The 144,179-nt window shown below is 37.1% G+C and overlaps 2 pseudogenes; both read right to left on the bottom strand.

Annotated features, from left to right (window-relative positions):
* Nucleotides 1-50,411: 50,411 nt before the first annotated feature.
* On the bottom strand, nt 50,412-118,470 carry LOC149211719 (putative protein phosphatase 2C 25; annotated as a pseudogene).
* A 2,749-nt stretch (nt 118,471-121,219) lies between these two features.
* LOC149211718 (putative protein phosphatase 2C 53 pseudogene) lies at nt 121,220-122,469 on the bottom strand (annotated as a pseudogene).
* Between the last annotated feature and the right edge of the window lie 21,710 nt (nt 122,470-144,179).

Below are 144,179 nucleotides of genomic sequence, written 5' to 3'. Positions count from 1 at the left end.
AAATATTAGATTTGATATTCATAAATATTAATATGACAAGATTGTTTAATTAAAAGTAAATTGTTTCAAAATATTAAAATTATTTTGAAAATATTAGATTTGATATTCATAAATATTAATATGACAAGAGTGTTTAATTAAAAGTAAATTATATATGAATAAAATATTCAATATTTATAAATTTATAAAAAATAACTAATTTTAAAAAAATCTAATATTTTTCAAATTTTTATTAAAAATTAATTTTAAATAAACACATATGTGTTAAAAAATGAAAAGTGAAATTAAATATTTATTATAAAATTTAAATCATATCATCACACTATATTATATTAAGCTATTTATATAATGGATTAATAACAAATGAAAAGTGAAATTAAATATTTATTATAAAATTTAAATCATATCATCACACTATATTATATTAATCTATTTATATAATGGATTAATAACAATTTCATATGGGTTAATTTTGAATTACCGATTTATTATGATTTTAATAAAGTGCAATGGATTTTTTTTATTCGGATGTCAAGGGATTATAATTATTTTATTGTTTAAAATATTTTTTTGGAGAGAAATTGTGAAAAAGAATAGTTGCTTTTTATTATTGTTTTACAATAAATTTTTTACTATTTTTTTACAATAAATTTCCGATCTTTTCACATGAGATACTTTGTTTTTCAGAAAGAAAAAAGCATAATTGTATTATAATTGACCCTGTATACACAATGCTAGATGGTACATGGGATACTTTGTTATCGTTATACAAAATAGAAAGAAACAAAAAATTACGGAAATTAGTTGTATTGAATGAAATTATTTGTAGTTTTTGGGGATAGTGGTTTATAATTTATAATTATACAAAATAGAAATAAATAAATACTTAATATTTTAAGTATTTCGACCATAAAAATTAAATTAATTCACGGTTTTAGTTGATAAATATCGAGAGAAAAAAAAAACTAATTTTAATACCTAACATTGAACATGACAACTCTTATGGCACACCCAGCTTTCATCTTAAACGAATGACAAAGATGGTCGCACATCACATTTATTCATGTGATTCGAGTGAGAATTTTAGGGTACGTAAAATTCTATGTTGAAACACCCCGAAATTATAAATGTAAATTACGTAATCCTGATTACGTCTCCGGAGTCAAAGTATGGGGTATGGCCATAGAAAACCCTAAACAATTAAATTATGCTTTATTAAATTGACTTTGACTTTCTCTATTATCGGGTGGAAGGTGTTTTCACATGCTACGTGTAGGTCGTCAAGAACGGAGTTGTCTATAATGCGACTTTTTGAGATTCCGGTGACGGAATCCGGCGGAAGAAATTGAGATGAAATCATGATTTGTTACAGTTAAAATGGTTTTTTAACTGCATATTCGGATTCAGCACCCTGGAAAACCCCTCGGACGCTTTCATTGTGCAGAAACTAGTTATCAAACTTTGATTTCAATAAATTACTGCCGGATTTCATTGTGCAGAAACTAGTTATCAAACTTTGATTTCAATAAATTACTGCCGGATTTTCACCGGAAAAAATCGCCGGAAAGGCTTTCAAAAAGTCGCGTTAAAGACTACGGCGTCAAGAACGATAGAGGACAATCAGTGCTTTGATTGCTGTACACCATATTTGCCGACCACGCCTTCTACTTTTAAATTCGCTTTGATGAACGATTTCCAGACCTGGAAAGAAATTAAAAACATTGTTTCCCTGTTGCCGTAATCTAATTTACAGATCAAATGGTTTTTATAGGACTCTAATTTACAAGTAAAATGGTTTTAGTTATAAAATCTCAAATAGTGTAGTATATATATGTATAAATAATTTTATATTATTTAAAATATTTTTTTATAATATTTTTTATTTTTACAAATAAAACAAATTAGATTTAAATTTTCTTTACTAAATTTTAATTAAAATTAACAAAAATAAATAATTTAATGAAAACTATTTCATCCGTAAATTAAATTATATTTTCTTTATATAATCATACTTGTCTCCTCAATTAACTCCCAGTGAATTTACCAGTTAAAAGAACGACGGTTTTCTAAGCAAAAATCCTCCGTAATGAATTTATATGTTCATGATTCCAATACATCATCCAAAATTTCGAAGAGTCAACAAAGGTTACTGTTTAATCTCTCCATATCCTGATATGTTTAGTTTTTCAATTAATTGACATTTTCTAATTTAACTGTATAAAAATATATTGTTTTATTTTAAGCTATTTATTATTAAAATGTAAAATTTTAATAAAAAAAAAATTAATTAAAAAAATAAATACCATTTAAAATAATTTATTAATATTTATTAATTAATTTATAGATAAAATATTAATTTATAAATATTTTTTTAATAATAATTTATAATAGTTTTAAATTTGAAATTAATTGATGATGACGACGACGGTGGTTAACGTGACCAAACTTTGGTCTATTGGACCTAAAGAAACAAATTATTTAGTTTGATTTAAAATTATATTCCTACACTCAAAAAGCTTGGAGAGAAGCCTCCCTAGCTCACTATAATTTTGACATCATAAAAGGCTAGGAAGGTCAGTGTTGCACAGAGATTAGGAAACTGAGATCTAATGTGGTTGTACACGGGGCACTCTAAGATGAAGTGGTTTTCACCCTCAATGTTCCTATTCTCACAGAGATGGCAGATCCTTTCCATCCATGGTGTTTTAGGAAATGCCCAACAACCTATTTCATTATGGAATTTTAATTATATAAATTAAAACAATTAATCAGTACAATATTTTAAAATATTTTTAATAAAATTAAATATTATTTATTTATTTTTTCATTAAATTAAATGTAATTACTTTTCCATCCTCAAATTATAAAAAATCGAAAATTTTAAAAATTAATTTAAAACTACAATGCATCATTTCTATATAAATATTGTAAAGTTCAATTCACTATCACATGCCATCAAAACAAAGCTTAAAGGTTCTAGCAAGGATTTGTCCTAAACATAATGGTAACCATATATCAACTTGGTGATTTTTTTTAATGAATAATGTTCTTTGTACTATACATATGGATTTCTATTTTCTATTTCTTTTACATATCTTTTTATTTTTCAATTAGTAGTGAACAAAGGTAATGAAGATTCATTCAAGTTTTAATAAGTAATTGGAAATTTGTTCTAATTAAAGTTTTTTAATGTTTTAGACCTAATGTATCTTACCATATATCAATTTGGTGATTTTTTTTTTGTGAATAATGTTTTTTTGGTTTTTTCTTCAATTAGTAGTGAACAAAGGTAATGAAGATTCATTTAAGTTTTAATAAGTAATTTGAAATTTGTTATAATTAAATTTCTTTTATGTTTTAGACATAATGTATCTTACCATATATCAATTTGGTGATTTTTTTTTATGAATAATGTTTTTTGTATTATAGATATGGATTTCTATTTCTATTTTTATTTTCCATTTATTTTATATATTTTTTATTTTTCAATTAGTAGTGAACAAAGGTAATGAAGATTCATTTAAGTTTTAATAAGTAATTGGAAATTTGTTCTAATTAAAGTTCTTTAATGTTTTGTTGATATTATAAATAGAGATGGAGAATTTGTTATGAGAAGTGTGGAGGAATATTGTAATTGATTCAATTAACAGGTTAAAGGAAGTGAATATGAGTTATTTATTTCATAAAAGGATGAATCTTATTGTGTTAACCTACCTTAAGTGTTTTGATTGAGTTTAGTGGTTCATTCTACAGCCCAATGTGGAGGCGATGTGTAAGTATGTTTGTGTTCAATTTGGAGTTAACATGTCCCTCTTAAATTAAAAACAAAATATTCCTTAAATAGAAAAGCAATGTCAACTATAATGAAAAAAAGAAAAAAGAATATGCTATGCATATTTAAATAGTAGCCCATATGACCTAATATAAATTCATGTAAAGTAATTAGAGGTTAAAAAAAACATGAGAAAAAGATGTTTAAACTTTATACTTTTCAAAATTATTTTAATAAGTTATTTAAATAAATTATTTGAAAATCTATGTTAACCATTTTATGTGAATATCAACTTCATATATAACTATATAGTTAAAAAAACTGTTAAAAGAAAGTATTTTAATGATGTATATAATAATATATCTAATGTAGGTTATGAATAAAATATTTTAATATGAATTAATATTGAAGTATACTTAAAAATATATATCATTCAGGAATACAATTTAATGAATGAAAAAATATATTCCTCTCAGCTCGGTGCTTAATATGGACCTATGTTGGTATATAATAAAGTGAAAAGAATTTTCATCTTTTTCATCTATATTTTTTACACTTTCATATATGGGGTGTTGTAAATCTAAATTCTCTTGGAAAATCACCAATTTCAAAAAGGGAGGAAAAGTAAAAATAAAATTCATCTCAATTAGAGTTTGGAGGATCAAGATATTACTTTTTGAAAATCAATTACTTCAGGGGTTTTTTCTTCATGATAGGTGTGTGGACTAAAGAGTGCATAACTTTTGATAGGATCTTCCCATTGTCATCATACTACCACCATTGGATAGAGGGCCTTCAGTCATTTGATTTGATATACTATATGTGGTATATTCTACCAACATTGAGTACACTATAGCCATTGCAAGTTTCACTCTCTAATCCTCATGGTAGTGATGCGCAAATGTGGTTAAAGAAACTTCATTCAAGATTTGGTCTTAGGGAATCAAAGATGTCCAAGAAACCATAACTAAATGTTAGAAGACTTGTCTTCTTGTGCCTACACAAGTTTACTCCAATGAAGTGTATAATCAAGAAACATATGTCTAGTATTATCTCAAGGATGCTTGTATTGATTGGTATTTGGATAGTTATCATTTTTTGGGATGAAAACTACTTTCATCTTCTATTTGATGATTTTATTGCACCTTATGGAGGGAACATTATGGATGGATGCTAATAGTTGGTCAATGATCTGAAATTATAAATTGAAGGTTTCTTGAAAGTTTTTGCAAGGTATATTATGTCTTGTGGACAATGGATTGAATTTGCTAAAGAACATAAACATATTAATTTTGGACAATTTTTGTGGATATAACCAGAGAAAGAAATAGACAACATGCATCATCACAAAACAACAATTTGATGATAGAGTTCACCCCTCTTGGGCTATGTCTCCAGGGTCATCTTCCAATGTTGGCCTTTTATATAATATGCTCAAAATATAAGTTACATCAACATAAAATGCTCAAATCACAAAAATAACATTGTCACTTTGTCCAAAATACCAAAAAACCCCTGTGTAGGCTCTTCTTGGGCTTAAAAAGGCTAAAAAAGGGAAAATTTATGCCTCCTTCATATGACTGCTATGATTAATGAAAAATGACCAAACTAGAAAAATAAGCAACGAAATCCTCCTTTGGCAAAACTTCCATGCGACCAATTAGTGTGAGAGTGGCGAAAATTCTGCCAAAAATTGTGCAATTTGTCGAATACTTAAATGCACCAATAAAGCCCGTGTGTTGATTCTTAGCCACCACGATCAGTCATATGGGTTCAACGTGGCCAGGGGCTTGGGACAAATGTCATGCACCCATTGGATTTTGTGCCCCTGGTCATATTACATGTCATAGGACTGCGGGTTGGGTGCCATGCACCATCCCTTCTTTTTAGCCCTCGGGTGGTGGTTCCGTCGTTGGTTATGGTTGATAGTTGGGGTTGTGGGTTGGGCCAACCACCTTCCCCCTCTACTTCAGTGCTCAATCGTAGGTCATTCCATATGGCTTGGGGCTAGCGCCACATGCCTGCCTCATCCCACTTTGCTTCTGCCACCATCGGATGATATGTCATATAACTGGGGGCCAAGGTGTTCTAAATATAAATTCTCTTGGAAAATCACCAATTTTAAAAAAGAGAGGAAAAAAATAAAATAAAATTAATCTCAATTAGAGTTTGGGAGGTCAAGATATCCTTTTTCAAAGTCAAATATTTATGGTGTTTACATGAAAGTTTCTCTCCCTCTTTCTTGATTGTAGCACTCTTTTTGTCTTTTTCTTTAAGCTTCACATTTCCCTTGTCTCCAGATTTGGATGGTTTCCTTCTAGTCTCTTGAGTAACATTCTTTCCTCTTGATTCTAAATGAGTTTCCTGAACACATACTTCATTACATTGGTGGGATTAAACATAATTATATTATGTCTCAAATAACTATGCAATACACATATGTATTTAAGGAGAGTGTCTTGTGAAGACAAATCAATAAACAAGATTAAATCTCTTCTTCTAAATTCTTGTGTGTAACTTTGGACACTCTCAACTTTAGCTTGTCTAAAAATTTTCCAACCCATAATTTTTTTTCCATACAATTTAATGGATAAAATTTCCTTCTTAATGTAGTTATAAAGTCATTTCAAGAAGATATAATTTTACCACTTATCTTCAAATCTTCTTGAGTTTTGGCATTCCACTAGATGAGGGTTGCACCTTCCAAACAAAGATAAGCAAGCTGGATCTTGGTAACATCATCTTAATCTTTTGAATCCTACAATAGACTTCAATTTTACGAACCTGATTATCCAACTTTTCAACATTTACTTCCCCATTGTACATCAAGCTTAATCAAAGGAGACTTAACATGTCCTTTTGGAGATCTAGGAGGAGTATGTCTAAGTGTTGAAGAAGGTCGAGAAGGATATGACTATGGAGGTGAAGGTGTAGGTGTAGGTAAAGGAGGAGGTGGTGGAAATAGAGGCTTTCTCCCATCAACATCATTAATTTTTTGTTGATTTGAACTCTCTCCTTGCAACCTTGTTTCCTTTCATTGTACAACACTTTCACCATCTCTGACATATCATCAAAATTATTTCTAAAAGGTATCTCATCCTCAAAGATAAGCTCATGTCCTTCTTCATGTGCCATGACTCATGGGGTTTTTGGAGTTTGTGACCTCTTTGAACCAATTTGAGGGTTTGGCTCTTCAAGCACTCCTTCTCCTCTTCTCAACTTAGACCTTGTGATCATTCAAAAACACTTTAAAAAATAATCAAACCTTCAAAACAACCATGTTCTCATACCAAACTTATCTGAAATTAGAAATTGAACGTTTCTTGAAAAAAATTGCAAGCAAGTTTATGGCTTGTGGGCAATGGATAAAATTTGTAAAAGAACATAAACTTATTAATTTTAGTCACTTTTTGTAGATATAACTAGATAAAAAAAATAGACAACATGCAACATCAAAAAACAACAATTTGATGATGGAGTTCACCCCTCCTGGGCTACATCTTTGGGTGCAACTTCCAATGTTGTTATTTTATATTATATGATCAAAATGTAAATTACATCAGCATAAAATGCTCAAATCACAAAAATAATACAACCATTATGTTCAGAACACCCAAAAACCCCTGTGTAGGTTGTTTTTGGGCTCAAAAAGGCTAAAAAATGGCCAATTTAGGCCTCCATTTTCCTTCTATCTATCTTGAAAAATTACCAAACTAGAAAAATAGGCAACGAATTCCTCATTTGGCGGAACGGTTAGGTGACAAACTGGCACGAGAGTGCTGAATATTCTATCGAAAAATTGTGCAATTTTTCAAATAGTTAAGTGTGTCAATAAGGCATGTATGTTGATTCTACACCCCTAGGATCGGTCATATGGGTTCAATGTGTCCAGGGGTGTGGGCCAGACACCATGTGTTTGTCAACTGCAATGCTCCTGAGCATATTACATGTCATAGGAACGTGAGTTGGGCACCATGTGTTATCCCTACTCCATAGTCCCCGGCTTGTAGTTTTGTTCTTGGTTATAGTTGATAGTTGGGACTAGGGGCTGGGCTAATCACCCACCCCTCCGCTTTGGCACTCGATCATGGGTTGTTCCATATGGCTCGAAGTTAGGGCCATGTGCCAGCCTTGCCTCACTTTGCTTCCACCACAGTCATATGATATACCATATAACCGGGGGCCAAGGTCGGTTGTGCGAGCCCCCCCAAACCATAGAACCATATCGAAATAAATATAAATGGCTTGTTATGTATAAATGAGCAACATAGTTGGCATAATAGTAAGGTGCTTGGTAAGATATGGTGGGGTCGTGGGGTTGAACCCCACTGGGGTCAGTTACACCCTCAACCAAATTTTCCACGGGCCCCGAGGGCCATGTGGCGCCCTCCCATTCGGCCATGTGGCACCTCCTAATTAGCTAACCAAAATCTCAGCAACCAATGAAAATATGTTAATTCAACCTGTACGACCTACCAAGTGTCAGCATGGGATTGGCCCATCTGACCACCATACCTACCTAGTCAGTTTGATGATGTTAGTGCCACATCACTATACTTCTTGCCTAGTCAACAAGCCAATCAACCCTGCAAGTTGATTTTTTTATTGTTTGCCAAAAACTTCAGAACATGATAACTTCACATATGGTGTCAGATTGAAGCAATGCAAGTATCATTGAAATCAAAATGATGAGATATACGATTTGGCGCTAGTTTCAAGCAATTTTTAGCACTTTTATTTTTGAGAATATTTTTGATCCCCTAGATGAGTCAAGGTTACAAGTTTGTAGATTGCTTATTCCCCATTTGTAGTGTGTTATGTGGATGATTTCTTAACGATGGATGGGTCTATATATTTATATCCAAATGGCATGGTTAGACATTTAGAGCACTATTTTCAATCAACTATTTAATTTGGGTTTCTTGAAAAGGGAGTAAACATCAACACTTGGACATGCAACCCAAGATTAAAATGGAGCTTATTAGTCTAGTTCAACACGGTGACTAACACATGTATAGGGGACCTTGCTTCTTTCTAAGGAAATTTTAGGGGCTATTCATAGGTGGGCTAATTTTCCATGCTTTTTTCATAAAACAATTTTCCAATCTCCATGTTTCCTAGAAAATATTCATCCAAATTTTATAGTCTAAAATTATTTTAACTTAGAAACCACCAAATTTTATAATTTCTATATAAAATCATTATAGATTTTAATACTTCTACAAAAAAATTCCAAGCATTTTACAATTTGCATATTTTGGACTAGTAAGATTCACCAAGGTTTCTAAACTTTGAAATAAATTTCTATCCTTGAAAATTTTCCATGTTTATTTCTCCTACTTCAACATCATGATCCACACTCACACATGAGACTCTAGTATATGGTGATTGTACTTTTTCATGACAAGATTTCAGGAAAACACTTTTTTAAGGGGGGTGGAATGTAGCATACAAAGAGGGGTGATATAGGGTGCCTAGGAAGATACCCAAGGGAAATAATACATGATTCCATTCAATGTAAAGTGGACTGGGTCCACTATATTATTAAACAAGACCCACTATAACAGTTGGTAGTGATTAAATATAAATGGGGACTCACTAAGGAAGGTCCATAAATAGTTATGAGTTTGTTATGGTTAGATTTCTCTATACTTCTCTTGATAATGATAAATAAGGAAGAACTCCTTCTTGTAGGTGAAGAAGAATGTTGTAAGCAAGCTTAACTCATTAGAATGTTGCCCCCTTGAAAAGTAAAGTGAACAAGAGTGGACTCCTTTTATAAATGTATCCATTGTAAAGTGTTACCTTACTTTAAGAGTTTTGATATTTATAAAATGAGAATAATTTCCATTTTATTCTTTGTTATTTTGATGTGATTATATTATGATATCTAGAATACTTAACACTTGTCATAGTTTTTTTTTTACCTAACATGATTTTAATATTAACGTACATACTAAATACCTACACAATTATAAAGCCTAATTATATTTTCATATTGTGTTATAAAAATATGTCAAAAACAAATTTAATAAAAATTGTTTAAAAAATTACCATTTGATTATATTAGACAAATTTAACTACAATTACAACTTAGTTAGATAAATGGTATTACCCATCATTATATATAAACTAGGATTTATGGTGTATCCAGAAATATCAAATTTTTTAAGTGCAAATATTTTCTCAAATGATATTTATATACACTACAGATTTATCTATGCTCAGGTAGATTCAAATCTTTTTTAAGTATTAATCTCTAAAATATGATGCATTCAAAGTCTAGTATCTACAACAGGTGTACGCTCTGGAACTCACTGAAAGAGTCTAAGTCCCTCATGATTAAAAATGTCAATATCATTTAGGTTGCCAGTTGTTTTCTTATTACACACCTGACAGCAATGGAAGCCACCTCCGCGTCCATCCATGGAAAGCCGGAGAAAGTCCACTTGGCATATCGCTTCTCATTATGTCGTCGTGATTCATTAGCACATGGTCTGCTGCAAAAATAGATTCTTTCGGCATTTTGGAGTGGTGGGGAGTTCGACTCTGCAGTGGACTCCAGGTGGGCGTTCAGAATCATTTATGAACTTGGTATTGTCCAGTTAGTGAGTAGTCCCAACTGTACTTGCAAGGTGGCCCTCAATGTCTAGAAATGCTATAATATAATATCAATTATTGAATTTTTATTATATATATTTTTTATTATAGAGGAATCAGCGGTCACTGGAGCAGTCTCACAACTCGCTTATACGGGATCGATTCTGACTGTTACCAACTGAACTTTTATTATATTATTATTGATAGTGAATTTAGTATTTGGGAATTCTGACTGTTACCAACTGAACTTTTATTATATTATTATTGATAGTGAATTTAGTATTTGGGAAGCCGTATTGGTTATGAGAAAGTTTCCAGCTGTAGAAATTGTTGTAGTTCTGCGTAAAATTGTTTTACCATTGTCAATGGAGAGAAAAGAAAATGGGAGTAGTTTTATGAAACATATTTTTGTGAAATTAACAAAGGCGGTTTAATAAAAACATTTTGGTAATATTAATATTAAGACTTATTAATAATATCAAGTTTTATTAATAAGGTTTAATAATAGAGTAGGTGTAAATTAATGATGGTCTCTCATGATGTATGGTAATATAAGATTAGAAAATTAATAATATGATAACTTCTATAGATAAGTCGAGATGTTTATTTGATAAATTTGAAAATTTGTTTCCACAATTGAAAAAAATCTAATAGACATTACAAATTAATTTGTTCACAAATTCTCACTGATCTCATATCACACTATTTCTTTCTAATCTCATCCAAAGCAAGTGAACTCCTTGAGCCGAGTCAATTCCCACCCAAATAGATAGCAAGGTCATCATTACCTGCCCCTCTAAACCCCTTATGTTTCCTTTGCTCAGTTCCAGAGTGAGATCTAGAAGTGGTTGACCAAGTGGAAGCACCAAGGAAGGACTGGAACATCCCTAGATCACCCAAAGGAAGGAGGTAATTTTGGGTGAATATTGCATGGGGAAGACTATGTAAGTGTCACTCTAGAGATGGTAGAAGTGTGAGATCTAGAAGTGGTTGACCAAGTGGAAGCACCAACGAAGGACTGGAACATCCCTGGATCACCCAAAGGAAGGAGGTAATTTTGGGAGAATATTACATGGGGAAGACTGTGTAAGTGTCACTCTAGAGATGGTAGAAGTTCATTTCGGTGAAGACTACATCAGGGAATACTATCAAAGTAATCTAATAGACATTACAAATATTCTCATATGGACCATCCATATAAAAGAAGTTTTCGAAATTTATTTGAGTTTGCCTACAAAGTGGCTAAAGTCCAAGAGGAAGCAAGAGAAGCTATCAAGACAAAAGAAAAAGGGTAAAGAGCATTTCCTATCTAGATGAAGCCATAATTTTCACCACTTTGTAATAATCAAAAGGAAGTGGAGGCAACTTTCCAATATTCTGAATCAAAGTTCAAGTGAAGAATCAAAAGGTAAATTATCTACTTGAAAATGGTTCTCAATGTAATTTGATTTCTGAAACATTAGTTGATGAGATTATTTTAGAAACTTATAATCTAATGCATCCAAGCTTACTAGCATGGTTGCAAGGGAAATCTTTTATGAGAATCACTGAGAGATATAAAATAAAATTTTGCATTAATGCTAACTATTTTTATGAATTAAATTGTCCAATTGCATTGTTAGACACCTATGAAATGATATTTGGTGGCCCATACACCTATGGGGTAAGACTACTACTTGCTATGACAGGGAAAAAATGTCACTTGGTGAAGGGAGGTAACATTGTATCTTTTGAGAAATTAAATATTATAGTTATGTATAATATTCTAGTTGTTCTAGTTTGAAAAATCACACACATAAAATGTAGGTAAATATTCAATAGAAAATCATATCATTTACTATTAAAATTGGGAAACTTTTGGTGAAAATTATCAATTTATTCATATCTATGTAAAAAATAGGCAATTTTTAACAAAATGGGTGATTTTATTTTATTTTTAAATGGCCAAAAGATAGCTAATGGGAAAAGTTTCACCCCCAAAAAATCCTTAGGTAACACATATACATAGTCATATCACATAAAGGGAGAGAGAGAATATCTTCTATGATAGAAATTTAGTAATACACCAGAATGCAACAAGTAATCTTCTTCATTATGAAATGGTGGAGATGGAAAAGTAAATGGAGGTCATGTGTTTCCATCTCATTAATGATATAGCTTTTGAAAACCAAAAGCCTCCCAATGAGGATGTGAAATCTAAAATGGATCTAAAATAGATAGAAATGGATCATGATTTAGATTAAGAAAAAATATTAGCAAAAGAAGAGGCCACTAAATTTGTTATTGTGGAAGCTATTGAAAATTCTATGAAAGTTGTCGTGATGGAAGTAATAGTGTTATCACTATATAGGAATGAGCTACAAACTATTAATTTAAAGCTATAAAGGTGGATAAAGTAGGAGGTTGCAATTGTTGGTGTGATGGCAACACCTTGGATTACTTAGCTACCCATTTTCCACAAACAACTTTAAGATGCCAATGTAAGAGCCAAATAATTAACAAAATAAAAAATAAAATGGGAACCTAAAAGGAAATGGTACCAATAAGAAAGAGGGGAAAATAAAAGGGCAACAACATTTGGATTTCTAGCTATCTAAATAGATCTCAATGTTGTCCTCTTTATAACAAATTAGAATGATATCCCTACTAGCATTAGTAAGTCTTTGGTTTTATTCTCTTAAGAAAATATCTAAAATTCGAGAGAGCAATAAATACCATACCAAATTGGTTTCTTGAAGTTGGGTTTTAAGGGTAAATAACTATGTACTGTGGTTATATTACTGTGTATGGTTTTAGTTCAATGTGTTTAACAATTGTTTTAGATTTTTCTATAAATATTAGCATAGATTCATGTGCTAAATCATGTTATTTCATTGTTTAGATTTTGGTAGAATTTAAGTAATGGTTCTTGTGTTTATAAATCACTATTCACTCTCATTTAGTCTCATATTATGACAATTATATAGACATGTACATAGGTGCCAAATATATTTTTACACTCACAGTAACTCTTATTTTAAAAATAGACAACAAAACAATTTTGCACACAATCATATTGTGATTCATTTTTATATTAGTTAGAATCATTATGATTGATTATTATTAGTTTGAGACATTAACTCACTTATCTACAAACAATGATCTTGTTTTTCATTCATCTTGTTGCTACCTTGGTATCATTAATTTTGTTGTTACTTTGGTATAATCAACAACCAATAAGTGAAATGTATTAACAATGTTGTAATAAAATAATTTTCTCCCTCACTGAAACTCAAGATGCATAATGACATATTTCTTTATTTGAAGTGTTTATATCAGTGCGAAATATATTAACAATGTCGTAATAAAATAATTTTCTCCCTCACTCAAATTTAAGATGCATGATGACATATTTCTTTATTTAATGTGTTTATTTCAATGCTATAGCATGGTATTTAATTTCCTTTTAAGATGCATGATGACATATTTCTTTATTTAAAGTGTTTATTTCAATACTATAGCATGGTATTTAATTTCCTCTAGACATATAACTCTCAATAGATAAATTAGATAAATTTGAGGGGTTTCAAATAATGTCTTAATACTTAAAATTTAATCTCGTGAAATATATTTGACTTTAACCATAATTACAAAAAATAGAGTAACATTATTTCACATTAAAGTTCTATATTGATCAATTGTTTAGACCAGAAGTCCTAGAATATAGATCATATTCACTAAATGGGATTCTATATTGTAAGCATTCTACCTCATTCACTAGTTTCTTTGAATCCACATTAACAATCCATATTGGTGAATTACTCCATGTCACTCAATTACGGATCATACTCGCTAAAACTTATTCTATACGCTAACTCTTTTGCCTTGAACACCATTTTAAGTAGTTTCAAAGTAGAATTGAAAGTGGATTGAGTTTTTGAAGTAGTTTCAAAGTTGAATGACAGGACGTACCATAAAACATATAATTATTACTGCCACTAAACTTTTTTATATGATGTTAGATGTACATGTCAAATGCAGCAATAAAGTGGTAAATTCTTATGACTCTGTTTTAAGAAATTTAAACATGATGGTGAAAAATGAAATTAAACAATAACGGTGAAAACAAGTTTTTTATGACAGTAGTGGAAGATTTAAGCATGATCACCGAAATTGAATTGGAGAGTAATTGGGAAAAGGGGATTGAAACTTGTATTCTGTGGAACTATACAAAAATGGATGTGGTTGTCTCCCATCCTTCCCGCTACTTAATTAGCAAGTGTACAGGGTGTGGTCATTTTATTGTCTACAACACCCATGTTGGTCAGATGGGTGTAACCAGTCTACTCTTTTGCTAGTATCCCCGCGCTCCCCTGACACTTTGTAAATCTCTTTCATGCAAAAATGTAGTAGTTGTACTATCATCAGACTAATATCATCTTGAGATTTTCTGGTTACTACTACTTCTACAAGCTTTTTGCAAGCCGCCATAGGACCTCCTGCTAATGGTATAAAATTAGGTTGCTTCTCGACGCAGAAAGGCCTGGAAATATCCACTACTTCCAAATTACTTACTTTATCCCACATCCCATCTGATGCAAAAATTAAAAACTCACAATCAGATGTAATTTTAATCTTTCTCATCTCTGGTTCATCGGTTATCCATTCTTTCAAGTGTGAATCCCCTATTGCCCTAGATACAGCCAGAGATCCCTGAACCCACCAAACTCCCTGGCGGAGCTCCACAATTCCACCCAAATTTTCTATCCGTTGTCACTCATCCTCCCTTCCAGCTCGATGATCACATGTAAGGGCTTCAGCAACGCCCTCTCTGCTCATAACTGCTCGAAAATCCCCAGCATTGGAAACCACTAAGTTACCACCTTTAATCAGAGCGGTCACACAAGCAGTATCGTTGCCAACCTTCTGCTTCAAAAACTCAACAACTGTTGTTAAGTATCCAGCTATAATGGCCTGCTCAAGAAATTCTTCGGTTTCATCTTCCATGCTGAGCATAGCATGCATGATATTCTACCCAAGATTTTCGGCAGTGAAAGCTGCAGCTTTTTGACCACCATGACCATCGAACACACCAAAAAAGGCATGTCTGGAATCACTGAGAACATTGACAATGGCTTTGTGGGTATCCTCCATGAATTCTCTCCGACCTTTTTTGCGCGAAACTGCATAATGAGTACCCTCCTCATTCACCTCCTTCGGCTGCTCCACTGCTGGGCACGGCACGTTTAGGTCTGACCGCTGCAACGGAATATCCAACCTCTGTGGTCATTTCCTTTTGAGAGGAGGCAAAGGGAACTTGCGGACATTCGAACCATTATCCTCCGGGACATTGAAAAAAGAAGGGAAAGGCCTCTTGGTCGGGCTTTCCCCTATAAGGACTCTTGACTCCACATATCTCCACAATGGTATGATATTGTCCACTTTGGGCCTAAGCCCTCATGGACTTGTTTTTGGACTTCACCCCAAAAGGCCTCATACCAATGGAGATGTTTGTCCATCCTTATATACCCATTATCTTCCCCACTTCTAGTCAATGTGGGACTTTGCTCATATACCCAACAATCCTCCCCTCGAACAAAGGACCATCGAGCCTCCCCTCAAACGATTATCCATCTGTCCACTCTCTACTAACCAGGATTCTCTGCTCCAATGCGTTGGAAGCACACGCCTTACATGGAACGCCATCTGCCTCGAGAGCTTGCTCTAACCGAGCTCATCCACGGATCCCATCGTGATATTATTGGGGCCCACCACCTTCGTTTGGCATTCCGAGGATTCATCCACTTGGCTAACTTCAAATCTGGCTCTGATACCACTTGTAAGACCATAGCATACATAACACATAGCAGATTTATACTCAGAGATAGACAAATGGAGAAACAACAATATTACTTAATCAGAAATAGCCGAATAGATAAAACAATCATTATAGAACAGAAATCACTTTGCATTACATTACATGCTTGGGCCTTGGCTTGCTTTCCTTAGCTAGAGAAATTAAAAATTTATAGAGGCAGAAGAAAGATCTAGAATCCTGTGTGTGGTTTAGATGGAGATCTGAAATGATCTAGAAACTACTAGCAGTGTAGGAGGTTCTAGAATCCTGCATGTGATTCTAGAAACTAATGGTGGTGTAGAAAGATCTAGAATCCTGGAGATCTAGGAAGATCTGATCTAGAATCCTCTGTGAATTTGGCTTCACATTGAACATTCTCCCACTTGAAGCCAAATAAAAGTCATCAAGTCACACCGAGTCCTACCATGCCTCTACATAATTCATGTTTGTTTTGTGGTAGAATCTTAGTGAGCATATCAACAGGGTTCCTATCTGTATGGATCTTTCCCAAGGATAACTGTTTTTCCTCCAACACATGCTGGATCCAATGGTACCTTAAGTAAATGTGCTTGGTTTTTGAATGAAATGCTAGGTTTTTCGCCAAGTGAATGGCACTCTGACTATCAAAATATAACACATACTTGTCCTACTTTATTCTTATCTCTCCTAGGAATCGCTGCATCCACAACATCTCTTTACAAGCTTCTGTTGCAGCTATGTACTCTGCTTCTATTGTAGAGAGGGCTACTATTCTTTGTAGCCTTGACACCCAAGATACTACTGCACCTGCAAATGTATACAAATGACCTATAGTGGACTTTCTGGTATCCATATCTCCAGCCATATCTGCATCTGTATATCCTTCGAGCATAGTCTCATCCTGACCAAAACATAAACAATAATGACTAGTACTCTTGAGATACCTTAAAATCCATTTTACTGCTTGCCAATGTTGTTTGCTTGGATTGGTAAGGAACCTGCTCACTACTCCCACTGAATATGAAACATCTGGTCCTATGCATACCATGGCATACATTAAATTGCCAACTACTGAAGCATAAGGAATTTTTCTCATCTCTTTTTTCTCTTTGTCATTACTAGGACATAATTTAGTACTTAGCTTGAAGTGGGCTGCAAGGGGTGTACCAACTGGCTTGGCATCCTTCATATTGAACCTGTCAAGCACCTTCTTTATATATTTTTCTTGTGACAGCCACAACCTTTTATTTTTCCTCTCACGCATAATCCGCATGCCCAATATCTATTGTGATGGTCCCAAATCCTTCATTGCAAATTTGATACCCAAATCTTTCTTCAACCTATTGATCTTATTCTTATCATGCCCAACAATCAACATGTCATCCCCATATAACAATAATATGATATACTTTCCTTGATCATACCTCTTGATATAGACACCACTTCTAAGGACTCTTGACACCACATATCTCCACAATGGTATGATATTGTCCACTTTGGGCCTAAGCCCTCATGGATTTGTTTTTGGGCTTTACCCAAAAAGGCCTCATACCAATGGAGATATTTTTCCATCCTTATATACCCATGATCTTCCCCACTTCTAATCAATGTGGGACTTTGGTCATATACCCAACAATCCTCCCCTTGAACAAAGGACCATCGAGCCTCCCCTCAAACGATTATCCATCCGTCCACTCTCTACCAACCAGGATTCTCTGCTCCAATGCATTGGAAACACATGCCTTACATGGAACACCACCTGCCCCGACAGCTTGATCTAACCAAGCTCATCGATGAATCCCATCGTGATATTATCGAGGCCCACCACCTTCGTTCGGCATTCCAAGGATTCATCCACTTGGCTAACTTCGAATCTAGCTCTGATACCACTTGTAACGACTCTTGACACCACATATCTCCACAATGGTATGATATTGTCCACTTTGGGCCTAAGCCCTCATGGATTTGTTTTTGGGCTTTACCCGAAAAGGCCTCATACCAATGGAGATATTTGTCCATCCTTATATACCCATGATCTTCCCCACTTCTATTCAATGTGGGACTTTGGTCATATACCCAACAATCCTCCCCTCGAACAAAGGACCATCGAGCCTCCCCTCAAACGATTATCCATCTGTCCACTCTCTACCAACCAGGATTCTCCACTCCAATGCATTGGAAGCACATGCCTTACATGGAACACCACCTGCCCCGAGAGCTTGATCTAAGCGAGCTCATCCACAGATCCCATCATGATATTACCGGGGCCCACCACCTTTGTTCGGCATTCTAAGGATTCATCCACTTGGCTAACTTCGAATCTAGCTCTGATACCACTTGTAAGGACTCTTGACACCACATATCTCCACAATGATATGATATTGTCCACTTTGGGCCTAAGCCCTCATGGATTTCTTTGAGCTTTACCCCAAAAGGCCTCATACCAATGGAGATATTTTTCCATCCTTATATACCCATGATCTTCCCCACTTCTAGTCAATGTGGGACTTTGCTCGTATACCCAACAATCCTCCCCTCGAACAAAGGACCATCGAGCCTCCCCTCAAACGATTAACCATCCGTCCACTCTCTACCAACCAGGATTCTCTGCTCCAATGTGTTGGAAGCAAATGCCTTACATGGAACACCACTTGCCTCGAGAGCTTGCTCTAACCGAGCTCATCCACGGATCCCATTGTGATATTACTGGGGCCCACCACCTTCGTTCGGCATTCCGAGGATTCATCCACTTGGCTAACTTCGAATGTGGCTCTAATACCACTTGTAAGACCAGAGCATATATAACACACAACGCATTTATACTCAGAGATAGACAAATGGAGAAACAACAAGATTACTTAATCAGAAATAGCCGAATAGATAAAACAATCACTGGAGAACAGAAATCACTTTGCATTACATTACAGGCTTGGGCCTTGGCTTGCTTTCCTTGGCTAGAGAAATTACAAATTTATAGAGGCAGAAGAAGGATCTAGAATCCTGTGTGTGGTTCGGATGGAGATCTCAAATGATCTAGAAACCACTAGCGGTGTAGGAGGTTCTAGAATCCTGCATGTGATTCTAGAAACTAATGGTGGTGTAGAAAGATCTAGAATCCTGGAGATCTAGAAAGATCTGATCTGGAATCCTCCATGAATTTGGCTTCACACTTAACATTCTCCCACTTGAAGCCAAATAAAAGTCATCAAGTCACATCGAGTCCTACCATGCCTCTACATAATTCATGTTTGTTTTGTAGTAGAATCTTAGTGAGCATATCAACAGGGTTCCTATCTATATGGATCTTTTCCAAGGATAACTGTTTTTCCTCCAACACATGCCAGATCCAATGGTACCTTAAGTCAATGTGCTTGGTTTTTGAATGAAATGCTAGGTTTTTCGCCAAGTGAATGGCACTTTGACTATCACAATATAACACATACTTGTCCTGCTTTATTCTTATCTCTCCTAAGAATCGCTACATCCACAACATCTCTTTACAAGCTTCTGTTGTAGTTATGTACTCTGCTTCTGTTGTAGAGAGGGCTACTATTCTTTGTAGCCTTAACACCCAAGATACTGCTGCACCTGCAAATGTATACAAATTACCTGTAGTGGAATTTCTGGTATCCATATCTCCAGCCATATCTGCATGTATATCCTTTGAACATAGTCTCATCCTGACCAAAACATAAACAGTAATGACTAGTACCCTTGAGATACCTTAAAATCCATTTTACTACTTGCCAATGTTGTTGCTTGGATTGATAAGGAACCTGCTCACTACTCCCACTGAATATGCAATGTCTGGTCGTGTGCATACCATGGCATACATTAAACTGCCAACTACTGAAGCATAAGGAATTTTTCTCATCTCTTCTTTCTCTTTGTCATTACTAGGACATAATTTAGTACTTAGCTTGAAGTGGGCTGCAAGGGGTGTACCAATTAGCTTGGAATCCTTCATATTAAATCTGTCAAGCACCTTCTTGACATATTTTTCTTGTGACAGCCACAACCTTTTGTTTTTCTTGTCACGCATAATCCGCATGCCCAATATCTATTGTGCTGGTCCCAAATCCTTCATTGCAAATTTGATACCCAAATCTTTCTTCAACCTATTGATCTTATTCTTATCATGCCCAACAATCAACATGACATCCACATATAACAATGATATGATATACTTTCCTTGATCATACCTCTTGATATAGACACCACTTGTAAGGACTCTTGACACCACATATCTCCACAATGGTATGATATTGTCCACTTTGGGCCTAAGCCCTCATGGATTTGTTTTTGGGCTTTACCCCAAAAGGCCTCATACCAATGGAGATATTTGTCCATTATTATATACCCATGATCTTCCCCACTTCTAGTCAATGTGGGACTTTGGTCATATACCCAACAATCCTCCCCTCGAACAAAGGACCATCGAGCCTCCCCTGAAACGATTATCCATCCGTCCACTCTCTACCAACTAAGATTCTCCACTCCAATGCATTGGAAGCACATGCCTTACATGGAACACCGCCTTAAATGGAACACCACTTGCCCCGAGAGCTTGCTCTAATTGAGCTGATCCACGGATCCCATCATGATATTACCAGGGCCCACCACCTTCGTTCGGCATTCCAAGGATTCATCCACTTGGCTAACTTCGAATCTAGCTCTGGTACCACTTGTAAGGACTCTTGACACCACATATCTCCATAATGGTATGATATTGTCCACTTTGGGCCTAAGTCCTCATGGATTTGTTTTTGGGCTTTACCCCAAAAGGCCTCATACCAATGGAGATATTTGTCCATCCTTATATACCCATGATCTTCCCCACTTCTAGTCAATGTGGGACTTTGGTCATATACTCAACATCCCTGCTCTCGACCCACATCATATTTTTGTCTCAAATGGTTAAAATAAGCCTCAGTGGAGACACCACACAATTTGCGTGGATGCCGCTGCTCCTGGGCATCTGGAAACCATGATACCTGGGGGAAGCTGCCCATATCTAAATACCCGAATTGTGTATAGAGGGGGACCTACAGGGGCCGAAGATCGAGGGAGAATTCACTGCTACAATGCAAGCCATGTTAACAATCTGTGGATCTGCTGGCTATGATGGTGAACTTTGTTGATACATTTGTATTCTTGTTGCCCTATCACAGGATCTCTGCAACGGTGATAAATAAATGAACTCTTCTCTCGCTTCAGTTCAGTTGAATATCTCTCTCCGAACCTATTAAACATAGATGATTCAAGCATTCTTATAACGTTCAATCGCTTTATATCAGATGAGATTTTGGAAAAAGTCCAGTTTTTTGCCCCCATCAATACCTCTGTATGCCAATCCAGCATGTGGTCAGTCAATTATCCACTTAATACAAACGTCTACGCTCTGAGACACGCTGAAAGAATGTATGTTCCTCAAACGTCTATGCTCTGAGAAACGCTGAAAGAGTGTATGTTCCTCATGATTGGAAAAATTCTCTATCATTTACATTGCTAGTTGTTTTCTTTTTTACCAACCTGACGATAATGGAACCGACCTCCGCCATCCATCCATGACATGAGAAGGTAGACAAGTTCCACTTGGCATATCGATTCTCATCTTCATGTGCAAAAATAGATCCTTTCTTGCATTCTGGAGTGCTTGGCATCCAAAATTGTTACTGATTCCAAAGTCAAGCGGGTGGGCCGTGGGTGATGGTGATTTATCCCAGAGTGAGATGGCTACGTACACCAGAGGTGTTATATACTATAGTGACCATGTCCAAGTCTACTTGCGAAGTGCCCTCAAAGTCTAGAAATGCTATAATATGACATCAATCAATAAACTTTCTAATTCTCACATGCTTTACTATATTATTATCGTTCGTGAATTTAGTCTCGGTAAGCCGTATTGGTTAGCAGAATGTTTCCAGAATTTTCTGGAAGTTGCAGAAATCGTACGTTTTCCAAAATGGTTTAAAATTTAAAATTTGTTGATAATAAGATTTAAAATATAGTAAGTGTTTTGATATTAAGATTTTTTAATAATATTATGTTTTATTAGTAAAATTTAATAATAGAGTTGGTGGAAGTTAATCATGGTCTTGATGATGTGTGGTAATGTAAAATTAGCAAAATAACAATGTTAATTTGGAAAGATAATTTGAGATATAATCCCATATATATATATAAATTTTCAAATTCATTATGAATTTTCTTTTCAAGTATATAATTTTTATTTATTGGAATTATGTGAAATTTGAGTTTTCGAAACTAGTATACATTATTTTTCATACAAAATATAATGCACATGTTTCCATTTCTCTAGCGATGGAGTATCTAAATGATGGAATCTAAGCTTGTGGAGTCATAAAAAGCAAATTGTTCTCTTGCACAACTAAATTTGCAGTCTTAATTTTATATATTTTTAATTTATGGAAGTCATTATATCTTTGAAATTATAAGGCCCTCTATTAGTACAACTTAAAAGTGTCTTACAATTATCAAACATCCCTTTCCTTTTTACATTATAGGTCTTAAAGTCCTCTAGTGAGCCATATAATTTTTTCCAAATAGTCAACGCCCTTATAAGTTATAAGAGAAATACACGAGGGATGTATCTTAAGATTTTGACCTATTAATTTCAAAAATAAACGAGGGATAGATCGATAGATAGTAGACTCTATATGGGTAAATTTCAAAAATCGATGTTTGTATGTTTTTGCAGCCAAAACCACTAGATTCATGACCATGAACCTATATCCAAATTAACCAAGTTGTCGTGCATGTTGGATTCCTACTCAGAAATATTTAAATTCCAAAAAATATGTGTGCATTAATAATGCATGTGTGTTCTTGGTGTCAACAATGTATGCACACTTCTAGTACTAGGAGCTTGCACACATTCATGTAGCTAGTGACTTTAATACATGAAAAATCGTTGAGGTGGCTTTCATAGGGTGGGGAGGGTGAGAGAGAGGGAGAGAGGGGCCAAAGGGGAGAAAGAAGGAGAAAAGCAGAAAGAGAGCAAGGTGTGGGGAAGAATGAGTTAGTGGGAATTGGTCGTGGTTGGTTTAAGGAGGAGGGGAGGGTGAGAAAGGGAGGGATAAAGGGGCCAAGGATGGAGAGAAAGGGAGATGTGGAAAAGAATGAGTTGGTGAGGGTAGAGAGTGTGTGAGAGTCAAAATGTGAGAGACATTAGGGGAGGGTCGGGAAGGGAGTGGAAGGAAGATATTTTTGGTTGACATGGGGAGGAAGAGAGAGACAAATTTGGAGGGGGTGTTGTGAATGTGTGTATACGTGTGCGTGTGTTGGGGGTGTGTGAGAGAGAGAGACTATGCGAGTGAGTGAGAGGTTTGGAGGGAGAGAGTGGAGAGGGAAGAGAGAGGAAGGGTGGGAGATGGTGAGATGACACGAGGGAGAAGAGAACGAGAGAGGGGGAGGAAGTGAGGGAGGGAGAGAGAGAGAAGGAAAAACAAGGTGGGGGGGTGTGAGAGAGAGAGAGGCTGTTGTGTCAGCACGATATTGGCCTATGTGACCACTGTACCTACACAATGAGATTGTTGACATCATTGCTACGTCATTGTACGCCCTTCCCACTCAACTCTACAAGTTGTTTTTTTAGTTTTTTGTCAAGAAATTCAAAATGTGATAACTTTCACATACAATGTCGGATTGAGGTGATTCAATCACTGTTGGAATTAGAAAGACGAGATCTATGATTTGATGTTAGCTTTGAGTGATTTTGATCACTTTGATTTTTTAGCATATTTTTATCCCCTAGATCATTCCTCCCCGCTGGAAACTTTTGGACCACCAAAAGTCTGTTTTAACTCAATAAGTAAATGAACGTACAACTCCCTCACTTTCCCGATATCAGTCCACCTTATTTTATTTGGATTCGTACCTTTGAGCCCAACTCAAAGATACTCCGCATTGCTTCTACGCGAAGTCCTTATCCTCCTATCAAGAATTGAGTCTTCCTGCAACTCATCTAAATATTCAAGTGTAAAATATTCAATAGATGGAATTTGAACATTCTCTTCATGATCATTAATCATTGGAGGCTCATATGATCTCAAGTTTTCCACATTCACAATAGAATAAATTTACATATAAGGTGGAAAATTTAATTAGAAAGCATTGTTACCAATCTTCTGCAAGATTTTTAAAGAACCATATCTGATTGGCTTGAGGTTTTTACCTTCACCTTGAAGTCTTTCCTTGCTGATATATAAGAAAACTTTACCTCCCACTTCAAAATCGTGATCAACTTGATGCTTGTTGTGGTACATTAAGAAACCAATTTCCTGGCTGTAGAGAAACTGTACTTAAGACATTAATAAATATTATTTACTGTCACTTATTTGTCATTTAGATATATGTTGTGTTCTCAAATGAAGGACCTGGAGACTTGTTTTTTGACTCTCAATACTTAGGTGACAAGAAAATATCAGAATGCCATTTGATAGCTGAATCTGACTGATAAATTAAGAAAGCTTGAAGAAGTTACAAATAGTATGTTGCCGCACGGAAAAACTACTATCTCTAGCTTAGAAGAATTATGAAGGTGAGAACTGAATCATGGACAATATGCTGTTTAACACAAAACCTACTATCTATGACTCTTGGAGAAGTTAGAGATAATATGCTACCTTGCATAGAAACTACTATCCATAACTTAGAAAGAAAGGTGAAAATTTCAAGTATAAGAGTGCCCTTTTAAGGAACTTTAACTTTATCTATCTAAGCAAATAAATACCTGCAACTTCATTACCATACTTGAAGGAAGAAAACATAATATGGCACATAATAGAGAAGTCACAAAATCATACCCAACAAATGCATGGAAACTTCTGATTCTTCATTAATCAACAATTATATCATGAATACAATGGCCTTGTCTTCGGGTTCTCCAAAATTCGAACAACAACTGTTACAATTCCTTTTTCGGGCTTTTATCTCTTCTGTCAAATCAGTTTTGGAAACTGATTTCTTGAGACAACGAATAAACTGCTTTCTAACAGTTATAAAACTACTTCCTATTTGAGATTATTCAACTTTATTACATATAAAATATTGAAGCTCATAGCAAATGTAAAACTGTGCCAAAAGCTTTGAAAGGGGGCCGCATATATGTCAGGAGTGTTCTGATTGGCAAAAACATAAATAAATCTGACTAATCACCTTTTCTTTAGATTCAGCTCTAACACTAATTCTTCCCTTTACCCAGTGAAATTAATGCAAACCTTTGGCAACTGCGGAACTGAAAAAGAATTGACTCTACTTCATAAATCCATCGAATCTGCCTATTCAGCGTTTCATTGAATTCCCATCGCAAATCACAATTGGTGCTTTCAAACATTGTATTGATCCAATCCTTAACAAAACTGCGATATAATGGACACGCTGGAGTTATAAAACATAATGTATAGACTATCGAGTCCAGAAACTTTATTGCAAATCAAAATCGGCAAATGAACTAACACATATGCATAAGATGCCTTGTGGACCCACCGAAATTATAAAACGCAATATATAGTTTTTCGAGTCCGTCGTCGCAAATAACAATTGGAGGAACCCATATACATGTATATGAAGGGATTTTCGATACAACGGACCTGTCGAGACTTTTAAACACAATGTATATATGTTTTGGGTCCAGATATCATGAATCACAATTAGCTGAAGCTGAGGTGCTATGGGATACGTTAGACCCGTCGGGCTTTTAAATATAATATATATATGTTTTGGGTCTGCCTGTTGAGTGCTTCATTAACTGCTGATCGCAAATCGCAATCGGTGATTCTCGTGGTAGTACTTCATATGAATGCCCACTGTGTTTTGCGATTGAAATCTAATCGCATTGCTAACACATAGATATATACATATTGGTTATGGCCCCATATAATTATTTATATTGCAATTTGATTTGATCGTATGGGATGATTCTCTTACACTTGTTTCTTTTGCGATTTTGATATATTATAACAAATAAATACTTCATTACTTTTAGACTTTACGGATGTAAATAAAATAAGGGAGCTTCATTGAGGTTGAACCCCTACGGTGATATAACTTGTAAATATAGCTAAAAACACAATATAAGCTACAACATATGGCTCCAACTAGGGATAGTGCTTCTGCTACAGAAGCATTAAGAACCGCAGATTAGTGCCTTATCCTCGGGCATGGAGTCATGCATTGCTCCGCCAAACTTAACTGTGTAAAAATTTATACAGTGAATCCACACCAATATCTGCATTGATAAGATGCTTGTGTTTTGATAGCAAAATATTGAGAATCGTAGATCAGTAGCCTTAGTTGGGCATGGAGTCCAAAACTGTGAAAACCTTGAAATTTGACAAACTGAAACCTGACATTCTTGAAGTCTGAAACCTCTGCAAACCAGTTTCCAACTGGGAAAGTCATCCTTATTTATCCTCTAAAGTTAAACTTAAGAGCTGCAACTGAAAACCAAATGCTCAACACATGAGCTTATTTATGTATAATTTCCTACCTATGTGCATGATTGATCTCCATCAGGTGAAATCAATCTTCTAATGGTACTAGGTTAGCATCTGAGTGCCTGATCTAGAACCATTCTGTCAGTTAATCTTGAACATACAATTCATATTGAACAAAAAATAAATTATGCATAAGGGCAACTCTCAAAAAAAGTTAGGAATATATCGACAAGGTAGGATGTGTATATTGTTAATAAATTCCTCTTTGTAATCTGCCACAAGATCTTCAAAAGTATAAGAAAAAATATGGTCCTGATTAGCTCCAAAAAAGAAATTCTCTATGTACGAAGGTTTCTGCTCGATGAAACCTTCTATCGGGATAATATGTTCAATAGAACAATTAGCAACATCTTTAAGAAAATGATCTATGTCACTTTCATGTCTCCACTTTTCATCTCTAAGCTTTGATTGAAAATAATTTGTAATTCTAACCTCAGGAAGAAAAAGAATTTTTTTCACATTACTATACGACATATGATCAACTTCAAATAGATTTTTTACCTCTAATCCATGGGCATCCTTATGTTCTTCAATGCAATGATATACAATCTCTTTATCAGCTTTCTTTTTACATAAGATAGCCTCTTTTGCTATGATATATGGCTCAATATATTGCTGTCCAACATATCCCACTTGTTGGTTTCTTCCTGTATGTTCAACACCCAACTGATGAACTTGAAGAGCTTTGTCCTATTCCCCATTTAAACCATTTTCATTATAGATAGGAGGATCATCAAATTTAACAAAATAGGAACTCTAGGATTTATTTGCAACTTAATTATTTCTTCCTCTTCTCGACTGTTGAGCAGAAATTCTTGATGCATGTTTGAACTTTCCTCCATCTGAATACTCTCTTGATTTTCTTAGAACAGAGTCAACCAATTCTTCGCTTGGGAGAATATTGGAGAGAAATGCTTTATAAACTTCTCCACATCATTTTGAGAAAATGATGCTTGATCTACTTGGAACATAGTCAACTAATTCTCTGCTTGGGAGATTATTGAAGAGAAATGCTTTATAAACTTCTCCGCATCATTTTGAGAAAATGATAGTTCCTCGCTTTCAGAGACTTGCTCATAGTTAATCTGGCTATAACTTCTGTGAATGTTTGATATATTATGAACAAGATCATTAGTTTCCTCAATAGGATTATCTTGAACTTTTAAAGTTTCTTTAGCATCATAATATTCACAACAACCTTCAAAAAAAAAAACTTGTGTGGATAATAAATTTTACAAGAAGAATTAAATAATGAATGGAAATATTTCAAATATGAAATGCTTGAAAGAGGTAGAGACTTGAACCAAAGCCTAGCTTCTAGGTTCAAAGAAAACAAAAACAACTTCATCTTCACATCTTAAAGCATGCTGCCCTATTGCTCCATGCATTCATGAAACTCTTGGAGGTGTTGAGCTAGATCTTCATATTCCTTTATACTGAATTTTGGAAGATACTCATTCCAGGCATAAAATGCAGGCATATCATGAGGATAGCCAGTGATCCCAATAAAATCAAATGGATCAAATTTATGGATTAAGAATGCAGGGAGAGCCATTAAAACCCAGAAAAGAAAACTTCGAAGTGCAATAGAGTCGCTAATTAATGTTGTAAGTGAAAATCATAGGTGTGAATGTATGACCAACTGTTGAAACTTGTCACTCTCAAGGACCAGCTTCAAACTTAATAAACCTAGGGAAAAGTGTTCTTATTCAATTATTTTGCAGGTTGTGGTCTCTGTTATTATGGAGTCTCCTTTTATTTCTTTTATTCAAAATAGCCAACTATTTCCTCCTCACTTAAAAACCAAAGGAAAATAGTGAAAACCCAGGGAAAAGTGTTCTTGTCTTCTCTCCCCGGCAACGACACCAATTAATGTTGTACCTTAAGAAACCAATTTCCCGGTTGTAGAGAAATTGTGCTTAAGAAATTAATAAATATTATTTAGTGTCACTTATTTGTCACTTAGATATATGTTGTGTTCTCAAATGAAGGGCCAAGAGACTTGGTTTTTTACTCTCAATAATTAGGTGACAAGAAAATATCATAATTCCATTTAATAGCTAAATATGAATGATAAATGAAGAAAGCTTGAAGAAGTTAAAAATAGTATGCTGCCTTACGCAGAAAATACTATCTGTAACTTAGAAAAATTATGAAGGTAAGAACTGAATCATGGACACTATGTTGTTTAACACAGAACCTACTATCTATAAGTCTTCGAGAAGTTAAAGACAATATGTTGCCTTGCACAGAAACTACTATCTATAACTTAGAAAGAAAGGTGAAACTTTCAAGTATAGGAGCGCTCTTTTAAGGAACTTTAACTTTATCTACCTAAGCAAATAAAGACCTGCAGCTTCATTACCATACTTGAAGGAAGAAAACATAAGATGAAACATAACAGAGAAGTCACAAAATCATACCCAACAAATGCATGGAAACTTCTAATTCTTCATTAATCAACAATCATATCATGAATACAATGGCCTTGTCTCCAGGTTCTCCAAAATTTGGACAGCAACTATTACAATTCCCTTTTCGGGCTTTTATGTCTTCTATGAAATCAATTTTGGAAATTGATTTCTTACAATAGCTAATAAACTGCTTTATAAGAGTTATAAAACTACTTCCTATTTGAGATTATTCAACTTTATTACATATAAAATATTGAAACTCATAACAAATGTAAAACTGCACCAAAAGCTTTGAAAGGGGGCCGCGTATATGTCGAGAGTGTTCTCATTGGCAAAAACAGAAATAAACCCAACCAATCACCTTTTCTTCGGATTTGGCTCTAACACTGATTCTTCCCTTTACCCAGTGAAATTAATGCAAACCTTCGGTAACTGCAGAACAGAAAAAGATTTAACTCTGCTTCATAAATCCATCGTATCCGCCTGTTCAGCATTTCATTGACTTCCCATCGCAAATCACAATTGGTGCTTTCAAACATTGTATTGACCCACTCCTTAATAAAACCGTGATATAATGGATGCGCGAAGTTATAAAACATAATGTATAGACTATCAGGTCTGGAAACTTTATCACAGATTGCAATCAGTGAATGAACTAACACATATGCATAAGATGCCTTGCGGACCTGCCGGAATTATAAAACACAATATATAGTTTTTCTGGTCCGTCATTGCAAATTGCAATCGGCGGAACCCATATACAAGTATATGAAGGGCTTTTCGATACAACGGACCTGCTAAGACTTTTAAACACAATGTATATATGTTTTCGGTCTAGCTATCATGAATCGTAATCGGTGGAAGTTGAGGTGCTATGGGCTATGTCGGACCCACTGGGCTTTTAAATAGAATATATATATGTTTCGGGTCTGCCTGTTCAGTGCTTCATTAACTACTCGTTGCAAATCGCAATCGATGATTCCCATGGTAGTACTTCTATGAATGTCCGTTGTGTTTTACGATTGTGATCTAATCTCATTGCTAACACACATATATATACATATTAATTATGGCCCCATATAGTTATTTATATTGTGATTTGATTTGATCGCATGGGCCGATTTTTTACATTTGTTTCTTTTGCGATATTGATATATTATAACAAATAAATACTTCATTACTTTTAGACTTTGTAGATGTAAAGAAAATAAGGGAGCTTCATTGAGGTTGAACCCCTGTAGTGATATAACTAATAAATAAAGCTAAAAACAAAATATAAGCTACAACACTTGCCATGTCATCTTTATACTTAGTTTTTCTTTTCTCAAGATTGTCTTGTACTCTTTGATGCAGCAGTTCAATTTGTTCAATAAATTTTTTGGCTTTGTTCACATCACTATATCCATGTACTACAATATCTTTACCAAAAAAAATAAATCTAAAGGAGACTTTGGAAAATAATCCAAACAATATTCAAATGGAGATACTTATGTAGATGAATGCTTAGCACAATTATAGGCATGCTAGATGTAATAAAAATTCTCATCCCAAATTTTAGGATTCTTACCACAATATCCATGAAGGAGATGCATTATTATTCTTTTTACCACTCCTATTTGGCCATCGGTTTGTGGATGCAATGTTGTGATATTCTTCAACTTTGTGTTTATGAGTTCCCATAAACTTGACCAAAAATTCCTGAAAATTCGAGAATCCCGATAAGAAATAATAGAATTGGGTAACCTAAACTGAACTCATACATTTTGGAAGAACATATTTGTGGTCTATTGAACTATAACATGTTTTTTATATGGCATCAACACACACATTTTGTTGAAACGATCCACAACAACATATATATTTAATCATGACCTTTATTATACATTGGTAGCCCCCATACAAAATCCATAGAAATAATTTCCCAAGGACGAAAAGTAATAGGAAGTGGAGTGTACAAACCCAATATCATATTTCTAGGCTTACTAGTAGCACTCATGGAACATCCCTTTACATATCTTGAAATAGTTTCATTCATGCGAGGCCAATAACAATACCTATGAATTTGTGCAATTGTTTTCCCTACACCAAAGTGGCCAACAATAAGAGAAGTATGGGCTTCCCTTATGACATTAACTCTTTCATCATATGGAACACATAACTTTCCAAGATGATACAACAACTTGTTATGAACATGATAATCCAACTCTTCAACATGATTTCTTTGAATCAAAGTTGCATAAACCTCTTTAAAATTGTCATCTTAAGCATACTATTCAATATAAATTTCATTCATAGTTGAGTTATGCTTAAGAATGAGAGATGCATTGGCAATAAACCTTGATAACATATCAACAACTTTGTTGTATATACCTTTATTATACTTCATTACAAAACGAAATTATTCTAGGAATCTCATCCACTTGAAATATCTAGCTTGTTGTAGCTTGGTTTGTGATTGTAAATATTGCAAAGGTCGATGGTCAGTATGAATTATCGTTTCTTTACCCATCAAATAATGTTTTGATTTCTTTATGCTTTGTACCAAAGTATAAAACTCTTTATCATAACTTGGATAGTTAATTACTGCATTAGAAAAGGTTTCAGAATGATAATAGATAGGCTTACCATGTTGCATCAAAATTTCTCCCATGGTTTAATCTCTTGCCTTAGTTTGAATCTAAAATGGATACTTTAGATTTGGAAGTGCAAGAACTGGTGTTGTACTAATTTTCTCTTTCAATGTGTTGAAATCTTTCTGTTACTTTCCTCCCCATTAAAAGACATTTTTCACACTTGTCAAAGCATGTAATGGTGTTGCAATGATTTAGAAGTTAGCTATAAATTTTCGCCAATATTGGGTTGCTCCCAAAAGTCCCCTAACTTTTGTTACATTGTTGGGTTTAAGCCAATTCACAATGACTTCAACTTTTGAGACATAAATCTTCAATTCACCCCCTTGTACAAAATGACACAAATAAACCAAATCACACTTAGACGTCTTCAAATAAAACGTCTCTCTTTTCAAGACATATAAAACTTATTTCACATGCTTGACATGCTCTTCACGAGTCTTACTGAAAACCATAATATCATCTAAGTAGATTAAGACAAAAACATCAAGGAATGGTCTCAACACATCATTCATAACTCTCATGAATGTTGCAGGTGCATTGCAAAGCCCAAACAACATGACTAACCATTCAAATAAACCTTGTTTTGTCTTGAAAGAAGCTTTCCAAATATCATCTTCAAAAATCCTTATTTTATGATAATCAATTCTCAAATCTAACTTGGTGAGTTAAACAACATCTTTTATCTAATCTAGCAAATCATCAATGCTGGAAGAGGATAGAGATCTTTTACCATGATTTTGTTCAAAGCTCTAAAATCCACACACATACGCCATGTGTCATCTTGCTTTGGAACCAAGAAAATAGGTGACCCACAAGGAGATGTTCTTGGTCTAATGGCCCCTTTGTCAAGCATCTCTTGAACATTCTTCTTGATTTTTGCACTCTCAAAAACTAGCATTCTATACATGCCAATGTTTGGAAGTGGTGCATCCTACTATAAATGAATCTCATGTTGGATTCCTCTTTTCGGAGTAAACCCTTTAGATTCTTGGAAAACCTTTTCATAAATATTAACAACTTCAGCCAAATCATGCTTGAGTTTTGAATCGCATCCTGCGAAAGATTCATATTCAACAGTATATTTAGCTTTAATCATCAACAACACAAATTCTTACTAGCATTTACAAGCCTTTTCATCTAACCAACACTTTCAAGAGATGACTCATCTTCCTGTGATGTGCTCTAACAATATACTCAACTCCATCTTTAAAAAGATGACATTTTTTCTCATGACAATAGAATATGGTTTTTCGTTCATACAAGGACTCCCTAAAACAATTCCACATATGTCAAGTGGTACAACATCAAGCTCTACCTCATCTATAAATTTTGCAGTGATGGCAAATTTGATTTTACATTTTCTTGTCACTTGCAATTTGGCATCATCACATAACCAACCCAAAGGGTAAGGTTTAGCATGAAGTGTAGTCTCTAGATTTAGTTTCTTGACAATTTCGTCAAAAATAAGATTGACTTGAGATCCACTATCAAACAAGGTACCAAATTTTGTATGTTTTGTAATGACCTTTCTATGGAAAAGCTTAATTATTTCTTTGTCATTTTGAGACTCAATAGGATTACTACAACAAGTAGTTCTTTCATTAGAATCTTTACCTTTAATTCCCATAGCTATGATTTTGATTTCATCACCTAAATCAGATCCTAGATCATGTTGAGTTGTAGTATTAGTCTTTTTCTTCCCCCTGTTATTGAACTTCTTTGGTCTCATTTTTGGATGTAATTTCCAACAATGGTCTTCATCATGGCCTTCCTTTGAACAATGTTTGCAGGAAAGTTTCTCTCCCTCTTTCTTGATTGTAGCACTCTTTTTGTCTTTTCCTTTAAACTTCACATTTCCCTTGTCTCCAAATTTGGATGGTTTCCTTCTAGTTGCTTGAGTAACATTATTTCCTCTTGAATCTAAATTATTTTCTTGAACACATACTTCATTACATTGGTGGGATTAAACATAATTATATTATGTCTCAAATAACTATGCAATACACCTATGTATTTAAGGAGAGTGTCTTGTGAAGACAAATCAATAAACGAGATTAAAGTTCTTCTTCTAAATTCTTGTGTGTAACTTTGGACACTCTCACCTTTAGCTTGTCTAAAACTTTTCCAATCCATAATTTTTTTTTTGGCATACAATATAATGAATAAAATTTCTTTCTTAATGCAGTGATAAAATCATTTCAAGAAGACATAACTTTACCATTTTTCTTCAAATTTTCTTGAGTTTTGGTGTCCCACCAGATGAGGGTTGCACCTTCCAAACAAAGAGAAGCAAGCTGGATCTTGGTAACATCATCCTTAATCTTTTGAATCCTACAATAGACTTCAATTTTACGAACCTGATTATCCAAATTTTCAGCATTTATTTCCCCATTGTACATCAAGCTTCATAAAAGAAGACTTAACATGTCCTTTTGGAGATCTAGGAGGAGTATGTCTAAGTGTTGAAGAAGGTGGAGAAGGAGATGAATATGGAGGTGAAGGTGGAGGTAAAGGAGGAGGTGGTGGGAATAGACGCTTGCTCCCATCAGTGTCATTAAATTTTTGTTGATTTGAACTCTCTCCTTGCAACCTTGTTGTCCTTTCATTGTACAACACTTTCACCATCTCTGACATATCATAGAAATCCTTTCTAAAAGGTATCTCATCCTCAGACATTAACTCATGTCCTTCTTCATGTGCCATGACTCGTGGAGTTTTTGGAGTTTGTGACCTCTTTAAACCAATTTGAGGGTTGGCTCTTCAAGCACTCCTTCTCCTCTTCTCAACTTAGACCTTGTGATCATTCAAAAACACTTGAAAAAATAATCAAATCTTCTAAACAACCATGCTCTCATACCAAACTTATCTGAAATTAGAAATTGAAGGTTTCTTGAAAAAATTTGCAAGCAAGTTTATGGCTTGTGGGCAATGGATAAAATTTGTAAAAGAACATAAACTAATTAATTTTAGGCATTTTTTGCAGATATAACTAGATAAAAAAATAGACAACATGCAGCATCACAAAACAACAAATTGATGATGGAGTTCACCCCTCCTGGGCTATGTCTTTAGGTCCAACTTCCAATGTTGGTATTTTATATTATATGATCAAAATGTAAATTACATTAGCATAAAATGCTCAAATCACAAAAATAATATAGCCATTATGTCGAGAACACCCAAAAAACCTTGTGTAGGTTATTTTTGGGCTCAAAATGGCTTAAAATGGCCAAGTTAGGGCTCCATTTTCCTTCTATCTGTCTTGAAAAGTAACCAAACTGGTAAAATAGGCAACGAATTCCTCCTTTGGCAAAATTGTTAGGCGACAAATTGACACGAGAGTGGTGAATATTCCATCAAAAATTGTGCAATTTTTTAAATAGTTAAGTGTGCCAATAAGGCATGTGCATTGATTCTTAGCCCCCAGGATCGGTCATATGGGTTCAAAGTGGTCAGGGGCGTGGGCTAGACGCCATGTTCTCATCGACTTCAGTGCTCCTGAACATATTACATGTCATAGGAACGTGGGTTGGGCACCATGTGTTATCCCTACTCCGTAGCCCCCGACATGTAGTTCTGTTGTTGGTTATAGTTGACAGCTAGGACCAGGGGTTGGTCTAACCACCCACCCCTCTACTTTGGTGCTTGGTCGAGGGTCATTCCATATGGCTTGGAGTTAGGTCCATGTGCCATCCTCACCTCACTTCGCTTCCACCATAGTCATATGATATACCATATAACCGGGGGCCAGGGTCGGTCACGCGAACCCCCCCAAACCATAGAACCATATTGAAATAAATATAAATAGCATGTTATGTATAAACAAGCAACACAATTGGCATAATAGTAAGGTGCTTGGTAATATATGGTGGGGTCATGGGGTTGAACCCCACTGGGGTCAGTTAGACCCTTAACCAAATTTTGCATGGGCCCCGAGGGCCATGTGGCACCTCCTAATTGGCTAACCAAAATCTCAACAACGAATGAAAATATGTTAATCCATATTGTTGCTTTTTTATTAGATATATTTACATAATGAAATAAGTTCCATGTGGGAGGGGAGCAAAGGTCTACAACTGGAGCTAGGGTTGAAGGTGGCGCTAAGGTTTTGACTTTGGGAACCATGGCAGGATGTGCAGGGGGGAGTGCAGCTCCCTCCTACAGTCAGGTCATTCTAGGCAAAAATAAGGAAGCATGAAAGCAACACTTTAAAAAACCTCTGGAAAAGGCAGCAAAAGTAAGAGGAAAAGGACCATTGGAAAGAAACGGACTTTAGGAACAAGAAGGGGATAAGCCAGAAACAAATAAGGAGAAGGAGAATGTAGGCAGTTATGGAAAACATCCTTCCATAAGGACAACGGAGGTCTGCAAACCCAAGTCGAGTACCATTCCATGAGTCATATTGAGTGATCTTGCGCTTCAAGCACATAGGGATCACATGACGGAACATTTGATCATATGAAAATTTATGGGGTTATGGCCAATAGAGAGGGCGCTACATCTCTGGATAAGGAGTCATTGGAAGCCAAAATGGAAAATACACCTACATCTGGGTTCTAAGGGCTTCTTCACAGTGGTGTTCATGAGCTTAGAGGATAAGGATAGAGTGTTTGAAGGAGGTTCATATTTCTATGCTGCGGCATGACTCTACTTGTGGCCATGGATGATGAACTTTCTCCCGGAGCGTGAAACCTTCACATCGGTACTGGTATGGATTAGACTTTACTCCCTTCCTCTGGATTGTTGGCTACCAGAATCTCTAAAAACAATAGGCAATAAGCTAGGGTATTTTCTAAAGATCTCAGAGGTGACTCTGAAAGGAAAATATACCACCTTTGCCTGGATTTATGTGGAAATGGATTTATCTGGAGCTCCTTCAGAAGCAATAATTCTTGAGGTGTATGATGAAGAATGGGTGCCGACTGTGGACTATGAGCGCATCCCATTTAGGTGTCGAAAATTCCATGAACATGGGCATTTATTCAGAGATCTCCTAGCAAATAATATGCAAGGAAATGCGAAAATTGCTGAGGATAGGAATCATGAGGGTTTCACCAAGGTCGGGAGCAAAGGGAAAGATGGTAAAAATCCACAAAAGAAGATGAATGAGGACAGACAGACAAGACATAATCGCTTCAAAATCTTAGGGGAAGAAGAGGGGAACAAGGAAACAATCCAGGATATGGAGAACATAATCAATGAAAAGGAAAAGGAAGATGACATGGAGGATATCACGGTAGATAACCAGCAAAAGGATGATCTACCAAGCTGCATGGAGATAAGTAAGGACCAGGAGATGACTCCAAGTGAAGTGGGAACGGAGGACTATGAACTACAAGAGATTCTAGATAAAGAAAATCTAGATCTAGAAAAATTTCTGGAACAAGGGACGACTATAGGAGTGGACTCCCTGCCAAAAGAGGACTATGACAAGGTACAACAACTCTTTCTATGGAGATCACAAGCAAAGGGAGCTGGAGTCAAAAGAAATCATGAAAGTCAAGAGCACAATGGGGTCATAATGATGGAAAATGTACAGGCACAATCGTCAAAGAACTCAAGAAGGAAAAGAGGAAGGAAAAGACAGAATGAGCTACTCAATGAATGTGGAAAACTACTGACTAACTCAGGTAAGATGAAAGATCTTGCCAGTTACTCCTTTACTAACCTTTCTTAATGAAGCGCACAACCTAGAATATCAGAGACATAGGAAATAAAAGGAAAAAAAGGACTCTCAGCAATAGAATTAAGGAAGCAAAACCAGATATGATCTTTATTTAGGAGAAAAAATGTTTGATGGAAAAGATTAGAGAAATTCATAAAAAGTGGCTAACCAGATATGAGTACCTAGAGGTTAAAGCAAACAACTCGGTGGGGGGGATTCTCACGATGTGGGATCCACAGAAATTTGGGATCCTAGATGTTGAAGCATCCAGGAACTATCTTTCTATGGTTTGTGGTTTGTCAACCTATAGGTGATAAGGAGGTATACATGATTACAAATGTTTATGGACCACAAAAGCAAGCAGACAAACTCAAGCTTCTCATCTCCCTTGAGGATCTTAGAGCGAGATACCCCAATATGCCCTGGATTGTGGCAGGAGATTTCAATATGATAAGATCTCTCTCAGAGAAAAAAGGAGGTATTAGACAGCTAGGAAGATACTCCTTGGCTTTCTAGAATTTTATAGTGAACATGGGGCTAGTGGAGATTGAAACAATAAATGAAACCTTCACTTGGAACAACAAGAGGGGAGGAGCTTCTCAAGTTGCTTCCAAACTTGATAGACTTATTATTTCAGAGGACCTCCTTCTCACAGGCCCAGCCATGAAAGCTTCTATTCTTCCCTTTGGAGGATCGAATCACTGGCCTATACAGCTAGAAGCCACCTTTATGGGAACACCCAGGAACAGAGCTTTCAGGTTTGAAAATGCCTGGTTATCTCACCCTGAATTCATCAGTAATATTGAAAAATGGTGGAGAGAAGATATGAACATCCAAGGCACTAAAATGTTCATGCTCCATCAAAGACTCAAATACATCAAATCCAAACTTAAAGAATGGCTAAAGCTTACTGACTCTTTGCAGGAAGAATGGGAAGAGCGATGCTTGCAAGAGGAAATTTTCTGGTGGCAGAAATCAAGGATATAGTGGATTAGGGAGGGAGAAAGGAATACAATTTTTTTTCATAAATCCACCATGGCTCACAAGGCACATAACAAAATCACTAAGCTCAAATATTCTCAAGGAATAGAGCTTGTCTCTCACAACGATATGGAATCAGTCCTTGTACAACACTTCCTCAATATAGCATAGCAACCCTTGGAGGATAGATCCAGGTTCATTGAACAATTCACTCAATACACCCCTCAACTAGTCACTAGAAAAGATAACCACAATCTTAACAAGCCAACGTCGAAAGGGGAGGTTAGCGGGGTGATCAATGAAATGCAAAATGGAAAAGCTGCAGGCTCAGATGGGTTCAATGTGGACTTTTTCAAAGCCTTGAGGTTGTGGAATACTCAAGAAAATCTAAAAAGGTTCTGAAGGTTCTTAATGCTTCCTTCATAACTGTAATCCCAAAACAGGAAAATGCCATGAATCCGGATGGTTTCAGAACCATAGCCTTATGTAATGTGGTGTATAAAATCATTTCCAAAGTGATAGCCGATAGACTCAAGCCCCTTCTACCATCTCTTATCTCGGAGGAGTAAACGGGCTATGTGGAAGGACGACAAATCCTCAACAGAAATCATCCAAGCACATGAGGTGGTAAACTCCCTCAAAAGCAACAAACAATATGGTATGATCATACAGTTGGACCTAGCGAAAGCCTATGACAAGCTAAGTTGGTCTTATATAAGAACAATTCTAAGGGCCTATGGCTTCGACCAAAATTGGATAAGATGTGTTATGGCACTCGTCACCACGACCAGTTTCTCTATACTGCTCAATGGAGCTCCATCAAGAACCTTCACACCATCCAGAGGTCTCAGGTAGGGAGATCTACTCTCACCTTTCCTCTTCGTTCTCATGATGGAAGGGCTAGGTAGAGTGTTCAAAGTGGAAAATTCTAAAGGATGAATCCAGGGTATCAAGCTCACCAAAGATGGAGCGGCAAATACTCATCAACAATGTGTGGATGATACGATGTTACAGGGTATACCCATAGTCAGGGAAGCCAGAGAGATCAAACATATCTTGAATGACTTTGCTATGGCAACAGGCACAAAGGTAAGCCTCAAAAAATCCAAAGTTTTTTTTCTTTAATACCAATATTGCTATTTAGAGAAATATTACCAAAATTCTTGGGTTTCAAAGGGAACAACTACCTTCCAGGTATCTAGGCATACCTCTTAATGATAAAATTTTGAGCAAGAGTTTGTGGGAGCCAAAAATTAACAAACTTTAGGACAAGGTCTAGAAATGGACACATAGGTCACTAAACTTGGCAGGACGCCTGGTGCTCACACAAGCAGTCTTGCAGGAAATTCCCATTTTCATGTTCTCAGCTCTTCCTGCTTCCAAAGGCATTAAGAAATAGATTATGAGTATACAAATAGATTTTCCATGGGGTAGAAGTGAAGAGGAAAATAAGTGGGCTTTAGTAGCCTAGGACAAGATTTGCAAGCCCAAAAAACATGGTGGCTTGGGGCTTCATGACCCAGAAACCCTTAGTAGAGTTTCGGGAGCCAAAATTTGGTGGAGATGGATTAAGAAATCGATAGCTCCCTAGGCTAAGCTATGGAAACAAACATATGCCAAGTATTGGTAGGAAAAGGACCACATTAGAATGTCAGGGCAAATAAGGGGCTCCCATATTTGGAATCTGGCTTGGGAGAATAAATGTATTGTTCAACAACATAGCTTCTGGGAAATTTGAGTAGGGAACCTAGCAAGATTTTGGGAGGACAACTGGAAATAGGAACCCAACCTATATAAGGATGAATTAGCAGCTCTCAAGAAAGACACAAATAATAAAGGGCTGATTATGGTTAAAGATTTCTAGGACCAGGATAGGGATAATGAAAAATGGAGGAATTGGAAGGATCTGGGCTATAGTGATGATAGTCCTTTGAAGGTCCTAGCAAGAATCCTCGCCCAGGAGCTAGAGCATAGAAGGATTATGGTATCCTCCTTACCTGACCAATTAATATGGGGAAAGAACACCAAAGGGAACTTTAACCTCAAAGAAGCTAAATAGGAAGTAATAGGATTTAACTATCTGAATCCTAATCTAGTCTGGAAGAAACTATGGCAAATTCCCCACTGGATGAAAATAAAGTTATTCATCTGGTTAGTGCATCAAAGGATAATCTTAACCTGAGAGGATCTAAAAAAAGGCTTTATTGGCCCCTCCCAATGTCATCTTTGTGGCTCTCAAGAGGAGATGATGGATCACCTTCTAAACCTCTGTCCTTTCACATCAAACATATGGGATTGGGTGGCCTCAATATTTAGGCAAACAGACAAGGATAGTCTCAGCATTTCCAACATTTTGAAGAACTGGCAGGTAAAATTTCTCAGGAAATGAAATTATTAATAAATCTTGGATTCTGGTACCAGGCTTTTTTATCTGGAATGTTTCAAAGACAGAGCAAGAGAGCCCCAACACATAATTGCCCAAATTTTGAGGTAACTCAAAGACACAATAAGGAGCCTATTGAGAAATCCTCCTAAGGATCCTCCTCTGCCCCAAGAGGCGAGCATTATTATGCATTTGGGTCTCCAATCCATAAACCCACAGGGCTTAATCAAGGGAGTAAGCCAAATTAATGCAAATATTAATATTTGGAAGCCTCCTCCTCATGGCTTTCTAAAGGTTAATATAGACGGAGCTTCTAAAGGCAATCTAGGGTTAGAGGGCACTGGAGGGGTTATAAGAGATGAAAAGGGTCAAATAAGGAAAATCTTCCATGGCCACTTGGGCAAGACTACTAACAAAATGTTGGAGCTCATGGCACTAGAACAAGGCTTGGAAATTTTGTTAGATTCTAATATGCACAATGTCATCATTGAAGCAGATTCGAATTGATTATTAGAGTAGCCAAGAAAATATGTAATGGTACTTCTCCAAATAAAGTTTCAAAGCACTGGATGCTTTTACAAGTCTTTCATCGTATCCACTCCCACCTGCAAACCTTAAAAATTGTCAGCTTTGTCCATGTGAAGAGGAAAGCTAACATGTTAGCGAATCGCTTGGTGAACAAGGGAGTCACCAAAATGGATAGGGATTCTTGATATAAATGGGATCTTGTACCCCTAGGCAAACTGCTAGAGGACTATCTCTTTCAGGCGAAAAAATATATAGAGCTATGGATTCACAGGAAGGAATGAGATGGTACAAAAGACAGGAGGGAGGACAGGGTACCCTAAATTGTCTGCCATGTTTGGGTGTGGGCCGCAATCCACAGTTCAGTATTCCTTCAGACCCACTATGGAAGCACTATAGGTTGGGTCATCCAAGGAACAAAACATTATGTGGAAATGTTGATGGTGTTTTGGGTTTAACAACGATTTTGGGAGGATGGCACAAGAACCGTCTGATGCGCGAGATCAATGACTACTGCTTGGCGAAAGAGTGTGGTAGTTATTCCACGAGGCGTTGTTTTCTAAAACCGCAAGAGGTTTATCGGGTGAGGTCTAAGTGGTATCGGGTTTTTATGAGGAAGGCTCCAATTCCACTCTTCATGTGACACATAGCAGGGAGAGGTGAGAGAATACCACTCTCATCAGATGCTTATCCTTCATGTGACTTGTCGACCCGATATCTCCGTAAATTTTTGTATCATCAGTGGGAGATCAACGGTGTATGTTTGATCATGCAAGTTAGCTTGGTGTGTTAGACCCGAAAAAAGTTTAGAGGGCTAGAATAAATTTTACGACAGGTCTGTTCGAATGGTTTGGTGTGGGTTGTTGTGGGCCCATGTTTAGTGTGTGTCTAGTGGATACTGACAAGTCAGTTCAGATGGTGCGAGACTCTACAAGCTCTATGAAGTTTTTAGTTAATCTCCTTTGTTGGAAGTCTGGTGGACCCTCACTTGTAACTTCTTTTGAGGGCTCGAATTCTTTCAGTGCTAGACAACATGACAAGATGGTCTACTAATTTCCTGTTGTCCAGAGTAAACGGAGGTAACTCCCCGGTTGTCTTATTAGGACTTCACATGGTTTTGGATGCGTTGTTCAGTATTTTATCTGCACAACGTCCTGTTGAACTCTCACAAGGTTGCAACTTGTAAATTATGTATTTTTAACTAGATTAAAAGATGGTCCCACTCTTACTTAATAATAATAAAAAAAAAATGTTAATTCAACCTATACGACCTACCAAGTGTCAACATTAGATTGGCCCATCTGACCACCATACCTTCCCAGTCAGTTTGATGATGTCAGTGCCACATCATTGTTTGTCCTGCCTAGTCAGCAACCTAGTTAACCCTACAAGTTGACATTTTTATTGTTTGCCAAAAACTTGAGAACATGATAACTGTCACATATGGTGTAAATTGAAGCAATTCAGGTGTTATTGAAACCAAAAAGATGAGATATATGATTTGGCACTAGTTTCGAGTGATTTTTAGCACTTTGATTTTTGAGCATATTTTTGATCCCCTAGATGAGTCAAGGTTACAAGTTTGTAGGTCTCTTATTCCCCGTTTGTAGTGTGTTATGTGGATGATTTCTTAACTATGGATGGGTCTATATATTTATATCCAAATGGCATGGGTAGACATTTAGAGCACTATTTTCAATCAACTATTTAAGTTGGGCTTCTGGAAAGGGGAGTAAACATCAACACTTGAACATGGAACCCAAGATTAAAATGGAGCTTATTAGTCTAGTTCAACATGGTGACTAGCACATGTATAGGGGACCTTGCTTCTTTCTACGGAAATTTTAGGGGCTAATATTCATAGGTGAGTTAATTTTCCATGCTTTTACCAAAAAACAATTTTCCAATCTCTATGTTTTCTAGAAAATATTCATCCAAATTTTATAGTCTAAAATTATTTTAACTTAGAAACCACCAAATTTTATAATTTCTACATAAAATCATTAGAGATTTTAATATTTTACATAAAAACTCCAAGCATTTTACAATTTGCACATTTTGGACAAGAAAGATTCACCAAGGTTTCTAAACTTTGAAATAAATTTCTATCTTTAAAATTTTTCCATGTTTATTTCTCCTACTTCAACATCATGATCCACGCTCAGACATGAGACTCTATTACATGGTGATTGTACTTTTTCACGACAAGATTCGAGGAAAACACTTTTTTAAGGAGGGTCGAATGTAGCCTACAAATAGGGGTGATATAGGGTGCCTAAGAATATACCCAAGGGAAATAATACATGATTCCATTCAATGTAAAGTGGAATCGGTTCACTATATTATTAAACAAAACCCACTATAACAATTGGTAGTGATTAAATATAAATGGGGCCTCACTAAGGAAGGTCCATAAATAGTTAGGAGTTTGTTATGATTAGATTTCTCTATACTTCTCTTGATAATTATAAATAAGGAAGAACTCCTTCTTGTAGGTGGAGAAGAATGTTGTAAGCAAGCTTAACTCATTAGAATGTTGCCCCCTTGAAAAGGAAAGTGAACAAGAGAGGAATCCTTTTATAAATGTATCAATTGTAAAGCGTTACCTTACCTTAAGAGTTTTGATATTAATAAAATGAGAATAATTTCCATTTTATTCTTTGTTATTTTGATGTGATTATATTTTCATATCTAAGGCACTTAACACTTGTCACAAAAAAAAAAAACTAGTTTTTTTTTTCTCTGTATACATAGACCTAACATGATTTTAATATTAACATACATACTAGATACCTACACAATTATAAAGACTAACTATATTTTCATAATGTATTATGGAAATATGTCAAAACAAGTCTAATAAAAGTTGTTTAAGAAATTACCATTTGATTATATGGAACAAGTTGTTTAAGAAGTCACTATTTGATTATATTGAACAAATTTAACTAGAATTACAACCAAGATAAATGGTATTACACTTAAGTACCAATCATTATATATAAATTATCAAAATAAATCTAATTAAAGTTGTCTAAGAAATTACCATTTGATTATATTTAATAAGTTATTTAAGAAGTTACCATCTGATTATATTAAACAAATTTAACTAAAATTACAACCAAGATAAATGGTATTACACTTAAGTACCCATCATTATATATAAACTACGATTTATAGTGTATCTAGAAAAATCAAAATTTTTTAAATGCAAATATCTTCTCAAATTATCATTTATATATACAGTAAAGATTTATCTCTGCTAAGGTAGATTCAAATCTTTTCTCTAAATTTTACACTTTCAAAAAAAATTAGGACTTTAAGAATTTAATCTCTAAAATATGATACATTCAAAGTCTATTTTCTACATCACGTCTACGCTCTGGACTCACTGAGAGTCTAAGTTCCTCATGATTAAAAAAGTCTATATGATTTACGTTGCCAGTTGTTTTGTTTTCTTTTTACACACCTGACGGCAATGGAAGCCACCTCCACGTCCATCCATGAAAAGCCAGAGAAAGTCCACTTGGCATATTGCTTCTCATTTACATGTGGTCGCCGTTCATCAGCAAAAATAGATCCTTTCTGCATTCTGGAGTGGTGGGGCGTTCGACTCAGCAGTGAACTCCAGGTGGGCGTTCATAATCATTCATGAACTTGGTATTGTCCAGTTAGTGACTAGTCCCAACTGTACTTGCAAGGTGGCCCTCAATGTCTAGAAATGCTATAATATAATATCAACCACTGAACTTTTATTATATTATTATTGATCGTGAACTTAGTATTTGGGAAGCCGTATTGGTTATGAGAAAGTTTCCAGAATTTTCAGGAAGCTGTAGAAATTGTTTTAGTTCCGCGTAAAATTGTTTTGCCATTGTCGGCGAAGAGAACAAAAATGGGAGTAGTTTTATGTAACATTTTTATGAAATTCAGGTTTATGTGACTTATTTTGTGAAATCAACCGAAGGTTGTTTAATAAAAATATTTAAGGTTTATTAAATATGGAAATGAGAGGAGAAAAGAGCAGAGTGTCAGTGTCCAGAAATGGAAATGATGGCCGTAAGATAATTGATAGGATAGGCGGTAAGCATTACAACAGGTGGCAGCGAGATCTTATGACGATAGGTAGGAGGATTAAGGGGTTAATAACTATAAACCGGCAGCAGCGAGGGGAACGACGGAGCAGAACAGAGTCTGGTAAACAAAACGATAGAGGAGGAAAGGTGGTGACGAGTCGCACTGGAGAAAAAGCCAACCAGCAAAGAAAACTGTGCAGCGTCTTAAGCGTAGACACCATGGAAACCAGGAAGCGAGCTCGGGATGCAGAGGAACATATTGATACGGAGCGGAAAGAAAGGGACAGGAAGGGTAAAGCGCCGGCGAAGAAGGAAACAATGGAAGAGATATATGAAATCTACGACGACTCCGATGATGAGGAAGCCCAGTATGAACAGGGTGGGCGAGGCCGCGAACCCAGTGGATTTGCAAGAGGCAGGGACAGTCAGTTTTTCAATGAAGGACAGCAAGAACAGGGGGAGGAAATTGGACGGACGCGTAGCGGACTGAGGAAAGACAGAGCAGACGGCAGTAGGACGGAGTCGGGAAGCAGAAGGGGTAGAGGAGGAAGAGGAGGAAGACAGGGGACGAGAGGAAGAGGAAGGGGAAGGGGAAGGGGAAGGGGAAGGACAGGAAGGCTTGCTAAAAAACAAGAAGATCATTAGAGAAGAGAATCCATCATGCAGAAAGGGCTTACAATGAAAATACCAACCCAAGAATCAGGAGAATAATTCAAAACATGGAAGAGGAATCGATTCAGGCTCAATCTGATTCAGAAATGGAAGACCGGGAGTATTTACTCCATGACCCAGGAAATACTAGAGGCAAAATGTCCCTATTCAAGCAATCTACTGGGTAATGAAGAGATTATTGGCTAAAGCCGTGGAGCAAGCTGCAGCAGAGATGGCTGAACTAGCGCAAGGGGTCCCCAATCTAAGGAGGGAGCTGAGGATTATACAGATAACACTAGAGATATGCAAGAGAAGAAACTTGAGGAAATCCAGCAAATGATAAAGGAAGGACAGCAGGGTGCCAACAAGGATACAGACCAGCGACCAACAGCAGAAGCTGCATGAGGATAGATATGTATCATTTTATGAATTTGCATAGTATAGATTATCATAGTTTGCTTAATGTTTTTGTAGAGGAAAATCGCTATATACGTACTAGTAGAGTTAGAAATTTGCAGGACTTTAGTTTATTTAGGTTGGATTAGCAGATTTTGGAACTTCTATTTTTGGTCGGCTATCAAAAACTTTAGGTGGGTAAGAAACTCGGTTTCCCCATGAGGGCGAGTTGAAACTATCCAAATATGTACTGTTTTTGTTTTGATCTAAAGTAATGAAAAAAGAGAGCATCACTGTAGCTTACCAAAAAAAAAAGATATTAAGATTGGTTAATAATATCAAGTTTTATTAATAAAGTTTAATAATAGGGTAGTTGTAAATTAATGATGGTTTTTCATAATGTATGGTAATATAAAATTAGAAAATTAATAAATAATAACTTTTAGAAATAAGTTGAGATGTCTATTTGATAAATTTGAAAATTTGTATCCACAATTGAAAAAATGAAAAAATCTAATAGATATTACAAATTAATTTATTCACAAATTCTTAATCACACTATTTTTTCCTGATGTCATCCAAAGCAAGTGAACTCCCACTCCCCACCCAAATAGATAGCAAGGTTATCATTACCTGCCCCTCTAAACTCCTTATGTTTCCTTTGCTCAATCCCACAGTGAGATCTAGAAATGGTTGACCAAGTGGAAGCACTAAGGAAGGACTAGAACATCCCTCGATCACCCAAAGGAAGGAGGTAATTCTCAGAGAATATTGCATGGGGGAAGACTGCGTAAGTGTCACTCTAGAGATGGTAGAAGTTCATTTCAGGGAAGACTGCATCAGGGAATACTACCAAAGTGATCTAATAGACATTACAAATATTCTCATATGGACCATCCATATCAAAGGAGTTTTGGAAATTTATTTGAGTTTTCCTACAAAGTTGCTAAAGTCGAAGAGGAAGCAAGAGAAACTATCAAGACAAAAGAAAAAATGTAAAAAGCATTTCCTATCTAGATGAAGCCATAATTTTCACCACATTGTAATAGTCAAAAGGAAGTGGAGGCAACTTTCCAATATTCTGAATCAAAGTTCAAGTGAAGAATCAAAAGGTAAATTGTCTACTTGAAAATGGTTCTCAATGTAATTTGATTTCTGAAACATTATTTGATGAGATTATTTTAGAAACTTATAATCTAGTGCATCCAAGCTTACTAGCATGGTTGCAAGGGAAATCTTTTATGAGAATCACTGAGAGATATAAAATCAAATTTTCCATTAATGCTAACTATTTTTGTGAATTAAGTTATCCAATTGCATTGTTACACCTATGAAATGATATTTGGTGGCCCATACACCTATGGGGTAAGACTACTACTTGCTACAACACAGAAAAAATGTCACTTGGTGAAGGGAGTAACATGGTATCTTTTAAGAAATTAAATATTATAGTTATGTAAAATATTTTAGGCCATTGTTCTAGTTTGAAAAATCACACACACAAAATGTAGGTCAATATTCAATAGGAAATCATATCATTTACTATTAAAATTGGGAAACTTTTGCTAAAAAATATCAATTTATTCATATATATGTAAAAAATAAGCAATTTTTAAAAAAATAGATAATTGTATTTTATTTTTAAATGACCAAAAGATAGCTAATGGGAAAAGTTTCACCCCCAAAAAATCCTTAGGTAACACATACACATAGTCAAATCACATAAAAGGAGACAGAGGATATCTTTTATAATAGAAATTTAGTAATAAACCACAAAGCAACGAGCAATCTTCTTCATTATGAAATAGTGGAGATGGAAAAGTAAATGGAGGCCATGTGTTTCCATCTCATTAATGATATAGCTTTTGAAAACCAAAAGCCTACCAATGAGGATGTGAAATCTAAAATGGATCCAAAATAGATCGAAATGGATCATGATTTAGATTAAGGAAAAATATTAGCAAAAGAAGAGCTCACTAAATTTGTTATTGTGGAAGCTATTGAACATTCTATGAAAGTTGTTGTTATGGAAGTAATAGTGTTATATCACTATAGAGGAATGAGCTACAAACTATTAATTTAAAGCTATGGAGGTGGATAAAGTAGGGGGTTACAATTGTTGGTGTGATGGCCACACCTTGAATTACTTAGCTACCCATTTTGCACAAAGAGCTTTGAGATGCCAATATAAGAGCCAAATAATTAACAAAATAAAAAAATAAAATGAGAACCTAAAAGGGAATGGTACCAATAAGAAAATGAGGGGGAAATAAAAGGGCAACAACATTTGGATTTCTAGCTATCTAAATAGATCTCAATGTTGTCCTTTTTATAACAAATTAGAATGGTTTCCCTACCAGGATTAGTAAGGTTTTGGTTTTATTCTTGGAAGAAAATCTCTAAAATCCCACAGAGCAATAAATACCATACCAAATTGGTTTCCTGAAGTTGGATATTAAGGGTAAATAACTATGTACTGTTGTTATCCCATTGTGTATGGTTTTAGTTCAATGTGTTTAACAATTGTTTTAGATTTTTCTATAAATATTAGCATAGATTCATGTGTTAAATCATGTTATTGCATTGTTTAGATTTTGGTAGCATTTAAGTAATGGTTCTTGTGTTTATAAATCACTATTCACGCTCATTTAATCTCTCTATGTAGTGTGACAATTATATAGACATGTACATAGGTGCCAAATATATTTTTACACTCATAATAACTTTTATTTTAAAAATAGACAACAAAACAATTTTCCACACAATCATATTGTAATTCATTTTTATATTAGTTGGAATCATTATAATTGATTATTATTAGTTTGAGACATTAACTCACTTATCTACAAACAACGAGCTTGTTTTTCAGTCATCTTGTTATTACCTTAATTTTGTTGTTACCTTGGTATAATCCACAATGAATAAGTGAAATGTATCAACAATGTTGTAATAAAATAATTTTCTCCCTCACTCAAATTTAAAATGCATAATGACATATTTCTTTATTTAAAGTTTTTATTTCAATGCAAAATGTATTTAGTAATAAAATAATTTTCTCGTCACTCAAATTTAAGATGCACAATGACATTTCTTTATTTAAAGTGTTTATTTCAGTGCTATAGCATGGTATTCAATTTCCTTTAGACATATAACTCTCAGTTATAGTACAATAGATAAATTTGAGGGGTTTCAAATAATGTCTTAATACTTAAAATTTAATCTCGTGAAATATATTTCTCTTTAATCATAATTAAAAAAAATAGAGTAACATTATTTCACATTAAAGTTTTATATGGATGAATTGTTTGGACTAGAAGTCCTGGAATATAGATCATATTCACCAAATTTGATTCTATAGTGTAAGCATTCTACCTCATTCGTTATTTTCTTTGAATCCACACTAACAATCCATATTGGTGAATTACTCCATGTCCCTCAATTACGGATCATACTCTAAAACTTAGTATATACGCTAACTCTTCTGCCTTCAACACCATTTCAAGTAGTTTCGAAGTAGAATTGAAAGTAGATTGAGTTTTTGAAGTAGTTTCAAAGTAGAATGACAGGACGTACCATAAAACATATAATTATTACTGCCACTAAACTTTTTTATATGATGTTCGATGTATATGTCAAATGCAGTAGTAAAGTGGCAAATTCTTATGACTTTGCTTTAAGAAATTTAAACATGATGGTGAAAAATGAAATTAAAGAATAACGGTGAAAACAAGTTTTTATGACAGTAGTGGAAAATTTAAGTATGATCACCGAAATTGAATTGGAGAGTAATTGGGAAAAGGGGATTGAAACTTGTATTCTGCGGAACTGTACAAAAATGGATGTGGTTGTCTCCCAGCCTTCCCGCTACTTAATTAGCAAGTGTACAGGGTGTGGTCGTTTTATTGTCTGCAACACCCATGTTGGTCAGATGGGTGTAACCAGTCTACTCTTTTGATGGTATCCCTCCGCTCACCTGACAGTTTCTAAATCTCTTTCATGCAAAAATGTGGCAGTTGTACTATCATCACACTAATATCATCTTGAGATTTTCTAGTTACTGCTACTTCTACAAGCTTTTTGCAACCAGCCATAGGACCTCCTGCTAATGGTATAAAATTAGGTTGCTTCTCGACGCAGAAAGGCCTGGCAATATCCACTGCTTCCTGATTACTTACTTTATCCCACATCCCATCTGATGCAAAAATTAAAAACTCACAATCAGATGTAATTTTAATCTTTCTCGTCTCTGGTTCAACGGTTACCCATTCTTTCAAGTGTGAATCCCCTATTGCCCTAGATACAGCCAGAGATCCCTGAACTCGCCAAACTCCGTGGCGGAGCTCCACAATTCCACCCAAATTTTCTATCCGTTGTCGCTCGTCCTCCCTTCCAGCTCGATGATCACATGTAAGGGCTTTAGCAGCGCCCTCTCTGCTCATAACTGCTCAACAATCCCCAGCATTGGAAACCACTAAGTTACCGCCTTTAATCAGAGCGGTCACACAAGCAGTACCGCTGCCAACCTCCTGCTTCAAAAACTCAGCATCTGTTGTTAAGTATCCAGCTCTAACGGCCTGCTCAAGAAAGCCTTGGGTTTAATCTTCCATGTTGAGCATAGCGTCCACAATATTCTGCCCAAGATTTTTGGCAGTGAAAGCTGCAGCTTTCCGACCAGGGTTGGAATTTGGATTTCTCTTTACCCGTCATACAATTTTTTTTTGACGTTTTGGGTCCTTATGCTTCCCGTCAAGAAACGTTATATTAAAAAATTTTCCCTTCAAGAATGGTGTTCTCATAATAAATTAACCCTTTAATCTAAGTCAAACGTAATTGGTATAATAGAATAATATTTTAAATATATTTATTTTTATTATATCTTATTATTATTCTTTATTATTAATTTTTTCCTGTCTTTTACTCTAAGTCAAACATAATTATTTATTAAAATAATATATTAAATATATCTTATTTGATTAATTGTATTACCATATAAATATTTTTTTATTCGATTTTAAATTTAGACAAATGTAATTGTTTCAATATAGCTGTTAGAATAATTTACATCTTTATTTAATTTATTGTCATGATTCTATTCTTTATCTTATGCTTTATATGATTTTCATGGAAAAAATCGAAATTTTGAAAAGGCTGCACTTATGAAGGAATTATTTTCAATTGCAACCTGGGCATCTAAATTTTGATTTCCAAACTGGTGATCGAAGAAGTTATTAATTACGTACCAGCCAACCGTATAAATATGTGTTGGAATTTTCTGATAAATTCCATAACAGACAGACAAAAAATTGCTCTGTTTTTAACTCAGAAAACAGAAAAATTCGTTCTCTGGAAATGGTGTTGCAGCAACGCAGTGTTTTTTTTTCAGTTGCTGTAACTTGTGTTGCAGCAACGCTGTTCGTGGTGTTGCAGCAACGTAAATTTTTTACGTCAAGTATTTTTTGAGTTACGGTGTAACAGCAACAGGAAAAATTAACTTGCGTTTATTAAAAATAAACTAATTGTTACAGATTTGTCTTCCTCATATTGAGGGAATTTCACAACTTCTATTACAAAACAGATTCACCAAGGAACGCTTCTGTTCCACACAAATAAACATCTGTTAAACAAATTTCATTCAAATATCTGCACTGCTGTGCATTTTTCCCTTTCTGCTCTCTGTTGCGCTGTTGCATCTACTCTTGTTGTGCACTACTGTGCGTTTCACTTTCTGGCAAGTATTATCTTCACGCTGCTGCGTGCTCTCCTCTGCTATCTGTCAATCTGCTGCTAACCTTACGTTGCTATGCCTCTCTCTTACTTTTCAGTCCCTGCACTGCTGTGAAAAAAGCTTCATTCATATGAGCTCGTGCTACTGCACATTCTTTTCACATTCAACAAAAATTACATTCGAGCGCTGTTGCGCTACTTTTTGCAGAGGGATTAATCACTATTGCCGCTCATTACATTTATATGTTTAAAACATATCTGATTTAAACAATAAAATAATCAAAATATCTTCTAACGCTTATCTGCGTATTGAAAGCAGCAAGGCGGTGATGCCTCTTGAAGAAGTGAAGTCAGCTGCGGGAGTTTAATGCTGAGAATTTAATGCACATTAATGTGCAAAATATCAAGCGCTACTTGATGTATCGAACAGCCTCGAATATCTACTAAAAATCAGATTTCTGTCCAGCTGTTCATTGTTGCAGTTGGAATTAAATTCCAACACTCCCCCTTAATTTCAACTGCTGCATACCCAAACATTTTCTGAAATGATCAAAACCTTTCTTTGCTAATGGTTTTGTCAAGATGTCATCAAGTTGATCCTCTGTTCTGCAGTGCTACAAAACAATCTCACCATTGTTAACCAATTCACGTATGAAGTGAAATTTGGTGTCTATGTGCTTTGTTCTTTTATGAAAAACAGAGTTTTTAGACAATGCTATTGCTGAGCTATTGTCACAGTAAATGGTTGTGCCCTTTTCTTGTTCATGACACAAATCTTTGAGAACTCTTTTCAGTCATACTGCTTGGCATGCTGCTGCTGTTGCTGCCACATACTTTGCCTCTGCTGTTGACAAAGCCACAACTGGTTGCTTCTTGGAAGCCCATGAGATGGCTCCCGATCCCATATGAAACACATATCCCGATGTGTTTTTCCTATCATCAACACTTCCAGCCCAATCACTGTCAGTGTAACCTGTCAACATGAAACTTTCAGAAGAGGAGTATAAAATACCATACCCCTTCGTTCCATTCACATACCTTAGAATCCTCTTGGCTGCCTGCCAATGAGTCTCTTTCGGTCTTTCCATAAATCTGGAAATTAAACTCACAGCATGCATAATGTCCGGCCTAGTTGCAGTCAAGTACATAAGGCTGCCAACTATGCTCTTGTACAGTTTTGGATCAAAATATTTGTTGCTGTCTTCTTTGGTCAATTTCAACCCCACTACAGTTGGAGTCACAGCTGCTTTGTTGTTCTGCATGTTAAATCTCTTCAACACAGCTTCTACATATTTATCTTGAGAAATGAAAACACCATTTTCACTTTGGTCTACTTCAATTCCAAGAAAATATCTTAAGAAGCCCAAGTCAGTCATTTCAAATTCACATTTCATGACTGCTTTAAAATCAGCAATGAGAGAAGCATCATTGCTAGTAAAAATCAGATCATCTACATATAAAACAACAATAATAATCTTACCTTCATTCTGTTTTATGTAGAGTGTGGGTTCACCATCACACTTGTCAAACCCATTCTCAATCAGATAAGCATCAATTCTACTGTACCATGCTCTTGGAGCTTGCTTCAGCCCATAAAGAGCCTTCTTCAGTTTACAAACTTTATGCTCTTGGCCTTCAACTTCATAGCCTGGAGGTTGATCAACATAAACCTCTTTTTTTAACACTCCATTCAGGAATGCAGATTTAACATCCATCTGATAAATCTTCCATTTGTGTTGTGCTGCAATAGACAACACTGTTCTGACTGTTTCCATCCTTGCTACTGGTGCAAAGGTTTCATCATAGTCTTTGCCTTGTTGCTGCTTGTAGCCTTTCACAACAAGTCTTGCTTTGTGCCTGTCAATCTTACCTTCAGCATTGCTTTTGGTCTTATAGACCCACTTAACTCCAATGGCATCCTTGCCTTTAGGGAGATCCACTAACTCCCATGTTTTACTCTTCTCAATTGCACCAATTTCTTCATTCATTGCTTCAATCCATTTATCTTCATTTACAGCATCTTCAAAATGAATCGGGTCATCAACATGACAATACAAAGAGAATAATGAATTCAGACCAGTATTGTTACTTACCTCTCCTTGTTCATAAATCTCACTCAGATTTCTGAATCTTGGTCTTCTTGGTGTACTTGGAGTTCCATCTGAACTTGAGGGTATTTCTGATCCCTGTGGTGTTTCAGCAGCAGCTGTTTGTGGTGTAACAACAACTGTTCTTCCTTGACTTCTCAAGGTTGTTTGAATTCCAGCTTGTGGTGTGGTTTTTTGAACTTGTTGTGGTGTAGGAGGAGCCACCAAGGAAGGATTATTTGCTGCTGTCCCTTCCTCTTCTTCTTTATGAGACACAATTGTCTTCACATTCACTGTTTTTTCCAAGCTTCCATCCCAAGCTTCATCTTCAATAAACTTCACATCTCTGCTTACTATTAACTTCTTGGTGGATGGATTATAGAGTTTGTATGCTTTTGACTCATCACAATAGCCAATAAAGACACACTTCTCCCCCTTATTATCAAGCTTTTTCCTTAGCTGATCCGGTACATGTGCATATGCCACACAACCGAATACTCTCATGTGAGTGACAGTTTGCTTTTGACCACTCCATGCCTCTTCTGGTATTCTGTTCATGACAGCTTTAGTTGGGCATCTATTCAAGATGTAGACTGTGCAAGTAACAGCTTCTGCCCAATACTCATGCGGAAAGTGTTTTTCCTTCAGCATACTTCTGACCATGTCAAGAATGGTCCTATTCTTTCTTTCAGCAACATTGTTTTGCTGAGGTGTATACTTTGCTGTGAACTGCTTTTGTATGCCATTCTCTCTGCAAAAACGCAGAAAGTCTTGGGAGATGTACTCTCCTCCTCTATCTGTTCTGAGCACTTTGATATAATGCCCACACTGCTTTTCAACAAGAGTTTTGAAGTGGCGGAATTTCTCAAACACTTCACTCTTCTGTTTCAGCATATACACCCATGTCTTTCTGGTGTAATCATCAATAAAAGTTAAAACATATTTATTTCCAGCAAATGATGGTATTTGCATCGGTCCATACACATCAGAGTGAACAATTTCCAAGGGTGCTTTTGCCCTTATACTCTTTCCTGCTGGAAAGCTTTCTTTGTGTTGCTTGCCTAAGATGCAGCCTTCACAAAGGCTGTCTGGTTTCCCAATCAATGACAATCCCTTTACCATTCCCTTTCTGTGCAACAGATTCAGGCCTCCGAAATTGAGATGTCCAAATCTCAAATGCCACAACCAATTCACATCTTTCACCTGTTCCTGAAAGAGTTCTTGTGTAACAGCTGCAATAGTTCTGCCTTCCTTCAAATCTGCCCTGAGTTTAAGAGGAAACATTCTATTGCTGGTCATCTGCACCTGTGCAATGATCTTCTTACTTGGAGGTATGTCACTGATAGTACACAAATCATCTTTGAAGAACACGTTGTAACCTTTGTTTATGAGCTGTCCAATGCTCAAAAGATTACATTTCAGACCAGGTACATAGAATACATCTGGAACAATCATCTGTTCTCCATTTTTTGCTCGAATACTGACTCTGCCCCTACCCTTGACAGTTATCTTATCATCAGTCCCTGTTGTTACCTCAGATTTCACATTTTCATCCAGATTGACAAACATTGCAATATTTCCAGTCATGTGATTACTACAACCTGAGTCTAAGAACCAAAAATCTTCTTGTTTGTCTTGTGCTATGTTACATGTTAACAGCACATTCTTTGGGTTCTTATCTTCTTCATTTGCAAAATTAGCATTCTGCCTATTATTCATGTCATTTTGTTTTTTCTTGCATTCATTGGCGTAGTGCCCAATTTTTTTACAATAATGACATTGGACTTGGGATTTGTCATACCTGTGTCCATGAGCTTGCTGTTTGCTTGAACCTTCAGCTTGGTTCTGATTGCAGCTCCTTCCGCTTGTGCTAGTAGGATAATTTCTGCCTCTGTTTTGGCTTCTTCCACGACCTCTGTTATTTGCTCTGCCTCGACCTCTTCTTTGGCCAAAAGACATCTGAGTCTTGAATGCTTGCTCAAATGAGGAATCTGTTCCTCTACTCAGTCTGTGTTCATGAGACAACAGAGAAGCACTCAGCTCATCTACCGTGAACTGTGAGAGATATTTTGTTTCTTCTATTGCTACCACAATAGATTCAAACCTTGAGGGTAAACATCTAAAGATTTTCTCTACAATCCTTCTATCTTCAAGAATCTCACCATGAGATCTTATCTGGGTTATCAAGCAAATAACCTGAGTGAAGAATGAATCTATTATATCAGATTCCTTCATGCTGAGATTTTCAAAGTATCTCCCCAACATCTGCAACTTTGCAGTCTTCACCTTCTCCATGCCTTGATAGGCAGTTTTGAGAATATCCCATGCCTCCTTAGATTTTGTTGCTGCTGCAATCCGCGGAAAAACACTTTCATGTACTGATTGGAAGAGGAAAAAGAGGGCTTTGGCATCCTTCTTTCTGTCGCCCTTCAACTGGTCTCTTTCTGCTACTGTCAAAGCAGCCAGTGTTGTTGCATCTGCAGGTTCAGCATAGCCAGTTTCAACCAGCTCCCATATTCCTTGAGAAGCAAACAATGCTTTCATTGTTATGGACCAATAACTATAATTTTTCCCATTAAACTGTGGCAGTTGGGGATTTGTCAAACCTGTTCCATCATCTGCCATCTTAACCTGTATTGGTAAAGAAAAGATACTGACTGTATTTTGAAAATAAGCAGAAACTTTCTCTGCTGGAAAAATCTGCTCAACAAGCTTCTTACAACTCCTACAGTGAAAAACAATCTTTGTTTTTGACTCACTGAGTGCCTAGACCAGCTCTGATACCATGTTGGAATTTTCTGATAAATTCCATAACAAACAGACAAAAAATCGCTCTGTTTTTAACTCAGAAAACAGAAAAATTCTTTCTCTGGAAATGGTGTTGCAGCAACGCAGTTTTTTTTCTTCAGTTGCTGTAACTTGTGTTGCAGCAACGCTGTTCGTGGTGTTGCAGCAACGTAAATTTTTTACGTCAAGTATTTTTTGAGTTACGGTGTAACAACAACAGGAAAAATTAACTTGCGTTTATTAAAAATAAACTAATTGTTACAGATTTGTCTTCCTCATACTGAGGGAATTTCACAACTTCTATTACAAAACAGATTCACCAAGGAACGCTTCTGTTCCACACAAATAAACATCTGTTAAACAAATTTCATTCAAATATCTGCACTACTGTGCATTTTTCCCTTTCTGCTCTCTGTTGCGCTGTTGCATCTACTCCTGCTGTGCACTGCTGTGCGTTTCACTTTCTAGCAAGTATTATCTTGACGCTGCTGCGTGCTCTCCTCTGCTATCTGTCAATCTGCTGCTAACCTTACGCTGCTGCGCCTCTCTCTTACTTTTCAGTCCCTGCATTGCTGTGCAAAAAGCTTCATTCATATGAGCTCGTGCTACTGCACATTCTTTTCACATTCAACAGAAATTACATTCGAGCGCTGTTGCGCTACTTTTTGCAGAGGGATTAATCACTACTGCCGCTCATTACATTTATATGTTTAAAACATATCTGATTTAAACAATAAAATAATCAAAATATCTTCTAACGCTTATCTGCGTATTGAAAGCAGCAAGGCGGTGATGCCTCTTGAAGAAGTGAAGTCGGCTGCTGTAGGGGAGTTTAATGCTGAGAATTTAATGCACATTAATGTGCAAAATATCAAGCGCTACTTGATGTATCGAACAACCTGGAATATCTGCTAAAAATCAGATTTTTGTCCAGCTGTTCATTGTTGCAGTTGGAATTAAATTCCAACAATATGTACGGAGGCGAAATCGATATTTATACAAGCTTAGCAATAAGCGGCCATTTCTATCTCCAACACATGCTTGGAATCAATAGATTTCACATAAGCGGCCGCCGACCATTTCTTCAATCCATGCCTGAAATCATTTATATCTCCGTGATAGTTAATTTTCTTTTCCCGTTTACATTACGCTTATTATACAGCTAAAATAGTAAATGCTTGGAGCTGTATCACATTCTTAACTTGCATGCAAGATACTAAATACTTGGAGGCGGAGCTGCATCACATTGTTAACTTACCTGCATGATGTGAACAACTACTATACCTTAAAATGCAAAGATCGTGATTCGTAGGTACTAGGCACAGAAGACATTTTCAGTGTCTAGAGTGAAGCTAATATCTTTCTTTTATTTTTACTTAAAATGATCTTTGCATCAATAACTTTTACTGTCGTAGGATGATGTATTTGTGACTGTAATTGCATTTGTGCAATACCATGCCATTTTACAGAAAGCAATGGATTATTTTTACAAGCTTAGCAATACAAGGGAGCAGATCCAAGCTTATGTTTTTGATGGACCCGTCTTTTATGATGGTTCTGTTGCCCTTTTTTGAAAGGGATGTCATGGTTTATCACTGAACATATTAGAAGGAAAAAACAGTCTACAACAGTTCATTCAAAGAACAACTGGTTTTTTTGTTGAAGGTAGGACATTTTTGTTGGATAGGAAAAGTAGTCTTACAATCCAAACAGAGATGCTGAAGCATATGCAAAGTAATTTTTTATTTCTTCAATAAAAGTTCGCTTTTTCTTCGGAAAAAAAAAGTAAATTAATAATGTGTATTAAGTAAATTTTGGAAGAGACTTGTAGACAGTGAAACAATTGACAATCATTTCATAAAAGAATTTAAATCTCCAAGAAACCATATTCTCCATAATGATAAACCCATATTTAAAGAGCGGTGAGTAATTACACATATCCAAATCTATTGTGAAATTTATGAAATAAAAAATTAAAAGCTAGCAACAATTAGAGGGTAAACCCATAGTGTTTGAAAAATAAAAAATCAATCACTAACCTGAAGCACCAATTTGTAATTTCCTCCCAGTTTCCTTGGAGCCAATCTTGAGCTGGGCAACGGGCGTAAGTTTGAATGGGCCTTGGAGCCAATCTTGAGCTGGAGCCTGGGGAACAGGCGTAAGTTTGAATGGCAATGCGTTGAGAGAGAGTGTGAATCATGAACTCGATTGTACAAAGAAAACAGGGATGGGCAATGCGCAATGCGTTGGGTTTGGGAACTTGGAAATTGCATGCAAGATCCCCGAAATCGTCCAGGGACAGATTCCAACAATTGGGCAAGATTCACAATTCAATGAGTTACTTGCCTCATGCAGCCAAGAGTTTCACGCTGCAGCTGAGAGTCTATACAAGGTAGGTTAAAACATCATCTTGGTCGTGCCTAGCGAGTACATAGGAAAAGGCAATTTTCCTCTGATCTTTTCAGATTGGTTGTTACTATGCCATTGGTTGTCACTGTGATTTATAATATCTAGCTGTCTATTTCAACATAACTTATTTACATATGTCGATAACCTTTCTGACTTAAATATTAAGTTGTAAAATTTTAAATCATTATAAACGTTATTTTATTTTATTTTTAAAAGTTTCTGAAGTTTCTGACGCTCTGCATGTGCAATTACCCGCCGACATCATTCGAATAGCCAATAATAGCGAAAAATTCTAACCCTGGGCGTAAGAACGTTTTGGAAAAAGTTCCAAACGTCAAAAATACGTTTTTTATTCTTGAGGGCATGTCACTCAAAACGGGCATAGACAAATTCCAGCCGTCAAATACGTTCAAAAAGCCTTATGACGGGCAAAATGCCCGTCAAATTCCATCCCTGTTTCCGACCACCATGACCATCAAACACACCAAAAAAGGCCTGTCTGGAATCACCGAGAACATTGACAATGGCTTTGTGGGTATCCTCCATGAATTCTCGCCGACCTTTTTTGCGCGAAATTGCATAATGAGTACCCTCCTCATTCACCTCCTTCGGCTGCTCCACTGCCGGGCACGGCACGTTTAGGCCCGACAGCTGCAGCGGAATATCCAGCCTCTGCGGTCGTTTCCTTTTGAGAGGAGGCAAAGGGAACTTGCGGACATTCAAACCATTATCCTCCGGGACATTGACACAAGAAGGGAAAGGCCTCTTGGCCAGGCTCTCCCCGCTCTCGATCCACAGCATATTTTCGTCTCTGATGGTTAAAACAGGCCTCAGCGGAGACCCCACACAATTTGCATGGATGCCGCTGCTCCTGGGCTTCTGGAAACCATGATTCCTAGGGGAAGCTGCCCATATCTCAATACCAGAATTGTGTATAGAGGGGGACCTGCAGGAGCCGAAGACCGAGGGAGAATTCACTGCTACAATGCAAGCCATGTTAATAATCTGTGGATCTGCTGGCGATGATGGTGAACTTTGTTGATACCTTTGTATTCTTGTTGCCCTATCACAGGATCACTGCAACGGTGATAAATAAATGAACTCTTCTCTCATTTCAGTTCAGTTGAATATCTCTCTCCGAACCTGTTAAACATAGATGATTCCAACATTCTTATAGCGTTCAATCGTTTCATATGAGACAAGATTTTGGAAAAAGTCCAGTTTTCTGCCCCCATCAATACCTCTGTACGCCAGTCCAGCATGTGCCCAGTCAATTATCCACTTAATACAAAGGTCTATGCTCTGAAACACGCTGAAAGAGTGTATGTTCCTCATGATTGAAAAATTCTCCATCATTTACACTGCTAGTTGTTTTCTTTTTTACCCACCTGACGACAATGGAAGCGACCTCTGCCGACCATCCATGACATGACAAGGTTGACAAGTTCCACTTGGCATATCGATTCTCATCTTCATGTGCAAAAATAGATCCTTTCTGCATTCTGGAGTGCCTGGCATCCAGAATTGTTACTCATTCCAAAGTCAAGCGGGTGGGCCGTGGGTGATGGCGATTGATCCCAGAGTCAGGCGGCTACGTACACCAGAGTCGTTATATACTATAGTGACAATGTCCAAGTCTACTTGCGAAGTGCGCTCAAAATCTAGAAATGCTATAACATGACATCACTCAATGAACTTTCTAATTCTCACATGCTTTATTATATTATTATCCACCGTGAATTTAGTCTCGGTAAGCCGTATTGGTTAGCATAGTGTTTCCAGAATTTTCCGGAAGTTGCAGAAATAGTATGTTTTCCAAAATGGTTTAAAATTTAAAATTTATTAATAATAAGATTTAAAATTTAGTGAGTGTATTCATATTAAGATTTTTTAATAATATTATGTTTTACTAGTAAAATTTAATAATAGAGTTGGTGGAAGTTAATGATGGTCTTGATGATGTGTGGTAATATAAAATTAGCAAAATAACAATATGTTAATTTGGAAAGATAATTAGAGATATAATCCATATATATATATATATATATATATATATATATATATATATATATATATATATATATATATATATATATATATAAATTTTCAAATTCATTGTGAATTGGCTTTTCAGGTATATAATTTTTATTTATAGGAATTATGTGAAATTTGAGTTTTGGAAACTAGTATACATTATTTTTCATACAAAATATAATGCACATGTTTCCATTTCTCTAGCGATTGAGTATCTAAATGATGGAATCTAAGCTTGTGTAGTTGTAAAAAACATATTGTTCTTTTGCGCAACTAAATTTGCAATCTTAATTTTATATATTTTTAATTTATGGAAGTCATTATATCTTTGAAATTATAAGGCCCTCTATTAGTACAACTTAAAAGGGTCTTACAATCATCAAACATCCCTCCCCTTTTTACATTATAGGTCTTAAAGCCCTCTAGTGCACCATATATTTTTTTCCAAATAGTCAACGCCCTTATAAGTTATAAGAGAAATACACTAGGGATGTATTTTAAGATTTTGACCTATTAATTTCAAAAATAAACGAGGGATAGATAGATAGATAGATAGTAGACTCTATATGGGTATATTTCAAAAATTGATGTTTGTATGTTTTTGCAGCTCAAACCACTAGATTCATGATCATGAACCTATATCCAAATTAACCAAGTTGTCGTGCATGTTGGATTCCTACTTAGAAATATTTAAATTCCAAAAAATATGTGTGCATTAATAGTGCATGTGTGTTCTTGGTGTCAACAATGTATGCACACTTCTAGTACTAGGAGCTTGCACACATTCATGTAGCTAGTGACTTTAATACATTGAAAATCATTGTGGCTTTCATAGGGTGGGGAGGATGAGAGAGGGAGGGATAGAGGGGCCAAAGGAGAGAAAGAAGGATAAAAGTAGAGACAGACCAGGGTGTGGGGAAGAATGAGTTAGTGGGAATTGGTTGTGGTGGATTTAAGGAGGAGGGGAGGGTGAGAAAGGGAGGGATAAAGGGGCCAAGGAGGGAGAGAAATGGAGATGTGGAAAAGAATGAGTTGGTGAGGGTAGAGTGTGTGAGAGTAAAAAAGAAGAGAGAGATTAGGGAAGAGGGTTAGGAAGGGAGTGGAAGGAAGATAGTTTTGGTTGACATGGGGAGGAAGAGAGAGACAAATTTGGAGGGGGTTGTTGTGAATATGTGTACACTTGTGTGCGTGGGGGTGTGTGTGAGAGAGAGAGAGACAGAGGGAGACTGTGCAAGTGAGTGAGATTTTTGGAGGGAGAGAGTGGAGAGGGAAGAGAGAGGAAGGGTGGGAGATGGTGAGATGGCACGAGGGAGAAGAGAATGAGAGAGGGGGAGAAAGTGAGGGAGGGAGAGATAGAGAAGGAAAAACAAGGGAGAGAGAGAGAGAGAGAGTTGGAGGGAGGTTGTTGTGAAGAACACACTAAGTGAGGGAGGGGAGAATAGATAAATAATGCAAGGGGGAGGGAGAAAGGAGGGAGAAAAGAGCATGGAGATTGAGAGAAAGAGGAAGGAGAAGTGTGAGAGAGATAGATACATATGGAAAGAGGGAGACTGAGGAGGGAGACAAAGAGAGAGAAGGACATATGGTTGACTTAGAAACAAAGTTGGTGTGGGAGAAGAGAGAGAGAGAGAGAGACAAAGAGAGAGTTAGAGGGGGATTGTTGTGAATTACATACTAAGGGAGGGAGGGAGGAAGAGAGAAATAGAGGAAGGGAGAGGGAGAAGGGAGGGGGAGATAGAGAAAGGATGGAGAGTGATAGGAACAGATAGGGAGAGGGAGGAAGAGCGATGGAGGGTAGAGAGAGAGAGAGAGAGAGAGAGGTAGTGGTTGGGGGTGGTGGAGGGGGTTATGAAGTATAAACTAAGTGAGGGAGGGAGGGATAGAGAAATAGAGGGAGGGGGTGGAGGAGGGAGAGAGAGAGAAGATGGAGAGTGATAGAAAGAGAGGGGGGCGGGAGTGATAGGTAATATGGAGAGATAGAGAGAGAGAGAGACAAAGAGATAAATAAGAAGATAGGGAGGAAAGTGACGTGATGGGGAAACAGGGGTCGAGAGAGGGGAAGAAGAGAGAGGGGGGGCATTATTGTGAATTACAGACTAAGGGAAGGAGGGATAATGAATTGAGGAAGGGGGAGGGAGGAGGGTGGGGGAGATAGAGAAAGGATGAGAGAGAGAGAGAGAGAGAGAGAGAGAGAGAGAATGGTGAAGGAGTTGTTATGAAGTACAAACCTAGCAAGGGAAGGAGGGATGGAGAAATAAAAGGAGGAGGAAGGAGGAGGGAGAGAGAGAGAGAGTGGGGTGGAGAGACAAAGAGACAAATAATAAGATATAGAGGAAAGGGGTGTGAAGGGAGGGGGGATAGGGGGAATAAGAGAGACACAAGAGAGAGAGAGAGAGAGAGAGAGAGAGAGAGAGAGAGAGAGAGAGATGGGGGAGAGAGGGGAGAGAGAGAGAGTGATGGGGGAGAGAGGGATATATATGTAGGGAGAGAGATAGAAGCAGAAAAAGATAGATATACAAATATGTAAATAGAGATAGATAGATAGAAAGTGGGGAGAAGAGAGAGAGAGAGAGGGAACACATTATACATAGAGGAGAGAGAGAATGTGAGAAGAGAGACGGGGATGAGTGAACAAAGATATGAGAGCCCACTTGATGGGATTACGATGCCAAAGAAAGCATGGCTACCACTAGATTTCTCCACCTACACCATGAGGAATTTTCCTCTCTCCTAATATCTCAGTGTTTACCACAATCCACATTTTGATCTAGTGATCACTAGGACCTAAACTGAGACTCCACCCTCTAGGCTTTACCATAAATCCCACCATTAACAGGAAATGATTCCTAGGCCTAATCAAGGGAAAGCACCTCTAGGATTTACTGTATATCCATCCATTCATCGATTGAGGATTCCTAGGCCCACCAAGGCAACACAAAATATGGATTTACTGCAACCCACAAATTGGTTCAGGGTTTACTAGGGCATGTGTTCTATTTTTCATATATCCACCTCACTTAGCTTTGAATCCATCCGAAAATCTAGCTCAACCAAAACATGAGAACCCCATCACACCATGGCTATCAGGAAATGGAAAGACTAGGCTGAAAACATTGTCACACCTAGAAAAACCCATGCCATAACAACAAAGAACCACATGCAATACCATGCATTCCAAATATATCAAGGAAAACACACATGCCAATTGATACCTGCAAAGAATCTTGTTGTAGCTACTTGATCCTTCTCTTCCTTTCTTGCTCCTTCCTTCCTCTTGCCTTCTTTTCCTTTTCTTGATCAAATGCCAAAGTGCTCCAAGAAAACTCTTAGTGTCCAAGAGTGAGTGAGATAGATAATAATGAGAGAGCTCCAAAACTGTACTGATAAATGGTACGAACTGATCCTTAGATTCCTTTTTATCATTTAGGCCTCTATTTTCTTCATTTTCCATTATTTTTCTTAATTTTATTCCTCACATACAATATGTGATGTTTCACTTTCTTTTTCTCCTAATTTCCATTATTTTCATATATAAATGTGCCAAAAATGCCATTTTTCCTTTCCAAAGCCTTAACCATTGCCTTTTCCAATTTCCTTAGACATAATAAACCAAATGAATGCCCACACTAGGGTGTTTTTCACAACATTCAACTTGGAATAAGTGTCTTGTCAACTGTGGTTATTATTTTTCCTTTATTAACTTTTATTACATGGAATTTTCACTGGGGATATTACAGAACCCTCCCCCTTGGGGGACACCGTCCTCGGTGTTCCACCACACCTATACCTCAAACAAACTGCTAAAAAGCAAACATATTTCCAATGGAGGTTTATGACATAGCTCGATGCAGTATTTATAATGATTACCGTGTTTAAAATTAAAGCAACATGACAAGATAACAACATAAAAACTATAATGACATGATACCCATATTGCTTATTGGAGCTTTATAACATAGCTCATGGCAGTATTTACATCCATATAAATATGTACATATATCAAAACATCACCAAAACATATGCCAAAACATATACAAAACATCATACCAAAACTACTTTACCTCAAATGATAAATAATGAAGGTTACATAGCCCGCATCTGATCCACCATATCCCATGTAACTTCATCGAGCCCAAAGTTCTTTCGTTGCACTTTAACCTACTTGTCGGCTTGCTTATGAAGCATGAGCACCTTTCTCTGGAATATACACTGAGGTTCTGGTTGGAATTCGCAATCTAGTTCCACTTGTAATACAAGCCAGCCAGTCACATGATCAACATCTTTAACATACTTCTTAAGTTATAACACGTGGAAAACATCATGGACTTTTACTGTCGGAGGCAATGCCAAGTTGATAGGCTACTAGTCTAATCCTCTCAATAATCCTGAAAGGTCCACAAAACCATGCTGCCAACTTGGCACATGATCCAATCCACAAGGAGCTCTTCTTTAGTTTGATGCACAAGTACACATGTTCCCCAACTTGGAACTTGTTGAACATCCTATTCTGATCTGCATAGCTCTTCTTCCTATCTTGTGCTGCTTTCAAATTCTTCTTGATTACCTTCATTTGTTGTTCCATGTCTGTCAACATGTCTGGTCCAATCAACACCTGTTAATGAGATCACTCCAACTGATGGGAGTATTGCAAGTCTGCCCATACAATACCTTACACAGACTCATCTTCAAATATTCATGATACCGATTGTTGTAAGAGAACTCTACTAGTGGAAGGTACTCTTCCCATTTTCATTGTTGATGCATCATGTACATCCTCAACCTGTCCTCCAATATCCTATTGGCCCTCTTAGTCCATCCTTTTGTCTGTAGATGATAAGTTGTACTGAAGTCCAACTTTGTGCCCAAACCTGCAAGCAACTCCTTCCAAGACTTGGGAGTGAACTTTTCATCCCTGTCTCACACAATATTGTTTGGAACACCATTCAATATAACCACATCTTTAATGAGTATTTGTGTTACATCTCTAGTTGAGAATGTAGAATTCACTGGAATGAACTGTGCAACCTTCGTCAACATGTCCTCCACTCCCATGATGGAATCATGTTGTCTCACTATCCTTGGCAATCCTGTGATAAATTCCATGGAAATGACCTCCCATTTCCATTCTATAATCACAATGGGCTATAGCAGTCCACCTAGGTGCTTACACAATGCCTTTGCCTACTAAAAATTCAAGCACCTAGCCACAAACTCTACTACATCCTTCTTTAGAATCAATAAATAATAAAACTTCTTCATTGCAGTCAATGTATTTTGATAGCCTGGGTGACATGAATATGGTTTCACATGAAACTCATTCAATATCACCTTCTTGATCTCACGGTTGTCTCTCACATATATCTTGTCTCTAAATCTGACCAATCCATCTATCGTGAGATGATAGTCCACATCATATGCACTTACATCTGTACTTGTACTTGTACCACTACCTATACCTATACTTGTACCACTACCTGTACCAATACCTATACTCTGTTGCAACCTATGCACAATCTCCATATACCTGTTATCATGCTAACTTACCTACAAGATCCTATCTTGTAGATCTGTCCCATAGGAACTTATAGCTGCTATATGATTTACTTGTATTCACCTAATAAGAGCATCTACGACCCTGTTCTCCTTCTCTTTGATGTATATGATCTCAAAATCAAACTCATTGATTGTGGCTAACCATCTAGCTTACTTGGTGTTCAGATTTGACTAGTCAAAAAAATATCTCAACCATTGTGATCACTCATCAATACAAACCTCTTACTAAGAAGATAGTGCCTCCACATATTCAATTCATGTATGATCGTTGCCAACTCAATATCATGTGTGAGATATTTATGTTCATTCTCATTTAGTTTTCATTACTCATAGCATACTACTTGTCCTTCTTGCATAAGGACTCCAACAAGTCCTCTCTTGCAAGCATCTGTACATAGTACAAATATTTTGTCCAGATCTGTAATCTTTAGCTCTGGTGCATGTATCAACAATTGCATGAGCGTCTCAAAATTGGCCTCACACTCCTCTATCCATTCAAACTTCTTACCCTTCCTATGCAATGATGTAATAGGATAATAAATTTGTGAGAAGTTCCTCATGAACCTCCTATAATAACCTACCAATCCCATGAAAGATCTCACCTCATGTACATTCCTATTAGCTTCCCACTCCATGATAGATCTTATCTTCTCTGGATCCATTGTTATTCCCTCTTTAGAGACAACATGTCCCAATTAGTGCACCTCAGTCTGAAAGAAATTGCACTTGCTGAGCTTAGCATACAACTGATGATCTCTCAAAAACCTTAACACTACTGCCAAATTTTCGACATTCTCTTCCTCATTTTTAGAATATACCAATATGTCATCAATGAACACAATAACAAACTTGTCCAAAAAGGGAAGCAACACAATTCATCAAGCACATAAAGGTAGCTGGAGCATTAGTCAAAACCGAATGGAACTACAACAAACTCATAATGCTCGTACCTGGTCCAGAATGCTATCTAATAAATTTCCTCCTCTTTAATGTGTACTTGATGATATCTAGATCTCATATCAATCTTTGAGAACACTCTTGCTCTCTTCAACTAATCAAATGATTCATCAATCCTCGGCAACGAAAACCTGTTCTTGATGCTGACTTTTTTCGATGGCCTGTATTCAATGCACAATTTGAGAGTATTGTCCTTCTTCTTTACAAACAATACCAGTGTACCCCAAGGTGATACACTTGGCCTAATGTATACCTTGTCTAACATTTCCTTCAATTGCAACTTCAACTCTACCAACTCTGGAGTGCTCATCCTGTAAGGTGATTTTGATGTCAAGTCAATAGAAAAGTGTACCTCCCTGTGAGGTGGCAACTCTAAAATATCTACGGGAAACACATCCTGAAACTAATGTAGAACTAGGTACCTGCTCAAAATATCAGCATCCTCAACTTCCTTACCTTTGTCGTTAGAAATATGCACTACAAATAACACACACCTTTTCCCACGACTGCACTTTGCCTACATAGTTGTCACCATCCTTATGTGCCTTTCTTCTTTCCCTATAAGACTGTTGGTTCCCCATTGTCATCCAAGCATGCAGTGGATTTTACATAATAATCCACCTTGGTCCTGTGAAGGTATAGCTAGTCCATACCTAATAAAATCAATTTGTAAATGATGTTACACAGTGATATCGACATGAAGTCCTTGAAAGTGTTAGGGGATTTCTTCTTTGGAATCAATGCAAAGTCACATTTACAACCCCGAAAGCTTTCAACTTTTGTCACGATTCCTCCACCATATTTAATAGGTTTAAGCCCATGATGTCAAAAAGGTGTATAAAGATATCAACAAACCATCCATCTAGCCTTGGGGAGTTTTCTTTTGTCAAAAAAGATTTAAATGTTTACACTACAACATCTCCACAATACCTGACTATGTATTACTTTTAACCTTTTATTATTTTTGATTGAGTTGACAAATAAATGTTAAATGTTAAACATTTACTTCTACATATCTGGCCCCTATATTGGGTTGTAGAGCTCCAAACAAATCATATTAATTTCTATTAATGCTTGGTAAATGTGAAGTTAAGATGGATCTATGCTAGTTTTGAGAAATAAACTAATAAAATGTTTTAAATATTACATGTCAACTAACATAGAGTGAATTCAACTAACATCAAATAAATTACCCATGATCTAACATCCATAATATTATTTTTACATGCCCTTTGTGAGCAATGGAGGAATTATATCTCTCCTGCATACTAAAAAATAAACTATTTGTTTTTTTTTTACTTTTAATTACTTTATATTTCTATATAAAGTTAAGTAAAATTAAGATGGAAATTGAAAATTTTATTTATGGCACACATTGTTTTCTTTTTTATATTACTATTTTTGTTAATCAATATAATATTATTTTTACCTCCCATGTCAACTTTAAAATGTAATTTTTTTTTTTACTTACAATTATTTTATTTCTCTATATGAAATTAACGTAAAATTAAAATGGAAATTGAAGATTTTATGTAAGATTGACATTATTTATTAATATTATTATTATTATTATTTATTTGTTAATTTAAATATTATTTTACTATTTTTTTCTAGAGCTCTATACACAATAATCCTAATAGAATATAAAAATTAAATAAATAAAATTGAATATATATTCTTTACAAATCTATTAGTAAAATATAGTTATATCTGTTATAAACATTTTTAAAAGGTCCAAAATGTAACATGAGTGATTTCTTTTTCAAATTTTGGTCAAGTTCAATGAGTGATTAAATTATTTTGGTAATTATTGATTATTTTTTTTTCTATTTACTAAATGGAATTGGCAATTGAAGCCATACATGATCAAATAAAAAAACACATATTATTTTGAATAACATATTTATATGTTTTGCTAAACAAATTACACTATTAAGGATTTAACTAGCTCCTTTATGTGAGTCCTCAGATTATTGAAACAATTAACTTGTGATTTGGACCTAGGAACTTCTATATTGTCGAAATCATTAAGGATCACACCAAACCTAGGCCAAACTAGACCTTAATATCATTGATTTTTCCCCATAGAATGCCTTAATAAATAAAATAAAAATCAATCAATGTAAAATGGTGGAAAATCTCCTAAAATGTAAAACTAGCATAGATCTATTTTAAATAAGGATCTAACATGCACTGAGAGGGATCCAATTTCTTCACCTGCCGTTTTTTTATGAACGAAATTATTTAAATATTTTGTGTAGTTATTTTTCTTTGGGCCGACATGAATTTTTTTAACTTTGATGATGAAGGACATGGTTACACATCATAATGGGCTGTAGAATGAACCTCTCAGCTCAACCATGAAATTAAATGATATCCTTTCTTAATACTTAATAAATTTAATATTAAAATAAATTTATACTAAATTATATTTATACATTAAAAAATAATAACAATATAAAAGCATAAATTTATATTAAGAAAATTATTAAATAATAATAAAAATATTTAAAAAATATAAACCATGTTCATTTGATTAATTAACCAAATCCAAAAAATTTGTGTCATTTGATTACACAAATTTACTCCAACTTTAAATAATTTAATTATCACTACTTTATCAAAACCATAAATATGAAAAATATTGTTGAATTGAGGGTTCTGTGATCCATGTTAAGTTTATGAGAAAAAGTTTTTCGGTGTAAATCACATGATAATACATTTGCCGATGCGTTTTGAACCAACGAGTTTGGTTCATCGTCAGGACAAGTTGAAGAATCAGATCATGGCTAAAAATTAAATAGGGAGAGTAGATCTTCCAATGGTATTGTCACTCACTCTAAAGTATGTTCCCAAAATTATGACCTTTTAGCATTTTGATTATATAAATTCAAGCCTACAGTTTTATAAAATAACCAAAAAAATATAGCCTTATTTCCTTTCGAAAAAGAAACAGTTTACAGAGAAAAGTCTTATATTCTTGCAACTTGATTTGAAGCTTTATCTAATATACCTTCTTTCCATGGCTTCAATGCAAGTTTCCAGTCGATTTTCCCCAGTAAAACTGTGAAGTCATATTGAAACCATGACTAAATAAATTAAAATCCGGTCAATTTGTCCCAGTAAAACTGTGAAGCTTTATTGAAACCATGAACAAATAAATTAAAATCCAGTCGATTTGCCCGAGTAAAATTGTGAAGTCATATTGAAACCATGACTAAATAAATTAAAAGCCCTGGCTGTTTATATTGAACTTTACCTAAAATGCATCCATTTTATGGCTTCAATGAAAATTACTCGTCCATTTGGCCTAGTGAAAGTTTTTGTTTTCAGGTTGAAACCTTAAATATCTAATACAGAAAAGCCCCAGATCGGTATCCTTAACTAAGTAAAAAACCATGGGTAATTGATAATTAAGTGGAACCACTATAGAGGACAGACTTTCTCATCTCTAGATTTAGTGAATAGGTTTCCTTGCCCCTCTTCATTGGATCCGTGTGATATACAACCAATAGATGTCGAAGCTGCTCGTGTAACATCTAAAGTAAACTTACCAATCCAAAAAAAACCTATTTACTTTGCAATTATGTCCATCCCGGACTCTGGAATTTGTCTCATTATATACAATCGGATTATTTGATTATGGTATTTATGAAGTCCGTAGACTTGACACTTACTGGAGGTCTATACATCATATAGTTTATATTAAAGGTGAAAGGATTTGCTTTTAATGTGTATGATACACAAGGTGATTTCCCCATCCTTGCTCCTGTGTTGACTTGTTATCCTTTGTACATGGAGCCATGTGGCAGGGAGATATGGTTTGAGGCTTTATGCACTTGCCAAATGGTTTAGGCTACTCGTGCCATCTGTTTAGTACTGCAGTTGTTGATCTGGTTCTTGCGATCTGACGGCCGAGAAAACTTAGGGTTTCAATCCCTAACTAACTACTCGTTATTGGCATCCATGTGGCTCATTGTTGTCATTGCTCCTGTGGTTTCTTGCTGTTTCACGAGGGTTTGTTGCTTTAATTAGGATTTCATTCTGTCTGTGCATCCTCTTAGAACAATGAAGTTAGTGGCAGCTGCTAAAACGAAACCAAGTAAACAAACCAGGTTGTTGCTTTGTTGTCTTCTTGAACTAAATAGCAAGATGGATATAGGGCTGGGTTGTGGTTTTCGTAGCATTTAATGCTTTGCCTCCACTGCACAGGAAAGTCCCATGGCACTTTTATCACTCCAGGCAACAACCAGTTTCAGGACTTAGTTGCGGAAGGTAATTATTAAATGTTTCCTTAGCTTGAATGGTTTTTAACCTTCGATTTGATTAATATCACTTATGTTATTTTCTTGCTGGTGAACATGGGAGCTGCTTCATGTGGAAACCTCCCATTCTCAAGTAAGAATTCTCCCCATTTGCTTATTTTCTCGGTGTCTTTACAATTTTTCCTATAAGGGTTTTAGTAACCTATGGTTTTGGAGGTCCATAACAGGTAAATACATAATGTTTATCGTTAATTGCATTGGTAAAGGCCACCTCTCTCTAGAGCTCAAATGCTCTTGGCAACGCTGTTGACTCTTCGAGGTTGGATTTTTACCTTTGGCATGAATTAAGTTATGGGAACCATTATTTGTAAGGTCGAGGATGGAGACTCGGTCTCTTATTGAGCGTCTAGCTGGCTCAAGTTTATGGCTTTGTTGATTTTGTAATTATTTAGATACGCGTAGTTGATTAAAGGAACTTTGTGTAAGGATTTTTTTGTATTTTTTGGGAAAATACTCCCGCTCTGAAGTCGATGGAGGGTGTATGTTCTTTCTGATGAAAGATTATTGTTTGTTATGCGGCCATTTAAGTGAATCGACTTATGTCAACTTATATAGAGTGCTTAGTTTATTACTTTAGCTTCTATAGGACTTATCCTATCTGTTTATATATTTGGGAATGGAAATGAATTAAGTTATTCTACAACGTGGTTGCATTTTGGTTTGAGAGGACCCTTCTTTTATTCATGCAATTATTTACTATGTTAATTGACCATTTCCCATAGAATTCGATCAAGTTTCAATTGAAGATAATTCTAGGGTTTGAACAGTTACTCCGTTGTAATTTCATGATTGCGTGGTCCACTTTTAAACAGTTATATAAATCTTGTTGTCTTTATATTCTAAATCTGCATCCAATAGTTACATAATTACTGTATTTATATTCTGACCCTATGTCCAATAGTTGTATATTTACTGCCTTTATATTTTTGCTGTTAGTAATAGAGTGTGTAAAGTTACACAGGTCATTCTATAGATTCTCGGATAAATTACATTGTAATTGCTTTACTTCTATATCTTATTAGTTTTCCTTTGATAATCATGAACAATGAACCATAATTATTGAATGAGCATTCTCTTTCATTTTTTCTATGTCATGTAGTAACTCTATAGTTATTAGCATAAACTGTCTAAAATTTGATAAAAAGAAAAGATACTTCTATATCCTGTAATTATACTTTTCCTTAAGATAATTGTCCTTCTAAATATAGTTTTCTATTCTAGAACTTATTCTATGACAGTTCAAGAATAACAAATTTTATTGTCATTAAATGTCAATCTACACAGTCTAGCATTAGTTCTAGAAAGAAACTAACTATAATACTTATCTATTCCACCTGTAGTCAATAATTCTAGAAAGTCTCTCCTCCCAGCCACGAACCTAGCAATTACGTCCAGGTCCTCCCCCGAGCACTTTCTCTGCTGGAATAATTTCCACTTACAGTCAGTGCCTTGGGCCTCTGGACTTCACTGTCTAGCCTCAATTCTTGCACTTAATTTGATAGTTCACGAGCAGCTTCCCACTGGTCACACCTTTTTCGAGCTCTAGGATAGTTCCCTCTTTTCATCTCTTCCCCCTACATTTCCCTTTCCCAGGGTAGGGGCATAATTGTTTCTTGTAATTGTAGTAAACAATTTCTTTTAATTAATCATGTTTCCACTTCTAATCACTCACAATTAGGTAACAATTTATTATCTGGCTTTCCAGCCTTGGTAATAACATAACAGAAATAAATGCAGTAAAACATAAACAAAATTAAATAATCATAGTAAATCCTTTCAAGGAGCTAGCAATGTTACATGGCGCCCACCCCCCCATGTGCAAAACACCGTCCTTGGTGTTCCTTCTAGTTTAGGCAAATAACGTCGGATAAGCTTCCTACATAAATTCTTCCTCTTCCCAGGTTGCCGCATCTAGGCCAAAGTGCTTCCATTGCACTTTAACCTGGGTGATGACTCACCTCTGCAAGGTGGTTTCTCTCCGATCGAGAATATGAAGAGGTTCTCCCAGAAATTCTCCTTCGAGTTCGACCTGCACATACAATAATCATAGTCATATTCCTTCAAAATAGTTGGGAAAATATATATAACCCTTTAACTTATTACCTGAATATTTTCCTAGTTTATTATGTGATGTGGGTTGTACACATATTTCTTTAACAATCAAACATGGAAAATGTTGTGGACCCGAATGTGGCTTCGCAATGCAATTTTATAGGCTACTGGTCCAATGCATTCCAAGACCTTAAAGGGTCCACAGTATCGGGGTGCTAATTTAGCACAACCCCTCCACTGTAAGGAACTTTTCCGCGGCTTAACTCTTAGATAAACATGATCTTCTAGCTGAAATTCTTTGTACATCCTTTTCTTTTCTGCATACATTGTCTGCCTATCTTGGGAAACCTTTAGATTCTGTCAAACTTTCTGAATGACTTCCTCCATTTCTGCTAGCATGTATGGACCCAATGCTAACTTATTAACAGGGTTATTCTAATCCATAGGTACCTGCACTTTCTTCCATACCATGCCTCAAAGGGGCTCATGCCCAGTGATTCGTGATGTCTATTGTTATATGCAAATTCCACGAGGTGGAGGTAATCCTCCCCCTTATGTGACTGTTGCATTACAAACATGCACAGCATGTCTTCTATTACTTGATTCACCATTTAGTTTATCCATCTGTTTGGGGATGGTAAGCTGTGTTAAATTGGATCTGGGTACACAATCCTGAAAAGAGGGCTTTCCAAAATGTGGATGTGAATTTCACATCCCTGCCTAAAATTACCACCTTGGGTATCCCGTGACAGTCGAAAGATTCTCTTCATAAATACGTCCGTAATCTCCATAGTTTTGTATGTGGATTTCACAGGTATAAAATGTGCGGTTTTGCTCAATTTATCTACTACAATCATAATTTTATCATGTTGTTTCCTAGTGTGGGGTAAAATTGTGATGAAATCCAATGATATCATCTCCCATTTCCATTCTGGAATGGGCAGTGGTTGTAACAAACCAGCGGGATGTTGATGCTCTGCCTTAACCAACTAACACTCCAAGCATTTGGATAAATATTCTATGGAAACCTTCCTTAATCCAGGCCAAAAATATTGTTTCTTAATATTTGTCAATAATTTATGGTAACCTGGGTGGCCCACACAAGGTTTCCGATGAAATTCATCCATTATTAATTGTTTAACAACACTTTGATTAGGAACATAAATTCTATTTTTGAATGTAAGGATGTCATCTAGACCTATTTCGAAATCTAATTTTTCTCCTCTTAATAAAGCTTCTTTTGCTAGATCTAAGACTTTTGTGATCCATAATGTAGAGAGGAGTCTTTCAGATTCTAGTGTTTGCCTGCATTTCTCATCCGCTTAACAACTCTAAAAATAAGCACATTTTTATGAAATCTAGCTCCACTCTTATTAGATCTGAAATTGATTTAATAAGGATGGATCTTGATCATCTTCCCTGAAGGCTTCTTTCGTTCCACTTGGATCTTGCAAACAATGTTTCGTTTTCTCTATGGATAGTGAGTGATGGCAATTCGACAGCGAAGGCCCTCTGGCTGGATGAATCCTCAAAGAAAAATCATTTGTTCAAATTTGAGAAACTATTGAACAAGCTCACCACCTGCAGAGATGAGCTTGGAAGTGTAGGAATCACGACAACCAATGATGTCATGGTGAGTCTTCCTCTCCTCGGTCTTCCTAAGAGCTGGCATAGCTACCAGGACTTAGTGAATGGAAGAGAGAAACTGCCAGATTGGGAACAACTATGGTCGGATCTATTGTAGGAGGAGATCAGGAGAAGCACCAGAGATGGTTCTTCATCCAAGGAGGATGAGGAAACTTTCGCCTTAGCGAGTAAGGCAAGGAAAGGGAAGGAGAAGGATTCTCAACCCAAATCGAGTTCTTCTTACGGTGGGAAGAATATTGACAAATCTAAAGTGCGATGCTTTAATTGTCATGAGGTGGGCCATTATGCAACCAATTGTCCATTAAAGAAATACAAGAAGGATCCTCGAAAGGATCTAAAGGTGAGGCATTGGCCTCTCAGTTTGAATTGGATTTTACCCTCATCGCATGCATGGTTTCATCGATGATGGGTTGTGGTTGGTTTCTTGACAGTGGAGCCTCATTCCCCTTGACCAACAATAAGAGTTTACTGAGTACCTTGGAGGAGAAATACCTCTAGATGCACATAGAGATGGGTAATAGGCTCTAGTGCCTCCTTCCTTCTCCTATTGTGTCATATTTGTAAATCCTTCAATCCTATCCCAAGTTGTTCTTAAGGGGGGATGTTAGGATATTCCGACACATAGGAAATAGTTAAGTACAACTTGGTCTAGTATAGGGTTAGGTAAAGTGTGTTTCTTTTCTATGTACATTTTGTAACTTACAATCCGACAGTCACGATATGTAGTGATCCGACGGTTCATTCTCTCCTCGGTATTATCGACACTTGATCCGTGGCTTGACACCCGATTTGTCCATGAGTTCAATTTAAAGCGCATGGAGGGTCATTTGTAGGGTAATCCGTCTGTGAGAGAAGCTTATGTAAATTTTCATTCTTTTATTAATAAATTGCCTGAAGTGGCCGTGTTGGCTCAGGCTGTGGACTGTTTCCCTCTGTTTCCTTGGTTTGCAAGACTTGAAGACCGAGAAAATAATGTAAGTGTCCTAAGTCTGTCATTTCAAATTTCCTTTTAAGGCTGGACTTCACATGGTTTATAAGGTTTGGATCACTACCAGTAAGGATAAGATCATCAACATAAAGAACAAGGATGATAAGGGACTTGCCCACTTTCTTGGTGTAGACAGTATTGTCAGAATGACACCTAGAAAAGCGAGATTCTAAAAGAAAGCTATCCATTTTGGCATACCAAGCTCGAGGAGCTTGCTTGAGACCATAAAGGGATTTCTTAAGTCGACATACAAGGCTGGAGTTTGTTTGTATGAAGCCAATGGGTTGTTCCATATAGATTTCTTCATGCAAGTCCCCATGCAAGAAGGCAGATTTAACATCCATCTGATGGACTTCCTATTTGAAAGAGGCAGCAAGGGAAAGAACAAGGTGGATAGAGTTCATTTTGGCAACAAGGGAGAAGGTTTCAGTGTAGTCAATGCCTTCAACTTGTGAAAAACCCTTAGCAACAAGATGAGCTTTATGTTTATCAACTTTCCCATCTGGTCCATACTTGGTTCTGTAAACCCATTTGCATCTAACAAATTTTCGTCCCTTTGGTAGAGGAACAAGATCCCATGTATCATTTGCCAATAATGAATGATATTCTTCATTCATAGTTGCTTCCCAATATGGATGGCCTGAAGCTTCTGCAAAGGTATCAGGATCATAATTCACTGGAGCTTGAGCCAGTAAAGAAGAGGCTCTATCAAACTGAGAATGTGTACGTCGCTGATCTGTAGGATCACCGACAAGAACACCTATTGCATCCCGAGTAGCACAGACCCATCTTGGAAGCTGAGGAGCTAAAGGAGGATCCTGAGAAGGTGGGGGAGGATTGTCATCCTCACTTTCATCATCTGAAGAAGAAATGTTTTCAAAAGTAGAAGAGATAGGGAGAGGTGGCACATCCGCCGGACTAGGCTCGCAGGCTGATATATTTTCAGCAAATTTTACATCTCTTCTAATGATAACATTTTTCTACTTAAATGGAATAAGTCTATAGCCTTTGACATCTTCAGAATATCCAACAAAAGTACATTTTTCAATCTTAGGTTCTAAAGCTTTATGCTTTTCATCTGGAATATGGGCCCATGCTTCACTTCCAAAAACACGAAAGTGACTTACATCTGGTTTGATTGAGCTCCATGCTTCTTCTGGAGTGATATTCTTTAGAACCTTAGTAGGAGTGCAATTTATTATGTAATTTGCACAGTTAATTGCTTCTACCCAAAAACTAAGACCAAGTCCTTTAGATTGTAGCATACAATTAGCCATTTCCTTTAAGGTGCGATTCTCCCTTTCAGCTACACCATTTTGTTGTGGAGTATATGGAACAATATGTTGCATTTGAATTCCATTCTCAGTGCAAAAGTTGATGAATGTGTTTTTAACATATTCTCCGCCATTATCAGATCTTAGCTTAAGAATTTGATGTCCAGATTGTTTTTCAACAAAGGCCTTGAAGGCCAAAAATGTGTTAAATACTTCACTCTTGAGTTTTAAGAAGTATACCCAAGTGCGTCTGGAGAAATCATCAATGAAAGTTAAGAAATACTTGCTGCCAGAGAATGAAACAACTGGAAGTGGACCACATAAATCACTATGCACAAGCTGTAAAGGGGCTGAGGTGTGCCAAGAGGCATGTTTTTCAAAGCTGTCCCGATGATGTTTTCCGAGTACACATCCGGAACAAACACCATCTCTGCAAGATACCATTGGAAGACCTGTCACCATATTTTCTTTATATAGATGCTGAAGGGAGTGATAGTTTAAGTGACCAAATCGCTCATGCCAAAGTTTGCTCACTTCATCATTATGAGCAACAAATACCGAGGGAAGATTTGATGACCCAAAGTTGTGAAACTTATACAACCTTGTAGAATCATCAGCAATGCCAGTAGCTAAAATCTGTTTAGGATCTCTTAGGTCCTTGATTACAACATCATGAGGTGAAAATTCAACGATTTTACCTTCACCTGAATGAGTTATCTGATATACAGATAGAAGGTTGCAGGATAAGGTTGGAACACATAATACATCATTAAACTGACCATTGTCTAGATGAACAGTTCCAGTCCCTACAACATTAAGAGATCTATCATCACCAACATATATATTTTTGGTGTTACAATCATTTAAAGAAGAAAACATGGCTTTGTTTTTGGCCATGTGATAAGAAGCTCCAGAATCAATGAGCCACTCATGAGAATGAGAAGAAGAAGATACATTTAGTGCATAACCAGATCGAGATGATTGACAACCACATGCAGAAAGTGCCATTCCTAAAGATGAAGTTGAAGTTGAAGAATGCTCCAAATGGATGTTATGATTCTTCATCGTTGCTTCCAAGGCTTCCATCTTCTTAAAGCATTTGGATTCTAAGTGCCCATCTCGATTACAAAAGTTGCAATGTCTATCAGTCTTCTTCCATTTGTTTTTATTTGTCTTATCATTTTGCTGAAATGATTTTTCATTTTGAGGCTGAGATTGCTTAGGACCCCTGTTTGGTTTAGGACCATTCTTTTTAGGATATGAATTCTTAGGATTCTTTGAATTTGGTTACTGTTGGGCAGCTAACGCTTTCTTGGAAGAGTTTCCAGGATTAAGAAGACTGTAAACCAGCCCCTTCTCCCTTTCAGTCTGGAGTCAAACTTTCAGTCACTTGTACTTCTCCTGAAGTTGATGCTACCTTATACTGTCAACTTGTAGGCAAACTTTTGTATCTAACCCATACTCGTCCTGACCTTTCCTTTGCTGTTGGCCTTGTTGCTCGGTTTATGAAAAAACCACGTGAAAGTCATTGGAAAGAAGCTAAAAGAATACTTCGTTATGTTCGAGGTACAGTTCAGTTTGGGATTCATTACAGTGCCGAAGCAGCTCCTCTATTGGTTGGTTTCACTGATTCTAATTGGGCTGGTGACCCTGATGATCGGAAGTCTACTGTCGGTTATGTGTTCACTCTTGGTTCAGGACCTATTACATGGGCTTGTAAGAAACAGGGTGCCATTTCTCTTTCGTCAGCAGAAGCAGAGTATCGTGGTGCCGTAGAAGCTAGTAAGGAAGCCTTGTGGCTTCGTCGGATCCTATCAGAGTTTGGCTTTGAGCAGCAGCATCCGACTACACTTTGGTGTGATAATCAAAGTGCCATTCAACTATGCAAAGATCCAGTCCAACATCAGCGCATCAAACACATTGAACTGCACATGCACTTCATCAGAAAGCTCATTCACGACCATGTTCTTGAAGTGAAATATTGTTCAACAGATGATCAAGTTGCAGACATCTTTACAAAGGCTCTCACAGAGGCGAAGTTCACTAAACTTCGATTCATGGTTGGAGTTCAGGAAGTTGTCACTAAGGGGGGATAGGCTCTAGTGCCTCCTTCCTTCTCCGATTGTGTCATATTTGTAAATCCTTCAATCCTATCCCAAGTTGTTCTTAAGGGGGGATGTTAGGATATTCCGACACATAGGAATAGTTAAGTACAACTTGGTCTAGTATAGGGTTAGGTAAAGTGTGATTCTTTACTATGTACATTTTGTAACTTACAATCCAACGGTCACGATATGTAGTGATTCGACGGTTCATTCTCTCCTCGGTATTACCGACACTTGATCCGTGGCTTGACACTCGATTGGTCCATGAGTTCTATTTAAAGCGCATGGAGGGTCATTTGTAGGGTAATCTGTCTGTGAGAGAAGCTTATGTAAATTTTCATTCTTTTATTAATAAATTGCCTGAAGTGGCTGCGTTGGCTCAGGCCGTGGACTGTTTCCCTCTTTGAGGGTTTTAACCACGTCAAAAATACTGGTGTATTGATCTGTGATCTGGTTGTGAGCGGTGTCCTTTGGTGTTCTGTCTGAGGAACTTACCCTGTAAATTCCTACATGGGTAATGATGAAAAGTATAGTGCTTCAGGAATGGGCATGGTTTCTTTTCAAAGGGAGCATGGAGGTTGCATCACCTTGATAGATGTGAAGTATGTGACAGGACTGAAGAAGAACTTGGTATCGATCGCGATGTTGGAGGACAAAGGCTATGATGTAGTCTTTAGTAAGGGAAAGGTTTTCCTTAGACACATCACCACGAGACAAGTGAAGAATATCGGTTCATGAGTTGAGAACTTGTATGCTCTTGAGGTTCAAGATGCATGTAAAACCTTGAGGGAGCAAGGCAAATGTTAGAGACTTGGTGGTTGAGAGGGAGAGTACATTACCTCTCAACATGTAGTGCCAGAAGAAGTCTCAGACAATTAAGGAGGAGCCACAATTGGTGAAGTAGCTTCAGGAGGTTGTGGAGCAGCCACAACTGGAGAAGTCTAGAGGAGACTGAGTGGAGCCATCCACTCATGCAGAGACCTCTAGTAGGGGGAAATTTTTAGCCAAGTGGGCAGAGGGATTACATGCATCCATACCTCCAGGTGTGAGGTGGGGCAATGTGAAGTGATAATCCAAGAAGGCTAAAATAGGGGTAGGATCCTTGAGGTACCTAGCCTCTTTGACTATACCTTGCTACGGGAGCCCCGACAAAGAGTAGCAGGATTGGCTAAGTGGGTAGAGACAGATGTGGATGGAGCAACAGAGGAAGCTTCAGCATCAGAGGGCGTTTCTAGCCCAACATGGAGGTAAGTTGGGAGATCAATTACTTACTTCTCAATAACTGAGTTGTAGTGCAGCAGTGGGTAGCATGATGCAACATGATGAGAGGAGGTGCAGTGTGGATGTAGTGCAAGGAGATAGGACCAACAGCAGCACCGATACAGCAGGAGGAATCAATGTGATTGGTGCAGTTAGAGATCAAAGTGACAGTCAGATACTAAAGAGCACAGAGGTGCAGAGTTTTCAGTTGACAAAGGCAATAGCAGTTAGAGACTTTGATGACAGAGGCATCATTCTGATTTACATTGGATATTTTTTGTTTCTAGAGTTGCTGGAGCAAAAACATTTAAGAGATGTGTTCCATGCAGAACATTCGAAAGATTCAGCATCGGGTTCAAGTTGAATGTCTTTCCTGTTGAGAGGGAATGTTGAAAATAGCAACAAGAAATGCTAAAAATAGCATTTCAAGATATACTCCAAGTTTGTTGGAATTAGAAAAAAATACAAATGCTAAAAATAACATTTCTATAAATAGCATTTCGGGATAGATTCCAATTTTAATTAGTCCCTGAATTAAAGTTGAGAATTAAAATTTGAATTTACTCTCACTAGCTCTTTGAAAAATAATTAATTAATTCATCTTGAGTTAATTAGTTGGAGAAAATCAAACATGAAGTCTTTGTGAAGACATGCAACAATTATTCCTTTTATTGAGGAAGTTATCCCTTAATTAAGGAGATAAGGATGAGTTTTATTTGAGTTGTAATTAGTTAGCTTAGTTAACTGAGTTAAGTCCAGTTAAATTAGTTCCAAACAGTTGGAGGAACTAATTGTGAGTTCAGTGAGTTAATGCATGGATGCATGCAACTAGTGTTCTCTAGATAACTGAATATTCTCTCATAAATAACTCATGCATGTTAGTTCAGGGAAATACCAGTTGAGATTAAAGGAAGGGACAATGTACTATCAGTTGGAGGAATTTTCCTATAAAGTAAACTCATCCATGCAGAAGGAATTATCTCCTTCAGGATTGCGCAGTTATTTCAGAGGTCAGTGTTCTGTTTGAGGTGAGAATCACATAGGTTGCAACTGGAGGACCCAGGAGAAACTGTGCAAGGAAATAGGAGGCTTGTAGGACTGAAGGAAGGCATATGTGTTGTCTATTCTGTCTATGAGCAGTAGTGAGGGATTGTAGTGGGCGCTGGATAGCTTGTGAGCTAAACCTTTGTGTAATCATGAGATATTTCCACTTGTATGATAATACAAATAGCAGGGATTTTTAGCTGAAGCTTTCCCTAGAGTATTTTTCGGTTTCATGTGTGATTGAATCTTCTTCTCTATTATATGTGTTCTATTTGATCTTTGCTCAAAATCGATTAAGCTTCCACAAGTTTGATTGTAGAAGTAGATTAAGTATTTTGCTTTAGTACACTACATAATTAGTTTAATCTACAGTCAGAAGGAGACCTTGATCCAAGTGGATATTGGTGGCCACCCGCCAATTTCACTTGGACCCAGACCAATGTTTCTTTCAGTTTTTTAGTTTCCTTAATTGTAGTAGAGTTTACTATTTTTAGCAGCTTTTCGGGGCCTGAACTTCTGGAGCCATTTGAGGCCCTAAACAGTGTTTTTGGGAAACCTGGGAGAAACATGGGTCCATGGACCGATGTTTCTCTTCCCAAAGTTGTAGTACTTGAATAGATCTTTCTAACAAGGTATTGTGTCCGTTAAACAGAGATCGTATGCCAAAGTTACGACACTGGGAAGTTGATGTATCAATTTACCCAAAATGGGGCCCATAGTTTGGCGCTTGATCTCCTAGGGTTAGGTTTTTGGATGTTTACGGTTTTCCATGGTTTCTCAACAATAAATAGGCCTTCAAGCCTCATTGTAAGAGGGTTCAGAGGTATGTAGCTGCCACATCTCTCCTCCGAGATAAGTTACTATCACCCGAGCTAGTTTATGTCCATTTTCTGTTTGTAAGCATATTTCAGTGTTTTACATTAATGAAATGAAATATTATTTCTGCTACATCTCTGTGTTTATGGTTATCTCTATAATTTTTTGCATTCATGTTTAAATCTGGATTAGTGGTATCAGAGTCGTTTTCTATTTCTCTGTTTTTCTTTGCATGTCCCCAATGATGTCGGGATATAAGGAGTTAGGGCTTAAACTGGTCAAACCTTTGCAAGGCCAGCCTCACAAATCTCGATGGCCTCCCATGGCAGATGAAAAGAAAGATGAGGGCGTAGGAGATCCTATCAAAATCTTGCTTGAAGAAGCCCTCGAGTGACAAAGGAACATGATGATAGACAACTTTGCCCAAATCCTTCAACGGTTACCCAGGGGCAACACATCTACTTCCAGCAGCTACTCTGGAAGCACCACACCCTTTAAGGTACAAGTTAACTTTAACATTCCCATATTTGAGGGTTAGATAGATGCAAACATTATAGATAAATGGTTAAATCTGCTAGAAGGGTATTTTTCTGTTCATGATTTTTCCGGTTAGGAAAATATTACGTTTGCTCTTCTCAAAGCCACCCCCCATGTCCAGGACTGGTGGAAAACCTACTGCGAACAGAAGGATGAAAGTATGACCTCACTTTTTTTAGCCACACCCACTTGGAATTCATTTCGAAATGCCATCAAGGAGAAGTATTAACCTGTCAAAATCTATGAGGATAAATACATAAAGTGGACCATGTTGCGGTGGGAAGGGACCAAGACGTGTCGAAATTTACTAATATTTTTCATACCCTTCGCACAAAATTGGGTATCAAGGATTCTGAGCCAAATTTGGTACCCAAATACCATAGTTGCCTACGTAGGTACATCAGGATGAGATGGAGTTCTTGGACATCTCCTGACTCGACACTGCACACTGATACGCTATCAAGATCGAGTAGAAGTTTAAACAGAGGAAGCAAGACTTTGGATATGAAAAATCTGAAGCAAGGGAAAGGCTCCCCCAGACTACTGAACAAAAGACAAAGCCAAGGCGGGGTGGCCGGGGACAACCCACCAAAGCCACAAGAAAAGGACAACACCACAAAGCCGAAGAAGGACACGGGAAAGTGGTGTGAGTTCCATAAGAGCTCCACTCACAACACAAGTGAGTCTCAGGGCAAGCAGTCACTCATGGCCGAACTAAAGTTTTCGGAATTAGATGCATGTTCAGACTCTGAGTCAGAACTCAATAAGGGGAATGACAAAGGGAAGCAGATTATTGATGTGGATCCCAACGCCACCGTCGTCACCACAAAGATCCAAAAGGAGGAGCCCAAAGATCTATAGGAGGAGGAATGTGTCTTCCACTCCCAGATGTGGGTAAAGGGCTCCCCGCTACAGTTCATTATTAATAGCGAGAGCCAAAAGAACCTCATTTTGGCAGAGGTCGTGAAGCGACTTGGCTTCCATAGCACATCCAAAACCTTACACCATTGAGTGGCTTCACCAAGGACGAGATCTACATGTGAGCCAGTAGTGTCACCTTCCATACAACATCAAGCCCTTCATGGATGAGGTATTGTTTGACATTGCTCCCCTTGATGTTTGTGATGTATTATTAGGCCAAATGTATATGAGTCAAGGCCTCATGCTGTTATTGTTACTTTGGAAAATAAGTTGTATAGGATAACAGAGGTAGCACTGCCTACTATCATCTCTTTGGTTGCATTTGCAAAATGAAGGCCTTACCAGAGACTCTTAGAAACTTAGAAAACTCCAATATGGTCCTTACACCATTACCAAGGCTATGGGAAACAATGAATTTGAGCTCAGCATTCCCCCATTCCTTGGCCTGCACCTAGTGTTCAATGTGGACCGCCTTTGGCTATACTTTTAACCATTACTAGACACATCTGACATTGCAGAACAGCTCAAACCAGCAAGGTTAAATCTAGATTGCATGGAGCAAGCTGCAACTAATCAGATCATGGACACACAGATCAAGAACACTTGCCAAAAGAAGATTCAACTATATCCAGTTGTCAAATTAGGCCAACTCCTTCACCAGGGCAAGTGGCTCACCAAGGACCAAGTTTAGCAGAAGTTTCCTCAACTCATGGAGGAACTCAACGCAATGGGGATGATTGCTTCCTGAGGGGGGAGGAATGATCCAGATGGATATTTGTGGCCATCTGCAAATTCCACTTGGACCCACACCAATTCTTCTTTCATTTTTTCAGTTTCCTTACTTGTAGCACACTTTACTATTTTTAGCAATTTTTCGGGTCCTAAACTTCCGAAGCCATTTTGAGGCCCTAAGTGATATTTTGTGGGAAACCTAGGAACAACATGGGTCCATGGACCAATGTTTCTCTTCCCAAATTTTTATTCCTCGGATAGATATTTCTAACGAGGTATTGTGTGCATCCAACAAAGACCGTATGAAAAAGTTACAACCCTGGGAAGTTGATGTACCAATTTACCCAATACGACGCCCATAGTTTGGCACTTCATCTCCCAGGGTTAAATTTTTGGATGTCTAGGGTTTTCCATGGTTTCTCAAAGATAAATAGGCCTTCGAGCCTCATTGTAAGAAGGTTTAGAGGCATGTAGCTGCCACATCTCTCATCAGAGATAAACAACCATCGCCCGAGCTAGTTTATTTCCATTTTTTGTTTGTAAGCATATTTTAGTATTTTACATTAATGAAATCAAATATTATTTCTGATGCATCTCTGTATTTATGGTTATATCTGTAACTTGTTTCATTCCTGTTTGAATCCAAATCGGAGCTATTGTTAATACCATTAATGGCCTGACCTATCCTTTGGCTAAATTCCTAGCCCAGAAGCTCAAACCTCTTGTAGGCTGCATTGATTCTTTTGTGAAAGACTCTACCTCCATTCAAGAATTTAAAGATATCAAATTAGACCCTGGAGATTTATTGGTAATTTTTGATGTCGTTTCCTTATACACCAAAATCCCCATCCAAGAAGCTATTGATATCATTAATCACATCACTGATAAATACACTGCCAAGTTAGTTGGCATGTGCCTCACCTCCACTTTCTTTAGTTTCCAAGGTGAGTTCTATGAACAAACATGTGGTGTTGTGATGGGCTCCCCTCTCCCCCCCAACGTTGGTAACTTGTTTATGGAAGAATTTGAGACAAGGGCCCTTGCATCTGCCAAATTCCATCCTAAAAAATGGAAGCGGTTTGTCGATGACACTTTTGTCATCTAGTCTCATGGTCGTGAAAGGCTAGATCAGTTCCTCAACCACCTGAATTCTCTTTCAGATTCCATTAAGTTCACTATGGAAGTTGAGGAGAATGGTCGCCTTCCCTTTCTTGACATTCTCCTTTCTAGGAGGGATGATGGTTCCATTTGTCACCAAGTTTTTCAAAAGAAGACTCACACGGAACAGTACCTCCATGCCAACTCTCATCATTTCCCAGCTCAGAAATTTGAGGTTCTCAACACTCTCGCCACCCTTGCTCTAAGAATCTCTGATGATGACCACCTTGATCAGGAGAAGGCTCATCTTCTTGAGGTTTTTGAAAACAATGGGTATAGCAGACCCCTTAGCCTCAAGGCCTTTCACAAGGCTAGCAAAGAGCCCAAGGTTAAACCCGCTCTTGTTGATCCTATTCCTAAGGTTTATCTCCTGTACATCCAAGGAACCACGGACAGGATAGCCCATATTCTTAAGAAGACTAATGTTTCTTCCTCCTTCAAGCCTCTCAACACCATTAAAAATTCTCTTAGATCGGTTAAGGACCCTATTGACCCTAAGGACTCAAAGGGGGTCTACCTCGTTCCCTACTCCTGTGGTATCCCCTACATTGGAGAAACAGGAAGATATATTAAGCAAAGGATCAATGAACATGTCGCTAACATCAGACACAATCGCTCATGCACCTCAGCTCTTGCAAAACATGCCGAGAAATCAAAAAACCATTTTTGCATTGAGGAATCCAAGTTCATTGCTAAGATTGATCACTTCGACCACAAGAAGCTAAGGGAAGCAATTGAGATTGAGAGGCATGCCAAAAACCTCAACAGGGATGATGGCTAGAAATTAAGTAGAAGCTGGATTCCAACTCTCACTTCATAAATCCGCCGCCCTTTCCTCACCCTTATCTTTTTTGCCCTAATGGGATTTCCTTCACCCCATCTTTTCCCCTTTTCCCGATTTTCTCTTTCCTCCTTTTTAAGGAAGGTTTTCTATCCTCTTTCCTTTGATCGACTCCTTTAATCTTTTCTTGAATCTGTCCCAGCATTGTAGTTTGATCTAAATATTCTTTTATTATATTCCCCCCCATCTAATAGAATCTTATGGAATTATTTTATGTCTTAGTATTATAAAATTTGTTAATTAATTCATTACATAATAATTATATATATATATATATATATATATATTATTGATTCTTGATAACTTTGACTATATTTAATTAACGACTATTTTTTTTCACATCCACCCTAACTATTAATACTACATAATTAAATCATTCATAGATAATATCATTATGTATTAAATAAATAATATTATTATTTGGCTTATTAAATAAATTAGTTTTTATACTATTACAAACTAATTCCTTACCTAATAACTAATCTCAACCAAAGATTATTATATATATTATTAACTAATTGATTATAACGGCTAGTTTTATTAAATAGGTTAAACTTATCTATTAATATTATAAATTATGCTTAGAAAATATTATTAATTTAAATTGATGAATATATTAATTATTAATTTAATATTATTATTAACTAATCTATTAAAGATAATGGCTAGTCTTCTACCTAACTTACCTTGAATAACTCAACCCTAACTTATGATATTATATCAATTAGTTAATATTAGATTATACTATTATTTAATTTGATAAAAAATTTACAATTTCAATATTAAATATTTAATTATCACATAACAATTATTTTCTAACTTAATAAATTTATTTTACCAATGGCTAGTTTTTGAACAACTTACCCTAAACCTTGATGCATCCTTGCTATTTATTCTCTCGGATTGTATGGTTTCTCACCTTTTCCTAATGATGAAACACATTAGTTACTTCGAAACGTTGACCCAATCCTTACTATGTGATTAATCCGAAAGACTGCTCTCTATAAAGCTTATTTTTTTTGCTTCCAAAGAAAATTATATTCTAGATCCTTGACCGATGCTTCCTTTATAATTTTTGGAATGTTCGAGCATGCTTGATCTAAACCTCATAGACCCAATGTACCTTTCTACTTAGTGCATCAACCATTCGATTTTCCTTCCCTTTTAGATGCTTCACGTCAAAATTGAACTTACTTAAAAATGTTGTCCATCTGGCCTATCTGGCATTAAGGTTAGACTGGTTGAATAAATTGGTAAGGTTGCTATGATCTGTTAGTAGCAGAAATTTCTTCCCCAGTAGGTAATGTCACCACATTTTGAGTGCATGTACCACTGTTGTTAATTCAAGGTCATAAGCGGAGTATCGCTGCTCATATTCCTTCAATTTCCATGATTCGTAAGCTATAACTTTACCTTCTTGTGTCAGTACTCCGCCAACACCTTCCTTACTTGCATCTGTGCATACCACAAAGGAATTTTCTGGATCTGCCACTTTTAGCATGGGTGCAGTGGTAAGTAGGTGTTTTAATTTCTCAAAGCTTTGTTGGCATTTTGTTGTCCATTGGAAGGTGCGTCCCTTATTTTGTAAAGAAGTCATTGGAAAGGCAATTTTTGAAAATCCTTCAATGAATCGACAGTAGTATCCGGCTAAACCCAGAAAGGATCTAATATCAATGACATTCTTTGGAGCAGTCCATTCCATAATGGTTTTAATCTTCTCTGGGTCTACCGCTATCCCTTCGGCTGATATAACGTGTCCCAAGTATTGGATCTGATCTTTGAAAAAATCACATTTGCTAAATTTAGCATATAATTGGTTCTCTCGTAATGTTTGTAGCACAATCCTCAAATGTTCTTCATGTTCCTCCTGATTTTTAGAGTATATCAAAATGTCATCAATAAAAATTAACACAAACTTATCAAGATAGGGCTAGAAAATACCATGCATCAAACTCATAAAGGTGGCTGGGGCATTTGTGAGGCCAAATGGAAATACTACGAACTCGTAATGACCATAACGAGTTTAGAATGTTGTTTTATAGATGTCCTCCTCCTTTATCCTTATCTAGTGGTAGCTAGATCTTAAATCGATTTTTGAGAAAACCTTGGCTCCCTGCACTTGATCGAATAGATCATCAATATGTGGCAAGGGGTACTTATTCTTGATGGTCAACTTGTTTAACTAATGATAATCGATGCACAATCTCAAAGTTCCATATTTCTTTCGTACAAATAGGATGGGAGCTCTGCAAGGGGACACATTGGGGTAGTTATACTTTTTGTCCAAAAGTTCTTGAAGTTGCATTTCGAGTTCTGTCAACTTAGGTATGATCATGCAGTAAGGGGCTTTAGAAATTGGAGCTCCACTCAGGATAAGTTCAATGGTGAATTCAATATCTCGCTTGGGTGGTAAAACAAGGATAGATTCGCAAAATACGTCCACAAATTCTTGAATGACAGGAATATTTTCCAAGGAGGTCATTTTATTCTTGGAGTTGGTAAATCCCACTTGAGCAACATATATTTGACAACCCTTTCTAATACACCTTCCTAGTTGACTGGAAGTAATGGGGTGCAACTTGGTGTTAGACTTAATTCCTTGCAGTTCCCTCCTTCGTCTTGATTCAGAAATAAAGCTAATGGTTTTCTGCTTGCAATCAACCAAAGACCAACATTTTTCCAACCAGTCCATTCTGATTAGGACATCATATGAGCCCAAAGGAAAAATGTTGAGGTTCACGTGAATGGGATGTCCGAAAATGACTGTGGGACATTGATTTGTTTTGGCAACTACCTTTCTTTTTGCCCCAGTGGCTAGTTGAACTAGCCAAGATTTTGGGAATTTACTAGTCCGTAGCCGACATATTTCTACCACGTTAAGACTAACATAACTTAAATTAGCACTGGGATCAAATAAAACCAAAACATGATGCTTAGCAATCGTACCTTCACATTTAATCATGGTGGGTTGATATTCTGCTTGATGATCATCCAAGGCAGCATTAATTCTAGGGATATTTCTTGTCACTTCTCCAATAGTAGATGCTTCTTGCAGGTTTGCAAGTTGTTTCCTCCTTGCCTTGTGTGAACAATTTTTTTAGTAATGGGGTTCTCCACATCCCTAACATTGCAACGATGGTTTTGAATGCTATTCATTACTGAATTTATTAACTCCTTCTGACTGTCGATTTCCAAAATAGACAGCCTTTGGTTGGTTCCTTGTTGGAAATTTATGGAGAGACTTTTGCTGTAAATTTTTGTTATTAGAAAATTTTGGATGCTTACTTGGAATCAGATTCCTTCTCTTCTTAATCGTCCTTCTTCTAGACCCTTCATTTTTCTTTTCATTTGCTGGTAACATATGCAAGCTTTTTGCATTGCATCATCCTTGGGGTAGTCAAAGTCAAGTTTTTCCTTCATGAAATTGGGTAAGATACTCATAAAACACTGAATCTTAGCTTTTAATTCCTGCATATAAAGCACATAGTGCAGAAGGGAGTTGAATCGAGTTACATACTCATCCATAATCAAGGCCCCCAGTCTTAATTCATGAAATTCCTTTTCTTTTTCATCATAGTAACTCTCAATTAGATATTTATCTTTAAAATGTTTTTCGAATTCATTCCATGTCACTTGTTCCTCGCCAATTTTTCTTATTGTTTTGATTTCTTCCCACCACAAGATTTCCTTCCTTCTTAACTAATAGATTTCCAACCACACCTTCAACCTTTCCATGTATTCATAAATCTAAAAAATAATTACCCATATCGATTAACCAAGCCTCCACTGCTTCTTCGGATTCCCCTTCAAAAAGTGAGGGTTTAATCTTTTTGAATTCTCCTTGTAGTTCTAACTTTTGTCTTTTTTCTTTGTGTTGGTCAGATATGTTATCTGAGTGTCCTTCATCGACCTCCTTGTGTCTCTTGGCTGATTTTGCATTCTCCTCACCATGCTGGGCTGTTGGGGTCTTTTCTCTATCCTCAACATTGGGATCTGGGTGTCTTTGATTCTGTTGATTATACAGAATTTTGAGGATCCTTTCCTACTCCAGACATAGTCGTTAATTATCCGTTCTTAAATTTGCCATCTCAGCATGTAATTGCTGAACAATTTTGAGTAAAACTGCATTAGCCTGATGAGTCTCCTCCCCCAACTATATCCAAATGTCAGGGTTGGCATTCACATAAGCTGGTTTTAGAGTATTGGGGGGTCCTGAACTTCTCTGCATCCTGTCTTTTGTATAGAGATTGTCTTTGTGTTCACATATGAGTTTTTATTTAGTTATATTTTAAGAAAAATCAAGTTATTACATGCACATTCATATATTTATCTATCCCAAAGAGTCTCAGTGTATGAACCTGAGCTCTGATACCACTTGTAACATCTAAAGTCAACTTACCAATCCAAAAAGCAAAAATTATTTATTTTGCAATTATGTCCATCCTGGACTTTGGCATTTGGCTCATTATATACAATCAGATTATTTGATTAAGGTATTTATGAAGTCCATAGACTTGACACTTATCGCAGGTCTAACACATCATATAGTTTATATTAAAGGTGAAAGGATTTGTTTTTAATGTGTATGATATGCAAGGTGATTTCCCCGTCCTTGCTCCTGTGTTGACTTGCTTTCCTCTGTATCTGGAGCAATGTGGTAGGGAGATATGGTTTGAGGCTGTATGCACTAGCCAAATGGTTCAGGATGCTTGCTCCATTGGTTTAGTACTATAGCCGTTAATCTATTTCTTGTGATATGATGACCGAGAAAACTTAGGGTTTCACTCCCTAACTAACTGCTCATTCTCGGCATTTGTGTGGCTCATTGTTGCCACTCCGCCTCTGGCTTCTTAGTTTTCTACGAGGGTTTATTGCTCTCATCAGGGTTTCATTGTATCTATGCATCCTCTCAGAATGTTGAAGGTGGTGGCAGCTCTTAAAACAAAACTAGGTAAACCCACCAAGATCAAAAAGACACTAGTTTTCCCTGAAACAAAATGGCGACTCCACTGGGGAACAAATAGTTTGTTTGTTTGTTACTGTTGTTTACTTTATAAACTATAGATGGAGCCTGAAGTTAGCCAGCTAGCCTTCGAACTGCTTTTGCTATGCAACTACAAAGTAGATGAATGCTACTTCAGTCAATCTCTGGGTTGGTTTATGAACTAAACATCTAACTTACAAGCATCCTAAACGCCCTTATAGTAGCTCAATAACCACATAAGATCATACCCCTATACTTTGTTTTTACTGTCTATCATAGCTTAACCTAAATCAATGAAATTAGCTGCAAATTTTGAGCAAAAACCAAACTCAGTTTCGTTCCCTAGCCCATCACGCTATTTGTAACTAGCATCCTATATGCATCGCACCTCCCGTGTGTTGTAGGTGAGATGCATCCCTATTTCCCTTAAGGACAGGTGCGATGACTAAATGATACATTTTTTTCTCTTTGAAATTTGGTTTTTCCTCGTTTTCAGCTCTATTCAGTAGTTTTTCTATTTATGATCAATATATCATTGTTGAAGCCTCCTTCCTTAACATTATTCAACCGCTATTGATTGGGATTTGTAAATGTTTTTATATATTTGTCTATCATTTACAGTCCTTCTTGGTCAAAAGTAGCTTAATTGAACTATCGTTTTTTATGCAAAGGAGTGTCATAAAGTCTTCCTCTTCTAAATAGTTGATTGTACTTTTGCCATTGTATTTGATTTGAATTATTAATATTTAAAGTGTTGAAAGCAGTTTTGTATTCGAAATCGAAAAGCATCGTTTTAGTCTTCCTTTCATTTTGAAAAGAAATTGTCGAAGTGTCGCTTTGAAGAAAATAGTTCAGATCTGTACTTAGTTTTCCTTTTTGGCATTTCACATTAAGGAAACGAAAAAACAAATACATGCATCTGCATTTGCATTTACACTGTTTGCAAAAATTATTTATGAAAAGTGCATTTAGTGTGTGCTCTTTGCTCTCTGTTGAAAGAATCGTTATCTTCTTTCCTTAGTAGCTAGGATTTTCACTGCAAAAATAAACATCTGTTTATCATTTTAGATTGCATATTTAGGAATTTTACATCTACATCACGCAGTGAACCTTGAAAGACAAACTTCTAAGCAAGATCAACTCTAAAATAAATCTCAATGAACATAACAACGCTTTGGAAACTAACGCAACACATCTAGAGGTCTAGGCTAGAGACATATTTCGGCGTCGTAAAACCTGGTAACTATCGTTTTCATCAAAGGTTGGGCGATTCCTCCTCTTTGATACGACAAGTGCTAGTATGGACTTGTGCTCCCCATACTGTCGAGTATATATTGGGAGACCATAATAGGCTGATATCCTTTATCCATAGGAAGCCGTGTTTGTCGCCCTATCGATCGCAATGCATTGAACACAACATTTGGGAAGATTGACTGCCGTACATAAGTCCTTGGTAATTTCTCTTTAATTTACCACCAAGGTGTATTTTGCAGTTTTGTGATTGGTTTGGTAATCCCTCTATCTAGATTTCAAGAGTAGTCACTTTTGTTCCTGTCGACTCCTTAAAAGAAAAGGTCCATTTGAGCACTTGTCACTTTAGGCTCATTAAAAGTCGAAGGCGACTAGAGTCATCTTTAGCTTTTTCTCAACTCTTAAAAATTGGAAAAGAAAAGTTGTGTCAAAGCATATTAAAATTTATTTAATTTGGAATAATATTTTCCCCTTTTTAATTTTGAGTTGATCAAGTAATCTGCAATCATGGAAGAAAGTAAATCAAAACCTCACTATTCAAAGAGGTTACCAAGTCAACCGTCTTTGACTCTGGAAATGAAACCATTCCGAGCAAAACGGTCTCGTTTAATTTTTTTATTTTGAGTTGATCAAGTAATTCGCAATCGTGGAAGAAAGTCAAGAAAAACCCTATCATTCGCGGAGGATAGTGAGTCAATTGTCTTTGACTCCGGAAATGAAACCATTCTAGGAAAAGTGGTCTCGTTTAACTGAGTCCACCTCTCCTAGTTTATTTGAAACTCGTGTTTCAACATCATCAGAGACTATAGTTACTCCGATCTTTTCTAGTACATCTGCCTTTACAGAAGAAGCTCTGCAGTTATAAGAGGACATTAGAATTGATCCTAGTGTAATGATAGACACTTCTATACCTGAAACAACTCCATCTAGGGCTGATCCAGAAATTGAAGTTCACTTACCTGAACATCTGGAAGTTGAGTTCCAGAATTTAGAAGGTGTCACCCCTCTAGTATCTATCACTGCAGAAGCTATATCTTCTTCGACTCCAAAAATATTTTACAGACCTGACTAGCTACCTTTTCCACTTGGACTAATTTCCATAGAAGAGATAATAGAGGATCTTCCATCCCGTACTGCATTTCATTTTGGAACTAGGATCCACTTATATCCTTCTATTCCTGAAGTTAGTTCTTTCAATCCTTCATCGCAAGTTCCTGTCGAATCGCTAGGAAATCTTTTGGATAGACTAAATATGTCTAAACAACCATCAACATCTAGGACTGTGTCATTGGATACAGTAGCAATAGATCTTCCTACTACCACTCCTACGATGTTTGCTGGTATACCATCTGTCCCAAATAGTTATCAACCACTAGATGGAGTCCACCCAGGGACTATTTTGATGACATGGTATGTTCCTATTTGTTCCTCCGAGATCCTATCTGGCATTTCTTATGTTGAAGCTCAACAAATTGACCCTGCATACCAGTTTCAATTTGGGTAGCCCAGTATTCAAAGCCCCATCTATCCTTTGAGCACTGGATTGCCACCATATGGGGGGTAGTATGCTTTTCCATTGTTCCCTCCTAGAGAACAACCGTATGAGAGCTCACAACAAAATTCAGGTCAAACTAGAATTACATTCGGTGGTTGGATACTAATACTGCCTCAACAACCAAGGGTTGTATATTCAATGCAACCAGCCCAACCTGTGTCATATATTACCACTACATCTACTATTGTGACTCTGTCGCAAGCACAAGCGCAACCTGTTGTATGTCAACCTCAAGTATCTTAGGTTGCAATACAACAGCGTCTTGTCCCTACAGCTTAATCACAACCTTAGATTAGTGTTTCCTTAAGTAGAATGACTCAGGCTCAAACAAGTGTCATCACTCCACAACCTGGTCAATCATCCAGTATTGGGCAACAGAAAATGGTCCAACAACCATGGTTGGTACAATATCAACAACCACAATTCCATCAAGCTTACCAAGGACCTGAGCACCAAGGATCTATAGGTAATGGACAACCAAATTTTCAAAACGATTATCAAAACCATTCTATACTAGTTACATCCATCAACCTTATCAAAGATACCAACATCAGACACATTACGCTGGTATGCAAAGACCCGCTGCTTAGGCAATCCCATCTTATCCTAGGTATTCTTCGGCAAACCTGAATCAAAAGTTGCCCTTTGTAGCAACTCTAGAATTACCAGATTTGAACCAGTTAACAAATGATCCAATTGCTTACGCCCCTTGGTGGCAGAGTGATTCCTCATAAACTTCCCTTAGATATTCCTAAATTCAATGGAAATCCAAGTGAAGATCCATCGAATCACGTAATGACCTTTCATTTGTGTTGCTCATCCAACACCCTCAATGATGATTCGATTAGGCTTCACCTTTTTCAGCGAACGCTAACTGGTCCGGCAGTGAAATGGTACATCGAATTGCCTAGAGCTTCATTCGATAACTTTAGTGCCCTTGCCACTACCTTTTTAACCCACTTTCAGTTACCCATATGATATGAAATAGGGACAGAAATCCTTACCAACTTTAAACAGACAACAACCACTCACATATCTAATCATATTCATAAGTGGCGACATCGTCATCGAATGGTAAAGACGTATGTTCCTGATCAACTTCTAATTGAGTGGTTTATTAAGTCATTATTACCTTCTATTATGGAAGATGTGGTGAAAGGAGGAGTTTTTTGTTATGAAACCAACTCACAAAAAGATAGAAAAGAGAGATCCACGCATTAGAATTCAGCCTCTTCGAGGGGGCAACCTCCAAACATTTGTTTACTATCTCAGTTTGCCCATCAGATTGAGGATGATAAGATGAGCTATGAGCTAACTGAGTACCAAGACAAGAAAATAATTCTGTCCAAAAATTTCCAGTGAAAATGGGATCTCTGTCACTTACAATAATCTTTGGTTTTCCATGTAGCTTTTGAACTGTTTCCATAAATGCAGTAGAAACTGTACTGGCTTTAAATGGATGTGATAATGCACAAAAGTGTGCATACTTGGTAAGTTTGTCAACTACCACCATGATGACACTCTTTCCCTCAGACTTGGGTAAACCTGTGATAAAATCCATTGAAACCTCCTCCCAACGTTGGCTTGGAATGGATAAAGGTTGTAATAGACCCGGTGTCTTAATTGTTTCAACTTTATTTTGTTGGCAAACCAAACATTCCGCCACAAACTTTTGAATATCTGATTTAAGGCCATCCCAAAAAAATTCCTTCTTAACCCTATGGTAAGTTTTTAAAAATCCTGAGTGCCCTCCTATGGGAGAAGTGTGCAATTCCATAAGAATCTTTTGTTTTAGCTGGGAATTCTTACAGAGGTATAAGCGATCTTTGTACCATAACAAATCATTTTTCCAGCTAAATGTATCAGAAGTACTGGAATCTTGTTGTAGCTTTCGAATAAGTGCCCACACTTCTTCGTCGTTCTTCCATTCCTCCCTTGCTTCGTTTATCCAATCTGGTTGGATAATAGAAATGGCACACAACAATGCTTCCACATCCTCATCCTTTCTTGAGAGTGCATCTGCCACCACCTTTTGCTTCCCTTTTTTGTAGATGATTTCAAAGTCATAACCCAACATCTTTGTGACCCATTTTTGTTGCTCTTCAGAGGATAATCTTTGTTCTAAAAAGTATTTAAGGCTATCATGATCCGTTTTTACCTTGAAATGTCTTCCCATTAGGTAGGGTCGCCATTTCTTAAGTGCATGGAGTATTTCCAACATTTCCTTCTCATAAATAGCTTTGCTTAAAAACTTTCCCTTGATTGGACGACTTTCAAAAGCAATGGGTCTTTCATCTTGCATTAGAACAGCACCAATTCCATTTCCTGAAGCATCACATTCCACAATAAAGGTTTTTGTGAAGTCTGGCGTAGCTAAGACCAGTGCTTGGCACATTGCTTCTTTAAGATGTTCAAAGGCTTTTGTTGCTTCCGGAGTCCATGAAAATGAATCTTTCTTCAATAATGTTGTCAGAGGTGCTGCTATTCTCCCATAATTCTTAACAAACTTGCGATAATACCCTGTCAACCCAAGAAATCCTCGCAGATGCTTTATGGATGTGGGGATTTTCCATTCCTTAATGGCTTTAATTTTGCTAGGGTCTACCTTAACTCCTTCATGAGATACAATACGACCCAAATATTCCACCTCCTGGACTCCAAAGAAACATTTGGATCTTTTTGCATATAATTGTTTCTCCTCCAATAGTTGTAGCACCCTGTCAACATGTTCAATATGATCCTTCCAAGACTTGCTGTAGATTAGTATATCATCAAAAAATACTAACATAACTTTTCTAAGGAATGGTTTGAAAATTGAGTTCATCAACCCTTGAAATGTTGAAGGTGCATTGGTAAAGCCAAAAGGCATGACCAAAAATTCATAATGACCCTCATGAGTTCTAAATGCCGTTTTCGGAATGTATTCCATCTTCATTCTGATTTGATGATATCCCGAACGAAGATCTAACTTGGTGAAGTAAATTGATCCATGCAATTCATCCAATAATTCATCAATAACAGGAATGGGGAACTTATCTTTAATAGTGACCCTTTCTTGTAGCAACTTCTTCAATTCTTCCATGTCTGTCTTCAAATCTATCTTCAAATATGCCATCGAATCCTCCATCTTAGCTTCCATGCCCTTTATCTTAGATTCCACGCCACTTATCTTAGCTTCTGTTAGCTTTTGTGAGTGTGACATTTGTTGCACTTGTTCTTGTAATTTTGATATATCATGTAGCATTTCTTCCTCTTCTTCATGAGTCATGCTAGAGCTTTCAGGTTCCTTACTAGGTGTTTGAATTTTCTTTCCTCGGGGCATCAGTTACTGATAATAATTCTTTACTATGCCCTTTGAATTATGTTAAAGCAAGCTTACACAAAAATTAAAAAAAAAAACTACACACCTTTTTTCACTTTATAGAAGCCTGATATTGAATCTGATGTATCTCTGTAATTTTTGATCATCCAGTTCTGAAATTGCTACCTGTAGTAGCCTTCTGCGTCCTCTTTCTAATGCCACAAATCTGAGCCAAATTGGATTCTCCAAGGAAGAGTTATGTGAAATCTCCCACAGTGACTTGCTTTTAGACTAGTTCAGTAGAGCAAACTTGTATGACGTGCCACGAGTCACTGTTTCAACCTTTGAATCTGAAACACACACACAGGAAACTATAGTCAGTCCTCTTTCTGTACCTTCTTACGAAATTTCAATCCGATCCCCAGAGAGAAAGTTATGACGATTTTCCCCAGGTCACCTGTTTTGAATGTAATTCAGGAGTCTGCAAAAATACCAACTTCCTCAGATCATATCTCCGCAAATATTGCGCAAAAGACTCTGAAATTCAGATCCAAGGTTTAGCGCAAATTCTTCTCAAATGGGTTTTTTTTGCGACTTCTGAAACGTCACAGAGAAAAAGTTATAGCAAATATGCCACGATGACCTGTTTGGAGCAGCGAAACCCTAGAATCCAAAGCTCTGATACCAAATGTTATGAAACTAGCTCACAAAAAGATAGAAAAGAGAGATCCACGCCTTAGAATTCAGCCTCTTCGAGGGGGAAACCTCCTTTACATTACATAAATGAACAATTCTTGGATGATACAAATGATAAAACCTCCTTTCTATATATAGGAGTCTAAGGAGTCACAATATAATCCAGCCGACCTAACAATAATAATATAAAGCCACAAAAATAACAATAGAGGGATTCTATGGGGCACAAAAATAACAATATGGGGGTAATAGGGGCACAACAATATAAATAAGGGCTATAACTACAATAGTAATGGGGTAATCACTAGTATTATAGGGACCCAACATTGTCATTGAAGAGCAAGTCATTGCTCATGCACAATACTTGGACTTGATCTATACTCACTTTGGCACACTCTATGACAAAATATCTGACACTCCTAGACCAAATTTTCTATTCCTCCCCCTCCTAAATCAAACAGGGACTCTCATGCCGGCGATGGCGTGATTGGTACCTCAAGTACACAAACCGCAAAGCCTAAATCTGGTAAAGCCTTTGCAGTTTCTAGTAAAAAAGAAAATGAAAAACATCCTACCTTAGAGGTTAATTCTGTGTTATCCAAAGAACTGAAGCAACCAGGGGGAAAGAAAAAAGGGAAAAGAAAAAAGAAGAAACAGGAAGATTCAACTCCTGAAAAATCTTCTGAAAACCTTTTTGGGCAAAAGAAACCTAATCAGCCATGTTTCATATGTAATGAGGACCATTATATGAAAAATTGTCCACATCGAGCTGAGGTCAAGAAATTTTTAAAAACTTCAAGCACCTCAGTAGTATTGACTGATCTGTTTCCAAACCCACAAACTAATCTGGTTTCTAGCGCTCATGCTTCCCCATCCCAAGTTCTTATGTTATCTGTCTCGAAGCAGCAAAATGATTCTTTGATATCGACAAGGAATAAAGATTATGGGAATCCACAGATGTCAAACAATAAGGCTACAGATCAACCCAGTAGTTCAACAACAACTTCATCAGAATTTGTGCCACCCATCATTCCTGAACTAACTATAGAACTACCAAAGGGAGTAGTACATAAATCGACATTTAATCCTCGTGCTCGAGCAACACAGAATTATAATATAGTAGAGGGTCTAGCTCAATCACCATCCGCTATGTCGACACTTGAAGTACTATAGAATTGCCCCTCCCAAAAGCAAGCTTTATTATCATCAATAGGTGGGATTGACCCAATGGATTCCAATCTTGTGCCCTTTAACCACAAAGGATATGAACCTCAGTTACCAGCCCAACTCGCTTTCCTTATACAGGTAAAATCCCTGAACATAACTATTCATATAACAATCATTGATAAGGGGGCATCTACCTGTATTATGTCAATGAGTTGCTGGAAAAATTTAGGCTCACCACCCTTGTCACGATCATCAACAACATTAAAAGCATTTGATGGAAGAACATACACATCGTATGGGATATTAAGTAACTTACAAGTTGAACTAGGGGGCAAGACAGTAGAAATTGAAGTCGAAGTTATCGATGGAAACCTTGATTACAATATCCTACTAGGAAGGCCCTGGATTTATGATATGGCTGCTGTTGTGTCAACATATTTTAGAAAGATTTCATTTCCCTTCCAAGGCAGAATTACAATTATCGACCAACTAACCTTTCTCCCAATAGTTCACAAGCTACAGGAAGCATTCCAATGATCCATGGAAGCTATCAAATGATTCAAAATGTCGAAATAGGCCTCCTAAAAGACCCCGCCTTAATGGGTTCTTTTGCCCTCCCACCTCCGAGTAATCTGGCGGAAGTGGCCACGGTGGAAACCTGTCATATGGTATCTTTTACATCATCAAAGATTAAGAAGATTTCTGAACATTTTGTCAATATGGATCATCTCCAGGTTTTGCCCCCAAGCCCCATAGAAATTTTGTAGCAATCAATTTTCTGGGCCTCGGCGACAAACCCAAATCAACACTCATTGAGTGTTTGGATAGATAGGTCTCTAGAATAGAACCTCTTCAGATACTTGGTCTCGTATACATTCTACAGATGAAGGAATCATTCAGTCAATGATGATAAGAGAGGTACCATGGGAATATTACCACCATCATTCCCATCTTCAAGATAATGACGAAGATTATTTCGGTGACCTTAATCATCCTTCATTTTTTGATTTTCTATCAAATATTGTAAATACGGTGGATTCTGAGAAAAATTTGTCCAATATTGAAGAGACTATCACCATAAATATCTCGACCAAACCTAATGTTGTAGAGAATATTCATGTTGGCAAATCTTGTTCTTCTTCAGAACTGGAAATATACTGCGCTCTCTTTCACGAATTTAGAGATGTCTTTGCATGGTCATATGAAGAAATGTCATGCATTTACTCGAGCATTGTTGAACATGAAATCAAGATGTATCCAGATGTGAAATTAGTACAAAAACGGCTTTGACCAATTCACCTGAAGAAAGTCGCTGCCATTAAGGTAGAAGTTGAAAAACTTTTACATGCTAGTTTCATTTACCCTGTTCCTTTAACTGATTGGGTATCGAATATTATTACAGTGATGGAAAATAAAGGAACGATTAGAGTGTGCGTCAATTATAGGGATGTAAATCAAGCTTGTCCAAAGGACAACTACCCTACACCCTTCATCGATCAGATAATTGATGGATGGTGTCGGATGCAAATCTTTTCATTTATGGATGGATTTTCTGGATACAATCAAATCAACATCCACCAGGACCAGTCGAAGACTGCATTTAAATGTCCATGGGGCACATTCGTGTACCGTAAACTACCTTTTGGTTTGAAGAAAACAGGGGAAACTTTTCAGAGGGCAATGAACTACGTCTTCCATGACATCAAACACATCATTCAACCATATCTCGATGATCTACCGGCTCATTCGTGAAAGCAGACTGATCATCTACACCATTTGAGAGCTATATTTCTGCATTATCGACACTACAAGATATGACTCAATCCACACAAGTGTGTGTTTTTTGTCGGTTTTGGTCGATTACTTGGTTTCGTAGTTTCTAAAGACGGAATTCGACTCGACCTGTGTAAGGTTTAGGAAATCATCGACATGCCTCCACCTTCAAATTTGCTTAAGATTTAGAAACTCCAAGTGAAAGCAAACTTTCTAAGGAGGTTCATTCCAAATTACGCCGAACTTGCTAAAGGTTATACACGTCTTTTGAAAAAAGAAGTGCCCTTCAACTGGGATCAAGTTGCACAAGCTTCCTTTGATGCTTTAAAGGATTCCCTAAGAAAATCATCATTAATATAAGCTCATGACTATCAAAAAGACTTTAACCTGTATCTTGTCGCAGCAGATACAACCATAGCCATGGTTTTATTACAAGAAGACAATGGAATTGAAAATCTAGTTTATTATCTAAGCCAAAACTTAAATGATACAGAAAACAAGTACTCCTATGTTGAAAAACTAGCTCTAGTAGTTGTTCAAGCAATACAGAGATTTCGACACTATATCCTCTTTCGCAAAACTACCATTCTATTAGATTGCAACCCTATGACCTACATTTTGTTGCGTCAATTACTAGGGGGAAAATATTCAAAATGGATAGCCATTTTGCAAGAGTTTGATATGGAATTCACAAAATCCAAATCAAAGAAATCTCTGTTTTTCGCAAAGTTACTATGCAACCTCCCATCGTCGTCCAACAATTCAACATCTAAAGCATCAATCGTGGATGAAACTTTGTTTCTAATATCGTCAAGCGATCCATGGTATAGAGATATACTAATCTATCTCCAAACCCAAACCTTTAGGCCTAACACCACTCGCTCCAAACGACAATGTAGTCGATACCAAGCCAAAGACTACATGATCGCCCGTGATACATTTTACCATCGTGGTGTCGATATAGTTCTGCGAAGGTGCCTCATGCATGAGGAGGCCGAAAAAGTCCCGAATTATTGTCATTCAGGTGTGTATGGGGAGCATCAATCTGGTTAAGCTACAGCACAAAAGATCTTACGAGCTAGTTACTTTTGGTCTACTATATTCAAAGATTGCATAATCGCGATTAGAAGTTGCCATGTTTGTTAGATTTTCTACCGCAAAACCAGACTACTGCCCGCACCACTGCATCCAGTAATTTTTGTTGGGCCATTCGCCAAATGGGGCATAGATTTCATGACATGTAACCCCACCTCGGTCAGGGGGCAAGGGTATATCATAGTTGCAGTCGACTATTTTACAAAATGGGCCGAGGCGATGCCTACATTAAACAATAGCAACGAAACGACTGCTCTTTTCTTTTTCAATCATGTAGTCTCTAGATTTGGTGTTCCACAGGCTATATTCATAGATCATGGATCACATTTTCACAATCACATGATGGTTGAATTGGCTGCCAAATTAGGACTGTCCCAAGACAGTTCTACTCCATATTATCCACAAGCTAATGGACAAGTTGAGGCCATCAACAAAGTCCTGAAGCGTATGCTACAAAGGATGATTGGAGTCCACAAACTTTAATACTCTACTCAACTCTGTGGGCATATAGGACATCGGTGAGAAATGCGACTGGATTTACACCCTTTTAGTTCGTGTATGGCCTGGAAGTGGTCTTACCAATTTAGTGTGAAATTTCATCTCTTAGGCTCGCAATCGATCTACTTCTCGAAACTTCAGAGGAATACGCTTGTTTCTTGGAACTAATCCAATTAGATGAAACCCGTCGTGATGCTGCATTGGTTAACGAAGCTCATAAGAAATGTGCCAAGGCACAATTTGACAAAAATGTCAAACCCTGTGTCTTCTCAGAAGGTGACCTGGTCTTGCTATACAATCACGACTCCGATAAATTGGGAGCAAGTAAGTTAGAACCATTGTGGATGGGCCCCTACATTGTAAAAAAAGTATTAGCAAAAGGAGCCTTTGGGATTCCATTGCCGCAACCCTGGAATAGGTTGTCTCTTAAGAGTTACTATGCTTGATTAAGTGTAGTAATCTCTTTATAGATATGCTTTTGTTACATTTTTGTTTTCGTCAAGAGTTATAATTTTGGTTAGGTAATCCACTTTGCATTTGTTGCAGATGTTGGACCTGTTGGAATCATTCATTGGATACACCAACGGAGCTAGTCATAGTACGCGGAACCTATCTTCTGCAGCCTGGGCCATTTTTTATCTAAGCAGCGAGTTAGTGAGTCTCAAAGGGATATGTATTGGTCAATCAATGAACAACATCACCGAGTACAATGCGTTGATGGAGGTTCTCTCTGATGCCATCACACATGGCATACACCGACTTGTTGTCAGGCTAGATTCGCAGCTCGTCATCCTACAACTTACTGGCATCTATTCTGTTCAGAATCCAGCTATATATCGTATGTTCCTAAGGGTCAATATTTTGGAAAGGAAGTTTGATTCTATTCAATATCAACACATTTCTAGAAACTTAAACACATTAACTAATTCATTAGCAAATTATCTGTTAGATAGACATTTGCAACATTTATAAAGAAAAGCATTTCACATTAACATTTGCGTCAGGATCACATAACTTAATCGAAATAAAACTCCGAAAATAAAAAATATATAACTGTTTATATTTTTTTACAAAATGTTTTGCGTCAAAGGCAAAATCAGTCATACAACCAAAAAACTAAAAAATGCAAAAAATCACCCTAGACTAATGGTGCTGGTGATAGCAAGTCACCAGCTATGCGATCATACGTAAGAGCCTAGTCCATCGACTTGGCACGCCAGTAGTATGGCGCTGTAACCTCAGAGGTAACTCGTCGGTCCTCACATCCTGAATACCAAGAGTGAGACCCTCGATCTGATCCTGCAACACTGCCAGGGTCTCCACTATGTCCAAATCGCAAAGGATAGCCTTCCCTACGACCTCTCCTGCTAGAACATCAGCTGCTACCCTAGGGCATGCTGTTGGTCGCCCTAACCCAACATCTGCACACATATACGAGTTTGATTAGTCTTTGTAATATTTAAAAACATAAGAACATTATAAAAACAATAAAAAAATATATGGTCAGATCATTTTACCCATAACTCTCCACTGCTCGCCATACGATAATGCCAAATCCGGGTCGCCTTGCAAATCCATCCCAGCATATGGATACTCTGTGAAGACCATCTCCTAATGATCAAACCACTCAAAGAAGGCATTAGAGAATGAAATCTATGGCTGGCCAGCATGTCTGGCCATGAGGTCAACCCATCTCTGCATCCGTGGTTCCCTCGGTGTTGGCAATCCTAGTGAAATGTACTGTGGCTGCATCAGTGGAATCCTCTCCAAGGCAAAAGTAGTCGAAATGGAACCATAACCAAAGTTTTTTGATCTTCCATTCTTTACCATGGAGAGTTGTTCTTTTATGATCGGAAGTACCGCCTCACACCAATTGAATACCTTTGGTTCCAAGCATTCCAGGGCATACTGCATATAAGATCTGTTGGTTAAATGAAGAGCTACGCTACCAGGCAATCTAGAAAAGGTGAATAAAATGGTCCTCAAAGACCGATCAGTGACATCTCAAATATTGATCTTTCCATCCCTACTGGGCTGAGATCCATCTCTACAGAACTGGCGAATATAATCCCTCACAGATTCCTCCCCGCGGGTGGATCCCGATAGTGAGAGAGGGGCACCACGCCTTGATAACCCAGTCAAAAAGTAGATATCTTCGACTATCAAAGGAATGGATTTGCCTCTAACCTGGAATACCTGGTTGATCGGATCCCATGCATCGAGAAAATATTGCAACAAATTGATTTGTTGCCTCATGTTGGATATACAGAAGAATTTGAGCAAGCCACAGTTTCGCAATGCAGTAATCATACCCGGATCATGTAAGACAATCATGTCCTATTCTTCATGCTCATGTTCACACCATGTAACAACCATCTTGATCCAATGAATCTCTGAAACACAAACAAAAGATGAATTAGGATCCTAATTTGGTTAAAAACATGCAAAAATTTCATGAAAAACATTGTACAAACTTTCCCTTCTGCGCCTATGTTACCCTACATGTGCACAAGGTGAGATGCATACTGACTGGCCAATGTCTAGCTCAGTATGCATCACACTTTTCGATGCAGACCAGGTGTGATGGGGAGAGAACGAATTCTTCAAACCCCTGGGGCCTAGAAGAAAGGGAAAGCTTGCTCAAAATTAGAAAAGGATGGAATGCAATTGAAGAGCTTAGGGTTAGCTCCTACCTAGTCCTGACGGTGTGGAGAATAGTCCACCAGATCTCCCGAAATCAGCTGATGAAATTTGAGGGGGAAAACACCTCCAGAGCTCCAAAAATCCCAAATTTGAATGAAATGGTAAAAATGAGAGGTAAAACTGCTTTTATGTTACTATTCACTTACTTCAATTAAAATGTTGGCTTTTAAATCATTTTTCAGGCATGTATTTTTATTTCTAATCAATATGATGGAGCAATTGAACAGGTTGTACGACCATCGAAATAATCTGGCTTGTTAATGGTAAATTGAACATCTCTGACTATTATCATCAGCAATGTTTCCTCAAGGTTCAAGCTCATTAAAAAATAAACCCGCCACTGAGCATATGTTAATGCAGGGTTCAAGCTCATTAAAAAATAAACCCACCTTCAATAAATGACCTTTGTGATTGCCATGCTATCAACATTTCAAACCTTGGTTGTGTTCTTACGGTCACCTCCATTCTTTTGGCTGATCATACGCTTCCACTTGATTGTTTATCGTTTTGAGGAACAACTACGATGAGTGATTCTGTTAGCCACTGTCTTTACACTACCATGTTTGAGAAGTTCCAAACTTACCTAGAACTAGTTGTTACCCAAAAACATCTCTCGTTCCTAAAAAACGAGTCTCTTTTAAGCTCTTTTTGGACTCGCTAAATATGAAAAGGTTGCCAAGCTATTGGCATTTTCGGCTCGTTAACGTAAAGGGAAGTGCCATCTCTCCTCTACATTTTAATCTGCTTGGACTTGAGGGATCATTCCACAAAAAGATCGAGCGCTTGTTTTTTCGGCTCGCTAAAGCGATCGAAAAGTCATCCCTTTCGTATTATTTTATACTTTTTCGGACTTAAAGGATTATTCTATGAAAAATAACTGCTAGAGTTTCCTTTCCATCCCTTTTTCAAACTCTCTAAAGATGAAAAGGACCGAGTTATCCTTGTCATTAAACTCGTTAAAATAATAGTGACAAACTTACCGTCCAGACAAGAGCGAGTTTCACTATCGCTAGACTCGCCAAACATAGCAACAGGTTTGCTTGAAGGGAAAAATATAGAACAAGCATATGTTATCCTCCCCAAGCTTGACAAAATAAAGAGGTACTGGTTAACAATGACTGGGGAAAAAGGGAAGAAAACTTGAAGAACTTCATGGTAGCAGGTCGCTCTTGAACATGACACTTTCACTCCATCACCACGATTGAATCGAGTTGGGTTATTCCATTCACCAGTCATATCACCATTGGTCCTCCGTACCATCCATCTTTTGGGGTTAATGCTACCAATCCATCTCAATGTCACCGACATGTTCAAGAGAAATCATTCAGAGAATTCACCACCCAACAAATGCCTCATCCACTGCAATACCTTCACCCTCCATTTTTCATGACCGCCATTCCTGAACCTTGTATCATCAGATCGTTTTGACCTCCAGAAAATCATTTGCTTCATTTCATGTCGTAGATGTGGGATACATTAACACCCTCCTATGATGGGTCACTTCTTGTTGACATTATCTCATTATCCAAGAAGTTGACTTAGAAATAACCTTTTCAATACTTTGAAGCTTGCATGCCTCAATGGAAAGTTTCTCACTTCCAGTGACAGGTTTACATCAATGGCCTTCGACCGAACGATTTTACATGGTGTTCGACATCATATCATATATTCACACCATGTGAATTGTACTATAGTACCTTGAGGGTCATTATCATTATCGGTGATCCCTCTCATGCCTATTAATAGCTCACATCATTGGCTGGTAATAAGGTAATGTCTTTCCATGTTCAACTCTAGGACATCTTTTCACATGGATCGACTTGTACATCGAGAAAAGATTGAACGAGTTTGAAGACCCTAGATCTAGTTTCATCCATCCGGGCTGCAATATATTCAGGAAACTAAAGACATCAAATGTACATAGAAGCTGCACAAATGATCATCCAAGCTAAGGGATGATGACTCTACAAGAATCACCAGTTTGCAACAACAGATGATTATCTGTCCTATGTAAATTAAAATGAATTTATAAAGCTGAACATGGGAATGCCCACCTCAGCTAGATCATGAAAATAATATGAAGATGATGTATTGTATTATACTTTATATAGGTCACCTTCCAGTTTGAATACCTCAGATCCTCATGATAAAGCATTTCACCCAACATCAAAAGATTTACAACCTCATGCTTTAGGGGGCAACTGTTATAGACATATTTGGGCATTGCAACCCCAATCACATATGTCGATAAACCAAGGGCTCTTAAACCCCTAAAGTGTTGTTTCATACCCTAAAGAATCATGGTCAACTGATTACATCATTTCCCAAAAGTTCCACCTAAAAAACCACTCAGAACTGGACAAAACTAGACCATACAGACTGCTCCATGGTCAAGGTACGAGGCATATTGGTTGCTACACTAGCCAGGTGCGATGCATACTAAAAGAGCCTTCTGTGGGGTGTGATGAGTAAGAGTAGACAAATGGCAGAGATGGTTTGCTAAGTGGAAACCTAAAGAATCTTCTAGAAACTTCTCATATGACACTTGCTTCTCTGAATTCACCCAGGGATGAGTAAGAGATCAATGAAATCTCCAAGTGGAACCAAGAAATATCAGTGGAATGAAACTAATAAAAAAACCTAGAGTTGACTCACCCCTCTACAAATATCTATAAATGGATACCTCATCTCAGAGATCTAGAGGCTGGAATTTTGTAATTTGTAAGGAAGTGTTGTTGGTTTCTCTTTGAGAAGAGACATCGTATTGTTGGGTGATCTTGCTTTTCATGAGGTGAAGATGGCTTTGATGTTGGGAGGATGATGCTGGATCAGACAGCTGGGTTGTAATCCTCTCTTCCATTTCTACTATTAATAAAGTTCTTTTAGTTTTCCTCCATATAATCGTGTATTTGTGAATCTTGTTATTTGTGGATGCAATTATATGGTCAATGTATTTCTGATTTTGCATTGTTTATGATATCATAGATCGAGATGATTTGATGGTGTTTTTTTCTTTGACTCTACAGGTATTCTCTAAAGCGGGACAAGTAGGAGAGGAGTGCCAAGCTCTATCAAGGGAGAGAGGAAATAAGCAAGGAGCCAAGCGGAAGATCCAGGTTGGTCCTCTTTGCTTCTCTCTTATCTATCATACATAAATGAAATCTCTAAGTGCTTTGATTGTTTGTTTCTAAGATAGCTACACGTCTTAGTGGGACTCGCAGATTGAAAAGACACTAGTTTTCCCGGAAACAAGGAGGTTCTATTTCTATGCTGTAACAGGACTCTACATGCAGCCATGGATGATGAACTTTGTCCCGGAGGGTGAAACCTTCACATCGGTACCGGTATGGATTAGACTTTACTCCCTTTAGATTATTGGCTACTAGAATTTCTGAAAACAATAGGCAATAAGTTGGGGCATTTTCTAAAGATCTCAGAGGCGACCCTGAAAGGAAAATATACCTCTTTTGCCCGGATTTGTGTGGAAATGGATTTATCTGGAGCTCTTCTGGAAGTAATAATTTTGGATATGTATGATGAAGAATGGGTGCAGACTGTGGGCTATGAGCACATCCCATTTAGGTGTCGCAAATTCCATGAACATGTGCATTTATTCAGACACTGCCTAGCAAATAATATGAAAGGAAATGCGAAAACTGTTGAGGATAAGAATCATGAGGGTTTCACCAAGGTCAGGAGAAAAGGGAAAGGTGGTAAACGTCCACAAAATAAGATGAATGAGGACAGACAGACAAGACACAATCGATTCAAAATCCTAGAGAAAGAAGAGGAGAACAAGGAAACGATCCAGGATATGGAGAACATCATCAATGAAAAGGAAAAGGAAGATGACATGGAGGATATCACGGTAGATAACCAACAAAAGGATGATCTACCAAGCTGCATGGAGATAAGTAAGGACTAGGAGATGAATCCAAGTGAAGTGGGAATGGAGGACTATGAACTACAGGAGATTCTAGATAAAGAAAATCTAGATCTAGAAAAATTTCTAGAACAAGGGACGACTATAGGAGTGGACTCCCTGCAAAAAGAGGAATATGATAGGGTACACCAGCTCTTTCTATGGAGATCACAAGAAAAGGGAGCTGGAGTCAAAAGAAATCATAAAAGTCAAGAGCACAGTGGGGTCATAATGGTGGAAAATGTACAGACACAATCTTTAAAGAACTCAAGATGGAAAAGAGGAAGGAAAGACAGAATGAGCTACTCAATGAATGTGTAAAACTAATGATTAACTCAAGTAAGATGAAAGATCTTACTAGTTACTCCATTACTAACCTTTCTTAATGAAGCTCACAACCTGGACTATTAGAGGCATAGGGAATAAAAGGAAACAAAGGACTCTTAGTAATAGAATTAAGGAAGCAAAACCAGATATGATCTTTATTTAGGAGACAAAATGTTCAATGGAAAAGATTAGAGAAATTCATGAAAAGTGGCTAATTAGATATGAGTACCTAGAGGTTAAAGAAAACAACTCGGTGGGGGGGGATTCTCACGTTGTGGGATCCATAGAAATTTGGGCAAGCATCTAGGAACTATATTTCTATGGTTTGTCAACCTACATGTGATAAGGAATCATGCATGATTACAAATGTTTATGGACCACAAAAGCAAGCAGACAAACTCAAGCTTCTCATCTCCCTTGAGGATCTTAGAGCAAGATACCCCAATATGCCCTGGATTGTGGGAGGAGATTTCAATATGATAAGATCACTCTGAGAGAAAAAAGGAGGTATTAGACAGTTAGGAAGAGACTTCTTGGCTTTCCAGAATTTTATAATGAACACGGGGCTAGTGGAGACTAAAACAATAAATGGAACCTTCACTTGGAACAACAAGAGGGGAGGAGCTTCTCAAGTTGCTCCCAAATTTCATAGATTTATTATTTTAGAGGACCTCCTTCTCATAGGCACAGACATGAAAGCTTCTATTCTGCCCTTTGGAGGATCGGATCACTGGCCTGTATAGCTGGAAGCCACCTTTATGGGCACGCCCAGAAACAGAGCTTTCAGGTTTGAAAATGCTTGGCTATCTCACCCTGAATTCATTAGTAATATTAAAAAATGGTGGAAAGAAGATATGAACATCCAAGGCACTAAAATGTTCATGCTCCATCAAGGACTCAAATACATCAAATCCAAACTTAAAGAATGGAACAAAAAGGAATTTGGTGATATCTTCAAAGCCAAAAAAGAAGTTGAGTAGAAGCTACAAGAGATTAATCAGATAAACATCACAGATGGATTTACTGAGGAGTGGCTAATCAGATAAACATCATACAAAGGAATATAATTTTTTTTTCATAAATCCACCATGGCTCATAGGGCACATAACAGAATCACTAAGCTCAAAGATTCTCAAGGAATAGAGCTTGTCTCTCACAGTAATATGGAATCAGTCCTGGTACAACACTTCCTCAACATAGTAGAGGAACCCTTGGAGGATAGATCCAGGTTTATTGAACAATTCACTCAATACATCCCTCAGCTGGTCACTAGAGAAGATAACCACAATATTAATAGGCTAGTGTCAGAAGAGAAAGTCAGCAGAGTGATCAATGAAATGCAAAATGGAAAACCCCAACCCTAGATGGGTTCATTGTCGACTTTTTCAAAGCCTACTGGGAAATAGTCATACAGGATATCCTTGAGGTTGTGGAAGACTCAAGAAAATCTAAAAAGGTTTTGAAGGATCTTAATGCTTCCTTCATAACTCTGATTCCAAAAAAGGAAAATGCCATGACTCTGGATGGTTTCAGACTCATAGCCTTATGTAATGTGGTGTACAAAATCATTTCCAAAGTGATAGCCAATAGACTCAAGCCCCTTCTACCATCTCTTATCTTAGAGGAGCAAACAGGCTATGTGGAAGGACGACAATTCCTCAACAGAAATCATCCAAGCACATGAGGTGGTACACTCCCTCAAAAGCAACAAACAATCTGGTATGATCATACAATTGGACCTAGTGAAAGCCTATGACAAGCTAAGTTGGTCTTATATAAGAGAAATTCTAAGGGCCTATGGCTTCGACCAAAATTGGATAAGATGGGTTTTGGCACTTGTCACCACGACCAGTTTCTCTATATTGCTCAATGGAGCTCCATCAAGAACCTTAACACCATCCAGAGGTCTCAAACATGGAAATCTGCTCTCACCTTTCCTCTTCGTTCTCATGATGGAAGGGCTTAGTAGAGCATTCAAAGTGGCAAATGCTGAAGGATGAATCCAGGGTATCAAACTCACCAAAGATGGAGCGACAAATACTCATAAACAATGTGTGGATGATATGATGCTACAGGGTATACCCACAGTCAGGGAAGCGAGAGAGATCAAACATATCTTGAATGACTTTGCTATGGCAGTAGGCACAGAGCTAGGACTCAACAAATCCAATTTTTTTTCTTTAATACCATATTGCTATTCAGAGAAATATTACCAGAATTATTGGGTTTCAAAGGGAACATCTACCTTCCAAGTATCTAGGCATACCTCTTACTGATAAACCTTTGAGAAAGAGTGTGTGCGAGCCAACAATTAACAAACTTCAAGACAAGGTATGGAAATGGACACACAGGTCACTGAACTTGGCAGGATGCCTGGTGCTCACACAAGTGGTCTTGTAGGCAATTCCCATTTTCATGTTCTTAGCTCTTCCTGCTCCTAAAGGCATTAAGCAACAGATTAGGAGTATACAAACCGATTTTCTATGGGGTAAAAGTGAAGAGGAAAAGAAGTGGGCTTTAGTAGCCTCAGACAAGATTTGCAAGCCCAAAAACCATGGTGGCTTGGGGCTTCATGACCCAAAAACCCTTAGTAGAGTTTCGAGAGTCAAACTTTGGTGGAGATGGATTAAGGAATCGACAGCTCCTTGAGCTAAGCTATGGAAACAAAAAAAAAAGCCAAGTATCGGTAGGAAAAGGATCACATCAAAATTTCAGGGAAAATCAGGGGCTCCAATATTTGGAATCTGGCCTGGGTGAATAAAAGTATTGTTTAGAAACATAGCTTCTAGGAAATTCGAGTAGGGAACCCAGCAAGATTCTGGGAGGACAAGTGGCAACAGGAACCCAACCTATATAAGGATGAATTAGCAACTCTAAAGAGAGACACAGATAACAAATGGCTGATTATGGTTAAAGATTTCTGGGACCAGGATAGGGATAATGAAAAATGAGGAATTGGAAGGATTTGGGGCATAACGATGACAATCCTTTGAAGGTCCTAGCAAGAATCCTTGCCCTGGAGTTGCATAGAAGGATTCTAGTATCCTCCTTACCTGACCATTAATATGGGGAAAGAACACCGAAGGCAACTTTAACCTCAAAGAAGCTAAACAGGAAGCAACATGATTTAACTATCTCAATATTGATCTAGTCTGGAAGAAACTATGGCAAAGCCCCCATTGGATGAAAATAAAGTTATTCATCTGGTTAGTGCATCAAAGAAAAATATTAGCCTAGGAGAATCTAAAAAAAAGGCTTTATTGGCCCCTCCCAATGTCATCTCTGTGGCTCTAAAGAGGAGACGATGGATCACCTTCTCAACCTCTATCCTTTCACATCAAACGTATGGGACTAGGTGGCCTCAATCGTTAGGCAAACAGATAAGGATAGTCTCAACATTTCCAACATTTTGAAGAACTGGTGGGTAAATTTCTCACGGAATGAAATTATTAATAAAGCCTGAATTCTGGTACCAAGCTTTGTTTTCTGGAATGTTTGGAAAGAGCGCAACAATCAGATCTTCAAAGACAGAGCAAGAGAGCCCCAACACATAATTGCCCAAATTTTGAGGCGTCTCAAAGACACGATAAGGAGCTTGTTGATAAATCCTCCTAAGGATCCTCCTCTGCCCCAAGAGGCGAGCATTATTATGCATTTGGGTGTCTAAGCCATAAACCCACAGGGCTTAATCAAGGGAGTAAGCTAAATTAATGCAAATATTAATATCTGGCAGCCTCCTCCTCATGGCTTTCTAAAGGTTAATATAGACAGAGCTTATAAAGGCAATCTAGGGTTAGCCGGCTTTGGAGGGGTTATAAGAGATGAAAAGGGTCAAATAAGGAAAATATTCCATCGCCACTTGGGCAAGGCTACTAACAACATGGCAGAGCTCATGGCACTAGAACAAGGCTTGGAAATTTTTTTAGATTCTGATATGCACAATGTCATCATTGAAGTAGATTCAGAATTGATTATTAGAGCGGCCAAGAAAATATGTAATGTTACTTCTCTAGATAAAGTTTCAAAGAACTAGAGGATTTTACAAGTCTTTCATCGTATCCACTCCCACATGCAAACCTTAAAAACTCTCAGCTTTGTCCATGTGAAGAGGAAAGCTAACATGTTAGCGGATCGCTTGGCAAACGAGGGAGTCACCAACATGGATAGGGATTCTCAGTATGAATGGGATCTTGTACCCCCAGGCAAATTGCTACAAGACTATCTCTATTAGGAGGACAAATATATAGAGCTATGGATTCACAGGAAGGACTGAGATGGTACAAAAGATAGGAGGGAGGACATGCTACCCTAAATTGTCTGCCCTCTTTGGGTGTGGGCAACAGTCACAATTCAGTATTCCTTCGGACCCACTATGGAAGCACTACAGGTTGGGTCGCCTAGGGAACAAAACATTATGTGGAAATGTTAATGGTGTTTTCAGTTTAACAACGATTTTGGGAGGACATAACAAGAACCGTGCGATGCGGAGATCAATGACTACCGCTTGGCAAAAGAGTGTGATAGTTATTTCGCGAGGCGTTGTTTTCTAAAACTGCAAAAGGTTTATCGAGCGGGGTCTAAGTGGTATCGGGTTTTTTTTAGGAAGGCTCTGATTCTACTCTTCGTGTGACACATAGCAGGGAGATGTGAGAGAATACCATTCTCATCGGATGCTTATCCCTCATGTGACTTGTCCACCCGATATCTCCGTAAACCATTGGATCATCAGTGGGAGATCAACAGTGTATGTTTGATCATGCAAGTTAACTTGGTGCCTCGGACCCAAAAAAAGTTTAGAGGGCTAGAATAAAGTTTACGCTAGGTCGTTTGAATGGTTTGGTGTGGGTTGTTGTGGGCCTCTGTTTAGTGCGTGTCTAGTGGATACTGACAGGTCGGTTCAGACGGTGTGCGACTCTACAAGCTCTATGAAGTTTCTAGTTGATCTCCCTTATTGGAAGTCTAGTGGACCCTCACTTGTAACTTCTTTTGAGGGCTCAAATTCTTTCAGTGCTAGACAACATGATGAGATGGTCTACTAATTCCCTGTTGTCCAGAGTAAACGGAGGTAACTCCCCGGTTGTCTTATTAAGACTTCGCATGGTTTTGGATGCGTGGTTAGGTATTTTGTTTGCATAGCTGCCTATTGAACTCTCACGGGGCTGCAACTTGTAAATTATGTATTTTTAACTAGATTAATAGATGGTCCCACTCTTACTTGATCAAAAAAAAAAAAAATGTTAATTCAACCTGTATGACCTACCAAGTGTCAACATGGGATTGGCCCATCTAACCACCATACCTTCCCAGTCAATTTGATGATGTCAGTGCCACATCACTATATGTCCTGCCTAGTCAAAATGATGAGATATATGATTTGGCACTAGTTTTGAGTGATTTTTAGCACTTTGATTTTTTAACATATTTTTGATCCCCTAGATGAGTCAAGGTTACAAGTTTGTAAGTTGTTTATTCCCCATTTGTAGTGTGTTATGTGGATGATTTCTTAACTATGGAAGGGTCTATATATTTATATCCAAATGGCATGGGTAGACATTTAGAGATCTATTTTCAATCAACTATCTAACTTGGGTTTCTTGAAAGGGGAGTAAACATCAACACTTGAACATTGAACCCAAGATTAAAATGGAGCTTATTAGTCTAGTTCAACATAGTGACTAGCACATGTATAGGGGACCTTGCTTCTTTCTAGGGAAATTCTAGGGGCTAATATTCATAGGTGGGCTAATTTTCCATGCTTTTTCCAAAATCAATTTTCAAAAAACAATTTTCCAATCTCCATGTTTTCTAGAAAATATTCATCCAAATTTTATAGTCTAAAATTATTTTAACTTAGAAACCACCAAATTTTATAATTTCTGAATAACATCATTACAAATTTTAATATTTTTACAAAAAAGATTCTAAGAATTTTACAACTTGCACATTTTCTACTAGTAAGATTCACCAAGGTTTCTAAACTTTGAAATAAATTTCTATCATTAAAAGTTTTCCATATTTATTTCTCCTACTTCAACATCATGATCCATGGTTAGACATGAGACTCTAGTATATGGTGATTGTACTTTTTCATGACAAGATTCAAGGGAAACACTTTTTTAAGGAGGGTCGAATGTAGCCTACAAAGAGGGGTGATATAGGGTGCCTAGGAAGATACCCAAGGGAAATAATACATGATTCCATTCAATGTAAAGTGGACTCGGTTCACTATATTATTAAACAAGACCCACTATAATAGTTAGTAGTGATTAAATAAAAATGGGGCCTCACTAAGGAGGGTCCATAAATAGTTAGGAGTTTGTTATGATTAGATTTCTCTATACTTCTCTTGATAATTATAAATAAGGAAGAACTCCTTCTTGTAGGTGGAGAAGAATGTTGTAAGCAAGCTTAACTCATTAGAATGTTGCCCCCTTGAAAAGGAAAGTGAACAAGAGTGGAATCCTTTTATAAATGTATCAATTGTAAAGTGTTACCTTACCTTAAGAGTTTTGATATTAATAAAATGAGAATAATTTCCATTTTGTTCTTTGTTATTTTGATGTGATTATATTTTCATATCTAAGGCACTTAACACTTGTCACAAGAAAAAAACTAGTTTTTTTTTCTCTGTATACATGGACCTAACATGATTTTAATATTAACATACATACTAGATACCTACACAATTATAGAGACTAACTATATTTTCATAATGTGTTATGGAAATATGTCAAAACAAGTCTAATAAAAGGTGTTTAAGAAATTACCATTTGATTATATTGAACAAGTTGTTTAAGAAGTCACTATTTGATTATATTGAACAAATTTAACTAGAATTACAACCAAGATAAATGGTATTACACTTAAGTACCAATCATTATATATAAACTATCAAAACAAGTCTAATTAAAGTTGTCTAAGAAATTACCATTTAATTATATTTAATAAGTTGTTTAAGAAGTTACCATCTGATTATATTGAACAAATTTAACTAAAATTACAACCCCACTATTACACTTAAGAACCCATCATTATATATAAACTATGATCTAAAATTACAACTATTACACTTAAGAACCCATCATTATATATAAACTATGATTTAGTGTATCTAGAAAAATCAAATTTTTTTAAATGCAAATATCTTCTCAAATGATATTTATCATTTATATATACAGTAAAGATTTATCTCTGCTAAGGTAGATTCAAATCTTTTCTCTAAATTTTATACTTTCAAAAAAAATTAGGACTTCAAGAATTTAATCTCTAAAATATGATACATTCAAAGTCTATTTTCTACAACACGTCTACGCTCTGGAACTCACTGAGAGTCTAAGTTCCTCATGATTAAAAAAGTCTATATCATTTACGTTGCCAGTTGTTTTCTTTTTACACACCTGACGGCAATGGAAGCCACCTCCACGTCCATCCATGAAAAGCCAGAGAAACTCCACTTGGCATATCGCTTCTCATTTACATGTGGTCGCCGTTCATCAGCAAAAATAGATCCTTTCTGCATTCTGGAGTGGTGGGGCGTTCGACTCTGCAGTGAACTCCAGGTGGGCGTTCAGAATCATTCATGAACTTGGTATTGTCCAGTTAGTGACTAGTCCCAACTGTACTTGCAAGGTGGCCCATATAAATTATCCAATTGCATTGTTACACCTATAAAATGATATTTGGTGGCCTATACACCTATGGGGTAAGACTACTACTTGCTACAACATGGAAAAAATGTCACTTGGTGAAGGGAGTAACATGGTATCTTTTAAGAAATTAAATATTATAGTTATCTAAAATATTTTAGATCATTGTTCTAGTTTGAAAAATCTCACACACAAAATGTAGGTAAATATTCAATAGGAAATCATATCATTTACTATTAAAATTGGGAAACTTTTGCTAAAAAATATCAATTTATTCATATATGTAAAAAATAGGCAATTTTTTAAAAAATAGATAATTATATTTTATTTTTAAATGACCAAAAGATAGCTAATGGGAAAAGTTTCACCCCCAAAAAATCCTTAGGTAACACATACACATAGTCAAATCACATAAAAGGAGACAGAGGATATCTTTTATAATAGAAATTTAGTAATAAACCACAAAGCAACAATTAATCTTCTTCATTATGAAATAGTGGAGATGGAAAAGTAAATGGAGGCCATGTGTTTCCATCTCATTAATGATATAGCTTTTGAAAACCAAAAGCCTACCAATGAGGATGTGAAATCTAAAATGGATCCAAAATGGATCGAAATGGATCATGATTTAGATTAAGGAAAAATATTAGCAAAAGAAGAGCTCACTAAATTTGTTATTGTGAAAGCTATTGAACATTCTATGAAAGTTGTTGTTATGGAAGTAATAGTGTTATATCACTATAGAGGAATGAGCTACAAACTATTAATTTAAAGCTATAGAGGTGGATAAAGTAGGAGGTTGCAATTGTTGGTGTGATGGCCACACCTTGAATTACTTAGCTACCCATTTTCCACAAAGAGCTTTGATATGCCAATAAAGGAGCCAAATAATTAACAAAATAAAAAAATAAAATGAGAACCTAAAAGGGAATGGTACCAATAAGAAAAAGAGGGGGAAATAAAAGGGCAACAACATTTGGATTTCTAGCTATCTAAATAGATCTCAATGTTGTCCTTTTTATAACAAATTAGAATGGTTTCCCTACCAGGATTAGTAAGGTTTTGGTTTTATTCTTGGAAGAAAATCTCTAAAATCCCACAGAGCAATAAATACCATACCAAATTGGTTTCCTGAAGTTGGATATTAAGGGTAAATAACTATGTACTGTGGTTATCCCATTGTGTATGGTTTTAGTTCAACGTGTTTAACAATTGTTTTAGATTTTTCTATAAATATTAGCATAGATTCATGTGTTAATTCATGTTATTGCATTGTTTAGATTTTGGTAGCATTTAAGTAATGGTTCTTGTGTTTATAAATCACTATTCATGCTCATTTAATCTTTCTATGTAGTGTGACAATTATATAGACATGTACATAGGTGTCAAATATATTTTTACACTCACAATAACTTTTATTTTAAAAATAGACAACAAAACAATTTTGCACACAATCATATTGTAATTCATTTTATATTAGTTAGAATCATTATAATTGATTATTATTAGTTTGAGACATTAACTCACTTATCTACAAACAACGAGCTTGTTTTTCAGTCATCTTGTTATTACCTTAATTTTGTTGTTACCTTGGTATAATCCACAATGAATAAGTGAAATGTATCAACAATGTTGTAATAAAATAATTTTCTCCCTCACTCAAATTTAAAATGCATAATGACATATTTCTTTATTTATAGTGTTTATTTCAGTGCAAAATGTATTTAATAATAAAATAATTTTCTCGTCACTCAAATTTAAGATGCACAATGACATTTCTTTATTTAAAGTGTTTATTTCAGTGCTATAGCATGGTATTCAATTTCCTTTAGACATATAACTCTCAGTTATAGTACAATAGATAAATTTGAGGGGTTTCAAATAAGGTCTTAATACTTAAAATTTAATCTCCTGAAATATATTTCTCTTTAATCATAATTACAAAAAATAGAGTAACATTATTTCCCATTAAAGTTTTATATGGATGAATTGTTTGGACTAGAAGTCCTGGAATATAGATCATATTCACTAATTCTGATTCTATAGTGTAAGCATTCTACCTCATTCACTATTTTCTTTGAATCCACACTAACAATCCATATTGGTGAATTACTCCATGTCCCTCAATTACGGATCATACTCTAAAACTTAGTCTATACGCTAACTCTTCTGCCTTCAACACCATTTCAAGTAGTTTCGAAGTAGAATTGAAAGTAGATTGAGTTTTTGAAGTAGTTTCAAAGTAGAATGACAGGACGTACCATAAAACATATAATTATTACTGCCACTAAACTTTTTTATATGATGTTCGATGTATATGTCAACTGCACTAGTAAAGTGGCAAATTCTTATGACTCTGCTTTAAGAAATTTAAACATGATGGTGAAAAATGAAATTAAAGAATAACGGTGAAAACAAGTTTTTATGACAGTATTGGAAAATTTAAGCATGATCACCAAAATTGAATTGGAACTGTACAAAAATGGATGTGGTTGTCTCCCAGCTTTCCCGCTACTTAATTAGCAAGTGTACAGGGTGTGGTCGTTTTATTGTCTGCAACACCCATGTTGGTCAGATGGGTGTAACCAGTCTACTGGTATCCCTCCGCTCACCTGACAGTTTCTAAATCTCTTTCATGCAAAAATGTGGCAGTTGTACTATCATCACACTAATATCATCTTGAGATTTTCTAGTTACTGCTACTTCTACAAGCTTTTTGCAAGCAGCCATAGGACCTCCTGCTAATGGTATAAAATTAGGTAGCTTCTCGACGCAGAAAGGCCTGGCAATATCCACTGCTTCCTGATTACTTATTTTATCCCACATCCCATCTGATGCAAAAATTAAAAACTCACAATCAGATGTAATTTTAATCTTTCTCGTCTCTGGTTCAGCGGTTACCCATTCTTTCAAGTGTGAATCCCCTATTGCCCTAGATACAGCCAGAGATCCCTGAACTCGCCAAACTCCGTGGCGGAGCTCCACAATTCCACCCAAATTTTCTATCCGTTGTCGCTCGTCCTCCCTTCCAGCTCGATGATCACATGTAAGGGCTTCAGCAGCGCCCTCTCTGCTCATAACTGCTCGACAATCCCCAGCATTGGAAACCACTAAGTTACCGCCTTTAATCAGAGCGGTCACACAAGCAGTACCGCTGCCAACCTCCTGCTTCAAAAACTCAGCATCTGTTGTTAAGTATCCAGCTCTAACGGCCTGCTCAAGAAAGTCTTGGGTTTCATCTTCCATGCTGAGAATAGCGTCCACAATATTCTGCCCAAGATTTTCGGCAGTGAAAGCTGCAGCTTTCCGACCACCATGACCATCGAACACACCAAAAAAGGCCTGTCTGGAATCACCGAGAACATTGACAATGGCTTTGTGGGTATCCTCCATGAATTCTCGCCGACCTTTTTTGCTCGAAACTGCATAATGAGTACCCTCCTCATTCACCTCCTTCGGCTGCTCCACTGCCGAGCACGGCACGTTTAGGCCCGACAGCTGCAGCGGAATATCCAGCCTCTGCGGTCGTTTCCTTTTGAGAGGAGGCAAAGGGAACTTGCGGACATGCGAACCATTATCCTCCGGGACATTGACACAAGAAGGGAAAGGCCTCTTGGCCGGGCTCTCCCCGCTCTCGATCCACAGCATATTTTCGTCTCTGATGGTTAAAACAGGCCTCAGCGGAGACCCCACACAATTTACATGGATGCCGCTGCTCCTGGGCGTCTGGAAACCATGATTCCTGGGGGAAGCTGCCCATATCTCAATACCAGAATTGTGTATAGAGGGGGACATGCAGGAGCCGAAGACCGAGGGAGAATTCACTGCTACAATGCTAGCCATGTTAACAATCTGTGGATCTGCTGGCGATGATGGTGAACTTTGTTGATACCTTTGTATTCTTGTTGCCCTATCACAGGATCTCTGCAACGGTGATAAATAAATGAACTCTTCTCTCGTTTCAGTTCAGTTGAATATCTGTCTCCGAACCTGTTAAACATAGACGATTCCAGCATTCTTATAGCGTTCAATCGTTTCATATGAGACAAGATTTTGGAAAAAGTCCAGTTTTCTGCCCCCAGCATGTGCCCAGTCAATTATCCACTTAATACAAAGGTCTATGCTCTGAAACACGCTGAAGGAGTGTATGTTCCTCATGATTGAAAAATTCTCCATCATTTACGCTGCTAGTTATTTTCTTTTTTACCCACCTGACGACAATGGAAGCGACCTCCGCCGACCATCCATGACATGACAAGGTTGACAAGTTCCACTTGGCATATCGATTCTCATCTTCATGTGCAAAAATAGATCCTTTCTGCATTCTGGAGTGCCTGGCGTCCAGAATTGTTACTCATTCCATAGTCAAGCGGGTGGGCCGTGGGTGATGGTGATTGATCCCAGAGTCAGGCGGCTACGTACACCAGAGTCGTTATATACTATAGTGACAATGTCCAAGTATACTGTCATATCCCTATTTGCAACTACCCTGAGTAAAAAGTAATTCTAAATTAAAAAAAAAAAAAACTTACGAATCAGTTGTTGAACTGATTCTTGAATTAGTTATTGAACCGATTCTTGATTCCTGTAAAATGGAACGAGGGGATGCTGGTCTGGGTGTCTTTTGGATGGAAGAGCGTGTTGAACTGATTCTTGAATCAGTTATTGAACCGATTCTTGATTCCTGTAAAAGGGAACGAGGGGATGCTGGTCTGGGCGGTCTTTTGGATGGAAGAGCGTGACACAGAATATGATTGAAGGTCACGTGTTCGATCTGTATCTTTGTTGAGAGACAGACAGAAGGAAAAAGGAAAATCTTTCCAAGAACAGAGAAAGAGAAAAGAAAGAAATGAATGGGTTAAGTCTGATGAGGATCAGATAACCTGGCACAGAGGTGCACAGAACCTGTTGAGGGCTGAAGGCCTGCAGGATGGCTCGGGGGGAGAACTGCATCTGAGTGATGAGTCTCAAGGTTGGGTGGACGAGCAGAACTAAAGTTCAGGTGACTTATTTGTTTGAGAACCAAATCCAGTTCGGGTGAACCAGGTATGGTCCCAAAACTGTGAAAACCCCTGAACAGCAGTTGTATTTGCTTTATTTATTAAGAGAATCAATAGGAAATATGCGTTATGATTTCTCTAGAAGCTGTAGTTAATGTGATTATACAGGAAAGACTCCTCTCTGTATGACGGAATGTCATTAGCGAAAGAGAGTCGTTGCAGAATACCCAGTGTATTAGGGTATTATAACCAGCGAGAAATTATTAAGCACTGATCTCAGTGACAGAGATAAAGTACCCTCACGGGTTGAAATATGGATTCTGTTAGCAGATATTATTATACCAAATACTGGTATGAGGATCGAAACTTTACAAGGTGAACCGCTGAGACAGGTGTAGCGGTACTGTAGGTAAACGAATTGAAATAAAGAACCTTGGAAACCCTATCGAAACTATGCACAGAAAGTCGTGACAGAATCTGTAAACGCATAGATAAACACGGGTAATAATATTAAACTGTATAGTTGAATCAAGCGAATGCCGTTATTCCTCGACTGTGGTCAGAGGTGAGTCATGAGAGCATAGCAGAGGGTAGCTAGCTCGGGTATAATCTAGAAGGAAAACCATATGTATTTCTTGTAAACCCGCATATACAAATCTAGAAAGGGCATCATGGTTATGTTACCATCCATGCGTTTATATTAAACTGTGCGTTTATATTAAACTGTGATAGAGATGCAAGTAATATATTTACCCTGTGCATGAGATTATAACCAAAGAACATAGATGACTATTTGTATAACTGTGGAAAGACGCATAAACTATATGCAGAACTATGCATGCAACCGAATGGTACAAAACCCAGAATAATTGTAAAAGCTATGCGTGCATTTCTAGAGAACGAAAGAATAGTAAACGAGCAGTGCCGGAATGCATGCATTGTAACCGATACAAATTAAGTTTGCATAGAGTAAAGTTATAAATACTGATAGCATAAGAACAGTGGGGGTTCGCCGCCCTTTGAAGCATGTAATCATAGCTGAAATGAACAAATCCTATGAACAATCACGATATTAACAAAAGGAGAATAGAGTATTGTCCCTCAACTGTAAACAATGCTATGGACTGTATAAGTCTATTAATCTGTTTATACAACACCGGGTCAATAACTTGGCCATCTCCTCGGCCGCCGGACAAAACCCGAATAACACAGGGAGTAAAATAAACCCTGGAATGTCAAGAACAAAAATTATGACAATCATAGGCTTCGGTAAGCCGGTTGCAGGGCTTGAGCGCGGAGGCTCAACCCGCAAGCAAAACTCAAAACTATACAAAGGTCTCTGTAAATCTAGTAAATATAAACTTTGGAACTGAACGAAAGTCTACGAAAATAACCAGATAACCATAGTGCCCTGTTAAATAACCTAAGGGCAGGAGAATGCAACCAGGAGGGTTCTCGACAGAGAGTACCTCTGCAGATAATGCAAGAAGGCCCGCGTGGAGGCGGAGGCCTGCACATCCAAACACCTTGTCTTAATATCTAAAGAATTCTGCGAATATATGACAGACAGTGAGGTAATCGTAGCTTACCTGGAAACCAGAGGGTTGAACCTTCGTTGGAACCCAGCTTCGTTCCATGAAATAGCATGCGCACGCTGGCTGAAGCAAAGCAAATAAAAAGCTAAACATTACTGTAACGAATTGTAAATCCTGTAACTCAAAGGAGCAATATGAACTGTGAATTCATCGCCATTAAACCGAAAACGCATACCTGTAGAGACCAGTGGGCGAAATTTATCATCTGCTGGACATTCGCTGAGCAAAGCGGCGATGCTGGTAGAAGAAACCCTGGACTGGTGTGCAGAGCCGGAGCCGAATACAAGTGAACAAGCAAATGAACCCGGAGGCATAGGAAGGGGCATAAATATCCCCGTAAACCCTTGACCGATTGTCATCCGTTGGATTGAGGGTTTAGATCTGAGCCGTAGAGTTAAGGCGGGAATAGGGATCGTCAAAACCGAGATCCCCGCACCCAAGGAGTCACATGGCTGGAGAAGCCTGAGACTGCCACCTAAACCTCTCCGGACTGGTGTCTTTAAGTTGATAGTGCAGCGGTGGTTGTAAGTACTGTGGTCGGACCATTACAGGCCACGCCACATTAATTTACACATGGCACACGAATGTGGAAAACATATGTATGTAGTCGACCCTTTATGCATATAGTGTTTGAACATTGAAACATGAATAAGACAGTTGACTGTTCTTTGATGCATATATATAAGGTTGAATGCTTACGTTTTACAAATACAAGTACAGCTGTAAATACCGAAACCATATGTGCTATATGCCAAGTAATTATAATATGTGCCATATGGGTCGAATGCCGAATAGATATAATGTGTGCCATAAAGTGTTAAATGTCAAGGTGAATATGAACTTGATGTGTGCTTAATGATGATATAGGTTTGACCTACGATAAAAAAAAAAAAAAAAAAAAAAAAATTATTTATGTATTTAGTAACAGAGGTGTGACAAATGGTATCAGAGCCAAAGGTTGCAATACTGGCGCCTTTGGGAATTGGTAAGCGGAAAGGATATTGAAGTACGCCATTAACTCAGGTATGAGTTTAATCATTCGCATATTCATTTATGTCGTACACTACTTTCGGCGTGACAGGTGTGATTCATGTTTATAACTTCTTTGAGAAGTAGGTGATAAGTTGTTGCATAACTACGTTCATAACGTTGGATTCCTGATGAGGATAAAAGACAATGAAACTTTTGTCGCACTTAAGAACGATATTGAACACTCATTGACAAAAGTGACAATCAACTACCAAGTTTGATTTGCAAATATGGCAATAACAATGATGTATTTAATGAACAAATTGAAGTTACAATGAACAAAACTTAGGGGAACATCCTTGAATAGGATGAAAAAATTGTTAAGAGGACATTAGAAGAACCCCTTTAGATATTGAAAACATGCAATGAGTCAAGCAGCGAGACTTAATTGTCATAACTAACTTTTGAATCAGTCTTGTCATGGATGCATGAAGACGATTGGTGGTTGAGATTGGTTAGTGTTAATTCAATTGAACTAAGATCGTTACAGATCGTAACCAAGTGAAGGTTGATTGATGTCGCATGCATGAAATGTGTGTATGAAGATTTTATTTTTGTTACTCTCTCGGTGCTATAGTCCAGTTGTGCACGAGAAGAGTTCTTAATTTTATTCACCATGAGAATGCATGATGAATAGTATATGCTTATGTCCTAATAGTTTTAATGATGATTACCCTCTAATTGACTGAAATCCATTAGCATGGTATGTGCTGATGTTAATCATTACTTGTTGGGAGACAAAAAAAAAAAAAAAAAAACCATTGGAGCCTCGATTAAATGATGGTTGAATTTATCTCCACTATGGGAATGATGGATTTCTTATGCATGTTGCATTCCAGTGTGAAGTTAAGGGTAGAGGCATGTTCAGTGGGTAACATTTCTAGGACCCATTCATGGTATAATTACATGTGATAATTATTCATAAATAAACTACCTGTGTTAATACAGTTGTCAGTAAACTCTAATTACCTTCCCCAACCATAGATGCTTCGAAAGGAAAAGGAAGCAAGAAGAAGGAAGAAGACCGTGCTGTAGGGACAGACGGAGATGGGAAAAGAAATCGCTAAGCCTGGTGATGACCAGATAGAGCAAGCTTGGGTATCAGAATCTTGCAGAAAACTCTAAGTCTGGAAATGACTAGATAGTGCTTGATGTGCATGAGAGTATTCCCTTGACCATGCTTAAGGAGTTGGAAAAAGATAACTATGGTGTATTGATGTTAATGATTTTCGTAATGCTTCCTTGAAGTCATTGTTCTGAAATGGACACATAGTACCGTTATGATAGTTGTTGCGTCTAGCATCAAGTGGTAACTCTGGTGCGTGTGTGACACTTAGGAGATTATGCTTCTAATCGAATAAAGTAGAGCCATTGCTTTCGGTAAGGGTGGTTAACTTGTTAGTTATGCATGTTGATCCAGGGATAAGATAAGTGTCTTGTCCACTTTCTTGAAGAACACATATGAATGTCTTATATGATTTCTTAGTAGAGAAAGTATTTGAATGCATGCAATAAAAGAATGGTTCTTTTATAGATTTTCTTGGTAAAGAAAATGGGATAAGGCATGCAGTTAAAGATTGACTGTTTATATGTTTTCTTATGATAATACTTGCAGTAAAAGAATTGGTTATTTTATATGCTTCTTAGTAAAAAGAATTGGTAGTTCCTCCTAGTCGGACTACATGTGAGTCTTGTGAGAGAAATGTTTGTCTCTCGTTGTTTTTCTTGGAGTAAAATCCTTGCTAAATATAGCCAAAGTATCTTCTTGAGAGAAGAGGATGAGGCATATGAATGTCCCGAGGACATAGCATGGAAGGTGGTCAAGTTTTCTGGAATTAAAATATGTATCTTTATTTGATAAAAGCTTCTTGGAAAATATATATATATATATATATATATATATATATATATGCTAATTGCATTATGATTCTAGTTAGTCTCTAAGTTCTAGTGAAATGATTATGCATTACATGCATGATAAAAGATAACTAAGGATGTGCTTCTAGGCACATAGATATTTATCCCTAATTTCTTGAGGAAAGAGTATATTACCTATATACGTAAATATAGTCTCATCCTAAGAGTATGCATACTTCATGTATGAAGATAAAGGATTTTAAGAGAGTTCTTGAAAATGGAAATAAAGGTTCTGTCCTTTAAGAACACATTAGAATAGTGTTCATACAAGAACCAAAAAGTCTTAATTGTTTCGTGAAAGGAACTATGTACATTAAAGTAAAATAATTGTGTTAGGAGAACACATGTTGCATATTGGTAGCTATTTTGACTTTGGAATTATGAGTCTGTGTGTACTTAGAGAAAGTGGTCATGTTAGCTTCCTTGAAAATAATACTCTCTTGGAGAGATTGTCTTGTTGGAAGAGCTGTGTTGATTGCTTGATTTGATGCATAAAGGATAAGTAAACCTTGTTTTTGTATCTTGGTTTTTATGCCAAAAGATAGACATCTTTAATAATTTCTTGAAAGGGAATCTTGAGAAATCCTCACATCGAAAGATAGAGAAATGAGGATTAAAATGACTTCCTTAAGAAAGAGGTATGTGGTTTGTCGTATGAAATGATGGTGGTCTTCTCGTGAAGGGAGTAAGTGTTGCATACATTAAAGAAGGGCTTATATGATAAGCAATAGTATGCACAAAGATTAGTCATCGTGACATGAGAGTTATGTTCTCATATGTTAGAGAAATTATGTTTAATTACACTAACAATGCATGACCAAAGTTAGCCATAATGAAACGTAAGATAACACTCCAGTAATGACGATTGGAGTAAGACCACAGACTATGGCAAAATTGGAAATGGTTAGATTATTAATTCAACTGTTGTCGACATTTATACATTGTTGAATATTTGCATACGCTTTTATACATGACAATATTGTATGCATGAGAATTCTTGGAAATTGAATACGTGTTAACTGATGCATATTTATAACTAACGTTGCTGATGAGATTAAGTAGTGGTAGCTTAATGGCAACAAGAAAACTCATCACATAAATTGCTGCAATGTGAAATACAATTATAAATGAGAAAGAATGATGTTATATGATATGCATGAATTATGTTATTTGAAAAATTTGCATGCATACAACGTGTATGATGGATATGTTTCCCATCAATCTTGATGTTGTGGACCCATGTTGGGGTTAAGTGTAAATGCATGGTATACATGCATGTTTGTTGTGCTAATGATAATGTTCATATGGTTCATTGTGTAAATTGCTTTGAGAAAGAGTATTAAAAGAGAAAATATTCATGCTATGTCTGGTTAGGATCAGATGGCATAAGAGGAAAAGAATTTTCCTGTGTACGCTATGTCTGGTTAGGATCAGATAGCGTTTACTGGCGAGACCAGTGTAATTGCGGTCGAGTAGGACCTGCAAGTGCTTGGGTTGATGGCAGTACCTGCCCGGAGGGGTTGATGGTACTTGTCTGCCCGGAGTTGGGTTGATGGCAGTACCTGCCCGGAGGGGTTGATGGTACTTGTCTGCCCGGAGTTGGGTTGATGGCAGCTACCTGCCCGGAAGGGTTGATGGTACTTGTCTGCCCAGATCTCCTCTCCCTGGAATTCTTGAGCTGGTGGGCCAGTGGAATTCCATGTTAGACCTGGTAAGGTCTCTATCAAAGAAACTGTCTGGATGTGAAAATGACTCGATTTGGTTGTGAGAACCAGTTTCCATGGATTGGGAATTCTTTAGTCCATTGTGGTCTCATGGCTAAAGGAATTAACTAATCAGCTATATGTCATGTTAAAAATGAATTTTACATATAGTTGTGTAAAATATGTTATGCACATTTAACAAGAAATGAGCTTAGTGCTCAATAAAGGATAAATGGAATCTTATTCCCTTTATTGTGTTATTAATGTTGTGAACATCTTAGTGGGAGCTAAGACAATTCTTGCTTAATGCAGTGATTGACTGTTTTGATGATTAGAGGGCTAGGTGCTCTTTTGATACTTCTCGAAGTACTTTACGAATGTCTTGAGTGAGAATTCGTTCAGTATGCACGTGAGCAGTGATTCATCATTTGATGATTAGTGTTAGTGCTCTTCAAGTACTTGTAAAAGTACTGTGATTTAGAAAGCATCTAACATTGCACAATTGATTGCTAGTCAAAAGTATCTCATTTGACTCAAAATATAGTGACTAATGTGGTTGAATTTGTTAGTCATATATTACAGGAACTATTTACCATGGAAGGTTGAAGAATTGTCCAACCTCTATTAAAAGGCTTACATGAAAGTATTCATGATTTTCAAAGCATAAGATGGTAGGCTATGGTAAGTTCACACAGAATTGTTTATTATGAATGAATAAGGGCCAGGTGGTGGCGAGCATATTTTGCAATTACGAATGCTTATGATTATTGATGCTTATAACTAATGATATTTCTTATGATTATATCATTACTGTTTCGGGTATTGTCAATAATTGGAATGAAATCTTGGATTCCAAAGAGGAAGGATCATCATTGTGTATGGATTAGATGATTATACCTTGAATACAATCTAAAGTTTCAACAAGAAATGAACACCGAGGACGGTGTTCCTGTTAAGGGGGGGAGTATGTCATATCCCTATTTGCAACTACCCTGAGTAAAAAGTAATTCTAAATTAAAAAAAAAAAAAAAACTTACGAATCAGTTGTTGAACTGATTCTTGAATCAGTTATTGAACCGATTCTTGATTCCTGTAAAATGGAACGAGGGGATGCTGGTCTGGGTGTCTTTTGGATGGAAGAGCGTGTTGAACTGATTCTTGAATCAGTTATTGAACCGATTCTTGATTCCTGTAAAAGGGAACGAGGGGATGCTGGTCTGGGCGGTCTTTTGGATGGAAGAGCGTGAGACAGAATATGAGTGAAGGTCACATGTTCGATCTGTATCTTTTTTGAGAGACAGACAGAAGGAAAAAGGAAAATCTTTCCAAGAACAGAGAAAGAGAAAAGAAAGAAATGAATGGGTTAAGTCTGATGAGGATCAGATAACCTGGCACAGAGGTGCACAGAACCTGTTGAGGGCTGAAGGCCTGTAGGATGGCTCGGGGGGAGAACTGCATCTGAGTGATGAGTCTCAAGGTTGGGTGGACGAGCAGAACTAAAGTTTAGGTGACTTATTTGTTTGAGAACCAAATCCAGTTTGGGTGAACCAGGTATGGTCCCAAAACTGTGAAAACCCCTGAACAGCAGTTGTATTTGCTTTATTTATTAAGAGAATCAATAGGAAATATGTGTTATGATTTCTCTAGAAGCTGTAGTTAATGTGATTATACAGGAAAGACTCCTCTCTGTATGACGGAATGTCATAGCGAAAGAGAGTCGTTGTAGAATACCCAGTGTATTAGGGTATTATAACCAATGAGAAATTATTAAGCACTGATCTCAGTGACAGAGATAAAGTACCCTCACGGGTTGAAATATGGATTCTGTTAGCAGATATTATTGTACCAAATACTGGTATGAGGATCGAAACTTCACAAGGGTGAACCGCTGAGACAGGTGTAGCGGTACTTTAGGTAAACGAATTGAAATAAAGAACCTTGGAAACCCTATCGAAACTATGCACAGAAAGTCGTGACAGAATCTGTAAACGCATAGATAAACACGGGTAATAATATTAAACTGTATAGTTGAATCAAGCGAATGCCGTTATTCCTCGACTGTGGTCAGAGGTGAGTCATGAGAGCATAGCAGAGGGTAGCTAGCTCGGGTATAATCTAGAAGGAAAACCATATGTATTTCTTGTAAACCCGCATATACAAATCTAGAAAGGGCATCATGGTTATGTTACCATCCATGCGTTTATATTAAACTGTGCGTTTATATTAAACTGTGATAGAGATGCAAGTAATATATTTACCCTGTGCATGAGATTATAACCAAAGAACATAGATGACTATTTGTATAACTGTGGAAAGACGCATAAACTATATGCAGAACTATGCATGCAACCGAATGGTACAAAACCCAGAATAATTGTAAAAGCTATGCGTGCATTTCTAGAGAACGAAAGAACAATAAACGAGCAGTGCCGAAATGCATGCATTGTAACCGATACAAATTAAGTTTGCACAGAGTAAAGTTATAAATACTGATAGCATAAGAACAGTGGGGGTTCGCCGCCCTTTGAAGCATGTAATCATAGCTGAAATGAACAAATCCTATGAACAATCACGATATTAACAAAAGGAGAATAGAGTATTGTCCCTCAACTGTAAACAATGCTATGGACTGTATAAGTCTATTAATCTGTTTATACAACACCGGGTCAATAACTTGGCCATCTCCTCGGCCGCCGGACAAAACCCGAATAACACAGGGAGTAAAATAAACCCTGGAATGTCAAGAACAAAAATTATGACAATCATAGGCTTCGGTAAGCCGGTTGCAGGGCTTGAGCGCGGAGGCTCAACCCGCAAGCAAAACTCAAAACTATACAAAGGTCTCTGTAAATCTAGTAAATATAAACTTTGGAACTGAACGAAAGTCTACGAAAATAACCAGATAACCATAGTGCCCTCTTAAATAACCTAAGGGCAGGAGAATGCAACCAGGGGGGTTCTCGACAGAGAGTACCTCTGCAGATAATGCAAGAAGGCCCGCGTGGAGGCGGAGGCCTGCACATCCAAACACCTTGTCTTAATATCTAAAGAAATTCAGCGAATATATGACAGACAGTGAGGTAATCGTAGCTTACCTGGAAACCAGAGGGTTGAACCTTCGTTGGAACCCAGCTTCGTTCCATGACATAGCATGCGCACGCTGGCTGAAGCAAAGCAAATAAAAAGCTAAACATTACTGTAACGAATTGTAAATCCTGTAACTCAACGGAGCAATATGAACTGTGAATTCATCGCCATTAAATCGAAAACGCATACCTATAGAGACCAGTGGGCGAAATTTATCATTTGCTGGAATTCGCTGAGCAAAGCGGCGATGCTGGTAGAAGAAACCCTGGACTGGTGTGCAGAGCTGGAGCCGAATACAAGTGAACAAGCAAATGAACCCGGAGGCATAGGAAGGGGCATAAATATCCCCGTAAAACCTTGACCGATTGTCATCCGTTGGATTGAGGGTTTAGATCTGAGCCGTGGAGTTAAGGCGGGAAAAGGGATCGTCAAAACCGAGATCCCCGCACCCAAGGAGTCACATGGCTGGAGAAGCCTAAGACTGCCACCTAAACCTCTCTGGACTGGTGTCTTTAAGTTGATAGTGCAGCGATGGTTGTAAGTACTGTGGTCGGACCATTACAGCCCACGCCACATTAATTTACACATGGCACACGAATGTGGAAAACATATGTATGTAGTCGACCCTTTATGCATATAGTGTTTGAACATTGAAACATGAATAAGACAGTTGACTGTTCTTTGATGCATATATATAAGGTTGAATGCTTACGTTTTACAAATACAAGTACAGCTGTAAATACCGAAACCATATGTGCTATATGCCAAGCAATTATAATATGTGCCATATGGGTCGAATGCCGAATAGATATAATGTGTGCCATAAAGTGTTAAATGTCAAGGTGAATATGAACTTGATGTGTGCTTAATGATGATATGGGTTTGACCTACGATAAAAAAAAAAAAAAAAAAAAAAATTATTTATGTATTTAGTAACAGAGGTGTGACATATACTTGCGAAGTGCGCTCAAAGTCTAGAAATGCTATAACATTACATCACTCAATGAACTTTCTAATTCTCACATGCTTTATTATATTATTATCCACCGTGAATTTAGTCTCGGTAAGCCGTATTGGTTAGCATAGTGTTTCCAGAATTTTCCGGAAGTTGCAGAAATAGTATGTTTTCCAAAATGGTTTAAAATTTAAAATTTAGTAATAATAAGATTTAAAATTTAGTGAGTGTATTCATATAAAGATTTTTTAATAATATATATATTTTTTTTTTCTGTGTAAAGACTAATTCTATTAAGTGAAGAAAATATAGTACATACAAGCCTGGAAACAGGCTTAGCAGAGAAGCTATGGAGCTGAAGGTGATAGAGAATCAACCTTGCTCCAAAGAGACAGAACAGGGATTACCAAGAAGCAGAGGATTACAAAGGAAGGTATTAATCAAAAGGCTACCCCGAAGGGCTGTTTCCTTCAAATCGACCTTTTTTGCCTTTTTTCTTGCTCACTTTTATCCACCCAGTGGAGTTTGGCTGTGTCATGACAAGTTGTAGATTATTTTGTCCTGAAGGCTGATCATCCTTGTCAGAGTCTGATGGCGAAGAGAGATGGGTACATTTCTGAGAAATCTGCTGGTTAGAGGGAGTCTCCTGGTGAGCCGAGGGGGTGTCCTTCGGAATTACCTCATTCTGTAGATCAGCTTCAATTTCCTCATCAACCTGCTCATCTGCCTCAGATTCCTCCTCCTCCGAGCTCGAGAAGCTTAAATCGTCCAGCGGACGAGGTGGTTCAAAAGGATTCCATCTCTTGGATTTGGGCTTACGATTCAGATTCTTCTTTTTGTCTTTGAGCTGTGTACATGTACTCTGAAGGTGCCCTGTTTGATGACACTGGCGACAACGGAAGGCTGTGTTCTCGTAATCCAGTGGTTGAGTCCAATGGAAATCTCCAAACTTGAGATTAATCTGATCCGGCAATCCTTTGCTGATATCTATTTCTGCACATAGTCTGCCATACGTGTAGAGACCATTTTCCCTTCTTGAGGTATCTGTAGCCAGGTATCGCCCCAAAGTGTTTCCAATAGCTAGGAAGACATAGAAATCCCAAAAATGTGCCGGAAGATTCGGGAGCCTGACCCAAATGGGGATCTTGGAGATGACTGTTGTAGAGGGGTCGAAGTCAGGAAACCAGGGGGTTAGAAAAAGCCCAGCTGAACCCCAGAACCAAGGGCCTCCCGTTAAGGCTTTCTGGTAAAATTATGTTTTACTAGTAAAATTTAATAATAGAGTTGGTGGAAGTTAATGATGGTCTTGATGATGTAATATAAAATTAGCAAAATAACAATATGTTAATTTGGAAAGATAATTAGAGATATAATCCTATATATATATATATATATATATATATATATATATATATATATATATATAAATTTTATTTAAATTTTCAAATTCATTGTGAATTGGCTTTTCAGGTATATAATTTTTATTTATATTTATAGGAATTATGTGAAATTTGAGTTTTGGAAAGTAGTATACATTATTTTTCATACAAAATATAATGCACATGTTTCTATTTCTCTAGCGATTTAGTATCTAAATGTTGGAATCTAAGCTTGTGGAGTTGTAAAAAACATATTGTTCTTTTGCACAACTAAATTTGTAGTCTTAATTTTATATATTTTTAATTTATGGAAGTCATTATATCTTTGAAATTATAAGGCCCTCTATTAGTACAACTTAAAAGGGTCTTACAATCATCAAACATCCCTTCCCTTTTTACATTATAGGTCTTAAAGCCCTCTAGTGCACCATATATTTTTTTCCAAATAGTCAAGGCTCTTATAAGTTATAAGAGAAATACACTAGGGATGTATTTTAAGATTTTGACCTATTAATTTAAAAAATAAACGAGGGATAGATAGATAGATAGTAGACTCTATATGGGTATATTTCAAAAATTGATGTTTGTATGTTTTTGCAGCTCAAACCACTAGATTCATGATCATGAACCTATATCCGAATTAACCAAGTTGTCGTGCATGTTGGATTCCTACTTAGAAATATTTAAATTCCAAAAAATATGGGCATTAATAGTGCATGTGTGTTCTTGGTGTCAACAATGTATGCACACTTCTAGTACTAGGAGCTTGCACACATTCATGTAGCTAGTGACTTTAATACATTGAAAATCATTGAGGTGGCTTTCATAGGGTGGGGAGGATGAGAGAGGGAGGGATAGAGGGGCCAAAGGAGAGAAAGAAGGATAAAAGTAGAGAGAGACCAGGGTGTGGGGAAGAATGAGCTAGTGGGAATTGGTTGTGGTGGATTTAAGGAGGAGGGGAGGGTGAGAAAGGGAGGGATAAAGAGGCCAAGGAGGGAGAGAAATGGAGATGTGGAAAAGAATGAGTTGGTGAGGGTAGAGTGTGTGAGATTCAAAAAGTGAGGGAGATTAGGGAAGAGGGTTAGGAAGGGAGTGGAAGGAAGATAGTTTTGGTTGACATGGGGAGGAAGAGAGAGACAAATATGGAGGGGGTCGTTGTGAATGTGTGTACACATGCGTGTGTGTGTGGGTGAGAGAGAGAGAGAGAGAGAGAGAGAGAGAGAGGGAGGGACTGTGTGAGTGAGTGAGAGTTTTGGAGGGAGAGAGTGGAGAGGGAAGAGAGAGGAAGGGTGGGAGATGGTGAGATGACACGAGGGAGAAGAGAATGAGAGAGGGGGAGGAAGTGAGGGAGGGAGAGATAGAGAAGGAAAAACAAGGGGAGAGAGAGTTGGAGGGAGGTTGTTGTGAAGAACACACTAAGTGAGGGAGGGGGGAATAGATAAATAATGCAAGGGGGAGGGAGGAAGGAGGGAGAAAAGAGCATGGAGATTGAGAGAAAGAGGAAGGAGAAGTGTGAGAGAGATAGATACATATGGAAAGAGAGAGAGTGAGGAGGGAGACAGAGAGAGAGAAGGACATAAGGTGGGCTTAGAAACAAAGTTGGCATGGGGGAAGAGAGAGAGAGAGACAAAGAGAGAGTTAGAGGGGGATTGTTGTGAATTACATACTAAGGGAGGGAGGGAGGAAGAGAGAAATAGAGGAAGGGAGAGGGAGAAGGGAGGGGGAGATAGAGAAAGGATGGAGAGTGATAGGAACATAGAGGGAGAGGGAGGAAGAGCGATGGAGGGTAGAGAGAGAGAGAGAGAGAGAGGTAGTGGTTGGGGCCGGTGGAGGGGGTTATGAAGTATAAACTAAGTGAGGGAGGGAGGGATAGAGAAATAGAGGGAGGGGGCAGAGGAGGGGGAGAGAGAGAAGATGGAGAGTGATAGAAAGAGAGGGGGTCGGGAGCGATAGGTAATATGGAGAGAGAGAGAGAGAGAGAGAGAGAGAGAGAGAGAGAGACGAAGAGATAAACAAGAAGATAGGGAGGAAAGTGACGTGATGGGGAAATAGGGGTCGAGAGAGGGGAAGAAGAGAGAGGGGGGGCATTATTGTGAATTACAAACTAAGGGAAGGAGGGATAATGAATTGAGGAAGGGGATGGAGGAGGGTGGAGGAGATAGAGAAAGGATGGAGAGAGAGAGAGAGAGAGAGAGAATGGTGAGGGAGTTGTTATGAAATACAAACCTAGCGAGGGAAGGAGGGATGGAGAAATAAAAGGAGGGGGAAGGAGGAGGGAGAGAGAGAGAGTGGGGTGGAGAGACAGAGAGACAAACAAGAAGATATAGAGGAAAGGGGTGCGAAGGGAGGGGGGATAGGGGGAATAAGAGAGACACAGAGAGAGAGAGAGAGAGAGAGAGAGAGAGAGAGAGAGAGAGAATGGTGACGGAGTTGTTATGAAATACAAACCTAGCGAGGGAAGGAGGGATGGAGAAATAAAAGGAGGGGGAAGGAGGAGGGAGAGAGAGAGAGAGTGGGGTGGAGAGACAAAGAGACAAACAAGAAGATATAGAGGAAAGGGGTGTGAAGGGAGGGGGGATAGGGGGAATAAGAGAGACACAAAGAGAGAGAGAGAGAGAGAGAGAGAGAGAATGGTGAGGGAGTTGTTATGAAATACAAACCTAGTGAGGGAAGGAGGGATGGAGAAATAAAAGGAGGGGGAAGGAGGAGGGAGAGAGAGAGAGTGGGGTGGAGAGACAAAGAGACAAACAAGAAGATATAGAGGAAAAGGGTGTGAAGGGAGGGGGGATAGGGGGAATAAGAGAGACACAAAGAGAGAGAGAGAGAGAGAGAGAGAGAGAGAGAGAGAGAGAGATGGGGGAGAGAGGGGAGAGAGAGAGAGTGATGGGGGAGAGAGGGGAGAGAGAGAAGCAGAAAAAGATAGATATACAAATATGTAAATAGAGATAGATAGATAGAAAGTGGGGAGAAGAGAGAGAGAGGGAACGCATTATACATAGAGGAGAGAGAGAAGGTGAGAAGAGAGACAACGATGAGTGAACAAAGATATGAGAGCCTACTTGATGGGATTACGATGCCAAAGCAAGCATGGCTACCACTAGATTTTTCCACCTACAACATGAGGAATTTTCCTCTCTCCTAATATCTCAGTCTTTACCACAATCCACATTTTGATCTAGTGATCACTAGGACCTAAACTGAGACTCCACCCTCTAGGCTTTACCATAAATCCCACCATTAACAGGAAAGGATTCCTAGGCCTAATCAAGGGAAAGAACCTTTAAGATTTACTGTATATCCATCCATTCACCGATTGAGGATTCCTAGGCCCACCAAGGCGACACAAAATCTGGATTTACTGCAACCCACAAATTGGTTCAGGGTTTACTAGGCCATGTGTTCTATTTTTCATATATCCACCTCACTCAGCTTTGAATCCATCTGAAAATCCAGCGCAACCAAAACATGAGAACCCCATCACACCATGGCTATCCGGAAATGGAAAGACTAGGCTGAAAACATTGTCACACCTGGAAAAACCCATGTAATAACAACAAAGAACCACATGCAATACCATGCATTCCAAATATATCAAGGAAAACACACATGCCAATTGACACTTGCAAAGAATCTTGTTGTAGCTACTTGATCCTTCTCTTCCTTTCTTGCTCCTTCCTTCCTCTTGCCTTCTTTGCCTTTTCTTGATCAAATGCCAAAGTGCTCCAAGAAAACTCTTAGTGTCCAAGAGTGAGTGAGATAGATAATAAAGAGAGAGCTCCAAAACTATACTGATAAAAGGTACGAACTAATCCTTAGGTTCCTTTTTATCATTTAGGCCTCTATTTTCTTCATTTTCCATTATTTTTCTTAATTTTCTTCCTCACATGCAATATGTGATGTTTCACCTTCCTTTTCTCCTAATTTCCATTATTTTCATATATAAATGTGCCAAAAATGCCATTTTTCCTTTCCAAAGCCTTAACCATTGCCTTTGCCAATTTCCTTAGCCATAATAAACCAAATGAACACCCACACTAGGATGTTTTTCGCAACATTCAACTTGGAATAAGTGTCCTGTCAACTGTGGTTATTATTTTTCCTTTATTAACTTTTATTACATGGAATTTTCACTAGGGCTATTACAGAACCCTCCCCCTTTGGGGACACTGTCCTCGGTGTTCCACCACAAGTATACCTCAAACAAACTGCTAAAAAGCAAACATATTTCCAATGGAGGTTTATGACATAGCTCGATGCAGTATTTATAATGATTACCGTGTTTAAAATTAAAGCAACATGACAAGATAACAACATAAAAACTATAATGACATGATACCCATACTGCTTATTGGAGCTTTATAACATAGCTCATGGTGGTATTTACATCCATATAAATATGTACATATATCAAAACATCACCCAAACATATGCCAAAACATATACCAAACATCATACCAAAACTACTTTGCCTCAAATGATAAATAATGAAGGTTACATAGCCCGCATCTGATCTGCCATATCCCATGTAGTTTCATCAAGCCCAAAGTGCTTTCGTTGCACTTTAACCTACTTGTCTGCTTGGTTATGGAGCATGAGCACCTTGCTCTGGAATATACACTGAGGTTCTGGCTAGAATTCGCAATCTAGTTCCACTTGCAATACAAGCCAGTCAGTCACATGATCAACATCTTTAACATACTTCTTAAGTTACAACACGTGGAAAACATCATGGACTTTTACTGTCGGAGGCAATGCTAAGTTGATAGGCTACTAGTCTAATCCTCTCAATAATCCTGAAAGGTCCACAAAACCATGCCGCCAACTTGGCACATGATCCAATCCACAAGGAGCTCTTCTTTAGTTTGATGCACAAGTACACATGTTCCCCAACTTGGATCTCGTTGAACATCCTATTCTGATCTGCATAGCTCTTCTTCCTATCCTGTGCTGCTTTCAAATTCTTCTTGATTACCTTCATTTCTTGTTCCATGTCTGTCAACATGTCTGCTCCAATCAACACCCTGTTAATGAGATCACTCCGACTAATGGGAGTATTGCAAGTCTGCCCATACAATGCCTTAAATAGACTCATATTCAAATATTCATGATACCGATCGTTGTAAGCGAACTCTACCAATGGAAGGTACTCTTCCCATTTTCGTTGTTGATGCATCACGTACATCCTCAACCTGTCCTCTAATATCCTATTGACCCTCTCAGTCTGTCCTTTTGTCTGCAGATGATAAGTTGTATTGAAGTCCAACTTTGTGCCCAAACCTGCAAACAACTCCTTCCAAGACTTGGAAGTGAAATTTTCATGCTTGTCTCACACAATATTCTTTGGAACACCATTCAATATAACGACATCTTTAATGAGTATTTGTGCTACATCGCTAGCTGAGAATGTAGAATTCATTGGAATGAATTGTGCAACCTTCGTCAACATGTCCTCCACTCCCATGATGGAATCATGTTGTCTCACTATCCTTGGAAATCCTATGATAAATTCCATGGAAATGACCTCCCATTTCCATTCTATAATCGCAATGCCCTTGCCTACTAAAAATTCAAGCACCAAGCCACAAACTCTGCTACATCCTTCTTTAGAATCAATAAATAATAAAACTTCTTCATTGCAGTCAATGTATTTTGATAGCCTAGGTGACATGAATATGGTTTCACATGAAACTCCTTCAATATCACCTTCTTGATCTCACTGTTGTCTCTCACATATATCTTATCTCTAAATCTAACCAATCAATCTGTCGTGAGACGATAGTCCACATCCTATGCACCTACATCTGTACTTGTACCTGTACGAATACCTATACCTATACTTGTACCACTACCTGTACCTATACCTATACTCTGTTGCAACCTATGCACAATCTCCATATACTTGTTATCATGCTGACCTACCTACAAGATCCTATCTCGTAGATCTATCCCATAGGAACTCATAACTGCTATATGATTTACTTGTATTCACCTGATAAGAGCATCTATGACCCTGTTCTCCTTCCCTTTGATGTATATGATCTCAAAATCAAACTCATTGATCGTGGCTAACCATGTAGCTTGCTTAACGTTCAGATTTGACTAGTCAAAAAAATATCTCAACCATTGTGATCACTCATCAATACAAACCTCCTACCAAGAAGATAGTGCCTCCACATATTCAATTCATGTATGATCGTTGCCAACTCAATATCATGTGTGAGATATTTCTATTTGTTCTCATTTAGTTTTCGTGACTCATAGCATACTACTTGTCCTTCTTGCATAAGGACTCCACCAAGTCCTCTCTTGCAAGCATCTGTACATAGTACACATATTTTGTCCAGATCTGTAATCTTTAGCTCTGGTGCATGTATCAACAATTTCATGAGCTTCTCAAAATTGGCCTCACACTCCTCTATCCATTCAAACTTCTTACCCTTCCTATGCAATGATGTAATAGGATAATCAATTTGTGAGAAGTTCCTCATGAACCTCCTATAATAACCTACCAATCCCATGAAAGATCTCACCTCATATACATTCCTATTAGCTTCCCACTCCATGATAGATCTTATCTTCTCTAGATCCATTATTATTCCCTCTTTAGAGATAACACGTCCCAATTAATGTACCTCAGTCTGAAAGAAATTGCACTTGCTAAGCTTAGCATACAATTGATGAGCATACAATTGATGATTTCTCAACAACCTCAACACTACTGCCAAATATTCGACATTCTCTTCCTCATTTTTAGAATATACCAATATGTCATCAATGAACACAATAACAAACTTTTCCAAAAAGGGAAGCAACACAATTCGTCAAGCACATAAAGGTAGCTGGAGCATTAGTCAAACTGAGTGGAACTACAAAAAACTCATAATGCTCGTACCTGGTCCAGAAAGCTATCTAATAAATTTCCTCCTCTTCAATGTGTACTTGATGATATCTAGATCTAATATCAATATTTGAGAACACTCTTGCTCTCTTCAACTAATCAAATAATTCATCAATCCTCGGCAACGAAAACCTGTTCTTGATGATCACTTTTTTCGATTGCCTGTATTCAATGCACAATTTGAGAGTATTGTCCTTCTTATTTACAAAAAATACCAATGTACCCCAAGGTGATACACTTGGCCTAATTTATACCTTGTCTAACATCTCCTTCAATTGCAGCTTCAACTCTTCCAACTTTGGAGTGCTCATCCTGTAAGGTGATTTTGATGTTGGAGTGGCCCTTGGCACCAAGTCAATAGAAAAGCGTACCTCCCTGTGAGGAGGGAACTATAAAATATATGTGGGAAACACATACTGAAACTAATGTAGAACTAGGTACCTGCTCAAAATATCAGCATCCTCAACTTCCTTACCTTTGTCATTAGAAATATGCACTGCAAATAACACACACCTTTTCCCATGACTACACTTTGCCTGCATAGGTGTCACCATCCTTACTTATGTGCCTTTCTTCTTTCCCTATAAGACTCTTGGTTCCCCATTGTCATCCAAGCATGCATTGGATTTTACATAATAATCCACCTTGGTCCTATGAAGGTATAGCTAGTCCATACCTAATAAAATCAATTTGTAAATGATGTTACACAGTGATATCGGCCTAATGTCCTTGAAAGTGTTAGGGGATTTCTTCTTTGGAATCAATGCAAAGTCACATTTACAACCCCAAAAGCTTTCAACTTTTGTCATGATTCCTCCACCATATTTAATAGGTTCGAGCCCATGATGTAAAAAAGGTGTATAAAGATATCAACAAACCATCCATCTAGCCTTGGGGACTTTTCTTTTGTCAAAAAAGATTTAAATGTTTACACTACAACATCTCCACGATACCTGACTCTGTATTACTTTTAACCTTTTATTATTTTTTTATTGAGTTGACATATAAATGTTAAATGTTAAACATTTACTTCTACACATCTAGCCCCTATATTGGGTTGTAGAGTTCCAAACAAATCATATTAATTTCTATTAATGCTTGGTAAATGTGAAGTTAAGATGGATCTATGCTAGTTTTGAGAAATAAACTAATAAAATGTTTTAAATATTACATGTCAACTAACATAGAGTGAATTCAACTAACATCAAATAAATTACCCATTTCATGCCCTTTGTGAGCAGTGGAGGAATTATATCTCTCCTGCATACTAAAAAATAAAATATTTGTTTTTTTTTTTTTATACTTTTAATTGCTTTATATTTCTATATAAAGTTAAGTAAAATTAAGATGGAAATTGAAAATTTTATTTATGGCACAGATTGTTTTCTTTTTTATATTACTATTTTTGTTAATCAATAATATTATTTTTACCTCCTATGTCAACTGTAAAATGTAATTTTTTTTTTCACTTACAATTATTTTATTTCTCTATATAAAATTAATGTAAAATTAAAATGGAAATTGAAGATTTTATGTAAGATTGACATTATTTATTAATAATAATATTATTATTTATTATTTGTTAATTTAAATATTATTTTATTATATTTTTCTAGAGCTCTATACACAATAATCCTAATAGAATATAAAAATTAAATAAATAAAATTGAATATATATTCTTTACAAATCTATTAGTAAAATATAGTTATATCTGTTATAAACATTTTTAAAAGGTCCAAAATGTAACATGAGTGATTTCTTTTTCAAATTTTGGTCAAGTTCAATGAGTGATTAAATTATTTTGGTAATTATTAATGATTTTTTTTCTTCTATTTACTGAATGGAATTGGCAATTGAAGCCATACATCATCAAATAAAAAAACTCATATTATTTTGAATAACATATTTATATGTTTTGGTAAACAACTTACACTATTAAGGATTTAACTAGTTCCTTTATGTGAGTCCTGAGATTTTTGAAACAATCAACCTGTGATTTGGACCTAGGAAATTCTATA

The sequence above is a fragment of the Pinus tabuliformis genome, chromosome 1_1, assembly GCF_031772625.1.
Source record: "Pinus tabuliformis cultivar Carrire ecotype Pingquan chromosome 1_1, CPIR1, whole genome shotgun sequence".
Classification (NCBI taxonomy): domain Eukaryota; kingdom Viridiplantae; phylum Streptophyta; class Pinopsida; order Pinales; family Pinaceae; genus Pinus; species Pinus tabuliformis.
The sequence above is the reverse complement of the archived record's forward strand: the minus strand, read 5'-3'. Positions and strand labels throughout refer to the sequence as shown.